This window comes from Macrotis lagotis, chromosome 6 (assembly GCF_037893015.1).
Source record: "Macrotis lagotis isolate mMagLag1 chromosome 6, bilby.v1.9.chrom.fasta, whole genome shotgun sequence".
NCBI classification, from domain to species: domain Eukaryota; kingdom Metazoa; phylum Chordata; class Mammalia; order Peramelemorphia; family Peramelidae; genus Macrotis; species Macrotis lagotis.
The window spans coordinates 139,211,253-139,355,431 of record NC_133663.1 but is presented as its reverse complement, the minus strand read 5'-3'; the positions used below and the strand labels follow the sequence as shown (position 1 = coordinate 139,355,431).

The window sequence follows — 144,179 nt, the reverse complement described above, 5'->3', positions numbered from 1 at the left end:
TAAGAGGAATGCAACACTATTCCCTTCTGAGATTTTCCCTAGAAAGGTATAGGTATCTTATGTAACTTGGGTTTAGGAATATTCCATTACAAAGATATTTTGCTTTATATTAAAAGAAAACAAAATATCAACACCGCAGGATTCTTCCTTGTCTCATGCATTTCTTTAAAGGGAAAACAATTTCTATTTTTCTGAATGTTATTTACCTCTAATGAAGATGCTTTCCTTACAATTCTTTTCAAATGCTTCCAGATAGATTTCTACAGAAGGGGCCCTTTTTTCAAGTTGTTTGCCCTTTAGATATGTAAGAAGAGACTTCAACCCTTGTGTTAGTGTCTTATTAACTCAGTAGGGAAAGTGAAAGCAAAAGGAGACTTTGGAATATACTTCAGCCTCTGGGACTCCTTTGTTTGTAAATATCAATGCTTACTTTTGCTTTTTTTCTCTTTTTCTTTTTTGCAAAATAGGGAAGGAACTTTTTTATAAACCAAACACATTTTCTATCTTTTTCCAAAGGTGGATTTTATCATAAATTCTTTTTTTTAGAGTGTGTGTGTGTGTGTGTGTGTGTGTGTGTGTGTGTGTGTGTGGAGGGGGAGGTGGGTGATAGGTGAACTGACCCTAGTTCATGTTTTTGAAAAAGATGAGTATTAAAAGCATGTTCTAGTTCTTAGCTGTTTTTCCACAGTAGCCATAAGTATTGGTCTACCAAGGTACTACAGAAGTTGATTACCTATAACAGCTGCTCTTATTGGTGTCTAGTTCACCAATGTTGATCCATGATTTAATGGTAATAACCTTTGTGCCCTATGTCTGGACAGCAGCTGTTAATGACTTCAAGTCCTGCCCCTGGAAAAATACACCTGCTACTGCCACAGGGACTCAGCAGGAAACCACAAAAGCAAAGGAATGAGAGGTAGTAAAGAGACTGGGGCACAGCTGTAGGTGCCTGCTGAAATAATGACAATGAGTACACAAGAATAGCAATCTACTTTTTGTTTTTCATTCTCCTGAGTGGGTATGAAATTGAGAATGAAAATATTCAATTCCTACAAATTCATAAAAAAAAAGAAAGAAAACAAAATATGTAATTTAAAGCACTGTTGCAATAAGCTGAAGCACACTGTGCTTTGTCAATGATTTCATTTCCTGGGCATTACTCTGACAGTGAAGTCACATATCTTTAGTAAATAAAAAAGGAAAGGCAGAATATATTTTATTCCATTAGACGGTTCTGAAGGGAAGACACAATGGGCAACTGGGGACATGGGATCCTGCTGTTGATTTCATCTTTATTTCATTGAACTGACAACAAAGTCAGCGATCCTTAACTCAGTGTGCATAAAAAGAATAACTAAACAAAATGTATTTAGAAAAGGAAAAATGTAAGGTATGGAAATTTCAGGACACTGTGTCCTATTCTCATTTTAGAAAATCACATGTGGTGAAAAAAAGGATGCTTTACTGATCATAAGCCAAATATTCCTCCACATTAAAAATCATGAAAATTTAGCTCCATGGAATTTCATGAGGTGGTAGTGATGTAAATACACAAAGATATCCCTTGGGTTCTATTTTGCAGCACCACTGCCCTGTACATCTGACCTCATATGATTTTTGTCATGGTAATACATTATTATAACCAACATATGACTATTATGTTTGCAAATTACTACTTTCTTTGTTAAGATTTATGATCAATGAGAGACAACTTTAAAAAAAGTGATAGCAATGCTATCTTTATTCATTAGAATTCTGCTTATGACCTTTTGAAAATATAACATTGGGGATAGAATTTACATTTTAGTACAGACATCATAATCATCATTTTATATTTGTCCAAAGACTGCATGATTCTGAAATTATTAAAAGGCAATCTTATTTCCATGTGGACTTACTTCAAGGGTAATTTCAAGAACAATATATATTATAAGTCATTTTTAAGTGAAATTACTAAATTTAAATCTCAGTTTTCCTCTGGTCACTAGGTTACAAAGTCAAGGTCAGCCCATCTTAAGGACTTTCTATGTACTGTGATTTTTATGTGGAGCAAAAAACAGAACCATGGAATTCTAGAGCTGAAAGACTCTAAAGCTTTCTAGTTCACATTTTTAATTTTTTTAATATATTGTGATGCTAAGTCCAGAGATGTTAAGAGTTATTATCCAGTGATATTAACTGAAAAAGTGGTTATACCCTGATCTTTAGATGTTTGGTTTAGTGTTGCATATGCTATGCTCTGTAATATTATAATTTTTATTCAATAAAGACAAGACTGATATATGCTCTGTAACTATTGTACTAAAAATAGGGCAAATAAGATCTTGGCCTCTTCCTTATTTTAGCAGTTTTCATGTTCCTTTTTTTTTTTTGCAAGTCAAATGGGATTAAGTGGCTTGCCCAAGGCTACACAGCTAGGCAATTGTTAAGTGTCTGAGGCCAGATTTGAACTCAGGTTCTCCTGACTCCAGGGCCGATGCTCTATCCACTGCACTGCCTAGCCGCCCTCCCCTTTCTTTTTTAAATACAAAATAGAATCCTCTATCCTAAAAATGTGAATTTGTAAAATATAAGTAGAGGAAAATTGGGTTTGACTATCTCAAATCCATGAGGATTATAACATCAGGGTGGTACTAGAAATATGGTGACATCGAGGTAGAGCACTGAATAGACTGACAGTCCTGGAGTCAGGAGGACCTGACTTCAAATCAGTCCTCACATGCTTGATACTTACTAACCAAATGATCTTGGGCAAGTCACTTAACATTCTCTCCAGGTCCATCTCCAGTCATCCTGATTCATATCTGACCACTAGATTCTGATGACTTCATTGGAGAAAGGGAGGCTGATAACTTAGCACAGCACCTTCTTTACTCAAATCCAATTCACTTGCTTGTCATGGCATCATCTCCATGACCTCATGACCTTCTTCCAGAACAAATAACAAACATCATAATCACTAGAAATATAGCCATATCAGGAAACAGAATAGAATATGCTAAGCTGCTTTTGCAACTATTTTCTTATTTGATTCTCACAAAAACTATTTGAGGTAGGCACTAAAATTATGTCCATTTTATAGCTGAAAATACTGAGACAACCAGTTGTTAAGTGACTAAGTTAGGATCACACAGCTAACAACTATTCAAAGAGGAATTTGAATCCTTGTTTTTCATCTTCCTGAATCCAAGACCAGTGCCCTATTTAATGCTGCCTTCTAAAGTATCCCCAACCACAAATTGATCATATTGTCTTTCTTTTCATGAGGCAGCATCTTCTCTATGCCAAGACAGATGATTCTAATATGGAAGTCATTTTAAAAAGCTCTTTCTTACATTAAACATAAATTTCTATATCTGAAATATACTTCATTGCTCCTAAATTCATCCTCTTAAAGCAAATTAGAATTCTAATACCTCTTCTATTATTTACAAATATTTGAAGTTATCCCTCCACCCTCACCGCAATTTCTACTCTTCTTCCAGTTACTGTTCCCAACCCTTTTAACTGATTCAGAAATGATATGAATTGAAAGTTCTCAACAACCTGGTCTGTCTTTTCTGGAAATGTTTAAGGATATCAATAATCTACCTAAATTGTGGTGCACCCAAACTAACACAATACTTCATACTACAGATCTTGTCCTACCACTATCAAATGCAACTCTTGTCCTGGACACTATGCTTTTTTTTTCCCACTTCAAATTTGCAAAATTAATTAGAAAACAAAATGAATACTAAGAAGACACCTATTCAAGTGACTGAATATAGAGAAGATAATATGGTGTTGAATATTTGGTTGAATATCAGAGAAAAAGAAACAAAGCCATTTATGTTGCCATAGCAAATTATAGATTACCTTTCTGTATAGAAGATACAAGGAGATAGTAGAGATTTTATATAAATATTGGGCGAATATGAACTTACTAACTGAATCTCTGATTTCGAAGAATATATCAATATTTAATGAATACTTGAAAGTATATCTCAAATGCAGTAAAACACAGATCTGTGTATGTATCTATATTGTTTGAGCTTTTTAGAGATGGCTCAGATAAAGCCATGAATGTCATGCTTATCATTTGCAAATGATGCAAAGTTATGAAGAATAGCTAACACAGGTTTCTAGTTAAGATGTCAACATGAGGGAACAAAGAAAAGTCAAACTCCCAAAAAAGAACAAACAAATATAATATGCTGAGTTTAATGACAGATAAAACAAAGAAAAACTGAAATTATTTCTTTCATCCAGTTCAATACTACTATGCCTACATACATATATGAAACAAGGAATCAGGAGAGGCTGAGAAAATGATTTCACAGGGAAATACAACATAAATTCAGGTAAAGAGATCAAAATCCAAAAGAAAGTCTATCCTAGAAATACCTTTGAGATTTCTATAAATGAGCTAGAATTCCATGGATGAAAAAAGCAGCTATGAGAGGCAGTTAGATGGCTCAAGGGATAGGTAGGTGATACAGTAAATAAAATACCTACTCTGGAGTCAGGAGGACCTGAGTTCAAATCCAGCCTCATACATTTAACCTATGTGTGACCTTAGGCAAATCACTTACCCCTGTTTCCTTCCTTTTGAAACCAAAATAATAATAATAATAATAATAATAATAATAATAATAATAATAATAATAATAATAACCTATGATTGGAAAACCAGGCCAAACTCTAGCAAGTGAATCTAAAGCAATCTAGTTCCTAGAACTTAAGAATGCAAGCCAAAACAATCTCTCTCCTAAGATCAAATCCTGAACTATCAAATTAGAAGACAAAGCCAGTCCATAAATGGACTGCATTTACCATAAGTAGAGATAGGATCTGGCCATGAATTTTTGGAGCAACAAGAAGCAAAACAGAAGGCAGACACCTTGATACCTGGTTGTCAGTGTTGAGACAGGGAAGTTATGTAGGAGGCTTAGGATCTGTACATTCTCCAATAATTTATGAGATATAGCAGGCAATAGCTAAAAATAGAATCAATATTGGATTAGGGATCAAGGATCTTCTTCAAGGAATGGGAGAGAGAGAAATCTACTGGAATCAGGAGGAACCTGAAGTGGACTATCAATATACTGAAATAGAAACCATGGATTAAGGAGCAACTATTAGTCTTCTCACTTAGCTCAACTATGATAGAAATATCCAGACTACAGAAAAAAAGAGAGGTGCCAATAAGTCTCCTCAGAGATATGTGGCTAGAGCATAATGTCCCAATTGAACTAAGGCTGGAAGTTGTTAATAGAAGAAACCATTGAATATTATTAAGTAACACTAATTATTAAGAAGAATTGAAAAATTTGGTTTTTTGCAAGAAATATATTTAAAATATAATATTAATTCAGAGTTAAAGCAAATAGGCTAGCATAGAATATATTATGTTCCAGTCATACTTTTAGAGTATCCCTCTTTTATGATCTGTGGAACTTTACCTGTTCTTTTGTCTTTAGTTCTAATATGAATAAAATCACAGAAGTTAATCACATTTCTTGATATTTTTGGTTCTGGTATAGGATTTTGCTGGAATTGTTTTTAGTGGGAGTAGAATTATCTGACACCTGTTCAGGAAGTTATCTTGGCAGAAAGTTATTATTTTCTTTATGAAATTATCAGTTGATTATATGAATTGTTCTTGAACCCATCAATTTCTCAGAATTAAATTGTTTAGTCTGTATTTCAGTTTGAATCCATTCTTCAAAGGCACTTATTGATTGTATTTTTGTGTTTTCGGTAAATTATGTTTACTTTTACTGCTTTCCTATTTATATTTGAGTTTTTTGAATCAATTTTTGATAAAGGTGCCACACACAGATAAGCAACATACTCATCCTTTTTTTATTTTCATACAATAACATCTCAGGATGTATAATATTCAATTTTTCAAGAATTTTATCTATGCTATGAATTTTTCTTAAACTTTCATAAGGTTATCTAGGCCTGAAAGAGACATATTGAAGTCAATAATTACTAAAGTTCTGGGTTTTCAATTTAAATTACCTGTTGTGCCTTTAAGAATAATATAGCTATTCTGTTTACTTTCTTTATCTATGTCTATCTTATTGTTGCTCTTTATGAAATCATGATTACAAGGGGAGGCTAGGTGGTGCAGTGGATAGAGCACCGACCCTGGAGTCAGGAGTACCTGAGTTCAAATCTGGCCTTATACACTTACTAATTACCTAGCTGTGTGGCCTTGGGCAAGCCACTTAACCCCATTGCCTTGAAAAAGAAAAACAGAAATTATGATTGCTGCCATTGTTATTTTGATTGAAACAAAGGAGTAGAATCATCAATATTTTTATCAATGATTAAAAAGTAAGAAAGTTGATCATGGGAATAAATCAGTTCAAAAGAACCAGAAGCAAGTGAATATAAGTAGTACAGTGTTTGGTAGAATCAAAGTCTCCAACTATTAAGGTAAGTATTTAGTATTTGATAAAAATGGGTGGGGAACATTGGAGAGTTTGTCAATGATGAATGCTTCAGTTTGACATAAATTATATTAAGAGCAATATTTCAAACTATTTACCACAATATGGTTCGAATAGATTTATGACCAAAACAAAAAAGTCCACATTCAGAACAAAAGAGAGACACAGACACAGAGACATGAGAAACAGAGACAGATACAGAGAAAGAGAAGGGGAGAGAGCAAGACAGAGTAAGAGTAAGAGAGAGATATGCAGGGAATGAGATAGCTTTTATATCTGTGGATAGAAGAGAATTTTTAGATTAAAAAGAGAGATTGAAAGGATCATAGAAAATGAAATTAACAATTTAATTCCATATAGTTGAAAAGTGTTCTCCCATGCAGAATTAACACATTTAAGTCAGAAGAGAAAATTTACTTGAAGAAAATGTCTATGACTAAGATCTAACATCACAGATTTATCGAAATTGATACAAAAAATTTAAGAATGACAACTATTTCCCAATAAATTATCAAAGATGAACATACATGTATTAGCAAATGCTCCAAATAACTAAAAGGTGAAATGCAATTTTATCTGATTATGAGATTCCACTTGATAACCATTAAATTGTCAAAATGACAAAAAATGAAAATGATAATTACTGAAGTTTTCAATAGGGGAAGGAAAACAATGACATACTATTAGTGGATGTGTCAAGCTGTCTAACCATTCTGGAAAACAATTTGGAATAATGCCAAAATCACCAAACTGCATAGCCTTTGACCACTACTATCAATTCATTCTAACTGTATCAAAGAAGTAGTGGCAAAGAATTGGAGATTGAGGGGATAAATTGGGAAATGGCTAAACAAGTTATGGTACATGAATACTATGGAATATTATTGATCTGTAAGAATTCATAAATGATCAGAATCTAGAGAAGCTAGGAATGACTTACAGGATCTGATACTGAGATAAGGGAGTAGAACCAAGAGAACAATGTAAACATGAACAACTTTGATGGATACAAACCCTTTCAGTAGTTCAGAGAGCTAGGACAACTTTATCAGACCAGCTATGGATAATGTTATTTCCATCCAGAGTAAGAGAAAACCAAAAAGGAAAAAAAAACGCAAAAAAAGCCCTTCAGAATCTGATGAACACTTTATAAAAATTTTCTCTTATGTATCTTTTTCCTTAATCTTAAATCCTCATATTGAAAATGACCAATCTCCAAACATGTTTATCAAAATATGTATGTTCAATGCTAACCTGATTATTCATCACTGGGGGGGAGGGAGGGTGCAAGAAAATTTTGTAACTTAAAAATATGCATGTGCGTATGGATGAAAATAAATAGAGACAATAAATAAATAAATAAAGGAAAATACACATATCAAAGAAATGTATGTATAAAACTATTTGTGGTGACATCTTTTTGTAACAAACAATAGAAACAGAGTGGGTGCCCACAATTTAGGAAATAACTAAACAAATCATGGTATATTAATATAATTGAGTATGACTATACAATAAGAAATAACCAAGGGATAGCTACATAGCACAGTGAACATAGCACTGAGCTTGAAATCAGGAAGATTCATCTTCCAGACTCAGATACTTAATTCCTTAGCTGAAAATGGGTTAGAGAAGAAAATAGAACACCACTCCAATAATCTTGACAAGAAAATCCCAAATGGGGTAACAAAGACATGATTGAATAATTCATCAACAACTACAACAAAAAAACAATCTAAACAATAAATTCAGAAATCCAGTAGAAATTATCAGATTGGATGCAACTTGAGGTGAACAGAACTAGGAGAAAACTTTGTAGAATGTTTACAGCATTATAAAGAAAAATGTCAATAACAGACTTAAGAGTTTTCATTATTTCAAAGTCCAATCATGACTCCAAGACAAAAATGATGAGTCATGCTTCCATTCTGGGCAGAGATGTGATGGAATAAAATACATTTTTGACATGACCACTGTGTGGATTTGTTTTGTTTAAATATGTTTATTTTTATATTCGAGTCTTTTAAAAATTTATTTTGGTGAGAAAAACATAAGGGGGAGTAGAGAATTTATGACTATGATATAAAAAAATAGAAAAAAGGAAAAAAGAAAATGCCAGTGAATAACTTAAGACACATGTAACAACTGAAAGAATTTTGAAAGTTGGGGCACAGAAAAATAGGGTTGTATTATTACTGATACATTAAATTCAAAATATACTTTAGGGCAGCTAGGTGGCACAGTGGATAGAGCACCGGGCCTGAAGTCAGGAGTACCTGTGTTCAAATCCAGCCTCAGACACTTAATAATTACCTAGCTGTGTGGCCTTGGGCAATAACTTAACCCCATTGCCTGGCAAATGAAAAAAAAAAAAAAAAGATATACTTTAGAAATATATCTGTATATTTGCCTAAGCATATATGTATGTATGCATTTGAAATACATGTTGTCATATGTATCCTTGCTTGTGCCTTGATTTTTGGAAACTCAATTTTATAGTTTTGTCAGTTCATAATTTAAAAAATTTAAATATAGCTAATTTACTGAGTAGCTAATATATTGAATCAGTACATGAAATTATCAAGAGATGAATACAGAAAGATGACATTTTCATAAGATGTCCTAGATACGAGATGAATCATGGTATGTTATCACCTTTATGTATAACATTCATTAATCTGGACAGTAAGGCCAAATATGATGGTAATAGCTGAATAAAGAAACTGAAAATGTTTAGTTAAGAAAAGATAAGACTGAGGGGAGACATGAAGGTTTCCTTCAAATATTTGAAAAGTCATGTAGAAGAGTGATTAGGTTTCCTGTGACTAACCCCAGATCAACACAATACTAGTGATGAATTTATTCACAAGCGAATTTAGGTTTCATGTTAAAGATAACCTCCTTAATACTTAGAGATGAAGAAGTAGAATTAGCCAAGTTTAGAATAACCCATTTCTTCTCATGTGAAGTTTTAAAGATGCTTGATGGCTGTCAAGTATTTTCTCTTGAAAATTCTGTACAAGGTACAGATTGGACTACATGGCACCTAAGCTCTAAAATTATATGATTCTATAAATTAATCTTTTTTTTGCCAGGCAATGGGGTTAAAGTGGCTTGCCCAAGGCCACACAGCTAGGTAATTATTAAGTGTCTGAGGCAGGATTTGAACTCAAGTACTCCTGACTCCAGGCCCGGTGCTCTCTCCACTGCTCCATCTAGCTGCCCCTTAAATTAATCTTCTTTACTAAAATATACATTTGGAAATTAAAAAAAAAATATTTCAAATTTTTTGAATGTTTTAATATTTAAAAAAATCCTTTACTCACAACTCTTTGAAATAAGTCAGACTTGATTTCTGATTCCAGGAGCATCTTTCTGACAATATACCTCATAGAAAATTGGGTTGGGGAAAAAATGATATGTACTATATTAGGTCATCTCAAAAACCACATTTATGTAGTATTTTAAGATTTATAAACAATTTTATGTAGGGTGATGCATTATTAACCTCCCTTTGAAGATGAAAAGACTGACACTCCAAAGGAAAAATTTGGACCAAAGTGATACAAGTAACTTTTTGAGTCAATCCCTAAATCTTCTGAATCCAAATCCATTGCTCTTTTTTAGAACTCCAGAACTACAACCTTCTGACTGTATTGAAATTTCTGGAAGTATTTTGAAGGAAGGGTCACTTCAAGGTTATTGATATCATAGGGATAGGGAATTATGGGGACCTTTTCTGCTTTTTCTTCAATGCCTTTTAGCTCCTCTCCTTTTCCCCTCAGTAATATGTTACTATCAAGTTGCTAAGATCATTCTCACACCTAAGAGAGTACAGGTTGGTTTCTAATACTTAGGCTCAGGACTAATAGGAATCTTAAAATTCTTCACTGGTTCAGGGACTCCTAAAAATGTTCTTAAGGGATGTTTAAGAGTTTAAATTTGAATATTAGCATGAAACTTTAAATGAGAGAAACATTACATTGGCTTAAATTCTCAGGAATGTATAATTGATTTGTGTTGTCTTTTCTTCTGAATGAATGTTGATAAAAGAGGACAATGGAAGCTACTTCCACAATGGTTATTCCAGAATACCCTCTAGAGTTGGCCTTAGTAAGGCAGCATGATCTCACTACTAACATACTTATTTTCTGTCACCCATTGTTGATGATAATCTTCATTTGGCTATATGATTTGTCAGAGCAATATTTGTTCTACACTGATCTAATTAAATGAATTCTTAAATAACCAAATGCAGTTTTGACTGGGTCTGGACCCTTCAGGGAGTGGTTAACAGCAATTTAACAGCTTCAGAATGATGGCTTCATAGACTTTATTCCAGTTACTGAGTCAGTTTACAAGGAAGCATTTATTCAGAGAAGTCACAGATCTTTACCTTTGATTCTGAATTCTTGGGATTTGTTTTTTACTATAATAAGTAGGTTATATGATAAAATAATAAACTATGTAAACCTGGCATTTTTAGAAATGATGAGCTCTGGGACTCAGAGAACTTGAATTAGAAATAATGGGATCATAAACATGGAAGTAGAAGGGAATTTAGAGTCCTTGAGCTATCCCTTCATTTTACAGATAAGAAAACTGGGTACCAGAGATGTCAAATGATTTAGTCAAAGTCACATAGAAGATAAATGTAACTGTAATATTTCAATCTAGATCTGTATCTTGTTTCCTTACAAAATGCTGAAATTTACCTAATACAACATTATGCTGTCTCCAGATGTTTGCGACTATTGGTTTTGGGTTTTTTTTTTCTCTTTAGGAAATCAAATTTATGGAAAATCTGTTTTTTATTAAAAGTTTATATTGTGCTTCTGTGTACACAGTGTCAAAACATGCTGTGATTTTGTGGGGAACAGGGGCAAAAGAACTGAGACTTTGAAGAAAGGGTTGGCACTGAGCAAAGTCAAAAATTGGGGTTCTTGCTTGTGTGTTTTTTCATAAAGGATACTTTTCTCTTTCCAATGTGAAGGAACAGACTAATAAAAGGAAACAAATGAAATGTAAAAATCTTAATATCTTTATGAATTTTATGCATATATACAATGTTATGCAGAGAATACTTTTTATAACCCATTAAAACAAAATTTTTTATATCCCAAAACAATAGTTATCTATACTGCAATGGAGAAAAGTTTAGCAGCAGAGTCAGAAAATGGACACCTCAAGCCTCATAGTTATGATTTGAGTGATCTCTCTCAAGAAGCTGAGTTCAAGAATAAAGAAAGAAGGGGAAGGTACGTGGTGCAGTGAATAGAGCACTGGCCCTGGAGTCAGGACTACCTGAGTTCAAATCAGACCTCAGACACATAATAATTACCTAGCTGTGTGGCCTTGGGCAAGCTACTTAACCCCATTGCCTTGTAAAAAAACTTTAAAAAAAGAATAAAGAAAGAAAGAAGGTGGATATGAAAGTGATATGACTAAAGGGTAAAGGGTCAGACACCTTTCTACTCCTACCCAGGGGCTCATTTCTCCTTCATTACCATGATTGTCAGTTCTTCCTTCTTTCATTTTACCCTTCCTTCTCTTTTTCCACCTTCTTACCTCTATACCTCTTCCCTCCTCTTCCCACTCCTTTCTTCCTATGTCCTTTCTTTACTTCTTTCTCCCTAAGGAAAGTAGTATGATGAAATTAATCCTAGACTGAGAGACAGAAAATCTACTTACTTAACAGTTAATCTTTAACAAGTTACTTCATCCCTAAGGACTTCACTTTACTCATTTATGTAATTAAATGATTGGTCTAATTACTTCTGGAGTAACCTTGTGTGGTCCAGTTTCTTTCTTCCTTTTTTACCTCCTATAATCATATAGAAGGGTAGAGAGTAATTTTGTGTCTAGTTGGAAGGGAATGGGGAAAAGATCATTGATATGAATCAGAGGATTCTGAATAGAATAGAGAAAACTACTTTGAACAGAGGACATGGCTGAATTGAGGTAGCCTGCAATTTTGATGTCTAATGAACTGTCTCTGACATTCTATAGGAAGCATCCCCAACCTATAACGTGAGAGAGAGGATGAAATACAATAGGGAAGCAGTAAGTCAGAGGGAGGTGTATGAATTTGATCAGCAAGAAAGGATGAAACAGATATGCTTTACATTACCTCCAAGAAAACTGTGGGTACCTTCTATTTGCCATAGGACTTGGTGGAAAATTGTTAGTTTCCAGTCAAAAGTAGTTGATCAATCTAGCAACTTCCATCTTCAGTTTTATTCTATTCCCAAATATAACCACATTAATGGGGGGGGGGGGGGGAAGAGAACCAAACCATTTTCAGCTTCAGCTTATTTTTTATTCTAGCACTCCTAACACTATTATTATAGAACCATGCAACACTTTTGCAATCATCTTCCATGATCCTACTATTATATATATAGACACACATATATGTATACATACATATATGTATGCATACATATAAGTTTGTTGAATTTCCTGTGAATTTATCTCAATCACTTTAGTTTCTTTCTCATTATAATATTTTTATTTATAACTTCCTATTATCATTCTTGATATCTGTCTTCACATCCCTACTGGACCAATTTTTGTCATAGACTTTTAGGCAAGATGAACCAACCAATACTCTTGATCTTTGAAATTTGAATGGCAAAAATCATGGTTGCATGTCAGACTATGCCTCATTTTATTCTCTTTCTATATTACAAATTCTAATAGAGAGAAGAGATATCTACTTCAAGATTTCCATCATTCCCTATCACCAATTATTTTTTTCCTTGGTGTGAATAAGAATACATAATAGCAATCTCCTTCAATTCTCCCTCCACCTTTTGATCACTGGAGTTTTTTCCCCCTTAATTAAAGCAAACCAAAAATTATTAGCTTCACTTTTCTGCACAAAGAAAACCCCATCAGTTGTAAAAGCAGTGGAAGCTCCCTGTAATCATTTAGTTCCTGAACTCATTATTTCTTGTAATTAAATCATTAATTTCTAATTTTCAGTTAAACAACACAACAATAGTAAAAAAGGTGCCCTTCTTCACCCTTCTATCCCCTGTGCAACATATTCAAAACTCATCAAGCGTTGAAGGGTCTTAAGGAGCTATTGCCACCGAGAACCCTATTCTCTCTACCTTTCTATCAATTCCCATATTCTATTCTCCACCTTCTGGATGAAAATTGACCACCTTTGCCCCTTAAACACTTTTAATATTGCTTTAGGAACAATTGAGGAGTCACCTTGTGTGAATTTTAATTCCTTTTAGATATCTGTTTTTTCCTCAACGGATACAGGCAAGACCACTTCTTGCCATTGCACTGAGGAATGGCTTGCTATAATTTTGAGACTTCAAGCTAGCAAATAATTAAATAAATAATGTATTATGCTATAAGTACATAATGTAAGTATATATACATAATTATCAATGCAGATGTACATATATGCATGATGCCCATACATACATGTACACATATGTGTTGGTTTTGTAATTAAATGTGTTACCTGTCTAGGTAGAAATATACATTTCCATACCATTAAATTTGCACATGTAAATGAATATGTACACATACAATATTATATGTATAAAGTTTTGCAGATGTTATAAATTAAAAAGTATGTATGTAAATAGATGGATATATCATCACAGATAAATAAATATCTATGTTTGTAACTGTAGGAATTATAGTCTACTTTTTATCAGAATGGTAAATACATGATCACAATGAATAAGTCAATTGATCATTTTTCTCTTTGCTAAAAATATTTCCCTCCCACAATATAGATTTCAATCCATGTACCTATTTTCATTTGATCATTCTAATAAGATACAGTGAACCAGGAAAAATGACCTTTCAAGTATCCTTTTCTTGAGAAGCAAGTTAGTGAAATTAAACCATTCAAATTAGTGTACAAATGCATGATTAAAGGATAGCAATTGTCTATTTTGTGACACATCTATGTGAACTAAAATGTGCCAGATGCACAGCTTGTCCACAGATGTTGTCATTTCAATCTTTTGTATAACATCCATTTTCTCTCCAACATTCACAGATTTTATAAGTGCAGAGAGAATTGATCAAAATTACTCTTGTGTAAAACACTAATAGTTTGTTTTAAGCCATGCATATGAGAATATCTCCCAGGAATAATTCCACAGAGAATGCTGAAGATGGCACAGATGTCTGTATTTGAACTTGATAGCATCTTTTTAAAAGCTGACTGATATTATGTATGGTCAGTATTAATTCAAGAAGAAGAAAAATGTACGGGTTCTGAAAAATGCTGTCTTGTGGGGGGGCTAAATACTATTTTTCATCTACTTTCAAGTTCTACGTAATGAAGACAAATGCAGATTATTCCCTTTCCCTTTCCTCCTCTCTATTCACATTCCTTTGTTTTGCAACATACTTTTTATGCAGTAGATATCCAATACAAAATATAAATGTCAGAGGAAAACTAGTAATACAAATAGAGAGTATAAAAACCTATTTCAAAACCAAGAAATGCCCATGTGCTTATCAATAGATGAGGGTAATTACTTCAATAGTGTAATGTCCTATCAGAGTGATATTAAGTAAGTAGAACCTAGATTGAGAAATTATTTTTCTACCTTTTTTAAAACTCTTCAGTCTGAAATTTCTTAATCTCTGTATTTTCCATTCACTTCTTTGTCTAAATGCCAGATTACTTCAATACTATTTACCTATGAACAACTGTTATTATTCGCAATTATGTTTATTTTTATGACTGAAATATTTGTGTAGAGCCGTATCCACATATAGATTTATCTATGTATGTATATTTGTCATATATAGATTATATCAGTTGCTTCATGATTAAAGAATTCAATTTCTGTCAAGAGGTCTAGTGTACTGCTCTCTTCACCAGTGCTGTTGATTGGCTAAATGGAACTAGGATATTTTGTGGTAAAGTGGACAACAGTATAGGATCTGTACAGCACAGATCCACTAAGTCTAATATTGTTTATAACTCTTGTGCAAACAATAAAGTGGAGGGATAGGAGGGAAAGAAAAAGGGAAAGAAAAAAGAGAGGGGAGAGGGAAGGGAAGGGAAAAGAAGGGAATAGAAGAGAATATATTTATTAAAAATTTACTAGGTGACAAATATGAGGGGAAAGGAGCTTACATTTTAATGGGAAAATGCATAAAAGTGAGTTTTAAAACAGAGACAAAGAGTGGAATGAAAGAACCTAGATCTACCTCTATACTTTCTTGGTATCAAAAAAAGTCAGAAATAGACATGAGACAGGGAATAAAGAGCTTAGAACTTCCAAAAATGGATATTCCAGGATGAACTCAGCATCAGAAGAGATGTTCATGCAGAATGATATTTCATTGTGAATGGGTATTTCAAGATGAGAAGACCCCACAGAGTTAGTTTGGAATTCTAGAGGAAGTCAGGAAGAAAAACAATAAACAAAAAACTAAAACAGAGCCAGAAGGAAGATGGATGGAACTAAGGTTCACTAATCGTGGAAGTTAACAAAGTAGTAATCACAGTTGTACATAGAAACTAAGTTGAGTGTCTCAACATATGTCTCCATATTCTTTGAACAACTTTGTCATGAATGGAAATCTATATATATATATATAGACAAATTTGGAAGAGAATCTAGAACTGTCCTCCTTACTAGCCCACTCATTTTACAGATTAGAATACCAAGTCCCAAAGAGCTTTAATGACATTATCCAATGTCACTCAAGTAGTACGTGTAAAACAGAATTTGAAGTTAGCTACTCTGACTCCCAGATACCATGCAGCCTTGGAATATTTACTGGTAATTCATGAGAACTGACTATAAAGTAATGAGATTCACTCCCTTTTCCTTTCATCCCCTTAAGCTGTTGCCACTTTCTTTAAAACAAAACAAAGCAGCAAACATGCTAGAACATTTTGATGATGGAAAAATGATACACTAATTTTTTTACATTTTCCAAATCATTTTCATTGACCAGATTTGATAACTTTCTTCAGATTTCATTAATGATTAACAGATGAAAATTCATTCCATTTTTAAAATTTGAACAATATTTTTAACAAAAATTGGCTTTGCCCAGCTTGTTTGTTCTACTTGATTTTGAATGGGTGTTCACTGTTTCTTAAAATGAAATTTAATTCTAAAGTACAAAGATTTGCCACCACTGAGTATTCACAAGAAACTGAAAGCAATACCTAATTTAAACATCAGCTCCAAATCCTCTGTTTTACAGGTATGGAAATTCAAGACTATACAAGTGAAAAAACTTGTCTAAAATCATGGAGATAATCTGTAAGGAAATAGTTTTGAACCAGGGTTTCTACCTCCATACTCAGTGTTCTTTGAGAACAAAATGCTTTCTCTCCTAAGGCAACCATTATGAAATGAAAGTACTCATTTATCATTGATTAAATTATTCTGCTCTATTTTTCAAAAAGTATTAATATTTATAAACCACACTCTTTATTTATGTACATCCAAGTTTTAAAAAAGTTCTTATGCTATATGTCTTACCAATACAATATTGCAGGCAAATTTAATACAAATTAATAATTTTAAAATTTCTTTAATATTCACAATGCAAAAGGCTGAGGGTGGAGCCAAGATGTCAGCATGAAGGCAGGAAAAACTGGAAACTTGTTCCCCACAAACTCCAAAAGCTATTAAATTATGCCTCTAGCCAAAATTTAGAGGGGTAGAACCCATAGAAAGACTCAATGATATAATTTCCCAATACAAGACAGCTTAGAAGTTCCAGAGGAAATGTCTGCTTCACCAGGACTGGGGGTTGGGAAAAGTCTCTGTGAGAGCAGCCTCAGCACAGCCTGGCTGGATGACTAGATCCCTGGGGTCACTGGGTCCATGGCAGAGGGGACAGTTTCCAGACCTCCTGGCCCAGGGATCACCTGGAATAGCTTCACGTGGTGAGGAGGGAACTCTGCTACACCAGAGTGAGTGTGGAGTGAGCACTGGCCTTAGAGTAGCTCTGTGGTGAGAACCCGCAACAGAAATCAGGGAAGCCAGCCTGTACTTCCAGAGTGCAACCCACTCTGTTAAGAGGATCGGGGGAAGACTGCAGAAATCTCTCTATTCTCTCTGGTCAGGATGCAGTTTTTTTGCCCACATTCAGATCCAGGTTGCAGTCTGAAACCCTACATCACCATAGCTGAGCAGGGATCCTCCTCACAGCTCCAGGGCAGAGCGGAGGCCCTGTGGTCATCCACATACCAGAGCACAAGCAAAAGAACAGTCAGAACCTCTCATAAGACCTTCGAGGAATTAAGGACCCTGGGGGTTTTCTCCACAACCCCTCAAAGACTTGGAAGTACAGTAAATCAGTCATAGGCTGAGGACATGAGCAAACAAAAGAAAAAGAAGAATCCTACTATAGAAAATTACATTGATCCCATGGGAGATTCAGAAGATGACAAAATCAAAGCTTCTGTATCCAAAACCTTCAAGAGAAATAGAAAATTGTCTCAGCTATAGATAAGCTCAAAACAGTTTTTGAAAAGCAATTAAGGGAGATAGAGGAAAATTGGTAGGAGAAATGAGAATAATGCAGATAAATCATGAAAAGCAAATCAGTAGCTTGATGAAAGAAATTCAAAGAAATACTGAAGAAAATTATAATGTTAAAAACCAGTTTGGGCCAAATGGGAAAAAAGCAACACAAAAGGCAAATGAGGAGGAGAATGCCTTAAAAAGCAGAACTGACCAGCTGGAAAAAGAGATAAAAAAGTTCTCTGAAGAAAATAACTCCTTCAAATGCAAAATGGAACTAAAGGAAACCATTGAGAGAAATCAGGAAGAAATACTCACAATGCAACTAATGATCATTTGCATTCATGATTTCTTATACTATAGAAATGATGAAATGTAATTATACATTGATACAGTAATTAAATATCTTGTCCAAATTCTGATAACAGAACCTATGGGTTTTAGAAATAAAATAAGCAAGTCATACATTTCCTGCAATACGATAGCTTTAAATCAATAAACATTTCTTTTAATTTGCTTGGGCCCAGCAATAATAGAGTAATTAATTAATAATTTAATAAATATTTGCTGAAATATAATATTTTAGTGTGACTAACAATATTATTATTAATAATTATGATACAGAGTGCCCTGTAAACTTATCTTTCTTTAGGTTATAGATATGTTTCTAAAATTCCAAATAGGAGACAACCAATAATACTAAGAAAATGTCCTATTTCAAAGAAACCAAAAGTGACATTTTTCAGGAATCATTTTGCAAAATGACTAATCAATTTTTTAAGTTTAAAATATGATTTATTTGAGTTTTCAAGGTGAGACACTCCATTATTATCTAGCAGTTAGTTAAGGCCTACTTAATAGCAAGATTTTAAATACAGCACAATAGGAAATTATTTCTCATTCTTGAAATTTTATTTATTTTGTTTTATTTCCAACTAATCTCTGGATTACTGATGACAAATTATGCTTTAGTTTTGGGCTCTCAGCCAAAATTTCACCTGAAACATCAGAATTTTACTTATTTTTGCTTGTTTTTTCTTTTTGGCTCTGAAGTTATGTCTTCTTGACAAAGCTATTCATTTATATCTTAACAAGGAGTTTTCCTCAGAATCTCCAGTGTAAAGGTAATGGGATTGGTTAAACCCTTTTCTAAAACAACTGCAGCAAGGCTCCATCCCTTTCACAGCAAAATTTGTTGGTAGATTAGTTCTGATTATGTGCTCTATAATCATCGATTCTTTATTTTTCTCTTGGGAGTGTAAATAAAATAGTAGTGATGGATTTAGATATATTGATTTTTTAAGGCTATATAAAAAGGAAGGTTTTGAGAAGTTATTGATAATTCATTACATTTAACTAGATAATTTAGTAGAGATTCTGAAAAAATTGGAGGTTGTAAAAATAAATATGAAATGGAGGTTGTCTTAAAATTATGAGTAATTATTTTTTGGGGGATAAGTATCTGTATCATTAAAATGTTTTCTTCATAACAAAATTTTTCTAAGGGTGACTTTGAATTATCAGCAAATCTTTGAAAATATAAAAGTAAAAAACTCTTTGCAATAGTAGTATAGAAATGATTTCTGAGAAAATCATTTAGAAGTTTAAAAAAGGAGTAAATATGTAGATTTCAAGCATCCTAATTATAATTCAGAACAAAGAGAATATTTTACAAGGATGTATCAGTTAGATCAGAGGAGATAAAATCATTTGTGATTTTTTGAACATGGATTTAATTATACACAAAAAATACTGACATTGAGTTAGGAAAACTTTTATCTGGAATACTTAATGTAATGAGGTAATTTGGTTGATTGTCAGCCAAGAGATGAATTGTTTGATTTACATAGAATAATTGGATCTTTGAAGGTTAAAGTTGGAGAGTGTCATAGAAAAATAGTCAAGCTGGTAGAAAGATAGACAGACAGATAGATAATCACATAGGCAGATACAAAGAAAGTGCACTGCTTTCTACTACTTAAAGTATAATATTACAATTTTAAATGATTATTGAAATTATTGAGGCAGGACATGTATTGAAGCATCCTGAGAATTTCTCTCAATTTCTTCTCACAGATAGTAGTAGTATAATCATTAGTTAATCATTTATTTCTTTTTTACTATGAATGAAGATTTGCTTTAATGTTCTGTAGACTAGGCTTTAAAAAGTAATGGATAAAAATGTTAATAATGATGATAATCATGTTTGTCCTTCATTCTTTTTTATAAAGAAAGATTTAATTTATTTTGAGTTTTATAATTTTTTGCCTTTTCTTGCTTCCCTCCCTCCACCTCCCCCCACAGAAGGCAGTCTGTTAGTCTTTACATTGTTTCCATGGTATACATTGATCTAAGTTGAATGTGATGAGAGAGGAATCAAAGCCTTGAGGAAGAAATATAAAGTATAAGAGATAGCAAAATTACATAACAAGATAACATGGGGTTTTTTTGGTTTGTTTTTTGTTTGATTTTTACTAAATTGAAGGTAATAGTCTTTGGTCTTTGTTCACACTTAACAATTTTTTCTCTGGATACAGATGGTTTTCTCCATCACAGATAGCCCAAAATTGTGCCTGATTGTTGCAATGATGAAATGAGCAAGTCCATCAAGTTTGATCATCACCTCCATGTTGCTGTTATGCTGTACAATGTTCATATAAATATATATAAATTTATATAAATATAAATTTATATAAAGTTATATAAATATAAATCAGTTCATATAAATCCTTCCATACTTCCATGAATTCCCATCCCTCCTGGCTTCTAATAGAATAGTGTTCCATGACATACATATACCATAGTGCGTTAAGTCATTCCCTAACTGAAGGAGACTCACTTAATTTCCAACTCTTTGGTACCATAAACAGGGATGCTATGAATATTTTTGTACAAGTGATGTTTTTACCCTTTTTGATAATCTCTTCAGGGTAGAGACTCAGTAGTGGTATTGTTGAATCAAAGGGTATGCACATTTTTATTGCTTTTTGGACAAAATTCTGAATTGCTCTCCAGAAAGTTTGGATGAGTTCACAGCTCCGCCAACAATGTATTAGTGTCCCAGATTTCCCAAATCCATTCCAATACTGATCATTGTCCTTTCTGGTCATATTGGCCAGTCTGAGAGGTGTGAGCTGTTACCTTGGAGATGCTTTAATTTACATTTCTCTAATAAGTAGTGATTTAGAGCACATTGATTTCCTCATCTGTAAATTGCCTTTGTATATCATTTGACCAGTTGTCAATTAGGGAATGCCTAGTTTTTTTTTTTTAATTTGACTTAGGTCTCTATATATTTTAGAAATGAGTCCTCTGTCAGAAATATTAGTTGTAAAAATTGTTTCCCAATTTATTCATTTCTTTTGATCTTGGTTACAGTGGTTTTGTCTGTGGAAAATAATTTTAATTTAATGTAATCAAAATTATCTACTTTGTTTTTAATGATGTTTGCCATCTTTTCCTTGGTAATAAATGGCTTCCATTTCCATAGATCTAAGAGGTTTACTACTCCTTGATCTTCTAGTTTGCCTAATATTGGTTTTTATGTCTACATCCTGTACCCATTTTGATCTTATCTTGGTGTACAGTGTGAGGTGTTGGCCTAATCCAAGTTTCTTCCATACTAACTTCCAATTTTCACAAAGATTTTTATCAAAAAGAGAGTTTATATCCCATATTTGGACTCTTTGGGTTTATGAAACAACAGATTACTATACTAATTTCCTGCTATATCTCCTAGTCTATTCCACTGATCCACTACTCTATTATCTTAGCCAGTATCAGATGACTGATGCTTTATAATATAATTTTAGATCTAGTAAGGTTAAATCACTTACTTTTGCACTTTTTTTTTTCATTGAATCTCTGGGTATTCTTGATTTTTTTATTTCTCCATATGAATTTACTTACAATGTTTTCTACCTCATTAAACTAATTTTTTTGTATTTTGATTACTAGGGCACTAAACAAATAGTTTAGTTTTGGTAGAATTGTCATTTACATTCTATTATCTTGACCTATCCATAGCAGTTGATGATTTCCTGCTTATTTAAATCTGAATTTATTTGTGAGAAGTGTTTTGTAATTATTTTCAAAAAGGTTTTGAGTCTCCCTGGCAAGTAGACTCCCAGACATTTTGTATTTTCTGAGGTCACTTTAAATGGATTTTCTCTTTCTAGCTCTTTCTACTGTATCTTCCTAGTCATATATAGAAATGTTGAGTGTTTATGAGGGTTTATTTTATATCCTACAACTTTGCTAAAGTTGCCAATTATTTTTAGATGATTTGGGGGGATTCTCTAGGTTATACCATCATGTCATCTGCAAAGAGTGAGTTTTGTCTCTTCCTTCCCAATTCTAATTCCTTCAATTTCTTTTTCTTCTTTTATTGCTGAAGGAAACATTTATAATATGATATTTAAGAGTAGTGGTGATAATGGGGATCCTTGTTTCATCCCTGATCTTACTGAGAATGCCTCTCATTTATCCCCATTGTATATAATGCTTTTTGATGGTTTCAGATAGATGCTGTTTACTATTCTAAGGAACAATTTATTTATTCTTATATGCTCTAATGTTTCTAGTAGGAATGGATGCTGTATTTTGTCAAAAGATTTTTTAGCATCTATTGATATAATCATGTGATTTCTAATAGGTTATTGATATAATTAATTATATTAACAGTTTTCCTAATATTGAACTAACCCTGCATTCCTGGGATAAATCCTAATGTATTATCCTATGGATAATTTGTAATCATTTTGCTAAGATGTTATTTAAGATTTTTGTGTTTATATTCATCAGAGAGATAGGTCTATCATTTACTTTCTCTGTTTTGACTCTTTTCCTAGTTTAGTTATCAGCACCATATTAGTGTCATAGAAAGAGTATGGCAGAATTCCATCTTCACCTGTTTTGTCAAAGACTTTATATAGAGTTAAAACCAATTGTTCCTTAAATATTTGATAGAATTCACTTGTGAATCCATCTGGCCCTGGAGATTTTTTCTTAGGGAGATCAATAATGGCTTGTTGAATTTCTTGTTCTGAGATAGGGTTGTTTAGGTTTTAATTTCCACTTCATTTAACCTAGGCAACTTATATTTTTGTAAATATTCTTCCATTTCACTTATGTTGTCAAATTTATTGGCATAGAGTTGGGCAAAATAATTCCATAATATTACTTTAATTCCCTCCTCAATGGTGGTGAATTCATCTTTTTTTCATTTATGTTACTAGCAATTTGGTTTTCTTTCTTTTTTAAATCAAATTTACCAGAGTTTGATAAATTTTATTGTTTTTTTCATAAAACTAGCTCTTAGTTTTATTTATTAGTTCAATAGTTTTCTTGCATTTGATTTTATTAATTTCTCCTTGAATTTTTTGAATTTCTAATTTGGCATTTAATTGGGATTTTGAATTTGTTCTTTCTCTAATTTTTTTTAGTTGCATAGTTAGTTCATTGATTTCCTCTTTCTCTAATTTATTCATGTAAGCATTGAAAGATATAACCCCTGGCAGCTTCCTTGCATATATTCCATAGGTTTTGATGTGTTGTTTCATTATTGTTATCATCTAGGATGTGATAATTCTTTCTAAAATCCGTTACTTGATCCACTCATTCTTTAAAAAGAGGTTATTTAGTTCTGGGTCTATTTCTCCCTGGCCCAATATTACATATGATTTTTATTGCATTATGATCTGAGAAAGTTGTATTCACTATTTCTGCCTTTCTGAAATTGATCATTAGGCTTTTATGCCCTAGCACATGGTAAATTGTTGTGTAAGTGCCATGTATTGCAGAAAAAAATATATATTCCTTCCTATCCCCACTCAGTTTCCTGCATAAGACTATCATATCTAGGTTTTCTAACAATTTATTTGCTTCTTTAACTTCCTGCTTGTTCATTTTAAGATTAGATTTGCCTAAATCAGGGGAACAGGAGGTTGAGCTCTCCCACTAGTATAGTTTTGCTGTCTATGTCTTCCCGTACTTTTTTGAACATCTCCTCTAAGAATCTGTATGCTATACCATTGTTTGCATACATATTTAGTATTGAAATTACTTTGTTGTCTATGGTGCCTTTTAGGAAGATACCTTATCTCTTTTAACAATATTTTTTTCAACTTCTTTGACTGAGATAAGTATTGTAATGCCTGTTTTTTTTTTTCACTTCAACTGAAGCAAATTATATTTTGCTCCTACCTTTTACTTTTTGCTCTATATGGATCTCTCTGCTTCAAATGAGTTTCTTGAAAGCAGCATATTGAAGGATTCTGGTCTTTAGGTTTTAAAAGAGAGTTCATAGTTCATCCCATTCACATTCAAAGTTACAATTACTAACTTTTCATTGTGCTCCATGATATCTTCCCTCTGTATTTTTACCCTTTTTTCACTTTATCCATATTTTGTTTCTATATACTGTCTCTTTCAGTGTGTTTGCCCTCCTATATCAACCCCCTCCCCTTTCTTTCCCCTTTCCCTTTTTCCCCTTCTTCCTTCCTTTCCTTCTGTTAGCTCCCCATTTTCTCCTCCTTCCCATCCCCCCTCCCCTTTTCACCTTTTAAAACTTGAAAGGTAAGATAAGTTTCTTAACTTAACTGGCTGTATGTAAATTAACTTTAAGCCAAGTCTGATGAAATGGAGATACAGGTAGTTCTCACCTCTTCCATTCTTCCCCTCTATTACAATAAGTCTTTTGTACCTCTTAAAGTAATGAGTTTTACCCCATTCATTCTCCTCCATTCTCCCATCTCCTTATTGCCCCCCTTTTTGAGGAGGTATTGTTTTTAAATCATTCTATCTAAGTCACAGAAAATTCGTGAGTGTCCATCACTTCTGGCTAACTATATACTCTCAAATAGAGTTACAATTCTTAAGAGTTATTGGAGTCCTTCTCCCAAGTAGGGATATAGCCACTTTCATTTTATTGGATTGCAGTTCTTTTCCCCTTTACCCTTTTTTTAACCTTTTTATGTGTCTCTTGTGCCTCCTATTTGATGTACAAATTTTCTATTTAGCTCTGGTCTTTTCATCAGGTAATGTTGGAAGTCTCCCCTTTTGTTAAATGTCCATCTTTTCCCCTGGAAGAGAAGGCTCATCTTTGTCAAATAGTGGATTCTTGGCTGCATTCCAAGCTCCCTTGCTCTTCCGAATATCTCATTCCAAGCCCTTTCATCTCTTAATATTGATGCAGCCAGATCCTGTTCAATCCTTAGTGTGGTTCTTTGGTATTTAAATTGTTTTTTTTTCTGGTGGCTTGCAGGATTTTCTCTTTTATCTGATAGTTTTGGAATTTGGCCACAACATTTCTTAGTGTTTTCATTTTAGGATCTTTTTCTGGAGGAGATCGATGCATTTTTTCAATATCTATTTTTCACTCTGGTTCCATGATATCAGGGCAATTTTCTATCACTAAATCCTATCATATGAATTCCAGGTTTTTTTTTCTCTTTAGTGTTTTCAGTAAGTCCTATAATTCTCAGATTGTCCCTCCTTGATCTATTCTTGAAGTCAGTAGTTTTGCTGATGAAGTATCTTGCATTTTCTTCATTTTTTATCTTTAGTTTTTTTAACAGAATATTGTTGTCTCATGAAGTCATTAGTTTACACAGATTTCATCCTTTTTTTTTAGAGAAGAATTTTCTTCATTTACTTTTTTAACTCCTTTTCTAATTGGTCAATTCTATTTTTGAAGGAGTTTTCCATTTGCCAAGAGTAGTTTGGATAAAATTATTTTCTTTTTGCATTTGCCGAATCGAGGATCTAAGAAAATTATTCTCATTTTGAATTTGTCCAATTGAATTTTCCAAGGATTTGCTTTCTTGTTTTGAGATGTTAATTTTCTCTTTCAATGTGTTAATTTTCTAGTGAGTTTCTTTTCCCAATTTTCCAATTGATTCTTAAACTCCTTCCTGATTTCTTCAAAGAAGTCTTTCTAGGCAGGAGACCAATTCATATTCTCCTCAGAAGTGCTAATTCTCTATGGGCTAGAATCTATTTCTTCTAAGTATTTCTCCATCATCCCCCTCTTTCAATTTACCTTCCTTCATTTTCCTAGCATCTTGTGTTGGGGGAGGGGGTGGCTTTCAGAGGTTTGCTTTGGAAAGCCCTAGTTTTGGCTTAGTAATTCCAAGGGTCAGCCAGTACAAGGTGCTGATTGCTTTCTCTGGAGTGTTTGAGGCCCTCAGCAACAGGGTTTGAGTGTACCTTGAACAATGGGCTGGACAGTGGAGGAGGGAGTTAATCTCCCTTTCAGCTGAGTGATCTTTGTTGCCCACACCTGAGCCTTAATGGGTGGGGGGGCAATAACCTTCCTCTGGGAAGAATGCTCCACAAAACATATTGAACTCAGGTCCCTTGTTCAGCTGTTTGTTTTCCAGGCGTGCTCTGAAACTGTCTGTGCTGGAACTCACCTTCCCATTGCTCCTCTCCCCCTGGCTAAAGATTCCACAGCTAAAGTTGGTCCTCAAACCTGTCACTAACCAAAGCCTCTGTGGCTAAGGCTGGTCCTCTAGTTCCTTCCCCATAGCTGTGTCTACGATGGCCCTCTGGTCTCTGCTCCTGTTTCACCCACAGTCCCCTGAGACAGACCTTGTTGGCAGGTGTTCTTCTCCTAGCTTCTCTTTCTGGGTTTTGTAGATCAAATTTCTTTTAAGAGGTTTCTTTCATGTTATTTTTGAGAGGGGACCAGGAACACTTAGAACAGTGCCTGTCTTCTCTCCATCATCTTGGCCAGAACAACTCATTTAGACCATCAGTGTACTGATAAGCATCTTGATAAGTTGCTGTTCTATAAGGGTAAGGGAAAGTTCTCTATAGATAAAATTACAGGTGACCCCTTTCCCCTTCATAAAATGAACCATAGTCCCTCTGACTTTCTTTTATTCCATAGTTATTTATATCTAAAAACTATTCAGTCCCAAGTCAGAAACAGAACATTCATTTATAGCATTGTTCAAATGAAAGAAGCAATTTGTCTTACACTCTAGTTTCCAGAAACACAGTGGTAGAAACATTGCTTGTCTCACTTGGAAAAGAATCCTTTAATCTAATTTTGAACATTAACATGTGAGCTGTGTAGGAAGAAATCTTTATAAATGAAACAAATATTAAAATTAGTGAACTTTAAAGATTAACACCTTGCTTTATTTAACATTTTGGTTCTTACATCATGACATACGCTAAATGAAATATTTGAAATACTTTGATAATGATGCTTTTGATGAAGGTTCTCTTTCCAATAGTTGCTACAATTCTGAAAATATGTACTAAACTCTTCATTGTTGATTAGGGAAAAACAGAGTTACCTAACTCTTATCTGATTTTTGAAATACTAAAAATGTCAGTACTCATTAAATAATTGATTACAGACCTGCAATCTTCTCAATACATATGATTGAGTGTGTATGTTTTACACAGTTTTACATGCAAATAATTGTTATTTAATAAAAGTTTAGAAAATGGAAAACAAGGGGCTGCTATGTGGTGCAATGGATAGAGCACCAGCCCTGGAGTCAGGAGTACCTGAGCTCAAATCTGGCCTCAGATACTTAATAATTACCTAGCTGTGTGGTCTTGTGCAAGCCATTTAACTCCATTGCCTTACAAAAACTAAAAAAATTTAAAAAAATGGAAAACAAGAAAATTTTCAAACTTAACTATAACAAACTTTAAATTTTAATCAAATTCAGCATATATTTAATAAATGCTTAATATTTTAAGGAACTAGAGATATAAATACAAAAGCCATTACTACCTACATGACTACCTACAAATTCTGTGAATAAATAACACATATATCAAAAGTAAAAACAAAATAATTTGAAGTATCCTTAAAACTGGAAGGTAGAGTAAGGGAAAATACCCCTGAACTGATCTTGGAAGAAATTAATGATACCAAGGGGTGAAAATGAAAAAGAAATGCATTCTATATATAAGGAAGATTGCCTGTGAGGAGAAATAAAACCATGGAAATGGGAAGTAGAATACCCAAAACACATAAAATATGAAAATGAGGAACTAAAAGAATATTTATTATGCTTCAGGCAATTCTCAAAAAGCAGGCATTGCAATTATGACTTCATATAAGATAGCAACAAAAATTTATAATGTCAACTGATATAAACAGGGAAACTATATTATCCTTGAAGGTAGATTAGATAATGAAAAAATATCACTATGATATATATATACATATATATATATATATATATATACATATATATGCACCAAATGGAATAGTATTAAATTCTTAAAGGAAAAAAAATAATAGAAAGTGAAAAAGACATTAATAGTAACACAGTTTTATAAGTGGCTGTACCATTCTTTAAGAACTGTACAATTCTATCTTAAAGGTAAACAAGGAAAAGTTTAAACAATATATAAGATGTAGAAGAAGAAATCTTTACATATGAAACAGTAATATTAAGATTAATGAAATTTAAAGATGAACATTTTGCATAAAATAATGTTTAGTTTCTTACATCATCACATGTGTTAAATGCTTTGATAATGATATGAAATACTTAAGTCACTGGAAAGACTAGACAAGAAAGACATGATGAATTCAGAATGGAAATATTAAAGAAAATGCATGTTACTGAGAATCTGTTTTACTTTTATTAAAATTAATCATTTCTTGAGGATAAATACATCAATGTTAAAAAGAGCAAGGCAAAAAGAGAAAATAAATCCTTTCTATAATACAATGGAAAACATAAGCTTGCATCGAGGCTTGATTATAAGGCCTCTATATAAATTTCGAAATATAAATCCTGATGAATGGAAATTGACTTTGAAAGTGCAAAATTCATCACAGAAAAGAAGCCAATAACAAAGTATAAAACAGTCTTTAAAATTATAGCCACACAGGTATAGTCATTCAGCCATCTGTTATTTTTATTTTCATTTATTTAATTTTTAATTTATAGAATTAAACAAGCATTTTCATAACACAGTATATAACTGATGAAACTACAAATCTATTATGTACAGTCTGCTTTTCTTATTAAATATGTAACAAAATCTCATGCAAATTTCTTTTTTTCTCTTCACCCTGTCTCCAAAATGCCTACTATTTGATATAATTCTTTGTGTGTTTGCTTGCATGTGTGTGTACACATGTGTGTGTGCATAAGATCATTATATATATATATATATATATTTATCAGTTCTTTCTCAGGTTATAGATAGGATCTTCCTTCATTTGACATTTGACATTAATTTGGATATTTATAGTAGACAAAACTGGTTATTCACTCAAAGTTATTCTTAAAACAATTTTGCTATTACTTTATTCTTTTTATGAATCAGAAAGGTAAACAAGAAAGAAAAGTTGTTCAAGTGAATTTAGGAAGATCCATAGTAGCAGGATATGCAACTCAGAAAAGAATTGAGTTCTTGAATAGAAGAGGAGAAAACATGTGAAGTTGGAAGTAGAAATAAAGCAGAAGTCTTAGAGGAGGGCTATCTGAATTGATCAGGCATAAGACAAGAAAAGGAGATTATGTGTCACTACAGACATCATCCTCTGTCCCCTTCCCCACCTAGATTGTTGACTTTAAAACAATCTTCAATCTTCTATTTCTATTTTTCCCAGGACTAGTCCTGGAAATCTAAAGTCTTTTAGGAACAGAGAATGTCTGTTTACCCTTTTTATTTTAAAATATTTATTTTGTTCTAATAAAGTGGTGAACCGCTTTTACTTGGTTAATAATGAATGAATAATTTTGCATTTTAAAATACAATAAAATTTTATTTTAAAAAAAATGTTTAGCTCACTGATGATTCAAAATTAGGAAATGGGCCAGATTTGGCCTGGGGCCTTAGTTTGCCTAGTGTTCTCTCTCTCTCTCTCTCTCTCTCTCTCTCTCTCTCTCTCTCTCTCTCTCTTTCTCTCTCTTTCTAGAGTACTAAAGAAGAAAATGTTAAACATCCCTGATCTGGAAAGAATTCTTGAAAGGTCAGCATTTATTATTTTGGTAGACCTAGATGTAAAAACAATAAAACATTCCTCCCTTGGGAGGAAAAAAAAACACATTCTACATCAGAATTTCCCAGTTTATTTAGGAGTTTCTTGATCAGGACAATTCAAAAAAGTCTTTCTAAAGTTAAAATAGATTATGTCTATTCCTTTCCTTTCATCTCTCTCAGGTCTGTCACTCTGTCACAGAGGAAAAGAAGATTTTTCTGACGGGATTAATTCTTTACAAAGACATATCAGCTGTGCACAGAACCTCGTGCTCCTCAAAAAATTTTAAAATTTGATTTTATGGTGTGTGTCACAGATGTTAAGTTTGCAGGTGCAAATTTCCAAGTCATTCTTTTTCAGCTTGTGTTTTCTAGATTATTCAACAATGTTGCCTATAAGAATCATGGCTGTTCATCTCAAGTATATCCTGTGTGTGTTTTTTTTTTGAGATTTGTTATTGCTCTATTTGCTTTTGTTGAAGACACCTTAGTCTTTTAGTTTATGATTCATTTTATTGTTAATTACATAGAAGGAATAAGGATATAGATCTGTTCTAATACAAAGTTTTATCACCTTCTTGATGAATGGAGTGAATTGAGTGTGGAAATTTCCCACTTAAAGGACATTTCAGAGTCATTAGAAAGACCAGAGGAGAAGGATGAGATGGCAATTATCCTTTATTATTTTAGTTAATGTTGTTAATCATTAAAAAATGAATACTTTTTTATCACATCATAATTGTAATCATAGGACTTCCTAAGTGGAGACAAGATGGTGGTGTAAAGCTAGGAAGGTCCCAAAACTCATTCCAAAACAATTTAAAATGAAATCTCTAAACAGACCCTAAAGTGACAGAACCCACAAAGAAACTGAGTGAAAAAATTTCTCAACTCAAGATATCATGGAGGAATTTCAGAAAAGGTCTGTCTCATATGGGTAAAAGGGGAGTGTAGCCCAGAGTAGGAAGGAGAGCTGGGAAGTTTGCAGAAGGTTCTTAGTTACAGCCAACTCAGGTCCCAGCTCAGCTAGCCAGCAGTGAGGGTGCCCACCCCAATCTGGAAGACAAAATTTGAGCCCAGAAATCCTGGTATTGGGTTAGGCTATCTTAACTCAAAGAAAAAATCACAAGCACCTGAGATGCCAAAGGAGAAAGCCAGGAACCAGACCTTTAGCTCCCACACCAAAAAAACTTGAAACAATATCCCTGCGAGCTAGGAGCAGAGCTTAACTATCAAAATGAACAAAAATCCCAATGTGCTAACCATAGAAAGCATCTGTTCTAATAGGGCCAATCAAAATGTCATCTCAGGGGAGAAAAACAGGGACAAAAAGGCCAATAGGTGAAGTTTCAGAAACATTTATGAATAAGTCTCAAGTCCAAAAGGAACTCAAATTGGATTTTAAACAGACCAAAGAAGAGAGGAAGAAGAACTGAAAAAGAAATTGGTCAATTAGATAAATAATTAAAATTCTCTAAAAATAAAAATGACCAAATAGAAAAGGGAAATTACTCCTTTATAGTTAAATTAAGTTGAACAACTGGAAAAGGAAAGCAATTTATCAAAAAAGAAAAATTGGCCAAGTGAGAAAGAAAATAACTCATCTAAAAGTAGAATTAACTTACTAGAAAAGGAAAATGAGTCTCCTAAAAGTAAAATTAACCAAATGGAAAAGTAAATAAAAAAAACTAACTGAAGAAAATAAAACCCTAAAATTTAGAATTGAACAAATGGAAACAATAACTCTAAGAGGCACCAAGATTCCATCAAATAAAACCAAAAGACTGAAAAAATAAAAGAATATGTAAAGTACCTCAGGAAAATAACTTAACTGGAAAATAGACCCAGCAGAGATAATTTTTGAATTTTTGTTCTGCCTAAAAGTCACAATCAGAAAAAGAGCCTGAAGGTTATCTTTAAGGAATTTTCATGGAAAATTGCTCTAATATTTTGGTAGAATAAGATGATTAAATAGTCCTTGAAAAAATCCCTCAATCATCCATAGAAATAATAGCTTCAAGACATATTTGTCAATTTCAGAATACTCAGCTAAAGGAGAAAATAGTATAAGCAACCAAGAAGAAGCAATTTAAATATGAAGGAGCCACAATCAGCATTACACAGGACTTATCAGCTTCAACATTAAAGGATCAGAGGGAATATGAAATTCTGAAGGGCAAAGGATCTTGGATTGCAACTAAGATTCAATAACACTGCAAAATTCAACATATTCTTCCAGTAGAAAAGAAGACTTTCAACTGAACACAAAATTTGGTTTTCAAATACAAGACTTGAGATGCATAGAAAAGGTAAATGAAAAGAAAAAATGTTAGTTAATAAAACTATATCTTTAAATGGAAGGCAATACTTAAATCTTTTGAGAACTGTATTTCTCTTATGATAGTTGATAATTGATTGGAACATAATTAGAAAGAGACTGTGTGTGTGTGTGTGTGTGTGTGTGTGTGTGTGTGTAAATTGATCATAATGGTATGATATTTGAGCTCTTAAGGATTATATTTCTATTGGGACAGTTGGAAGGACTATCTTAGACAGAAGGTATGAGTATAAAGTAATCGTGAGGGGATAGCATTTTAACTCATAATGGTTGTATTTCTATTTGTGTTATTTTAGCTTATAAAGGTTGTATTTCTATTGGAGGGAATGAACTTAGACAAAGGATGTGAGTATAAATTGATCATGCTATTATGGCACTTTACCTCAATGAGGGTTGTATTTCAATTGGGTGAACTGAAGGGAGTATGCTTGAACAGAAAGTGTGAGCATAAATGGATTATAATGTGACAATTGTTAGCATAGTTGGTTGTATTAATTATCATATTATAAAATATTTTCACTATCTGTAGATATGAAATGTATTTACATATCCATAACTAAACTTTCTATGTAAATACACAATTAAAACTTAGAAAAGTTTAAATAATGCCTAACTGACAATTGAAGCGAGCAAAGCTAGAGATTAACAAAACTGAAAGCAAGAAATCCATTGATCTCATAAATAAAACTAAGAATCGGTTTTATCTAAAAGCCAGTAAAACAGATAAACCTTTGGTTAATCTGATTTTTTTTTAACAAAAGAAGATAACAAAAAATACCAGTATCAAAAATGAAAAGGGTGAACTAACTAATAAGGAGGAAATTAAAGAGATAATTTGGAGCTACTGTGCCAAACTGTATTTCAATAAATTGGATAACTTGAGTAAAATGGATGCATATTTGCAAAAAATACAAACTGCCCAGATTAACAGAAGAGGAAATAAATTACTTAAACCCATTTCAGAAAAAGAAAAATGGAGAAACCATTATTAAACTCCCTAAGGAAAAGTCTCCAAGTCCAGATGGATTTACAAGTGAATTCTTCCAAAAATTTAAAGAACTATTAATTCCTATTCTACATAAACTAGTTAAAAAGATAGGAGAAGAAAGAGTTCTGCCAAACACTTCTTTTATGACATCAATATGGTGCTAATGCTCAACCAGGAAGAACCAAAACAGACAAAGAAAATTATAGACCCACCTTCCAAATGAATATTGATACAAAAATCTTAAATAAAAGTTTAGCAATGAGACTACAACAAGTTATTACTAGGATAATACACCTCAGGTTGGATTTATACTGGGCAGGCTTGGATGGTTCAACACTAGGAAAACAGTCAACATAATTAAACATATCAATAGCAAAATCAACAGAAATCATATGATCATCTCAATAGATGCTGAAAAAGATTTTGATAAAATACAACATCCATTTCTAGGTTTAGCAATAAATGTATTGTTCCTTAAAATAATAAATAGTATATATCTAAAACCATCAACAAATATACATAATGGGAATAAATGTGGGGCAATTCCCATAAAATCAGGGGTGAAACAAGGATGCCTATCACCATTCCTTTTCAATATAGTATGGAAATGTTAGCTCTAACAATAAGAGAAGTAAAAAGAAATTGAAGGAATCAGAATTGGCAATAAGGAAGCAAAGTTTTCAGTCTTTGCAGGTGATATAAAGGTATACTTAGAGAATCTGAGAAAATCATCTAAAAAACTCATTGAAGAGGTGGCTAGGTTGCACAGCAGATAGAGCACTGACCCTGGAGTCAGGAGTACCTGAGTTCAAATCCAGCCTCAGACACTTAATAATTACCTAGCTGTGTGGTCTTGGGCAAGCCACTTAACCCCATTGCCTTGCAAAAAAACTAAAAAACAAAAAAATCATTGAAACAATTAACAAATTCAGCAAAGTAGCAGGACAGAAAATAAACCCACATAAATCATCAGCATTTCTATGAATGAGCAACAAAGGCCAAGAGCAAGATATAGAAAGAGAAATTCCATTTAAAATAACTGTAGACAACATTAAGTACTTGGGAATCCACCTCCCAAGACACATCTAGAAACTGTATGAACACAATTATAAAACATTCCTCATTCAAATAAAGTCGGATCTAAATAATTGAAAAAAATGTCAGATGCTCACAGTTTGGTGGAGCTAATATAATAAAAAATGACTATTCTACTCAAACTAAATTATTTATTCAGTGCTATACTATTCAAACTACCAAATAACTATTTTACCGAACTAGAAAAAATAGTAACAAAATTCATCTGGAGCTGCAAAAGGGCAAGAATAGCAAAGGAAGTGATTTAAAAAAATGTAAAGGAAGATGGCCTAGTTCTGTTCTAAAACCATATTATAAGGCAGCAGTCATCAAAACTGCCTGGTACTGGTTAAGAAACAGAGTAATGGATCATTAGATTAGGATAGGTTCAAAAGAACTGCAGTAAATGACTGCAGCAATCTTATTTGACAAACTCCAAAATATCAGCCTCTGGGATAAGAATTCACTATTTGACAAAAATTATGGGGGAAACCAGAAAATACTATGTAAAAACTTGGCATAGATCCACATCTCACACCCTATACCAAAATAAGGTCAAAATGGGTACAAGATTTAGTGACACCATAGATAAATTAATGGACCAAGAAATATTCTATCTATCAGATCTATGTAAAGGGGACAAATTTATGATCAAACAAGAATTAGAGCATATAATAAATTACAACATGAATGATTCTGACTTTATTAAATTAAAAGGTTTTGCACTAATAAAATCAATGCTCCCAAAATTGGAAGCAAATCAGAAAGCTGGGAAACAATCTTCACAATTAGGAGTTCTGATAAAGGTTTCATTTCTAAAATATATTTAAAAATTGCATCAAATTTATAAAGTCACAAGTCATTCTCCAATTGATAACTGGTCAAAGGATATGAACAGACAGTTTTCAAATGACTAAATTAAACATATATAATCATATGAAAAAATGCTCCAAATCTTTATTGATTAGAGAAATGTAAATTAAAACAACGAGGTATCACTTCACACCTATCAGATTGACCAAGATGAGAAAAAGGGAAAATGATCATTGTTAGAAAGATTGTGGGAGGATTTAGACATTAATGTATTGCTGGTGGAGTTGTGAAGAGATACCACCTTTCTGTAGAGCAATATGGAACTATGATAAATGAGCAACAAAACTATTCATGCCCTTTGACAAGCAATTCAAATTCTAGGTCTATATCCAGAAGAAATTATAAAAAATGGGAAAAGTCCTACATGTTTCAAAATATTCATAGCAGCTCTTTATGTAGTGGCAAAGAATTGGAAAATAAGGGGATGCCCTTCAATTGGGGAATGGCTAAACAAGTTATATGATATATGAATGCTTTAGAATATTATTTTTCTAGAAGAAACCATAAATGGTCAGACTCTAGAGAAACATGGAATGAGTTACAGGTTCTGATACTGAAGGAAGGGAGCAGAACTAAGAGAACAATGTACACATTAACAACAGTATTGTGAGATGAACAACCTTCATGGAAGCATTTTCTCTCAGCAATTCAGAGAGCTAGGACAACTGTATGAAACCAGCTATGGATATTTTATTCCCATCAAGAATTCCCCAAAGAAAACAAAGCAAAACACAACAATAACTCCAATTCTTCAGAATCTGATGAACACTTTATAAAAATTATCTCTTGTGCTTCTCTTTCCTTAACCCTAACTCCTCATACCAAAAATTACTAATCTTTAAACATTTATCAAAATATTCATGTTCAACATTAACCTGACTGCTGCTGAGGGGAAGAGGGTAGGAAGGGAGTATGGAAGGAAATTTTTGCAACTTAAATATATATATGTGCATATAGTTGAAAATAAATAGGGGCAGTTAGGTGGGGTAGTGGATAGAGCTCTGGCCCTGGAGTCAGGAGGACCTGAGTTCAAATCCTGCCTCAGACACTTAATAATTCCCTACCTCTGTGGCCTTGGGCAAGGCACTTAACCCCATTTGCTTTGCAAAAACCTAAAAAAAAGAAAGGAAGGAAGGAAGGAAGGAAGAAAGAAAGAAAGAAAGAAAGAAAGAAAGAAAGAAAGAAAGAAAGAATTAAATAAATAATGAATATATGAATAAATATAAATAAATGGATAAATAAATAAGATTACTAAAAAATAATATCCTTACAATGAGAAAGGGACCATTCACTCAAATGACTATCAATGGGTGTGCCCAATGATAGTTTTTCAGGATGCACTCTAAGGTCAATCAGCCATAAAGTTACCAGAGAATTAAACTTCCCAACTCAAGAAAGATAAAGAGAAATAGGTCCCAAGCCTTCCCAAAATTGATTCTTTTTCATGTGTTCATGAAGATAGCCACAGCATGAAGAAAAGGGCAGGGGAGAGTAATTGGTCACCAAGAGACAGAATGATCAAGGAATACCAGTATCATGATCCTGACATAGAGGAAGCCTCCTGCTGACTTCCCATTAGTTAAGGTGCTAAAAACTTAGAACAGAGAAAAACTGCCAGTTCAAATAGGAATATTCAAAACTCTAGGAATAAAATTCAGTTTGGACTGGATTTAGTATGTGATAATTATGGGAGGAAAATTTGATCAGATAAATAATACTCCTTTAATAATTGTTGGCAGTGCATGCTAAAAACCAGACTTGGAGATCTAGAGTCTAGGCAGATGGATTATTGGTACTGTTGGATGGAACTTTCAAGTCATGACTGTCCTTCATTCCTAACATCTGGGCAAAGCTCACCCCTCAAAATGCAGAGAAGTTCAAGCTGAGTTGAAAGGAGCAAAATCTTACATTAGGAGAAACATCAAATACTAGTGCCAATGACAACTCAGTACAAATGAAAGCAAGCCCATAGCCCAGGAAAGGCAGGGGGATTTATATTTGAAAAACCACAAAGGGAAGGTTCAGGGAAGGGTTCAGGAAAAAGAATGGAAAATCATTTCCAGACACAGATGGGACACAGAAAAAGGATGTTTTACAGGAATAGTTGGCCTGATTTGGATCAGGTTTAGGAGTGTAGTGGGAGAACAATTCAGCAACATTAGCCAGCCAAAACCAGCAAAGGCATCTAGTAGTAAGCAAGACTTTGCCTCACTGCAGGCTACTGATTAGCTTCTTTTGGCAAATAGGTTTCCCCTCTGTTGAATGCACCTGCCTGGTAAGGTAATTCATAGAAAACAGACATATTAATCTCAGGAGTACTCTCACCTTACTATGCCTATTATAGGTGTTCATATTGAACTGCATCCATATAATCTGAATTCCTCATCATCAAAAACTATGGCACCCTTAAGAACCATTTTTGAAAGTAATAACCAAAAGAAAATACAAACCCCCTTTCAATCTAGAGACATTATATTATGGAAACATAACTCAACCTTTTGAGACTAATGAAGTTACCATCATTAAGATCATTTTAAAGACCCATTACCCTAACTGGGATGATAGTGATGAATTATTGGCTGCCTTTCTCACAAAGGATGAGAAAGCAAAGCTCCTGTGTTATAAAGATAGAGGTTGAACATAACAGGATTACATGGTTCAGAAGGGTCCCTGAATAGAATTAAGATAGTAAGAAGGACTGAGGAATGTTTAATGATACAAGAATATCCCTCTAATCATGTTCTAGAGCAAGTAACAAAATCAATAAATTGCGAAAAGTTACAGAAACAACTAAAAATTTAGAACACTCTACTACTTTCTTTGTTTACTGCCAGTCTAGAAATTTGTTCAGATATATGGAGAAAATGAGAATGATCTAAAAACAATTGCTTTAGCTTCTATTAATTGGCAGCAGACATTTGCAATTACTTTCATAAATTCTGCCCTCCCTGGAGTGGAGAGACTATTAGTGAACTCAGGTAAATTGCATCTTATGTGGTTGAAAGGCAGAAGAAGAATGAACTTAAGAAAGTAAAAGAAAATAAGGCAGCAGTTGTGAAGGGGGAGATGAGGAGAAGAGACAAAGGGCCAGAAAAGGTGATTTACAAAACAAAGGGGTAGAGGGTGGTGTGCTTTTATTATAAAAGGGAGGGTCACTTTAAGAAGAATTGAAGAAAATGAGACCTGGAGGTGACCTCCAACAAAAGGCAATAGGAGGGGCCAAGAGAAACCAAGTGTCCTGTGCACCCCCACCCCCATGGAAATCATTTACCTCCACAAAGACCATGGACACTGAGCAGCCTGTTGGAGATAATGCAAATAAATATTCTCTATGACTAGAGTGGGGAAGATAGTTGAGAAGTAAGGATTTTTCGGGACGGGAAATGACAAGGTGATTCAGGTAGGAGTAAGGAGCTTTAATAGGACATTAAAGTTAATTACCCAACTTTAGTTTACTTGGTTGATAGAAGGTGACTTTCTGAACTTAAGTGGACTGCAAAAAGCATCCTGGTGTTAATTAACTGAAAGATTCATTCCAGGTCTCCACAGAAAGTGAGATATGCCTTGACCATCCTGCTTCAAGTAAGTATTGGACTTTTAATGTGTTAATTAATGCCTAATTGCCCTGTCTTATTGTGTGACCTTGAAGAATTGATTGAACTCATAGCATAATTTTAAAGAAATCTAAAAGATTCATGGTACCCCTTAGTACCTGATTTTCCTCCCTACTTATCAAACTTACCTCCCATTAGTAGCTTCTATCGAAAATTTGAATGATGCAGGTAACTTATATGCCTTCTCTGTTAAGTGTGTTTTTTGTTTTTTTTTGCCTCTGGACTTGTCCTTCTAATACATGCTACCAGGTCAAACTTCTTAGAATGCTGCTTTCATTGAGGAATCAATATGGTTCCTTAAAGAATACTGAAGGACAAAAAGTGAACTTAGGATCATGAACCCAGAGCACCACACTAACCCCTGATATTGCCTTTGTTACTTGGAAGGGATGTTGGAAAACTGAGACACTAACACTGTTGGTGGAATTCTGAACTAATCCAATCTTTCTGGAGAGTAATTTGTAACTATGCTAAAAGGACAATAAAACTGTGTAGGAGTTTTGGCATTATCACTACTAAGTTTGTATTCCAAAGAGATAAGAAAAAAGTGAAAAGGAACCTCAAAAATATTTATAGCACCTACTTTTGTGGTGCCAAACAATTGAAAATTTAGATGACTGAAAATTAGGAAATGACTGAAAAAGTTGTGACTTATGAATGTAATTCAACACTATTGTTCTGTAAGAAATGATAAGCAGACAGATTTTAGAAAAACCTGGAGAGACTTACATGAACTGAACTAAGTGAAGGAAGCAGGAAGCACAAAAACAGTGAACACTGTATACACTGTAATAGCAACACTGTGTGATAATCAACTATAATAAAATTAGCATTTCTTAGCAAATCAAAGTGATCAAAGACAATTCTTTATTTTTTTATTTGTGAATTTTATTTTGTTTTATTTTTCCCTTAGTTACATGTAAAAAGAAGTTTCAACATTCACTTTTAAAATCGTGGGTTCCTAATTCTCTCCCTTCCTCCTACCCTACTCCCCCTCATTGAGAAAGCAAGTTATTTGATAAAGGTTAAAAGGGTGAAGTCATGAAAAATATTAGCACGATCATCATGCTGTAAAAATAAACATGACCCCCCCCCAAAAAAGGAGAAACTCACTTTAAAAAGTTTTTTTTATAAAGCATGCTTCAATCTGTATTCAGACACCATCAATCACATCTTTGATTTTCCCCCAATTGATATTTTACTTTATTTTTCCAACTACATATTATGAAACATTCATCCACATGCAAACAGTAAGGTGGACATTGTACATATACATTTGTGTTTAACACGTTTACAGATTAGTCATTTTCTATATGAGGAATTAGGTCAAGGTAAAATAAAAAAAACAAACCATGTGATAGGAAGGAAAAACATAAGAGAAATTTTTAAAAAGTGAACATAGTGCTCATTCAGATTGTGTAAAATTTTTGTGGCTGTTGTTTAGTTTTGTTTTGTTTTTCTTCCTCTGTATGTGGATAGCATTGTCCATAACAGGTCTCCCAGGGTTGTCCTAGCTCTCTGAACTGTTGAGAGAAAACTGCATCCATCAGGGTTAATCAATTCACAATGTTGTTATTAATGTATACAAGGTTCTCTTGGTTCTATTCCCTTCACTCAGCATCAGATTCTGTAATTCACTCTATGTTTCTTTAGTGTCCAACCATTTCTGGTTTCTTATAGAAAAATAGTATTTCATAACATTCATATCCCATAACTTGTTCACCCATTACCCAATTGATAGGCATTCCCTCAATCAGCCACTACAAAAACTGCTGCTATGAATATTTTGGAACATGTAGAACTTTTCCTTCTTTTATGATTTCTTGTGGATATAGTCCTAATACTAGTATTGTTGGGTCAAAGGGTATGAACAGTTTTATTGCTCTTTGGGCATAGTTCCATATTGCTCTCCAGCATGGTTGGATAACTTCAAAACTCCACCAGCAATGCATCAATGTCCCAATCCTCCCACAACCTCTCCAACATTGATATATTTTTCCTTTTGTGTCATGTTAGCCAATCTGATAGATGTGAGGTGATACTTCATAGTTGTTTTAATCTGCATCATATTGATTTGGAGCATTTTTTCCCCTGGGATTTCATATATATATATATAACTTTAATTTCTGCATTTGAATACTGTTTGTTCCTCTTCTTAGACCTTTTATAAATTGAGGATGGACTTGTAACCTTACAAATTTGATTCAATTCTCTATATATATTTTAGAAATGAGACTTTAATCAGAATTGTTTCACAGCATTGGTTTTATTAGTGCTTGGCAGCAATGGTTTTATTAGTGCAATTTTTTAAATTTAGTATAATCAAAATTATCCATTTGCAATTTGTAATGTATTCTATTTTTTGTTTGGTTATAAATTTCTCCCCAGGCAAAACTATTCCAGGGTGGCCCTGTCCTTCACAATGAAAAAATAACTTTCCTTGAGGCTTCCTATTGACTTCTCTAGGATTAATATTGTAACTATACTTGACATCTCTCAGCATCCATCCCTGCTGCTCCAGAATTGGGGATCTGAACCTGACTCCCTTTTGATTGGCTGAGGGAAATGGAAGTCATTGCCTGTCTCTCTGGGAATTCCCTCACCTATCTCTGATCACTGTTCATCACATGCTACCCTTCTCAACTTCAACCTTCATAGTGATCATTTGAATATTTTCTTGTACAATGAGACTAATATGGAAATGGTTGTAATATAATTATACATGTTGCTTATACATGTAATTATACATGTAATATAATTATATATATATATATTGCTATCCAAGATATGGATTCAGAAGGGTGGGAGGGAGAAAACTTTACAAAACTGAATGTTGAAATTATCTTCACATAATAATTGAAAAAATAAATTTATTTTAAAAATTTAAACTTTAGTATCTCTCAAAACCATAACCTCCTCTCTACTTAAGTAATTAGCACCTTTGTCCAGGTGTTTCACATCTTTATTCTATAGGATTGAAATAGTCTTCCTATTTCCTGGCTGCCTGAAGTCCTAACTAGCCTCTATACATCTAACAAATTGATGTTCCTAAAACATAGTTTTGGACCTGTGTTACTGTCCAATGAGAAGAGTCCAGGATTAAATTATCTTTCTCTATTTGTAATTTAAAGTTTTTAAATTTCATTCTGCAGACTAGCTTTTCAGGCTAATTAAAGAAATTCTTTATGAATGCTTTCTTTACTACCTACTTACTAAATTCCTGTCTCCATATCTAACGTCACATATGTTAACCATCCCTTATTTCTGGGATGTGTTGACATCAAATTTGCCTCTAAAATCTAGAGGTTACCCTAAAGCACCTCTGAGGTTTCACCTCCTGCATTGAGTTTTTCCTGATTTTCCTACCAACTAATATACCACTACATATGCAGTTATGAAATTTTCATTTATTTTATATGTACTTTTCATTACCTTTGTGGATATATTTTTTCTCCTTATGAAATTTAAATTATTAGAAGAAAAGAATTATTTCATTTTAATCTAAGTATTTCCAGTACCTATCAATGACTTGATAAATTCTTATTGATAAACTTGGGGTAGATCCTTTACATTATTTGACCCCTCCAAAAAAAATCATTATGCTATACTCTGAGAAAGAAATTCATTTTTTCAGGTAAGTTACAGTCTCTGCTAAGTTATTTGCCCAGTCGACTCACTAGAGAAGCTTGTAATACATCAGAAACGTTTTTAAAAGGGAATCTAAGTTGCTTAAAAATCAATGAGGTTGATTGGGAATAGGAAAGAAACAGGGATATTGACTAAAAACAAGAAAAATCAAAAGAACCTGGAGAATAAGTCTAATTAGATCACAAAAATCTCTACCTTCTGTATATTAAAATTAGAAAGATAGATAGATATTAGGTCCATTCACTATCTCCCAGTGTTTTTAGTTCTTTCATTTAAAAGCTAAAATTATATTGAACTTAAAAAAATTATCTTAGTATTCTGTGCTTCATACTTCAAACCGACTACTTTTGTTAGATTTCAACAAAATTAATAGGAGTGATACTCCTATGCAAGAAGGATATATAGAAACACAAAAAAGACAGGACATTTTGTATTATAGACTCAAAAGAGGCTGTACTTATTCTGAAAGATCTCACACACATAGAAGTATGGGTATAGAACTCAAAAAAATGAACACATAATTATGAGAAGACATCTGTGTCTTCCCTTTAATAGAAGATAGGATAGGAGATACATCAAAGTCAGTTAGGCTTATTAGCCTTTATTTTAAGTACTTGGGATATATGCTCAGTCAATGAAGACAAGTACCTCAGGTGCAAGGGCTGCCTTTCACCTTTTCAGGGCTACTTTTCACCTTTGATGTCCACCTGAGACACCTAACTCTTACCTGTGACTCCAAGAAGCCATAACATGCCAGTGGTCACACCACAGTAAACTGTTTTGACAAAGGGCTAAACCAGGTTGAGATTAACCAAGAGAGTCTCAAACTCGTGACTGAATTTGGGGTATCTATCCCAAGCAAGTGAAATCTTCCACTGGTGGAATGAGCAAATGAGAACACTTCATTCCAATAGCCATAAAGGCAGCTAAAGCAGGTGCTATGGAGTGCTTAGAGCTTGGGTAGATGTTGAAGACACCAAAGAACTCCACTGCTTTTAGAGTCATCACCAGTTGTCTTGCTTCTATCTTGCCACTGGAAGAGGAAGTAAGGTTGATGATTTCATGTAACTCTGCCTTGCTTAGATTCAATTTACTCATATCACTTTATCAACAGTATCACCAAGCCCTGTGATGACAGGTAAGTGATGAAGCAGCAGATGCAGATACACTAGGAGCTGTAATCACATTCCTGTACATAGGCAGCCCAGGCCATAAGGTCATTTCCCCACTGAAAGCAGTAATGGGATTTGGCAGCCCCCTCCCTGGGTCAGGCCTTTTTAAGGATTGCATGGCTTACCTTCTGGTGTCAGAAGGGCATAGAAAAGGTGCTGAAGGAATTATGGGCTTAAGGAACCCTGGCCTGATGAGATTGAATTATGCATTGTCAGAGCTAGCTCAGTATTTTGGGAAGCTCTGAAAGAGAGTGTGGGAGATAAGAGGTATTAGACTAATTACCAAAATGAAGGTCTACAGAGCCATTATGTTGACTTCATTGCTATATACCTGTGAAACCTGGACAGTCTACCAGCACCATGTCAGGAAACTGAATTGCTACCATTTAAATTATTTTAGGAAGAATATGAAGATCACCTAACAGGAGAAGATACCAGATACTTAGGTCCTTTCTTGAGATAAACTGACAATTCAAACCACAGAAAGTGCAATTATGATGGACTGGACATGTTGGAACACTAGATGTACTACTGAAAGGATAAAACAACATCCAAATAACTATGTACATAAATGGAAACTAATCTCAGAAGAAACAGACTGGATTCAGTAAGGAGATTAGGAAAGATGAGAAGGATAAAATGAGATTTGAACTTAATCTTAAAGGAAGTCAGAAGAGTCAGGAGGTAGTTATAAAAATGAAGAAGAGTAATTCAAGTATGAAAGACAATTCAAATGTGCAGTCAGGAGTTGCACAGTGCTCTGTATATCTAATAGCAATCATTCAAATAGTTGGATTGTATAATGAATGAAAAGGAATAAAATATAAAAAAACCATAAATATAAGAAGAATTCAAATTGTAAAAGGCATTAAAATGAAACATTTTGTATTTTTTCCAAAAGCCATAACCATTAGAATTTTTTGAGTAGGGAAATGTCATGCCCCTACTGGCATTTTAGGAAAATCCCTTTGTCAGCTTAACAAAAAATAGCATAGAGTATAATGAACTTCAGGGAAACCAGTCAGAAGCTTAGCTCAAAAATGAGGCGAAGAGGACCTCTACAAGAGTGGAAGCTCTGGAATTAGAAAGTGGGTGATGTGAAAAATATTTCAGAAAAAAAAGGGCAAGATAACAAATTAAGATTAGTGTTTATGGGGAGTCAAAGTTGTTCCTGAAGTTGTGAGCCTATCTGCTGATATTTTCAAAAGTAGTATCAAAGTTGGAAAGGGGAAGAGTTCAAAGTGAAAAGAAAATGCATTTTTGCTTAAGACATATTGAGTTTGAGATGTCTATATATTGAGTTTGTGATCTATTCAAGATGTACAAAATGTAGTTGATATCTTTTGGAGGAGTTGAGTGGGTACAGAAAAAATGAAGATGAAAAGGTAAAAAAATGAAAGAAGATAATGCTTGAGAAACAGCAGGGTAAACAGATTAAGATCATAATAGTTCAAATATTCAAGAAAAAGAAATAGTTCTTACTATTGTCACTTGATGTAGGCTAAGCAAAATCCTGTCACCCTTGTCACCCTATTCCTTCTATAGATGGAGAAAGATCATAGTTGCAATGGATGTTGGTAATTCACTGATTTTTCCTTTACATGAGTGATACATAGTATACACACATATCTGTTGATAGATACATACATACATAGACCTATGTAGAAACAGAAGGATGTGCTTTTGTCCCTGTGTGTATGCATTTGATTACTCTGGGAAGACTGAAAAGGGGCTAGAAATAGAGATAAAAGAAAGGTATATGCCTCTAATATTTATTAATAACTTTGTAACTATGAAGCATTATTCAAATGCTAGTTATTTTTACTAGTATTATTTTCTTCTCTCCATTTATCATTTCTTATGTACCTTTAATTTTTAATTTGATATCTTATTTTAAAAGCAATTTTGAACATCCCTTGAATTCCAAGTTCTCTCCCTTCATCCTTTTTAATCCCCTCCCCCATTGAGAAGGCAAGCAATTCAATGCTATACATGTGAAATTATGCAAAATAATTACATATTAGTCATATTATGAAAGAAAATATGAACTAAAAAACCCTTAAAAATAAAAAGTATGTTTCATTTTATATTCAGATAACATCAGTTCTTTCTCTGGGAATGGATAGTATTTTTCATCATAAGTCCAACCAAGTAGTCCTGGATCTTTATATTGCTGAAAATAACCAAGTCATTCACAGTTTACACTATTACTGTTACTTTCTAGTCAGTATAGTTCACTTGTCATAAGCTCATGTAAGTCTTACCAGACTTTTCTGAGTGCATCCTGCTCATCATTTCTTATACCAAAATAATATTCAATCATAATTATATTCCACAATTTGTTCAGCATTTCTCAATTGATGACTAGGCCCTCAATTGCAAATTCTTTGCCTCCAGAAAAGAGTTACTATAAATAATTTTTGTGCATATAGATGCTTTTTATTAGTGTTTTTTAATCTCTTTTGAGATATAGATTTAGTATGCATAGCTTTACATCTCTTTGGGCATAGTTTCAAATTGCTCTTCAAAATGACTGAATCAGGTTCAAACTCCACCCACCATCACTGTATTAATATCTCATTTTTCCCATATCCCCCTCTAACATTTGTCATTTTCCTTTTCTGTCCTATTTAGCTAATATAATAGGTATGATGTGGTATCTCAGAAACGTTTTAATTTGCATTTCTCCAGTTAATAGTGATTTTTTTCAAATAGCTATGATAGTTTTGATTACTTCATCTGAAAACTTGATATCTTTTGATCATTTATCAATTGAGAAATAGTTATTATATTTATAAATTTGTTTCAATTTTCTACATGGTTGAGAAATGAGGCTTTTATCAGGGAAACCTGCTTCAAAATTTTATTCACAGTTAGTGTTAACTTCATTTTCCTTCAACTTATTTCCTCCATAATTATTCTACTCTCTCTCTCCCTTTTAACACTGTCCTTCCATATATTCCCTCCCCCATCTGCCCTTCCTTTTATCACCATCAATCTATCCCTTTTTTCTACTCTGCTGTAGGATGATAGATTTCTGTACTAAATTGATTGTATATCCTATTCCTTATTTGAACCAATTTTGATAAGAGTAGTTCCCTCATTCTGTTTCTCTCTTTCCCTCTATTGCAAAATCTTTTTCTTGCCTCTTTTATATAAGATAATTTATTGCATTCTATCTCTCCTTTATATCTTCTTCTAGGACATTCCTCTCTGACTCCTTAATTTTGATTTTTTTAGATATCATCCTTTCTTTTACTACTCAAACCATTGCTTTTTTGGTTTCATATATATATATACACATATATATGTATAGTCCTAATTGTCATAAGAGCAAGAAGAAGAAGAAGAAGAAGGAAAAGAAGAAGAAAGTTTTTAGAAGTTAACAATATGGGACAGCTTGGTGGTACAGTGGATAGAGAACCAACCCTGGAGTCAGGAGTACCTGAGTTCAAATCTGACCTCAGACACTTAATAATTACCTAGCTGTGTGGCCTTGGGCAAGCCATTTACCCCCATTTGCCTTGCAAAAAAACTAAAAAAAGAAATTAACAATACCATCTTCCCATTCAGAAATATAAACAGTGTAACCTATTAAGTCCCTTCTGCTATTTATTTATTCTAGTTTTTCAACATTTACATGTAAAAAGAAGTTTTAACAATCATTTATAAAACTTTGAATTCTTTGTACTCTCCCTCCCTTCATTAAGAAAGAAATTTTATATAAATTGAAAATGTGTAGTCATTCAAAATGTATCCATAATATTCATTTTGTGAAATAAAATATAGACTACCCCCCAAGCAAAAAGAAACTTCAAGATAAATAAAATAAACAAAAAAGAGTATACTTCAATCTGTACTGAGACACTATTAGTTCTCTCTCTGAGGATGAGAAATTTTCCCCCTAGTTACTAATTGTTAAATTTTCTTCATTTATTCTTTTCTCTCTCTCTCTCTCTCTCTCTCTCTCTCTCTCTCTCTCTCTCTCTCTCTCTTTGCAAAGCAAATGGGGTTAAGTGGCTTGCCCAAGGCCACACAGCTAGGTAATTATTGTCTGAGACCGGATTTGAACCCAGGTACTCCTGACTCCAAGGCCAGTGCTTTATCCACTATGCCACCTAACTGCCCCTCTCTCTCTTCTTTCAACCTGTTCCTCCTCAAAAGTATTTTGCTTCTGATTACACCCTGCCACAATCTGTCCTCCTTTTTATCATCTCCCCCCATTCTCTAATCCCCTTGCTCTCCTACTTTGCTATAGGATAAGACAGATTTCTTCTTTTTATTGATATTTTATTTTTCCAAATTCATGTTAAGAAAATTTTTTCAACATTTGTCCCTATGCATATGCATATTTTTAAGTTAAATATTTTACTTTCACCTTCCCTTCCCACTCCTACTCACCTCAGAGGCAAACAGTTAAATTATCATTGCAAATGTATTTCCAGATTAGTCATTTTCCTTATGAGAAATTAGCATTAAGGAAAAGAGATACATAAGAGATAAATTTTATAGTGTTCATCTGATTATGAAGGATTTTATTTTTATTAGTTTTGTTTTGCTTTTCTTCCTCTGGAGGGTTTAGAATTGCCCATTGCCGGGCTAATATAGTTGTACTAGCTCTCTGAACTGCTGAGAGGTTCTATTTTCATCAAGGTTGATCTCACAATGTTGTTAGTGTGTACATTTTTTGCTTGGTTCTGCTCCCCTCACTCAGCATCAGATCCTGTAACTCATTCCATGCTTCTCTATAGTCCAAACATTTATGATTTCTTATAGAAAAATAATATTTCATAGAATAATTCATTCTGCTTTTTTTCCTCTAGGAATTTGGATGCAATATGACTAGGTGCATACATGTTTAGTAATGATATAGCTTCATTACCAATGGGATCTTTTAAGAAACTGTACTGTGCTTCCTTATCCATTCACATTTACAGTTTGTTTTACTAATTCTGTATTATCCTCCATGTTATCTTTCTCTATTTCTATTTTTCTATTTCCTTTCCTCTTATTCCTTCTCACTAAAATTTTACTACCTTTCCCTTTAACTTTTCTTTGAAAATGAAACTTTCAGTTTATTTTCACTTATGCATTTCAATTCCTTTTTATCAGTCCCTTCTTCCCTTATCTTTCCCTTCCCCCATCCACCCCTTCTTTATAGATTAGGATAGATTTTTAAACCCAAGTGGGATTGTATCTTATTCCCTCTCTGGACCAAATATATTGAATAGCATTTACTCAGTGTTCACATTCTCCCTTCTTTCTCTATAAAACTGTAAATCTCTGTGCCTCTTCAATTGTTGTTATTTATCACTGAGGTACAATTAATCAGGTTTCATCAATCACAGTTTGATTATTTGATTGTTGGATAAGTTCATATTATTATTAAAGTATAAACACAGATTGATTACTGGATTTCTTGATAAGGCAGCATTTTCTCAAATTACATCAAATTATAACAAAAATAATTTTTTACTTTACCCCCTTTTCAAGTACTCTACAAGGCAACACAATCCTCATGAGCCAAAGTATCATCCAAAGCCAAATCATTTCTTTAACTATTTGTATCCCACCCCCATGTCTATTTTCTCCCACACTTTACCCCCACCCCCACCCCACACATAGGGGACTTAACCCCCTTATTAAGTGAATCAAGTATTAAGTCGAACCTTGATTTAATTATCTACAAAAAACCTTAAAGGGTTCTAAGTCCTGAGAGTCTCTTAAGATTTCACTTGAGAAGTTTACAAATGATTATAAGTTATGAGAGACACTGATTATGGGAGATCACCCAGTTTATGATGACCTTAACAGAGAAAGAGCTAAGCTTTTTCAGCTCAGCAGAATTAAAGTGGGTCAAAGGATGAGATACTTTAAGTTTAGGCTTAATATCCCTGCTTTTCATCAGGGTGTTTTGTCTTAAACATAGTGATGTCAGCTTGGATCTCTTCAATTGAGAGACAATACCCAACTACACCCATATTATCTAAGTCCAATCTTCCTCAATTATAGTCAACACTTTATTCTAAGAGAAGTAAAATTCTCAAGAGTTAGAAGTGTTATATCTTCCCTTTTAGAGATCTATACAATTTGATGTTTTTTCATTCCCCTCCTCCCTTTTTATGCAATTCTTGAGTCATGTATTTGGCAATTGAATTCTCTGTTCACTTCTCATCTTTGTGTCAGGAAATTCTAGAAGACCTCTATTTCACTGAACATCCATCTTTTCCCCCTGTCAGTATATGCTAAATTTTTCAGGGTAGTAGATTCTTGGTTGTAATCTCAGGCTTTCCCTCTGATATATTTGATATTCCAAGTCTTCTGGTCCTTCATTGTTGAGGCTGATAGGTCTTGTGTGAATGTGATTGTGCTTCCTTTGTATTTAAATTGTTTCCTTTTTGCTGCTTGCATTATTCTCTCCTTTATTTGAGAGTTCTGGAATTTGACTGTAACAGCCTTTGGAGTATATATCCTGTGATCTCTTACTGAGTTTTCTTTCACTGAGTAAATTATTTTCTAGTTCTAGCAAATTTGGATAGTTTTCCCTAAAAATTTCTAAAATGATGTTGTCCAGCTTTCTGATAGTCTGACAATTCATAGATTATCTTTTATGGATCTATTTTCTAGGTCATTTATTTTTCTTAAAATGTAATTTATTTTTCTTCAGTTTTTTCAGACTTTTTATTTTGTTTGATGGAATTTTGCTGGCTCTTAGATTCATTGGTTTCTATTCAGTTCTATGTCTTAGTGTTTTATTTTCTTCATTACTTTTGTTTTTTTTCTTTTTCCTTTGGGAGAGGGTTAGAGTTGATCTTTCTTATTTTTTTAGAAAGGTTTGTTTACTTTGAGCTTTACAATTTTCCCCAATCTTACTTCCCTCCCTCACCCCCCACAGAAGACAGTTTGCTAGTTTTACATCATTCCCATAGTATGCATTGATCTAAGTTGAATGTGATGAGAGAGAAATCATATATATCCATAAACAAGAAACGTATAGTATGAGATATAGCAGAATTACACAATAAGTCAAAAATTTTTTTAAAAAAATTAAAGGTAATAATCCTTGGTCTCTGTTCAAACTCCACAATTCTTTCTCATAATACCGATGGCATTCTCCATCACAGATACCTCAGAATTGTACCAGATTATTTCCCTACTGGTATGAGCAAGTCCATTAAGGTTGATCCTCACTACCATGTTGCTGTTAGGGTGTACAATGTTCTTCTGGTTCTGCTCATCTTGCTCAGCATCAGTTCATGCAAATCCTTCCAAGCTTCCCTGAATTCACATGCCTCCTTTGTTCTTACAGAACAATGGTGTTCCATTACAAAAATATACCTCATTTTTTTAAGCCATACCCCAACTGACAGAAATTCCCTCAGTTTCCATTTCTTTGCCACCACAAACAGAGCTGCTATGAACATTTCTGTATAGGTGTACATGTGTCTCTTGTACATGTGTCTCTTCCTGTTTGAAGTCAAAAGTTTCTATTAAGCTCTGGTCTTTTCATAAAGAAAAGTTGGAAGTCTACTACTTCATTAATGTCCATCTTTTGCCCTGGAAGAGAAGACTCAGCTTTGCCAGATAGTAGATTCTTGACTGCATTCCAAGTTCCCTTGCTTTTCAAAATATTGTATTCCAGGCCCTTTGATCCCTTAATGTTGATGCTGCCAGGCCCTGTGTAATCCTTACTGTGGCTCCTTGGTATTTAAAATTTTTCTTTTTGGCTGCTTGCAGGATTTTCTCTTTTATCTGATAGTTCTGGAATTTGGCTAAAATATTCCTTAGTGTTTTCATTTTGGGATCCCTTTCCAGAGGGGATCGATGTATTTTTTCCAATAACCATTTTGCTCTCTGGTTCCATGATATCAGGGCAGTTTTCCATCACTAAATGCTGTAATATTGAATCCAGGATTTTTTTTTCTCTTCAATATTTTCAGGAAAACCAATAATTTTTAGGTTATCTTTTTTCAATGTTTTCTCAAGGTCAATGGTTTTGCTGATGAAGTATTTAGCATTTTCTTCTATTTTTCAATTTTTTGATTTTTTTTAGCATTTTCTTGTTGTCTCAATGAAGTCATTGGTTTCCATAGACTCCATTCTTTTTTAGGGAAGATTTTCTTCATTCACATTTTGCAATTCCTTTGCCAATTGGCCAATTCTATTTTTATAAGAGTTTTCCACTTGATTTTTTGAGATTTTTGAGAGAGAATTATTTTCTTTTTGCATTTGTCCAATTGTATTCTCCTAGGATTATTTTCTTGTTGCAAGGTGTTAATTTTGTCTTGGGTTTCTTTTCCCAAATTTTGCAATTGATTTTTAAATTCCTTGCTAATTCCTTCAAGGAATTCTTTCTGTGCTGGAGACCAAATCATATTCTCCTCAGGGGTTCTAGGTCTCTCTGAATTAGAGTCTTTTCCTTCTAGCAATTTTTCTATGGTTCTCCCCCCCCTTCTGATGGCCTGTCTTCATTTTCCTAAGATCTTGTGTTGGGGGAGGGACTGATTCGCAGTAGTTTGGTTTTGTGATCCCTAGAGGCTTTACTCACTGAGTGTAGTATCTCCACCAGGCCAGTACGGGGTGATGGAGTCTTGGCTCAGTGAATGTAATATCTCCTCCCAGCCAGTAGAGGGTGATAAAGGCTGGAACCTACTCTCCAGTCCTTCCTGTAAGTCCCAGACTTGTTTCCCCATGGCCATGCCTCCACTCTCTGGTTGTTTCTCAGAGCGGAGTGGCTCCCACAGTGAAGTGGCCACAGTGAAGGCCCCGGGGCTGATCTTAGATTAGTCTGACTCTCGCCTGCCCCCTACTGGCTGTCAGAACTCTGCACTCACCATACCCCCGCTCCCCAAAGACAGACTTTGAAGTATGTGTTATTTTTCTAGCTTCTCTTTCTGGGTTTTATTGATAGAACTTCTTTGCCATTTGTTTCATATTGTTTATGAGGGAACATCAGGAGACCTTATCACAGGACCTGGCTTCTCTCCATCATGTTGACTGGAAGCCTGTGTTTCTTTTTTAAAGGTGTTAAATTCTCTGCTCAATTTTTCATTATTTTCCTGCATGACTCTCATTTTTTTCCCTTTTTTCTTCCTCTCTTCTTTGTTTTTTTAACTTATTTTTAAAGCTCTTCAGTGAGTGTTTGGATTTGAGTTCAATTCATAGACTCTTTTCATCCTTTCCCTGTGTGGGATTTGTCACTGATTTCTTCTTCTGACATGGCATTGTTGTCATCTTCTCTGTAAAGTTTTCTATACTGAGCACTCTTTTAACTTTTTGCTCATCTTTGTTGTTTTAGCTTTGTTCCTGGAATATAGATCCAAGTTTTTGGGGGTTTTTTTTATGCTGGGCTAGGATCTGATCCCTGACTAGAGATGTTGTCTGTGTAAACCAGGCCTTACCTTTGCAGAACTTTGTTTCCTCTTTTATGTCCAAATTCTGCCTTAGAAGTGATTTGTTCTTGATCTAGTTAGTTCTGTCTTTTGCCCCAGTGTTACCAGGGTCCAGACTTTGGGTTTGGGACTGTCTTTCCAGGCTTGCTATGTAGCTGCTGGGATCTCTACTGCTGTCATGCTGTCAGGACCTGGACTGCATTGTGGCTAAAAGCCTCCAGCTGGCTTTCCTGCTCTCCAGTCTCCTGGGCTATACAGTCCTTTTCCCCCAAAGAGAAAGACCTTCACTGAAGATCTCTATGATACTGAAAATTTCTTTGAATATTCTCTTTTTCTTGGTAGAATCTATAACTTGAATGTAAGTGTAAAGACTTCCATTTATCTTTAGTAGGGAAAAGCTCTGGGAACATGTTAGCTTCATGTTATCACCTTGGCTCTGCCCCAGAAATCTGTAAGAAAGATTTCCATACCAAATTGCATGTGTATGTTATTCTGTCTTTGAATCAATTTTAATGAGAGTAAGGCTGAGTCATACCCTCCTATATGAGGAGACTTCTCTTCAGTCTTGTATTTGAAAGTTAAATTTTCTATTCAGTTCTGGTTTTTCTAATCAAGAATGCTTGAAAGTCAGCTATCTATTTCATTTATGATCCAAAGGACTATTTTCCCAAAGAATTATGCTAGGTTTTGCTGGGTAGGTCATTCTTGGATATAATTTAAACTTCTTTACCCTTTGGAATATCTTGTTCTAAGCCTTCAGATCCTTTAATGTAGATGATACTAAATCTTAGATTATCCTTACTGTGGTTTCATAATATTTAACTTGTTTCTTTTGGCTGCTTGGAATATTTTCTCCTATACTTGGGAGCTCTGGAATTTGACAATCATAGTCCTAGAAGTTGTCATTTTGGGATCTATTTCAGGAGGTGGTAAGTAGAGCTTTTACTTTCTGATTCTAAAATTTCAGATCAGTTTTATTTGATAATTTCTCAAAATATGATGTCTAGGCTCTTACTTTGATCATGGCTTTCAGGAAGTCCAATAATTTTCAAATTATCTCTCCCATATCTATTTCCCAGGTCAGTTGTTTTTCCAATGAGATATTTCACATTGTCTTCTATTTTTCATTCTTTTGGTTCTGTTTTATTTTTACTATTCTCATTGAGTCAATTCTAATTTTTAAGGCATTATCTTGTTCAATGAGCTTGTGTACTTCCTTTTTAATTTGGCCAACTCTACTTTTAAGGAGTTTTTTTTCCTTTTTGATTTAAGGGAGATTTTCTGCTTCTTTTTCCATTTGGTCAACTTTATCTTGCAAGGCATTGTTCTCTTCATTGGCTTTTTGTGTTTCTTTTACCATTTGGCCTAGTCTGTTTTTAAGGTACAAATTTTTTCAGTTCTTTTTTTTTTTGCATGTCTCTGTTATTAAACTGTTGAGTTAGTTCTTGTTTTTCACAGTTTTCTTGCACCACTTTCATTTATCTTCCAAATTTATCCTCTGAGAACCAGGCACAATAAGAAGGCAGATGAAATTCAATTTTATGCAGCAATAACAAATCAAAATGCTTTTATGATGCCCTGAAGGATATTTGGGGGCAAAAAACATAGGTGTAACTCAATATTGATTGATTAAGGATAGGGACATGATCCCAGAGAGATGAACTGAATACTCCCATAGTGTTCTTAACAGTCCATTATCAATCAATGAAGAAACCATTGACCATTTAACACAAGTTGAAGTCAATCAGTACCTAGCTGATGTTAGAATTGAAAAAGAGGTTTGAATACCGTAAGGCTCCTTTTAGGCGGCAAAGCACCTGGTGTTAATTCTATTTCAGCTAAGATCTACAAGATTGAGGGTCCAATGTTCATCCAAATAACTAAGTGAAATTTTCCAAATTATATGGCATGAAGAGGTTATCCCTGAAGAATTCAAAGATGCCTCCATTGTCCATATCTTTAAAGATAAAGGGAATAGATTATTCTGTGACAATCACAGTATTATTTCTCTTTTAGTCATTACTGGGAAGATTCTTGCCAGAGTCCTTCTCAATAGGTTGATCCTTCACTTGGAAAATGGTCAACTCCCTGTGTGTGGCTCCAGAAAGGGTTGAGATTGATCAATATAGTGTTGCTGCCCAACAACTCCAGGAAAAATGCCAGGAACAGAACAGAGATGTGTATACATTTATAGATCTGACCAAAGCCTTTGATACCAACAGTCATGAGGGTTTATGGAAAATTATGTCAAAATTTGATTGCTAAGAGAAGTTCATCAGTATTGTATATCAGTTTCATGATGCATGCATGACCATGTTCTGGATAGTGGACAAGGCTCTTGAGATCTCCCAGTGACCAATGGAGAGAAACATGGATGTGTCCTTGTTCCCATGCTTTATAGCATGATATTTTTGGCCATGTTATCAAATGTCTTCACTGAGGATGAATATGACCTCAAGATTAGCTACTACACTGATAGCAAATTCTTCAACTTGAAAAGGCTACAAGCCAAGACTAAAGCAGAGGGAGTATTTGTGCATGATTTTCTGTTTGCAGATGATTGTGCACTCAATGCAGTCTCTGAGGCTGAGATGCAAAAATGTATAGATTGATTCTCTGCTATTTGTGCTAATTTTGGTCTAACAATTAACACCAAGAAAACTTGAAGTGCTTCATCAGCCAGTTCCATTCAATCTATATGTAGAACCATTGATTTCAGCAAACGGAGAAATTTTGAGTAATATAGACAAGTTCATTTACTTTGGCAATGTTCTTTCCAGGCAGGTACACATTGACAATGAGGTTGAAACACCCATTGCCAGAGCTAACTCACTTATTTGGGGGGGCTCTGAAAGAAAATGTGGGAAAGAAGAGGTACTAGACTGACTACCAAATTGAAGGTCCACAGATTCATTGTACTGACCTCACTGCAATATGCCTGTGAAACTTGGACAGTCTACCAGTACCATGGTCAGGAAATTGAATAGCTTCCATTTAAATTGTCTTATGAAGATTCTGAAAATCACCTGGTGGGAGAAAATACCAGACACTTTCTTGAGCTAAACTGCCTAGCATTCCAATATTAACCTCAGAGAGAACAACTAAAATGGGCTGGTCATGTCATTAGAATGCTAGAGGTATACTTGCCAAAAAAGACAGTTCTCTGGAGAACTCACACAGAGTAATTGTTCACAAGGGGATCAGAAGAACCAATACCTGAACACCTTAGAAGTCTATTTTAAGAACTTTGGAATTGATTGTGCAGCATGGGAGACACTGGCACAGGACCATACAGTGAGGGTGCTGCATAATTGAAGCAGCTCAAAGGAAATGTGACATATGTACATTTAGAGTACTCACCCTCACCTCAGAACTTTTTGTGCCTAACCTATGGTAGCATTCCAAGCTCATATTCCAAGTTGTTTTGCTTGGGAAATTGTTTCACTTCATTTTTGTAGATTCTGTCCCTCTAAAATTTATTTAGGTTTATTATTTAAAGGTATGTGAATAAGTTTGGGGGACACCCTACCTTTACTTTGCTATCTTGGATTTCCCTCCTCCCCTTCTCTTAACTTTATGTACTTTGTATCTGACAATCTTCTTTAGTCAATTCACTGAAGGAAAAAAGAGTGAAGATGGTATTTCAGTTATAATTTAGATTGTAGTTCTAAAAAGATTTGAGATTCTATCCAATCCCTCATATGGTATTCATATGGTATTATCTGGTAGGTACTAGGGAAGATAAATAATTAAGAAATAGCCCCTATTTACATGAAGTTTAAAATCTGGACTAAGAGACAACTAAAACATTTTTAAACTGAACCTTTGCTTTCTTCCATGTAGGACGGAACCACCAAACTCAAATAGAAATAGGGGACACTGATCTATATATATATAAAGATCCCTGTGGATTGCATACTGATTTGTTTTTTAATTATATTATATATATATATATATATATTTTATTATACTTTCATTGATTTTATTAAATATTTTCCACGTACATTTTAGTCTAGTCCTTTGTCTACATGTGACATCTCTAGCATTTTGTTGTTGTTCTATCATTTTTTAGTATGTTCAACTCTTTGTGATCCAATTTAGGGTTTTTCTTGGCAAAGATATTGGAATGGTTTGCCATTTCTTTCTCTAAATTGTTTTAAAGATGAGGAAACTGAAGCAAACAGGGTAAAGTGACTTACTTGCTCAGAGTCACACTACTAATGACAGTCTAGATTGGTACTCTAGTTCCAGTAGTTAAGTTCCAAAAGATACATCTTCCTGATTCCTAATCTAGCACTCTATCTCCTATTCCTATCTTATGTAGGCTCAAACTTCCTCTACGAATGTAGAGCACAATTGCTTCATAATTTATAATCACATCAAGATGACTGGATTGTTGACAAGTTAACTGATTTTCCCAGTGTGATATGAAAGGCTAAGCCTCAATCTGTCTAGTTTACTTTCAGGCAACTGTCCATCCACTTTACCACATCATCTACCACATATTAATATATAACACATGAATTATTACTATAAAGTAGACATATAATTATAGAACATAAAGGAAAGCATGCATAAAACAGTAATGACATATATGACATGCTGGAAGAAGGGAAAAAATTACAAATGTGAGAAAAATCATACAAGACTGGATAAGTGGCATAGCCTCCACATGAAAGAAGACTTCAGATCAAGAAAGTACTAGCACCCTTAGCTTTGTATCTTTTCCTGAGCAAGTCTGTCCTCTGAGAAAAGGCTGCTAAAGCCTAGACCAGACACCTCCCATCTGGCTAAAGCAACCATTTCCACATGGTACCAGCCCAAGACATCTTCTACTTCCTTCTGCCAATCTAATAACTCAAATGGAATATGGAGAACCTCCAGTAAAAGAACAACTATTCTTTAGAGTTCAAGCCTCCCATAATTTGCAGCATCTACTCTTTGAGTGTAAAGTTTTGCCCTTCACTCTATAAAGTATACCCTCATACTTTTTTTAAATTTTTTTTATACCCTCATACTTAATCATACCTATCTCCCAGTACCTCTGAATTCCGTAGAACATTATCCAAACCCTATTCTTCACTCCTTGCTATCTGATTCCTAATTTCCATCCCCCTCAATGCTCCTCACATTTACCATCCAATCAAAATTCTACAATCTATTATCCGTAGACTCCCAGGTCTTTCCCCTTTCTTCCTTAATGAGTCTGATACCTGGCTTGCAATTATTCTCTTGTCTCCAACTCCTGCCTTCATACTAATGACCTCATGTTGCTGGGCAATCTTTCTAAAACTTCATCAATTTACTATCCCACTCTCCAAAGCAGCTCCTTCAAAACTTCCTATGATCCTTTATCTTCTCTCTGCTGAGGCCTTCTGACACTATTTTTTTCCTTTACCTGTTTCACCTGTTAAAATGACCTTACTCATTACCAAGATTAATCCCTCAACTTGTTCAAGTGGTCCCATTCAATTATTTTATCTCCTCCAACAGATTGCCTCCTGTGTTTCTCCACTTGTTCACTTTTTATCAGTCTTTCTTTGACTGTTTCATTTCCTAATCCCTACAAACAAGAACATGTCTCCCCTAATATGATTCAATCCTCATTTGATATTCCATTCTTACCATTATCCTTTATCTCTTCTGTGTTTTAGAGCTTAATTTCTTGAAAAGGTGGCTTATATTAGATGTCTCTACTTTCTCTCCTCTCACTTTCCTTCAATAAAGCTTCCAGTCTTATTCCACCAAAACATCTCTCTCCAATGTTACTAATGATGTCTTTTTTGTCAGCTATCATGACCTTTTTTCAGTTTTCATTCTTTTTCACCTCTCTATAGCCTTTGACACCATTGATCGCTCTCTCCTTTTTGATACCCTCTTCTCTCTAGGTTTTTTTTTTCTTGGCTTTCACTTCAATTGATTTTCCATATATATATACATATATATATATATGTATCGGATTGCTCTTTTGTCTCCTTTACAAGATACTTGTCTGGATCACACCTTCTTGTTATAAGTGTCCCCATATATTCTGTACCCTCTTCTCTTCTCCCTCTATACTATTGCACTTGATAATCTCAAATCTCAAGGCTTTAATTACTATATCTCTAGATATGATTCTCAAATTTCTTTTTCTTGACCTAGTCTCTCTTCTGACCCCTAATGTTTCATTTTCAAATGCCTTTCAAACATCTCAAAGTGGATGTCCAGCAAACATCTTAAATTCAAATATGTTCAAAAGAGAACTTTCCCCCTAAACATTCCCTATGTTATCTTCAATATTTTTTAGAGGACAAAAGCTTCCTCCCAGTCCCTTGGATTCACAATTTAAGGATCATTATGCTTTCCTCACTATCTCTTACCTCTCATATCTAAGCTCTTGCCACAGGCTATCAATTTTAACTTTTAAAAATCTCAGAAATATGCCCCCCACTTTCCTCTGACACTGTCACTTCTCTAGTGCAGGCCCTCATCACTACACTCCTTCCTTATTGATGGCAATTATCTAGTGGGTTAGGGTACATAATCTCTGCATACACCAATCCATTCTCTATTGAGAAACTAAAATGATATTCCTAAAACACTGATCTGATCTTGTCTACTCCCTACTCAATAAATTCCAGTAGTTTCCTATTACCTACAAGACGAAATAGAAAAATGTTCTCTTTGACATTCATAGCCCTTAGAACCTATTGCCTTTTGCAGTCTTCCTTTACACCTTAATCCCCAATAAAAACTTTTTCACCCATTATCAATAGCCTCCTGGCTGTTCTACCAACAAGACACTCCTACCCTTAGTAATGGGTATTTTCTCTGTCTCCCATACCTAAAATTTTTACCTTCTCTACTCTGACTGCTTACATCCATGGCTTCTTTTTAGTCCTAACTAAAATTCTACCTTCCACAGGAACCTTTCCCTAACATTTCTCAATTCCATTGCATTCCCTCTTTTAATTGCTTCTAGTTTATCCTATATAGAACTTGTAAATAGGACATTATAAAAAGAATTCTGAAAGTAAGCCAAATTCCCCAAAATACTTATGTTAACTTTACTATATAGTATCCTGTATTCTCTCCACTTCTGTTCTTCAACTCATTATTCCCCCTTCTACTCTTCCAAATAGAAAACAACAGATCCCATAAGTCATTTCATGTTTCTCTAGAGTCTAATCATTTATGGTTTCTTATAGAACAATAGTATTCTATAGCATTCATGTACATACTTATTAAACATTTCCCAATTGATGGGCATCCCCTCAAATTCCATTTCTTTGCTGTTACAAAAAGAGCAGCTTTGAATATTTTGGAACATGTAGGACTTTTCCTTTTTTATAATTTCTTCTGGATATAGATTTAGAATTGGAATTGCTGGACCAAAAGCTATGAATAGTTTTATTGCCTTTTGGACAAATTTCCATATTGCTCTCCAGAAATGTCGGATCTGTTCACAATTCCACTAAAAATGCATCAATATCCAAGTCCTGCCACAATCTCTCCAGCATTGCTCATGTTCCCTTTTTCTCACCTTGCCCAGTCTGATAGGTGTGAGATAATACCTCATTGTTGTTTTAATTTGCATTTCTCTAATCAATAGTGATTTGGAGCATTTTTTCATATGATTATATATAGCTTAAATTACTTCATTTGAAAATTGTTCATATCCTTTGAACAATTATCAGTTGGGGAATGACTTGTGACCTTGGAAATCTGATACAATTTCAATATATTTTAGAAATGAGATCTTTATCAGAATTCCTAGTGGTAGAGATTGTTTCTCAGTTTTCTGCTTTCATTCTCATTTTGGCAGCATTGATTTATTAGTGCAAAAACTTTTTAACTTAATATGGTCAAAATCATTCACTTTACAGCTTATAATATAATCTAATTATTGTTTGGTCATAAATTTATCCTGTCCATCTATCTAATAGGGTATTTCTTAGTCTATTAATTTATATTTGGTGTCACTCTTTAAGTCTAAATATTGCACCCATTTATTTATTTATTTATTTTTATAGATATGCACATGTATATTTTTAAGTTATAAAATTTCCTTCCACCCTCCCTTCCCAGCTCCCTCCCCTCAGTGGAGAACAGTCAGGTTAGTATTGGTACATACATATTTTGATACACTTTTACAGATTAGTAATTTTTTGGTATAAAGAATTAGGATTAAGGGAACAAGATACATAAAAGATAGTTTTTATAAAGTATTCAGCAGATTCTGAAGGGTTGTTTTACTGCTGAGAGGAGTTATTTCCATCAAGGTTGTTCATCTCACAATGTTGTTGTTGATGTGTGCATTGTTGTCTTGGTTCTACTCCCTTTGCTCAGCATCAGATCGTGTAAGTCATTCCATGCTTCTGTAGAATACAATCATTTATGGTTTCTTATAGATCCTATACCCATTTTGACCTTATTTTGATATAGAGTGTAAGATGTGGATGAATGCCTAGTTTTTGCCATACTATTTTCCGGTTTTTCCCCAACTATTTTTGTCAAATAGTGAGTTCTTATTCCCGAAGCTGTTATCTTTGGGTTTGTCAAATAGTACATTATTGTAGTCATTTACTTTTGAACCTATCCTAATCCATTGATCCATTACTCTGTTTCTTAACCAGTATCAGGCAGTTTTGATGACTTACTGTTTTATAGTATAGTTTTAGATCTGAAAGAGCTAGGCCACCTTCCTTTACATTTTTTCCATCATTTCCTTTGCTATTCTTGACGTTTTGTTGATCCAGATGAATTTTATTACTATTTTTTTCTAGCTCAGTAAAGTAGTTAATAGGTGGTTTGATTGGTATGGCACTGAATAAGTAATTGAATATGAGTAGAATTTTTATTATATTAACTTGACATAACCATGAGCAATTGACATTTTTCTAATTATTTAGATCTGACTTTATTTGGGTAAGAAGTGCTTTATAATTGCAGTCATATAGTTTCTGGGTTTGTCTTGGGAGGTAGATTCCCAAGTATTTAATGTTTTCTATATTTATTTTAAAATGGATTTCTCTTTCTATCTCTTGCTCTTGTGTTTTGTTGTTCATATATAGAAATGCTGATGATTTATGTGGATTTATTTTGTAGCTTGAACCTTTGTATAAAATAGAAAGTAGATGCACAGAGAGACCCATTTGGAACCCAGCACAGCAAGAGGAGATCTTTTCCCCACTCTGACTCTGCTCATCCATCTATGCATCTGAGACCCTTGTCTTTCTTCCATGGCTCCACCCATGATCCACTACTATGTGTCTGTCCCTGACCCCTGCATAGCTGTCCTCTCTTCTTTGTGTCCATGCTTAGTCACCGCATCTGTGAATCACCCACTCCTTCCTGTCAGTTCTGGCCAGTCCCCTTGTAGTTGGCCCCTCACCCAGGTGCTTCTCCTCCTTTCACTTGTCTGCCTCTGGGCCCAAAGAGTCCTTGAATGTGTGCCAGCCACCCCCTCCATGATGTGAAGAACTCTTCTTGTCTTCCACTCTCCATTTATTCCCCCACATTAGCAGGCAAATTTATATTTCACAAAAAATATTTTGATTGGTCCATTTTCTTGAAGTAAGAAAGGCATCATTCCTACCACATGTACTTGTTTTCTCTTTTAACATTTTAATTTTTTCCAATTATATACAATAGGAATATGTGTCTATCATTTTTCGTAAAGTTTTGAATTTTACATTTTTCCTCCACCCTCCCTTCCCCTCCCCCTCCAAAGAAGGTTGTCTGATAGTCTCTACATTGTTTCCATGCTATATATTGATGTAAATTGAATGTATTATAAGAGTAAACATAAACCCCCTCCCCACCCCCAACAAGATGAGAATCCTAGAGAGAAAAAAAAATTATACTTCAGTCTGTGTTCAGATTTCAATAACTGTCTCTGGGTTGAGTTGCTTTCTTTATCACAAGTCCACCAGAGGAATTGCTTCAATATTTTTCCCACACTTACTATTACTGCTGTACCTCCACTCTATTTCTCCCCACTCTCATTTATTCTATTTTCTCTCTTTTCATCCTGGCCCTGTCCAAAAGTATGTTGAATTGGAGTACCCTCTCCCTCAATCTTCCCTCTCTTCTATCACCTATTCCCCCCCTTCCCTCCTCCCATTGCCCCTTCTCCCATTCCTTTCTTCTTATTTTTCTCTCTAGGGTAAGATAGATTTCCTCACACTATTAAGTATGTATTAAGTGCCCCTGAGGCTGAGTCATTTCTGATGAGAATGAATTCCCCCTTCCTTCCCCCATTCCACTTCATTGAAATAACTTTTTTCTTGACTCTTGTGTGAAATGTCTTGACTTCTTCTTCTTCATCTCCTTTTTCTTCCTCCCAGTACTTTCCTTTATCATCCATTGACTCCATCTTTTTACTATATTATACAATTATATTCTGCTCCTTCCTATGGACTGTCTATATATGCTCCTTCTAACAGCTCTTATAAATGAGAAAGTTCATATGAGTTATCACTATCTTCTTCCAATGCAGAAATACAAACAGTTCAATATCATTAAGTTCCTCATAGTAAGTCCTTCTAGTCCAACCCCTCTATGGTTCAGCAGAGTCCTGTACTTGAAGATCAAACTTTCTATTCAGCTCTGGTTATTTCAATAGGAAAGTTTGAAAGTCCCCTGTTTCATTGAAAGTCCATCTTTTCCCTGGAAAGAGGATGTTCAGTTTTGCTGGGTAGTTGATTCTTGGTTGTAAATAAAGATCTTTTGCCTTCGGGAATATCATATTCCAATCCCTATGAGTCCTTAATGTAAATACTGCCAGATCCTGTGCAATCCTGACTATGGAGCCTCAGCAGTTGAATTATTAAATTCTGACAGGTTTTAGAATTTTCTCTTTGATTTTTGGAGTTTGGGAATTTTGCTATAATATTCCTGGAAGTTTTTCTTTTGGGATATTTTTCAGGAGGTTACCGGTGAATTCTCTCAATTTCTATTTACCCTCTGCTTTTTGGATCTCAGGGCAATTTTGCTGTGTTATTTTTTGAAAAATGAAGTCTAGGCTCTTCTCCTGATTGTGGCTTTCAGATAATTTTTAAATTATTTCTTTTGGATCTGTTTTTGAGGTCAGTTGTTTTTCCAATGAGACATTTCACATTTTTTTCTAATTTTTGGCTTTTTTTGGAAAAGTTTTATTTCTTCCTAATTTCTTGTAAAGTCATCACTTCCTTTAGTTCCATTCTGAATTTCTTCAGAGATTTTATTTCCTTTTTCCAGTTGGCCAATTATGCTTTTTAAGGCATTCTTCTCCTCATTTACCTTTTGTTTTGCTTTTTCCATTAGTCCTAAACTGGTTTTTAACATATTATTTTCTTCATTATTTTTTGGTATATCTGTCACCAAGCTATTGATTTGTTTCTCATGATTTTTCTTCATCACTCTCATTTCTCCTCCCATTTTTTCCTCCATCTCCCTTAATTGCTTTTCAAAGTCTTTTTTGACTCATCCATAGGCTGAGCCCATTATCTATTTCTCATGGAGGTTTTCGATTTTGTCATCATCTGAGTATGTGTTTTGATCTTCCATGGGACTAAAGTAATTCTCTATGGTCAGATTCTTCTTTTTCTGTTGTTTACTCATTTCCTCAGCCCAAGACAGCATTTCCAAGGCTTTGGGTTGGTTTTTTTTTTGGTGGGGGGGGTGATACCCCACTGGGACCTTTATTCTTCCAAAGTCTTATGCTCTCTTGCCTGTGCTTTGATATGTAGATGTCCCTCCCCATACTTCCCTCTACCCTGGGGCTATAAAGAGGATCCTGCTATCTTAGTATGGAAGCTCAAACTGCAACCTTGTTCTGAGTGTAGGCTAGCCACAGATCCTCCCTCAAGGGAGAGCAGAGAAATCTCTGCAGACTTCCCTTACTGTCTCTGGGGGTGCAGATTGCTTTCTCCAGATTCTTGCTGCAGATTCTGCTGGTGTTCCTCACTCCACACTCTTTCTGGAGTAGCAGAGTTCTCTCCCAACCCCTTCAAGCTATTACCAGTAATCTCTAGGCTATACTGTGCTGTGGCTGTGGCTGTGGCTTTTTTTCCAACCCCTGGTCCTGGTGAACCACACCTTTCCTGTGGAACTTCTAAGTTATCTTGGACTGGGAAAATGTATTACTCAGTCTTTCTGTGGGTTCTGCCCCTCTAAATTTTGGCTAGAGTCATCATTTGTTGTTTTTTTTGGAGTTGGGGGGGGGAGTTCCTGAGAAATGCTGTCTCCACACTGCCATCTTCGCACATGTACTTTTGGGGGGATAAGGGAAGGAAGCAAAATACCATCTTGAATTCATGTAACTTTTGATGGTATTTGTAAAACAAGTATTGATATGTATCATGTGGTTTTGTATTCAATACAACAAATTAGGACATCTTAGGCGATGCAGAGGAGGCAGATAGGTGGCACAGTGGATAGACCATCATCTCTGGAATCAGAAGAATCTGAATTCAAATCTGACCTCCGACACTTAGCTATGTGACCTTGGGCAAGTCATTTAATCCCATTGCCTAACAAAAAAAAAATTAAAAAATACAACAAAATGAATTTAACAGTTAAATAATCATTTCATAAATTCTGAAAATGTTAAGAGAGTGAAAAGAATTAAAATTTCAACTACTTCATATTTTCATAACTGGTTGCTTCAAGTAACTCTGAACAAGCAGCTTCACTTTCTGGGCTTCATTTTCTTTATCTGAAAAACAAAGGACTCTAAACCTTTTGCTTTAAATTTTATAATCCTAATGGTTTTCAATGCAGTAAATATGTGAATTGGGACTGCAGATTCTCTCAAGTTCACTTAGTTAAAGAGTTTTCAAACATATAGGTAAAATAAAAAAAATCAAATTTATTAACCATGGCTCTTATACAGTTACGGTGAGAGAAATTCAGATTTCAAAATTTGATTCAGGAACCTATTTACATTATATTTCAGTCCAAACAAAAGTTTACCTAACTTTTAGTTATTATTATTTTAAATAGATATCTATATATATGCACATAGATATGTATATGTATGTATATACATATATGTATGCATATATGTGTATATTTTTCATAATTTAAAAAATAATTTTCTAATTATATGTAAATAAATGTAACATTTATATTTTAAAAATTTTGAATTCCAAATTCTTTCCTTCTAATTTTCCTCTACTCCTTGAGAAAACTATATTGATTATGCATGTGAAGTCACACATATTAGCCATGCTGTAAATGGAAAAAAAACATACTCAGATAAGAAAAAAAATAAAATTTATAAGCATTCTTCAATCTGTTCTTGTAATTCATCAGTTCTCTCTCTAAGAATATAGCATTTTACTTCACAGGTCTTTTGGAATTGTTTTGGATCATCGTCTTGATCAGAGTAGCTAGATCACTCAGTTTATCATCCTTATAATATTACTGTTTTTGTGTCTAATGTTCTCCTAGTTCTGCTCATTTCACTTCACATCAGTTCATATTAATGTTCCTAGGTTTTTTCCTGAAGCCATCCTGCTCTCATTTATTATAATATACAATAATATATTATTCCATCATAATAATGTACCACAAAATGTTCACCCATTCTTCATTTGAAAGTCACTCTCTCAATTTCTAATTCTTTGCCATTAGAAAAAAGTGCTATAAATAATTTTGTACAAATAAGTCCTTTTCCCTTTTTTCTGATCTCATTGAGATAGAGAGGTTGTAGTGATACTGCTGGGCTAAAGGTTATGCATAATTTTATAGGCCTCTGGATATAGTTGCAAATTGTTTTCCTGAATGTTGGGCCTAGTTCATGACACACCACAGAGCACTGGAACTCCTGCTTTTCCATATTCTATATAGCATTTGTCATTGACTTTCTTCTGAAGATTCTCAATGTGATGAGGGTGAGATGGCATCTCAGAATTGTTTTAATTTGCATTTCTCTAATCAGTTATGATTTAGAGTCTTTCTTCATATGACTATTGATTGCTTTGATTTCCTTGTCTGAAAACTGCCTATTTTTATGCTTCTACCTTTTTTCAATTGGAGAATGGCTCATATTTTTATAAATTAGACTCAGTTCTCTATTTACCTGAGAGATATTAATCAGAAAGCTTGCTATAACCCCCCCCCCAGTTTTCTGCTTCTCTTCTAATTTTGTCTTCATTTTTTTGTGCAAAATCTTTTTGATTCCATGTTATCAAAATTATCCATTTTGCTTCCCATAATGCTCTCTCATTATTTGGTCATAAATTTTTCACCTATCCATAGATCTAACATATGCATTTTCGACCTTATTTTGGTATTTAGTATGAGATGTTGGTCTTTACCTAGTTTATTCTAGTTTTCCCAAAAGTTTTTGTCAAAGAGTGGGTTCATATCCCAAAAATTAACTTTTGGGATAGTTGTGTTTGAAACAAATTTTTCTTTCCTTCATTGTCTGTGTTTAAGCATGTAACAAACAATTCACTGTTTACCTCACTCAGTGTCAAACAATTGTTGACCTGCAATACTGAATAATCAACAATTTCAAGTTGTTACAGAAAACAATAATGTTTGGAGAACTATAAACAATACAGATCTGTACACTCTCTTCCCTCTCCCAGGGTTTCTCTCAAGGTTTTCTTTTTATGGCTTTTTTTCTCCCTACCACCTGTTATAGAAATTATATACTTGATGATATCTCAGAATGATCATTTTATTCATCTGTATTACTGTGTGCCAGAAATGCCAGTGTGGGAATGCAGGAGGTAGGGTGAAAGGTAAGAGAATGCAAGGTATCAGCAGGTGGACACAGAATGTGATAATAATAAGGGACAAAAGAAAGCTTTTCTCCTAGGGCTTCTGAGCAGTGCGGGAAAATGGCATCAGAAGATGTTGATATTGAAAGGCATGGCACATCTCTCATAAACCTTTTACTTTGGATAACTGTTACTCTCATGTTGCCTTTGGATAAATGTTTCTCAGCAATGTTAGATAATGTGGCACCCCACTTACTTCTACCCTTTCTTCTGTCATCCTAGCTTTTCTTACATTTCATATAAAAGACAAAAAAAAACCAAGGGAATGACTATAGTGGCTAATTTGTTTTTCATCATGTTCCCTACATCTTCCCTCCTGCCTCATATAAAGATGAATGGCATGAAAGAAACTGGGAAGAATAGTCAGAATATGTAGAATAAGACTTCCCTGCAGAAAACTTGCCTGTGTTTAATTACTAGAAATTCATTTGCAGAGAGCTTTTTTATGGTAGTTCACTTTTAATTTGTTTTTTAAAATAAAGATGTTGATTGAAGGGAGAAGGGACCCCTGCCAGCAGAAAAAGCAGGTATTTAAAATGAAAATTTTTGCAAGCAGCTGGCAATCTTTAGGCTTAGAGGGCAATTATTCCATTTTGGGGATAAGAAAATTATGAACATAGAGAATTGATTCAATAGTTAAAGGTCTGATTCAGGGCCTTTTGGGATCAGAAAATAAATTTCTAATGTGACAGAAAACTTATTAGCACTTTAAACCTAAACACAGTTGGAAAATAAACTAAGTGCTTCTTCATCAAAAAATTTTATTTCATTCCATTGTTTGATTGTAACATAAAAAGCAATGAAGCAGAAGTATCTACTTTTCAAATGGTCAAATTTTTGGCTTAGGGTGATATGAGAGCATTCAAGAGTGATTTTTTTTGGGGCAGCTAGGTGGTGTAGTGGATAAAGCACCTGCCCTGGAGTCAGGAGTACCTGGGTTCAAATCCAGTCTCAGACATTTAATAATTACCTAACTCTGTGGCCTTGGGCAAGCCACTTAACCCCATTTGCCTTGAAAAAAACCTAAAAAAAAGTTTTTTTCTTTATTTAGTTTTCTCTATAGAAGCAGCAAATGAAGTTGAAATCCAAAATAATATAGGCTTCTACTTTTTAAAAAGTGAAAAAAAAATTAATTCTTTGCACGTAGTAATTTCACTTGCAATATTACTCTTCTTTAAAAGAAAAGAAAAGAAAAGAAAAGCTGGGGCAGCTAGGTGGGTCAGTGAATAGAACACCGGCCCTGGAGTCAAGAGTACAGGAATCCAAATCCAGCCTCAGACATTTAATAATTACCTAGCTGTGTGGCCTTGAGCCATTTAACCCCATTTGCCTTGCAAAAAAACTTAAAAAAAAATAAAAGCTAAATTCTTCATTTTCAATCCAAAAATCACATAGTATAGGAGGTAAGAGATTGTTCAAAAGTGCCTATATAGTAACTTACAATCTCTTCTTTATTGTGGCTTCACACATAGTTCATAGATTCCCCCCCCCCAAAAAAAAAGAATCTAACATCCCTCTAAATCAAGTTGTTGTTGTTGTTGGGGGGTTTTCTGTTGTTGTTTTGGGGGCTTTTTTATATTTTGCAAGGCAAATGGAGTTTTGCAAGGCAAATGTGCCCAAGGCCACACAGCTAGGTAATTATTAAGTGTCTGAGGTCTGATTTGAACTCAGGTACTCCTGACTCCAGGGTGCCACCTAGCTGCTCCCAAATTAAGTTTTAAAGGACTTGTAATTTTGTTAAGATTTTTTGGAACATTCTATATAACCAAGAAAAGTAAGAAGAGAGGAGGGAAGGAAGGAGTAGATGGATCAAAGGATCCAGGAAGGAAGCAGGCCAAATTCAATACATTCTACAGTAATAAAACAAATCAGCAAAAAATATACTCAGAACAATGAAATTAATACTCATTCTAATATTATAGTAATAGTTCATATTAACAAAGCAGATTAACTTGAGTTTATGGTGGAGGCAACCATGGTAAAATAGATGAAGAAATGGTCTTAAATCTAGGTAGATCTGGTTTCAAATGAATTGGGCTGACACATACTGGCTGTGTGATCTAGACAAGTCATTTAATCTTTCAATGGCCCCAATGCCTTGCTAAATCTTTAGTGTAAAACAGGTGCTGATCTACATTGATAGAAAACATTTTCTTACAAGAAGTGCCACATATCAATGAAATGAATGAAATCATAAGTTCAGTTTATGAAAAAATGATAACAGATGAAGAAAGTGAATCTCAAAATAGTCAAAAGTCTAATTATCATTCAACTAGTAATAGTAAAGTGAAGTCAAAACTCCTGGCTTCAATCCAACATTCTTTTCTATACACCATGTTTCCTCATTTTGTCTGAGGTATATATAACTCTCAGGCATTATGCTGCCTTTTTTTTAGTTTTTTTTTTCTTTGCAAGGCAAACGGGGTTAAGTGGCTTGCCCAAGACCACACAGCTAGGTAATTGTTATGTGTCTGAGACTAGATTTGAACCCAGGTACTCCTGACTCCAGGGCCAGTGCTTTATCCACTACACCACCTAGCCACCCCAACTCTCAGGCATTATGAAATGAGGCAGCTTGAATCTTTCAAAGTAGATAGGCAATCTGGCATCTTTTGTTTAATGTCAAAATAATTTTTCACTATTAAATCAAGTAGCCTTTAAGGTCCCTCAACAAAGCATCCCTAACCCATCCGTGTCACAAAATTGAATAGTTCTACATTTATATTGTAGTTTTTTGTTTAGCCAGATTCTTTCATCCATTCAAACATGCATAAGGTTCAGATGACAAGCTTATTTGCAGTGTTTCCTTCCTAGTCAAGCCATCTTTGACTATTATGTGAAGTCTGACTATTGCCACAGAATTTCCAACCATTTTGAGTGAAAAGAGCATAAACAGATTATTAAAACCTCACTCATCACTCTGGAGTTTATGATTTCCCCAACCAGAAGAGTAAGCTATGTAGATACTTTCTTGCAGCAGATTTTGAGGGGACATCAATATCTGATTTTTTTTAAATGCTGAGGAGGATTAGGCTTAATAATGTGAATTTTTAATTATTTCTAAACTCACCACTGTAGCAAATAAGACCTCAGGAGACAAGATTTCCAGATATTAAAAATCAATTTCTTAATTAGGCAAACCAATAATCAATAAATTAATGGTTAGTGGTTTTTCTGGATAACCAGATACCAAGGGAGCCTAAAAAGGTATGTTCTTTGATAAAGAACTCTCCAGACTAGTGAAACTTCATCCTTATTGGTGGTCATTTAATGAGTAAATAGGCTAGAAAACCTTCAGCTCCTCCTGCTGAGACTATAGTTTCTAGCAATCTGTGCAGGGAAAGTCATTTCCATTCAGACTCCTCTGGCTAGTTTTCTCCTCTGGCTTTAACTCTAATGAAGATGTCAAGGACAAAAGTTCTTTACTCCTGGGAGAAAACTCACCCAGATTGGATTCTATTTATACCTTTAATAGAAATCAGGTTTCCTAATTGCTGTGAGGTCCTAGCCAGAACAGATCTGGAATGCTTCTGATAATCTTTAGGAGGAGAGAGGCTTCTCTCTAAACCAGTTTTTTTTTTTTAATAGAGAAGGGAATAATTCAGAGTACTATCAATAATCAAATAGTACAACATTAAAATTAATTTCCTCTCACTTCATGCTGCTATCTCATCCTCCTCTCTCTAATATTGTAGGGATGACCAAGGGAGTACCAAATACCTTTCAATATTTTATTTTATAGAAGGCAGAACCTGGATTCTCAGTTCAAACTACTTTTCATCTGCTCTCCTGCACTTTCCCTTGCTTGACCAAATGCTTTCCTCCTTTTTATATCACTTTAATTTGATTTCTAAAGTACTTCCTCATCTATCCATACATAACAAGAAGTTTTGATGATTGCTGCTTTATAATATAGTTTTGGATCCAGTACTATTTATTTTGCCACCTTCCTTCAATTTTTTTCATTCATTCTCTTGATACTCAATCATGTTTATTCTTCCAGATGAATTTTGTATTTTTTTTCTAGCTTTGAAAAACAATTATGACCATTGGATATGAAACTGAATAAATAAATAATTTAGATAGAATTGTCACTTTTATTATATTAACTCAGTCTACCCGTGATCAAATGATATTTTTTCAATTGTTTAGAACTGGCTTTATAGTAATTTTGCTTATAAACTTTCTGGATTTGTTTTGGCAGATTGACTCCCAAATATTTTATGTTCAATATAGTTATTTCAAATAGAATTTCTCTTTCTATTTCTAGCTGCTAGGTTTTGTGGGTTTTACATATATATATATATATATATATATATATATATATGCTGATAATTTATACAGTTTTATTTTATATCCTGCAATTTTGCTAAAGTTGCTAATTATTTTAGGCTATTCTCTAAGTTTCTCATATTATCTACAAAGAGTGGGTTTTGTTTCCTTGTTGTCTATTCTAATTCCTTCAATTTCTTTTTCTTCTCTTATTGCTACAGCTAATATTTCTAATACAATATTGAATAATAGTGGTGATAATGGGCATACATGTTGTACCTTTGTTCTTATTTGAAGGCTAGCTTATCCCCAGGACAGATAATGCTTACTGATGGTTTTAAATAGATACCACTTATTTTTTTAAAAAAATCTCCACTTATTCCTGTGCTCTTTAATGTTTTAAATTAGGAACACATGCTGTATTTTGTCAAAGCTTTTTCAGCATCTATAGAGGTAATTGTATGATTTCTGTTGGTAATATTATTGATATGGTCAATTATGCTGATAGTTTTCCTAATATTGAAATAGCCCTATATTCTTGTTATAAATCCCAACTGGTCAGAGTGTATTATCCTCATGACAAATTGCTATAATATCTTTACTAATATTTTATTTAAAATTTTTGCATCAAAATTAGTCTCTAATTTTCTGTTTAAGCTCTTTCTATTTTACCTATCAGCACAATATTTGTGACATGAAAGGAACTTGAAAGGACTCACCCACCTATTTTTCCAAATAGTATATATATTAGAATTAATTTTTTAAAGTGAATCTGAAATCTGAAATTCCCATCACCTACTCCTAGCTCCATTTTCAAGTGCCAACTAGAATAAATTTAAAGGTTCTTCCAAATGACAGTATTTCAAATATTTGAATCCAATTAGTATGCTCTCTCTAAATTTCCTCTTTTCCAAGTATGTTTTAGATTTTTTGAATGCTCTCCAGTTTATCCCTAAAGCTAGAGAATGGAAGATTCAGTTGCTGGCCAGTCAACAAGTGTTTTTAAACACAAACTAAAAGAGTTAAATATGAAATTATTCACTTACAAAAAGCCCAATAATTGACCTTAAGGAGGTTTAAGCCTTGCCTAATTACTTGAAGTTAGTATTTAAAAAGAAATAAAATCTAAAATAGTGTCTTGAAAATTTCTGAAACATGTTCACCATAAAGACCCTGTAGCTTCTCACAAAATACATAACCTCATACAAGTTACAGTTAGAGAGAAAGTGAACAAAACTATTGAATTTATCTATTAAAATAATGAAAGGAATTAAAATGCAATAAATGAAAAAATATATACTAGAAATTATGCTGAATTTTGGATTTACAAAACCAAGGTTCAATCCTAATTAGTACTAAGTCAACTTGGACAAGTCATTTAACTTCTCAGAACCTGAATTTCCTAATTTGAAAAATAAGTGGTTTAGATTAAATTATCTCAGAGTTTTCATTTAGCTCTAAATCAATGATATTTACATTAAAATATGGTTACATTGATTTTTATCACATTTAAAAATGGTGTTATCATCCTCTATATGAGATTTGGAGTTAAATCTGATTAGGTAGGGACCAATAGATAAAGGGAAGGAATTAAGTGAATGAACCTTTCTGAAACTTTGAATAGAAATGTTCAAAGTAAAAACTCAAGAACATAACTATAGTGTATATAGAGCACTTTATGGTTGCACATTGTTATCTCATTTGATCCTGATAATAATTGTATAGGATAGGACCTATTATTATCTCCCATTTTATAGATGAAGAAACTGAAGTTGAAAGAATTTAAATGACTTGCCCAGGTCAGTAGTGCCAGTAAGGCAGCTAAGTGATACAGTGAATAAAACACTAGCCATGGAGTCAGGAGGATCTGAGTTCAAATCCAACCTCAGAAACTTAACAATTACCTAGCTGTATGACCTTGTGCAATTCACTTAACCCCATTGCCTTGCAAAAAAAAATACTAAAAAGATATTGCTAGTAAATGTGTACGGCAGAATTTGAACTCAGGTCTTCCTGACTCCAAGACTTGTACTCTCTCCTCATTACCATCTAGTTGTCTGAGTAGAGAAATATCCTGGATGCAGACATAGATATAGATGAGATATGTTATTATATGTATGAATATAGGTATATATAGACATTGAATTTGTGATTTTATTAATATAAATAACTCCCCCAATGAGGAAATGCCATCTACCAGAGTAGGTTGGTATCTCTGTTGCTGTTGTTCAATATTTTTAGACTCTATGTGACAAAGGGATTTCTCATCAAAGATACTGGAATGCTTTGTCATTTCCTTCTCCAATGCATTAGTCAAACAGGTAAAATGATTTGCCCAGAAACACACAGTCAAGGAGTATCTAAGGTTGGATTTGAACTGAGGTCTTCCTAATTCCAAACATATTACTCCATTCATTAATACAGGTTGGCATCCATTCTGTGATTTCAATCTTGGAGAGTTTCCTAGAGAACTACAAGTTTAAGCAATTTACCACCATTCAACCAGTAAAAATTAGGGGTTGCCATTGAATCTTGATCTTCCTGATAACTAGGTCAACTCTCCACCCAAAATGGCACATTTGTTGGAAATAGGGAGAGAAAATAAAGATAGAAACTGAGATGATCATCCAGTCATAGACACACCCACACTGGGGAATATCTTACAGAACTTAAAATGGCTGGAGTCACATGATGATATTTTTGTTATTAAAGAGAGCTTCAGTTTCTACATACAAACACACATACATACATGTACAGACATACACATATTTATATACATGAGAATGGGTATCTCTTTCTACATCTAATGATGTCTAAAAAGTGAGGATTTACATTAGATCTAAAAAGATGTTTTGATCTTTGAATTGAATTTGGGGTGGGAGGAATAAAACAATAAGTAGTTGCATGAGCAAGTAGTGAATGGAGGAAGGGGAAGAATGAAAGATGAGGTTGTGACATTTTAAAAAATTCTCAGTCAAGTTTCATAAGATTAATTTGGGTAGCCCTGTTGGGAATTGGAGAGTGGGACTGCATTTGATGGAGAGACATTTCAACATTTCCCTTCATTGTGAATTGAGTGCTTTAATATACATGGTTAAAAATCCCTAGAAATGTTAACACCTATTTATTAAAAAAAAAAAAATGGTGGGTTTTGGGAGGTCTAGTGAGGGAGGATTCATTGACCCTAAAAATGTTTACGAATATTTTTGCTTCATTGCCTATTGGACCAATCTGTCAGTCTCACCTCATTTGTTTTCAATGCTCTCAGCCTCTGGCACATTATTTAGTGTGGGCACAGTGGATTTCTATCAGACTCTTGTCTATAGCCTTAACTACTTAACAGGTCATCCTCCTGGAAAAAGGATGATAATAGACCTACTTCAGTTGTACTAGAATCCAAGTAAACAATGATTTCTCAAAGTGCTTTTCTTTCTAATGAGATAATACCAGATAGAAGAAATGTCAGCAAGAAAAAAAGTCAACATTGATAAATACTAATAGGTTGGAATCCTATTCAAGGTCTGTGGGGAAATTATCACATGACAAAAATACATCCCTCTTGGAAATGATACTAAATATTTCAAGGCTGTCTGCACATTATTGGTGTCTGTGGACCAATTATTCAGTTTCTTGGCTGAAGTTTCAACTGCATAGCTGTTTTAGTTGGTTATAATAAAATAAATGTTTCATATATCAGATGGCCCTCAAGACTAGAGATACAAAATTTGTTTAAAGTTGTGTTCAGCTCACTGAGGAGAGTGCACTTATAGTTACTGAGTTATATTACTATAATTAACCAAAGTTAGTCTTCAAAATAAACCAATAAGCATATTAAGTGCCTACTAGGAGCCTGATACTGTGTTCAGCATTTGGATCCCAAAACAGTCCCTTCTCTCAAGAAGCCCAAAATTTAATGGGGGTGGGGGGGGAGGGCAATATGTGAAGAAAATGGGTACAAATGATTTATATGAAGAATAATTTGGATATCATCAATTGCAGAATGGCACTAGCATTAAAGAGTTTTGTCATAGAAGTTTATATTTTAATAGGGACCTGAAATCAAAAGATAAAAACAAAGGAAAAATATTCGAGGCATATATAGCCCCTAAAAATGCCTGTACTATTTATTATCTATAGAAAATAGTAAGAAAACTAGTCATTCAATCACTGAATATATAAGTATCTATGAATATATGAGTATAGATCAGTAAGATGAATGTTTTTTGACTGGAAAGATAGAAAAGAGCCAGGTTATGAAAGCCTTTAAGACAAGGTCCCAAGCACTCTGAAACATCTGAAGTAAAAATTGGAGGGAAAAAAGTGTCATAGCTGAATTCCCCTAGATTTCTTATATTTCATTTACTTCGTGATTTTTTCTAGATTCCTTTCTCTATGGCATTTTCCAACTTGTACTATCTAGTTAAATTTATTTCTGACATATAGATATACTTAAGTCCTGAGCTAGATTTCTATCATACATGAAACACACTATATGTTCTAACAGTAATAGAGAATCACAGTGCTGACACTTATTAACATCGGCAACTGCTGAAAGACATTTAACTCTGATTCAAAGAGAAACATGCCTCATTTCCAAAGCACAGAGATGTTGACCTGGAGGAAATTGCCCTACTGTCAATCTGCACCAACTGCCAGTTTTCTTTCAAATTGATTAGTTGTATTGATCTAGTTGTCACATAATTCTTCAGTCAATGAAGTTTCTTGATTTTATTCCATCTTCCCTTTATGGTATCATTTGTTAAAATATAGCTATAATCAATGAAAATTGTCATCTTGTTTTGTATGAAGGATGATCAACATTTTTTTATTCTTGCATTAGAAGGAAATAGTCATCTTTACCACTTTTATTTGGCTGAAATGATACCATCTATTTTCCTTATCACAGCATCTTTGATCTAGTATATCATTTGCTGTTCATTCTTAATAATTGCCCAAATTACTACACTTTTCAAATGCATGTATTTTTATGAGATCCTTCTTGAAAGGTGACTGTTAAAATATTTCTAATTAATTTAACCCTGATGATTCCAGGCAAATTTATATTTTTTGCTTTTATCAACTAATAAGAATATATCTTATAATTGATGAAAAGATAATATTTTACTTACTTTTGAAATTTTCTTTCATTATTTTATTTTGTTTTCTTTAAAAATATCTATGGATTAAACTCAAAGGAAGTGTGGTATAGTTAATAAAGATGTGGCCTTAGAGAGTTTACTATCTCTGAAATATACTGGCAATGTGACACTGAGGAAGTCACTTAAACTCTTAGTGTGCCCATTCAACTCTAGAACTATAAGTTGTAAATGAATTGTCAATATATTTTATAGAAAGAGTTCACTATACCAATATGATTATTGGTCCAGACTCTTCTTTCTGAAACCACCTTCCAAAAAAAAAAGAAAAAAAGAAAAAATTAAGCACAGGTTATTCCTAAATGGTATTACATCAGTTGTTCAAACTCATGAATTATCCTAATTTAAAATAATCATATATTTGAGACATTCTTTAATTTTTAAACTTATAGACATTATTTACAAAATAATCATAATGCTCCTTGGCCCTCAGGGAAAACAAAATTAGAAACTTAGAGCCAGAAGGGACTTTAAAGATCTTCAAATTTAGTGCCCAATTCTCCTTTATATAGAGCAAATTAGTGGGTTAAATAATTTCTCCAAGACCATCAGAAGATAACCTAGCAAAAATCTGAACCCAGTCCTTTGACATCAAATCCAATACTCTCTATGTAAGTGGCAGTAATCTGAAGATGAGCAAAGAGGTGAAGTGACATAATAGAATGAACTTAGTTATTTCAAAGCACAACTTGGAGTGGAACCTTAATTACTAGCCCATTGTTCATTTCATAAAACTATTCTGTTTGCATGGTTCCATTTCTGTTTTAAATTGAAACTAGCATTAACATACTTTCCTTTAATGTTTTGATAGATCTCTGATTTCATTCATTTGGGTACTTCCTTCCATGATCAAGATCACAAAATCATCATGCCTTCTCATTCTGATAAGCTCTTGGGTTTTTCTTTTCTTCTCTTGTCTTGATATTGTAAAAATATCAATGGAGAAGCAGATTCTCCATCAGTTAAACTTCAATTTCACCAAAAAAAAAAATAAAACCAAAACAAAACTTGTCCATCTTTTTTTCTAGCCTTACATTAATCAAATGGCATATCTTTGGGCAATTCTATGTAATTTTTGGTTATTGATGTGCTGTGAACTTATCTTATTATGCAATATTCAACCTTATGCTGCCCTCTGGCTTATCTCCTGCAAACCATAATGTTCCAAGATTCACTTCAGAGCATCCTACAAAATACTGTTGAAAAAGATTGGTTTTAATTTCATGTAAAAAATTAGAATCCTCAAAAGTATTTTGCACTTGCCTAAAGGCAATCCAGCTGTCTCTTCTATTTAATTTTGAGTTGACTCATTGTCCACCAATATAAAAAAAAGAAAATAGATATTATGATGAACTAACTCAATGAATTCGCCAAAATACATACTATAATCTGGACAATAGATATTCTTTATCTGGATTTTGTCTGTTTAGTTGTTTTTACATAGAGTTAGCCCAGATTCTAATTGATTTGGATCTCACTGAGAATGCTCTGCAGAACTCCAGGACTTAATAAGTATCCATAAACACTGAGGATCTTATCATAAAAAAGAAATCTCTTTTCTACTTGGATTCCGTACTTAATATCATTCATAATATTGACAGATACATTTGTAAACATGCATCTTCCTTTTTATGTTTTATTTAATATTAGTAATCAGAGATTGTGAAGTAAAATTTTCTATATTATTAAAATTTTAATACTTTCATTTAAACCTCTTTGATGATGGAAAAAAACTTTAATATGGGGTTTTTAAGTGAATTGACATTTATGAAAGTTTACCTGTTTTTTTCCCTCTCATACCCTTATCAAGGATGTCCTTAGAATATTAGTGAAATATCTAATAACAATTTTTGAAGAAAAGAGAAAGCGTGTAATTGGTGGCTAGTTATTTATATTCTCTCAGTGACCTCTTTTTAGATTTTTATTTTTGTAATAACAATATAGCATAAAATTTTCCAGAAACTGTTCTAAAAATTTTCTTCAACTTCAGGTAGCCTGAAAAGAAATCCATCTTAAAATGCTCATAATGCTGAGTTTGATGTGTGACTTCATTAATATAGTAGTTTCCTTCAATTATTTCTGAGTCAATTTATACTCACCTATCATTTCAGATACTTGTCTGTGGCCTCCTAAAAGTTCCCCAACAGGAATAATACAGCACAGCAATGCTCTTCCTTAATTTTTTCCTATCTTTAACTACCAATAGAACACACTGGCTAGTCAAGGATTATTGCTTCATCTTATGGCCATCCCATTTTCTTTTTTATTCATGCATTTCTTTGATAGGATCTTTTCTCATTTATCTTTGTAGTTCTTTATTTGTTCCATGCAGCAGCTTCCTCTCAACAAATCTGCATGACTTTGTAAGTGATACATAATTTATTTCTTTGGTAACTGTAGTGTTCTGTGACTCATGATAATATGTCTAGGAGAATATTGTTGATAAATGAAGGATCTTTCTTTTATAGAAATGTTTGATATCATTAGAAGAATTCTGCAATATTACACAGATAATCAAGTCTGCTCTATTCCTTTTATTTAATTCAAAGGTCAGTTCATTTTCTGTTTGAAATGTTTGTGTAAGGTATATATTAACTAAGTAATTAAGTTATTAATTAATGGAAAACATTATATTAATCATTTATTATATGACATGCTGAGAAGAAAATTATAAAATTTTATAATATCCTTGCCTCCAAGGACTTTGAATTCTAATAGTGGGCGAGTGGTGGTTAGAAGGTTGTCACAATTTAGAAATGTACATGAAGGAGACATAAGCAAGTAATTGATATACTTTCTCCATGAAGAAAGTTAGAAGAGCTATGATTGAGATTCCAGGACTGAAGGTGCAGAGGAAAAGGAGTATACCTGTGACAGAGAGACAGATAGTGAAGAAAAGTCTAGAGAATGAAATGAAACACAAGCTTCTATGAATGTGTATATGCACACCTACACATGTAATGCTATGTACAACCATAACTGTATGTGTGTGCATGTTATGTATAGGAACATATGCATTGTGTGTTGGGCATGCTTGCACAAGGTGGCAAATATTGGTAAGCATGTTTCACTTTGTTATTTCTCATCATTAGAGATGTGTAAATACTTGCTTAAATGTATTTATATGCATATGAACATAAGATAGAAGAGTTTAATTGTCATCTCTCTTAACTGTATACCATTATCTGGGCAATGAACATTTTTCATCTAACTGACTGTCCATGTGTTTATAGTTAGGTACAATTCTATTAAATCATGGAATTTTCCCAGGAGACTCCACACTACTCTGGGGTTTGATGCATCCAACACAATCTAATCCTTATATGACTATCTGTAGGACATTTACCAACTATAAAGGGTCTATCTTTGACTTGTACATTCTCCTAGATTTCATCCATTAACCTCTCAATGCCTTATCTAAAAGGTTACTGTTTAACTTTCCCACAATCACTGCAGAAGTAGAAAAGAGCATATCCGAATCTTTTTTTGCTTCATGTGTTTGTATTGTCTCAGGTATTCATAAAGGGCATTTGTATTACTTTCATTAGTTAAATATTACCAATCACATTAAAGAAAGTAAGGCCATAGCAAAATAAAAATGGATACATATACACATACATACCTGTTTGTTTGTATTATGTGTATTTCTCTTTTTAGCCTTTAAATTCTCTCTCCAAATGTAATATTACTTGGATTATATGGCATATAATTTAGATTATATATTAGATGATTATAGTGACTTAATAATTTATATACCTGGGAGAGAAAGATTTTTAAAAGAAGTAAAATGATATATCAGTGGCAGCTAAATATAATCTACATTCCAATTTTATAGACTTTAATAGATTTCTTAGAATTCTAGGAAATGATACACACTGCCATTTTACCAAGGGGAGGAGTGAAGGAGTAAAGTAATTTTTCTTTTAGGAGACTTCCTTTCTCTCTGGGAGACTTAGGAGTCTTTGAAAAACTTTCCAGGATGGTGGCAAATAATTCTGGCAAGTATATATGTATATATACATATATGCATATATGCATATATATATATATATCAGCTGATAGTAATAATCAAAGTATCATTGAAAAAATCTGTTGATGCAGCTTTGAGGAAACCATTGACTTTTACATCTCAATCAAAGAAAGACTTTAAATTGATATTTTACTCCAATCATTCAAATGGTCTGTAAAAATAATAAAGAACAACACAGAAGGAACTTGTAGCCCCCCCCACACACACACTTTTGGGCAATTGTGTGAAAGGAAAGAAGTTGCATTTATCATTTGTAAAATATCATGTTTGTTTCCTTCTTATTAAATGTGCCCTTGATGCATGTGCAAATTATACTCATAAAAATATGTTCCTTTTTAAAGTCTCACTAGATATATTTAATTAAAGGGCAATTGAATAAAGATACTTTTTGCTGTTGCATCATTCAAGGAATTTTGTGTGATTAGCTTATTTCTTGGAAAGCACTTTAATGAAGGAGGCTACAGAACATAATCTTAAGTCGTTAATTTGGATTCAAGAAAACATGGGTGCAAAGACTGCTTGTATAATCATGGACAAGTCATTTCCTCTTTCTTACTTTCTTCTTCTTTAACCTCTTCTGTGATTTTGTCCTCTAAAATCTTTTATCCTTCATCTATAAGCAAAGCTTATAAAAACCTCCCAAAGCTGCAATGAGGCTCGAGACAAGGAAATTAAAGTGATTTTCAAGTCTTTAAACATTATGTGTGTGCGTGTGTGTGTGTGTGTGTGTGTGTGTGTTAATTATTATGCAAGGCACTATTTTACTCTACTGAATCAAATGAATTGTTGTCAAGTCATTTTTAAGTACCTACTATCTGCTAAGCACTTTACTAAGGATGAGTAACATAAAGAAAGAAGTAAAAACAATCAGAACCCTCAAAGAGCCTAACTGGCGGAGCAAATATTCACAGATACAAATGCACATAATGTATCATGGCCTCATGGTGATTTTGACAGGAAGATATTAGTAATTGAGAGATCAGGAATGATTTCAGTACAAGTACCAAATCTGAGGCTTGAAAGAAATTAGGAGAGAGGGAGCCAAGATGGAGGCTTGAAGCTAACATGCTCCAAAAAGAAGTCATACTTCTTATAGACCCATCTGATACATGAAACCTCTATTCAGATCCCATAAATGAAAAGAGAAGATTCAAAAAAGTTTTCAATGGTAGACATCATGGAGGATATTACATAAAGGTCTGTAGCTTGGGGGGAGAGGGGAAGTAAAGCCCAAGAGGTGGGAGAGCAGCAAAGTCAGAAGGGGGCTCTTAGTCACAGAATAATCCGGGTTACAGCTGCTTGAAAACAGCAGAGGTCCAGGCAGCTAGATAGCAAACCAGCAGGGTGGTTCCCAATCTCAAAGACTAAACCCTAGGCACATCTGGGCAAAAGACAGGAATGGGTAAGGAACAAACCACTGTACAGGCAAAGCCTGGACCACATAGGCAACATCTTGGCCAATGACATGCCAGGGATCAGAGCCAAGAACCAGCAAAAAAAATAGCTTGAATCTATACTACTTATACCCCAGAAGCAGAGCTAAAACAACAAGGATGAGCAAAAAAAAAGCTACAAAAAGCTCTCATTATATAAAGTTACTTCACAGACAAATATGATAACAATACCATGTCTACAAAAGAAATTAATGAAAAATCACTCATAGGGTAAGCATCAAAACAGTCTATAAATTGGATGCAAATGTGTCATTGAGCTTAAAAAGAATTTAAAATCCAAAGAAGAGAAGAAAAATGGAGGAAAAAAATGATTCATGCAGTAAAATTATGAAAAACTGAGCAGAGAATTCAACACCTTTAAAAAAGGAAACACAAAAAATAATTGAAGAAAATAAACCCCTAAAAATTATAATTGAACAAATAGGAACAAACCAAAGAATCTATGAGACTATCAGATTCCATCAAAAAAAAAAAACAAAAATGCTGAAAAATGGAATAAAATGTAAAATAGCATTTAGGGAAAACACATGATCCAGAAAATAGATTCAGAAGAAACAATCTATGAATCATCAGACTACCAGAAAGCTTAGATTAAAAAAAAGAAATTAGAAAACATCATGTGGTAAATTATAAGGGAAAACTATTCAAATCTCCTAGAACAAGAAAGCAATATAATCATTGAAAGAATACCCAGAACCCCTCCAGAAAGAGATCACAGGATAAATATTCCAATGGCTGTTATAGCCATATCATAGAACTATCAAATAAAGGAGAGAATATTGCAATCAGCAAAAAGAAAACAATTCCAACAAAAAGGAAACACGATCAGACTTACCCAGGATCTATCAGCCTCAACATTGAAGGACCAGAATACCTGGAATACCAAATATCAGAGAGCAAAGGACCTGGGATTACAACCCAGACTGTTTTACCCTGAAAAATTCAGCATATGCTGTCAGGGAAAAATATGAAAAATGAAATGAAATAGAGGCCTTCTAGAATTTCCCGACATGAAGACCAGAACTGAACAGTGAATTCAATTGCCAAATACATAACTCAAGAGTTGCAAAAAAAGGTAAATGAAAAGGAGAAGAATAAACAAAACAAAATACACTTTGTTCAATACCATCAAATTGGATACAACTCTAAAAGGGAATATATAACACAACTAATTCTTTAAAACTTTACTTCTCTTAGGATAATTAAAAGGTCAAATATAATTAAAGAGAATGGACTTAAAGAATAGGGGTATAGTTAAATCGTGTCTCTCCATTGAAGATTTCCAAGATGACATCACTATGTTTGAAACAAAAAGCTCTGATGAAAAGCAGGGGTATTAACTTTAAATTTAAATGTCTCATTATCCTTTTTTTGGTTTTGTTTTTTGCAAGGCAATGGGGTTATTTGGCTTTCCCAAGGACACACAGTTAGGTAATTATTAAGTGTCTGAGGCTGAATTTGAACTCAGGTACTCCTGACTCCAGGGCAGTTCTCTATCCACTGCACCACCTGGCCACCCCCTCTCATTATCCTTTGACCCACTTTAATTTTGCTGTGCTGAAAAAAGCTTAGCACCTTGTCTAATGAGACATCAAAAGCTGGACAGTACTGAGTCAGTGTCTCCCACAATCCCATTATCATTTGTAAAGTTCTCAAGTGAGTCCTTCAGAACCACCCAGTACTTAGAGTCCTTTAAGATACTTATAGTTAATTATATCAGGGTTTGACTTAATCCATAAATCACTTTACAAGGGATTAAGTATCCTGGGCAGTGAAGGGTGGTTAAAATAAGAGAGAAAATAGGCTGTGGGATGGGACACAAATAGTTTAAGAAATGATATGGCTTTTGATGATACTTTGGCTCATGAGAATTGGGTGTACTAGGAGGGTACTTGAAAACGGGGGTAAGGTAAAAAAATGTTTTAATTGTAATTTGATGTAATTTGATACAATTCTTCTTTTCAAGAAATAAAGCAAGTAATTTCTGATGATGCCTTGATCATGAGTCTATCAAGCAAAATCAAATAATCAAACTGTGATTGAATACCTGATTAATTGCACTACAATGATGAATAACACCAGAGGAAAAGACAAAAAGATTTATAATTTTAAAGAGAAAGAAGGGAGAATATGAATGTTGATCAAATTCTATTCAATAAGTTTAGCTCAGAGACAGAATAAAATACATTCCTAGTTGGGTTTAAAAATTTACCCCCAATCTACAGGGAGAGGTGGAGGGAGACTGGGAAAAGGCAAAGATAAGGGGATAAGGGCTGATAAAAAGGAAGTTGAAGGTATAAGTGGAAAATAAAATGACAGTTAAGTTTTAAAAGAAAAAGTTAAAAGGGAAAAATCGTAAAATTTTGGTGAAGAGGAGTAAGAGGAAAAGAAAGAGAAAATGTTAAATGCAGAAAGCTAGCATGGAGGGAAACACAATTAATAATCTGAACTGTAAGTGTAGACAGGATGAAATGTTCTACTAAAACAGAAACAGATGGCAGAATACACTACAAGATGTTGATAAGAAACATATTTGAAGAAGAGAGATACAGACAGAGTAAAGGTAAAAGGTTGAAGCAAAATCTATTGTGCTTCAGCTGAGGTAAAAAAATCTGATCTCAGATAAAGTAAATGAAAAATTGATCTCAGTAAAAGGGATAAGGAAGGAAACTACATCTTCTTAAAATGCACCATTGGTAATGAAGCTATGTCATAGCTAAGTATGTATGCACCTAGTGGTATAATATCCAAATTCCTAGAGGAAAAGCTGAGTGAATTACAAGTAGACCTAGACAGCAAAACTTTAAAAATGGGGGACCTCAACCTTCCTCTATGAGAACTAGATAAATTTAACCACAAAAGAAACAAGAAGGGAGCTACAGAGGTGAATGAAATCTTAGGAAACCTTTTGGAGAAAACACAATGGAAATACAAAAGAATATACCTTTTTATCGGCATTACATGGCACCTATACCAAAACTGACCATGTACTAAGTTATAAAAGTCTTATAATCAAATGCAGAAAGGCAGAAATAATAAATACACACTTCTCAGACCATGTTGCAATAAAAATTACATGTAATAAAGGGTCATGGAAAGAATCTAAAACTAACTGGAAAAATAAATAACAATCTTAAATAATGCATGGATCAAATAGCAAATAATAGAAATAATCAAAATTATATCCAAGAAAATGATACTAATAAGACATTATACCAAAATTTAAGGAATGCAGCCAAGGGAATTTTAAGCAGAACATTTATATATCTAAATGCCTATGTGAATAAAATAGAAAAAGAGGAGATCAATGAATTGGGTATGCAAATAAAAAAGAACAAATTAAAGATTTCCAATTAAAATCAAAATTAGAAATTCTGAAAGTCAAGGGAGAATTTAATAAAAATTGAAAAAAAAGAAAATCATTGATCTCATAATTAAAACTAAGAGTTGGTTTTAGGAAAAAGCCAATAAAATAGACAAACCTTTGAAATTTGATTTAAAAAAAGGAAAGAAGATAACCAAATTACCAGTACCAAAAATAGAAAGAGTGAACTAACCACCAATGAAGAGGAAATTATAGAGATAATTCAGAGCTACTTCATGGAACAGTATGCCAATAAATTGGATAACCTGAGTGAAATGGATGAACATTTACAAAAAATACAATCTGCTCAGATTAAAAGAAATAAAATATTTAACTAACTCTATTTCAGTAAAAGAAATTGAAGAAACCATCAATAAACTCCCTAAGAAAGAGTCTTCAGGTCCAGATGGAATTATAAGTGAATTCTACCAAACATTTAAGGAACAATTCCTATTCTACATAAACTATTTTTAAAAATAAGAGAAGGAATCCTACCAAATTCCTTTTATGACACCAACATGGTGCTCATACTTAAACCAGGAAGAAACAAAACAAAGAAAATTAAAGACCAATCTCCCTAATGAATATTGATGTAAAAAACTTAAATAAAACTTTAGCAATGAGAGTACTACTAGGATAATACATTATGAGCAGGTAGGATTTATACCAGGTTGGCAGGAATGATTCAATATTAGTAAAACACAACTTAATTGAACATATCAATACCAAAACCAACAGGAAATCATATGATTATCTCAATAGATTCTGAAAAAGCCTTTGATAAAATACAACAGCCATTCCTGTTAAAAACACTAGAAAGTCTAGGAATAAATGGAGCTTTCTTAAAATAATAGTACCTGTCTACAACCATTGACAAGTATTATATGTAATGGGAATAAACTCAGAGCATTTCCAATAAAATCAGGAATGAGACAAGGATGCCCATCATCACCATTACTATTCTATATAGTATTGGAAATGCTAGCTTTAGCAATAAGAGAAGGAAAAGAAATTGAAGGAATAAGAATTGGCAAGGAGGAAGGAAAATTTTCACTCTTTGCAGATGATATGATGTTATACTTAGAGAACCCAGAAAAATATTTAAAAAAAAAATTCCTTGAAACAATTAACAAATTCAGCAAAGTAGCAAGATATAAAATAAACTCACATAAAACATCAGAATTTCTATATATGAATAACAAAGCCCAAGGTCAAGAGATAGAAAGAGAAATTCCATTTAAAGTCACTAAAGACAACATTAAATACTTGGGAATCTATCTCCCAATATAAAACTATATGAATACAATTATAAAGACTTTCTCAACCAAATAAAGTCAGATTCAAATACTTGAAAAAATGTCAGTTGCTCAAGATTAGCTGAGCTAATATAATATAAATGATAATTCTCAAAATTAATTACTTATTCAGTGACATATGCATCAAATTACCAAATAACTACTTTACCAAGCTAGAAAGAAATAATATCAAAATTCATCCGGAGCAACAAAAGGACAAGAATATCATGGGAACCTATGAAAAAAAATGTAAAGGAAAGTAGCCTAATTATACCAGATCTAATAGTATATTATAAAGCAGCAGTCATCAAAACTGCCTGGTACTCTTTAAGAAATAGAGTAATGGATCAGTGGATTAGAATAGGTTCAAAAGAAACCACAATAAATGACATCAGTAATCTGCTATTTGAGAAACCCAAAGACATCAGCTTCAGGTACAAAAAATCACTATTAGATAAAAATTTGGGGGAAAAACTGGAAAATAATATGGCAAAAACTAAACCCACATCTCATACCCAAAATAGATACAGGATTTAGACATAAAGGATGAAACCAAAGATAAATAAATGGACAAAGAAATACTCTATCAGATCAATGGAAAGGGGATAAACTTATGACCCTACAAGAATTAGAGCACATTATGAACTGCAAATGACTGATTCTGACTCTATTAAATTAAAAAAAAAGTTTTGGGGGGGAAGAGCCAAGATGGTGGCATGAAGGCAACATTTCCCAGAAATTCCTTCCACCAAAAACTTCAAAAGCCATCAAATTAAAAATCTAGCCAAAATTTAGAGGGGCAGAATCCACAGAAAGACTGAGTGATACATTTTCCCAGTCCAAGATAACTTAGTTCTATGGAAAAGGTGTGTTTCACCAGGACCAGAAGTTGGAAAAAAATGCCCCTGCCACAGTGCAGTGTAGCCCAGCCCAGCCCAGGGATCACCAGGAAGAGCTTGAAGGGGTAGTGAGAGAGCTCTCCTACACCAGAATGAGTGTGGAATGAGGAGCACCAGCTGCAGAACCTGCAGCGAGAATTGAGAAACCAGCACGCACCTCCAGAATACAGTCCACAGACTGTAAGGGGGTCAGGGGAAACTGCATAAATCTCTCTGCTCTCCCTGGGGCAGGACTCTGCTGTTGCCCACACTCAGATCCAAGTTACAGTTTGGGCTTCCATGCTAAGATAGCCAATCAGAGATCCTCTTCACAGTTCCAGGGCAGAGGAGAATGCCTGTGATTATCTACATATCAAAGCACAGGCAAAAGAGCATAAGACCTTGGAGGAATAAAGGTCCCAGTAAGGTATCCCCAAAAAACTCCAAAGCCTTGGAAGTGCTGTAAATTAGACTTGGGATGAGAAAATGAGTAAACAATAGAAAAAAAATCTGACCATACAAAATTACTATGGAATGGAAGATCAAAACACATACTCAGATGATGACAAAATCGAAACTTCTGTATCCAAAACATCCAAGAGAAATAGAAAATGGGCTCAGACTGTGAATGAGCTCAAAAAAAAAGACTTTGAAAAGTAATTAAGGGAAGTGGAGGACTAATTAGGAGGAGAAATGAGAGTGATGCAGAAAAATCATGAAAACCAAATCAGCAACTTGGTGAAAGAAATACAAGAAAATCCTGAAGAAAATAATATGTTAAACCCTAGTTTAGGCCAAATGGAAAAAGCAAAACAAAAAGTAAATGAGGAGAAGAATGCCTTAAAAAGCAGAATTGGCCAGCTAGAAAAAGAGATAGAAAAGCTCTCTGAAAAAAAAACTCCTTCAAATGCAGAATGGAACTAAAAGAAGCTGATGACTTTACAAGAAAATAGGAAGAAATAAAACTCTTCCAAAAGCCAAAAATTAGAGAAAAAGTGAAATATCTCATTGGAAAAAACAACTGACCTCAAAAACAGATCCAGAAGAAATAATTTAAAAATTATTGGGCTATCTGAAAGAAATCAGGAAAAGAACCTAGACTTCATTTTTTCAAGAAATAATACAGCAAAATTGCCCTGAGATTCTATAAGCAGAGGGCGAATAGAAATTGAGGGAATTTACCAGTCATGTCCTGAAAGAGATCCCAAAAGAAAAAACTTCTAGGAATATTATAGCCAAATTCCCAAACTCCCAAATCAAAGAGAAAATTCTAAAACCTGTCAGAATCAAACAATTCAACTGCTGAGACTCCATAGTCAGGATTGCACAGGATCTGGCAGTATCTACATTAAGGACTCATAGAGATTGGAATATGATATTCCCTAAGGCAAAAGATCTTCATTTACAACCGAGAATCAACTACCCAGCAAAACTGAACATCCTCTTTCCAAGGAAAAGATGGACTTTCAATGAAACAGGGGACTTTCAAACTTTCCTATTGAAATAACCAGAGCTGAATAGAAAGTTTGATCTTCAAGTACAGGACTCTGATGAACCATAGAGGGGTTGGATGAGAAGGACTTACTATGAGGAACTTAATGATATTGAACTGTTTGTATTTCTGCATTGGAAGAAGATAGTGATAACTCATATGAACTTTCTCATTTATAAGAGCTATTACAAGGAGCATATATAGAAAGGGAACAGGAAGAAACTGAATATAATGGCACAATGTAATAAGAAGATGGAGTCAATGGGTGATAAACAGAAGTACTGGGAGGAAAAGAAAGGAGAGGAAGGAGCAAAGATATTTCACATAAGAGTCAAGAAAGAGCTTTGTCAATGGAGTGGAATGGGGGAAGGCAAAGCAGAATGCGTGAGTCTTCATTCTCATCAGAAATGGCTCAAGGAGGAAATAACATACACACTTAATAGGGTTTAGAAATCTATCTAACCTTAGAAAAAAAATGAGAAGAAAGGGATAAGGGGGAATGGGAGGGAAGGGGGTGTGAATAGGTGATAGAAGACAGGGAACATTATGGGAGAGGGTACTCAGATACAAAACACTTTTGGACAGGGCCAGGATAAAAGGAAAGAGAGAATAGAATAAATGAGAGTGGGGGGAAATACAGCTTGTAATAACAGCTGTGGAAAAAATAATGAAGCAACTTCTCTAGTACATTAAATATAAAGTAGGAAACTCACCCCAGAGACAAAGCCATTGGAATCTGAACATAGACTGAAATACATTTTTTGCCTCTCTCTCACTATTCTTGAAGTTTCTCATCTTCTTGGGGGAGGGGGGTTTCTTATTACTCATAACAAAATTATTGTAATAATATAAAATAAAAAAACAAAAAAACTTTTCAAAAAGTTTTTGCATTAAAAAATCAATACTGCCAAAATTAGAAGGAAACCAGAAAGCTGAGAAAATATCTTCATAACTAGGAGTTCTGATAAAGGTCCCATATCTAAAATATGTCAACAACTGTATCAAATTTACAAGGTTACAAGTCATTCTCCAAATGATAAATGGTCAAAGGATATGAATAGATGATTTTCAAATTAAGAAATTAAAGTTATATATAATCATATGAAAAAATGCTTCAAATTATCATTGATTAGTGAAATGCAAATTAAAAGAACAATAAGGTATCACCTCACACCTATCAGATTAGCCAAAATGAGAAAAAGAAAATGATAATAGCTTGTGGAAGGTTTGGGACATAGATGCATTGCTGGTGAAATTGTAAACAGATTCAACCATTCTGAAGAGCAATATGGACCTATGCTCAAAGAGCAATTAAATTGTTCTTTGACCAGCAATTCCAGTTCTAGGTCTATATTCAGAAGAAATTATGTTTTAAAAAAAAGGAAAAAGTCCTACATTTTCCAAAATATTCATAGCAGTTTTTCTTTTAGTGGCAAACAACTGGAAATTGAGGGGATGCCCATCATTTGGGGAATAGCTAAGCAAGTTATGGTACATGAATACTATGGAATACTATTTTTCTATAAGAAATAATAAATGGTGGCAGCTAGGTGGTGCAGTGGATAAAGCACTGGGCCTGGAGTCAGGAGTACCTGGGTTCAAATCCAGTTTCAGACACTTAGTAATTGCCTAGCTGTGTGGCCTTGGGCAAGCCACTTGACCCCATTTGCCTTGTAAAAGAAAAAAAACTAAAAAAAAGAGAAATGATAAATGATCCATCTCTAGAGAGCCATGGAATGACTTAGAGGATCTGATGCTGAATGAAGGAAGTAGAAACAAGAGAACAATGTTCACATCAATAAAAACATTGTGAAATGATCAACCTTGATGGAAGCAGCTCCTCTCAGCAGTTCAGAGATCAAGGACAACTGTATTACACTTGGCTATGGACAATTTTATCCTCATCCAGACACAGAAAAACAAAACACACACACACACACACACACACACACACACACACACACACACACACACGCACACACGCACACACACACAATTTTTCAGAATCTGATGAATGCTTTATAAAAATTATCTCTTTTCCTTAATCCTAATTCCTCATATGTAAAATAACTAATCTGTAAACATGTTTATCAAAATATATAAGTACCATGCTAATCTAACTATTAGTCGTGAGGGGAGGAGGTTGAGAAGGGAGGGTAGGAGGTAATTTCTTACTTAAAAATATTCAAGTGTATATGGATTAAAAGAAATTTAAAAAAATGTAGAGAGGGATGGATATAGATTTAGATATATATGTACAATTCTAATCTATTCACTGCTGAGAGGAAGGGATGGGAAGGGAGGTGGGAAGAAAATGGAACTTGAAAATATACATGTGCGTATGGATGGAAAAAATCAATCAATTAATTAATTTTAAAAAATGAAATTAGGAATTCTTAATGAAGGTTAAGCAAGAAATATACTTCAGGCAAGAGGGTATGAATAATGAATTTTTTCATACACAGACAAATACATGCACATGCACATACACACACATACATACATTTTTTTGAGTCTTTAAGAACAGAGTTGGTGGGTGGTGTCAACTTTCTCATAGATACTAAAGAAGCTACTTTGAGAAAACCCCTCATCTGTAAATAGAATATAGGCTTATCTTCTTTATCCCATCAATTTAACCCCTACTGCTATCCCCATACTTTGAAGGTCTTTAGGATAATTTATAAAGCACTCCTTTTACTGAAATGTCTGAACTTCAGCTCCTTCCCAACCCCCTCTTCCTGGGTTGCCCCTGCCTCATCCTGAGTTGAGGGGTCATATCATTTTTGATTAGATAAGGAGGGGGAATGATGTTTCAGATTCCACCTTCTGATAATCAAAACTATAAAATCTACACTTTTAGAGTTCCATTTTGTGGATTTGGCTTTATTGCTAGACACCTTCCCAAGTGCACTCCTATGTAAAGCACAAATTAGAGAAATATTAATAAATGTGTATGTTAAGCTAGTTCTGTTTTGCTCTTTCATAAGGCCAAACCTTTGGTAATGTTTGTCCCTGATTAGGACAAGTACTGAGATAGTTAACACATTTATTTTCATGGCCCAAAAGTCAATGAGGATCCCTCCTCATTTTTTGGAGGACCCTTTCACAAGGGAAAGCCAGTATTAGGAAGTCTAATTGGTTGGATTATAGTAGAAATGGAGCAGAATAACATGCAATAAATTCAGAAGGGGGGGCTAGGTAGAACAGTGGGTAGAGCACTGGTTTTGGAACAAAGAAGGCCTGAGTTCAAATTCAGCTTTAGACACTTATTAGCTGTGTGTCCCTGGGCAAATCACTTAACCCTGATTTCTTCAACAAAAAAAAAAAGTAGGTCTAGTCCAATTAATTTATTAAGAAGTTCAAATGTAAAACAGAAGAACTTCAATTTGATCCTGAGAGAGTAAAAAGTAATAAATGTGAGTTGACTGACTGATTAGAGTTTATTCTATAAAGTGATGCCATTGTCTGATTTGTACTTTAAAAAAAAAACAATTTGGCAGCTGGTGTGAAGAGTAGAATTGAATGAAAAGAATCTTGAGGAAGTTAGACTCCTGCCATGAATCTGAGCTAAGACAGAAGATGTAGAGCTGGAGAGAAGGAGATGGATGAAAGAGATAGAAATGACAAACAGTAAGTACAATGCCTATTATTTTTGCTATTCAGACCATAAAATTTGCTATTAAGGCTGTTATTTCCCTTGACTATTTGGTATAGTTCCATGCTCTTTTGTGAATTGATAATATCCTCTGTTTCCTGAGGTAATGATTAATTTTTAATTTTCCTTTGTCTTGCAATGTCAATTTGTAGATATATGGAGGGTTTTTTAGATATTTGAGAGAGGTCGTTTTTCCCATTGTCATTTAATATTTTCCTTATCAATTCATCTGCTTGTATTTAAAGTCCTTTGAGTTTTATTCCCCCTAAGACTTCTGGGTGATTAAAGTCTTTTTTCTTCATCATTTGCCATCTCTGACTTTGTGGTGATGCTTTAGTCAAGGGATGAACCTAAAAGCTGTCTCAGCCTTCTTCCTTCCTGGGGAATTCACTTTTCACCAGTCTCAGTCCTGAGTGACATGAGGAGACAAAATTGACTTTACCTGGACATTAGTTTCCTTTCACTTCAGGTCTAGTGGAATCCTAAACACACACTAGTATCTTGTCTCCATTCCTTCCATTCTTTTAGTTTTCTGACTGATGTTTAGTTCTTCATTTTGTAGATCACATTAGTATTCCTTCAGAAATATGTTAGGATTGTATGATGTGGACAAAGCTGAAGATTAACCAAACAAGAATGATATGTCTATAGTGCGTGAATAGCACATCTACTATACTTGCAAACATGAAGATCTAAGGACAATTCCATCTCCCCAGCTTGTTTGTTCCACTTTCCCATGGCAAAACAGCAAGATTAGACAGCTGGTGACACAGAGGATAGAGCACTGGGACTATAGTAAGGAAGATCTGAATTCAAATTTTGCCTTAAACTAACTGTGTGACCCTGGGCAAGTCTTACTTCCTCATATATAGAATAAGCTGGAGAGAGAAATGGTAAATCAATCCAGTATCTTTTCCAAGAAAACCCCAAATGGGATCATAAAAAGTTAAACATGATTAGAAAAACTCCTGAAAAATAATATAGACCAAGATTCATATAATGTCTCCTTACTGGATGCTTTGAATGGAATTAAAAAGACAGGAGAGCAAAACAATATCAACAAAATTTTTCAACATTTCTCAACCATTAATTTTTTCAACCTTCCATTTCCTGGTTTACGGAACATAACCTCCAATAATGCTGTCCAATTTCAACAGGCACAAATTGCTTCCTTAATAATAATGATTAATAACTCTTCTATATGGGCTAACTTTCTAAAGTGACTTTTGATTTGTTTTGTTTTTACTTTTATTGGTTAAGCAATATGTATTAAGACTGTATTTTTATTCAGAAGGCATTGGGTTTAAAATAAAGTTCAAGGAATGTATAGAGTATTCTAGAAGGTCAAGTGTGTTATTTCCACTGAATTTAAATCAAGTACTTCTTAGTAATTTAACTGAAATATGTTTATTCTATTTTGAAAGCATAATGGGCTCTCTTCAGTGTTAGTAATTAAGAAAATGTAAGCCTTGCATTTATAGCTTAGTTGCATAATGAATTATGAAATGCCTTTGATTTAAAAAAAATCATTATCATATACCATTCAAGGATCCTAACTTTTTGAGCACAATTTTGTTCATAATGACAGCCACCAGTGCTGTAGTTTCATTATTGGGAAGCTCTAGATGAATTGCCCTTTTACCATCAATGCAGGTCAGCACCTTTTCTATAACTTATGGTTTTAGAGAATTGCCTTGAGTACTTAAAGTTTAAGAGAATTGCCCTGGGTTAGTAATCTAGTAGGTGTTAGAGACAAGACTTTAGCCCAGGTTTTGCTGACTTTGAAGTCAGCTCTCTATCTACTATGCCACACTATTTTTCTGTGGTCCTATAGTAATTTTAATTAGCATGAGCAATGGATTTACATAATTTTAAAATGTATTCTACTTCAGAAATTGCAGAGAGTCATGTTATGGAACTTAGAATATGAAAACTTAACATTGCCTTGAAAGGATTCATTCAAATCCTTCCCTCCTCCACCTGAAGAGTTCTCTATTTTACACCCTAACAAAAAATGGTCTATGGGTGTCAGAACAATTCAGAGCTATACTGGTAGACTATGTTTTTATTTTCTTCCCTGTAATCAGGAATACTACTAAATATTGAGAAAGAATTTCCTCTCTTGGCAATCCACTGTACTAATATTTATTTATGGAATCATTTATGGTATCAAATCGAAGGAATGTCATCATTTCATTGTTTACGAAACAGTAGTATCTGTGTCATATTTTCTCACTTTGTCAATGAGTATATCAACAAGGGCGGAATTGTAAGCCCATTTAATCAGCAAATTGAATCTATTGCTTCTGTTTGAACATCTAAGATTGCCATGCAGGGAGCTAAAATTAATTGGCAAAAAGAATTATTTTTTCCCACTGAGCAATGCCTATTATCCAGTACTCTGTTCTATGTGTTTCTGCCAATTGATTTTGTAATAATTTTCTTCTAGTTGTTCCCAAGTGTATTAATTAAGTGTGTAGACCTGTAGTTTCAAGTACATTTGACATCATCAATAGATCCCAAAAGCCTACCAATACTCTGACATGTGCTATTCCTTCTGCTATATATTTCTTGAGATTCAGAGGGAATTTGAATAGAATAAATGAGAACTGGGCAGAAGAAATACCATGCATGCGTACATATAAGTGCATGATGTATATACATAAATTCAGTGTCATGCACAATGCTTTGAATGTAGTAACTACAAGATAAAAACATACTTATTGTGTTGAATATGGGTGTGTTTGGTTATAACATGAGTGTGTGTGCGTGTTTAGTATATATATATATATATCATTGTATCTATGAACATTTAAATTTATAGAAATGCATGTGTGACATATATATGCATATATATGTGTATAATCTAATAAACATTTTTAAACACCAACTAAGCATCAAAGACTGTGCTAAAACTAAAAATACCCAAGTTTAGAGGGAGAAGAAATCTCAGAGCTTGAAAATAAACAGATAAATCAGCAAAATAAACAGGAACAATGGAAGGAAATATGAGCTCTAATTCTAGTAAATTTCTTCAGGTATCTTTGAATAAATACTTCATATTAATATAAAATGATATAATATTTGATATGACAGACAATCCTATGGATGCTGAGGACATAGGAACTCTAACCATTTAGGAATGGTTAAAAGAAAAATGAGAGGGGCAGCTAGGTGGTGCAGTGGATAAAGCACCGGCCCTGGAGTCAGGAGTACCTGAGTTCAAATCTGGTCTCAGAAACTTAATAATTAACTAGCTGTGTGACTTTGGGCAAGCCACTTAACCCCATTTGCCTTGCAAAAACCTAAAAAAAAATGAGAACAGAATTTATGTGCACATTTTTGCACAATAAAATTAATGAGCACATTAGCAAGATATGAATCTGCAGTAGTAACTCTCACCAAAGAAACAGAAAAGAAAATGTAAACAGTGAATTTTGACCTTCTAATATATATGTGTGTGTATATATATATATATATATATATATATATATATATATATATATATATATATATATATATATATACTATAGAACAGAAGTGGTTAAAAGGCCATCAAGAAAAGATAGACCATCATGCTTTGAGTCTTTTAGTTTAATTGATAACTACCCCCTCCCAAGTCCAGAGTAGAATAGAATCATTGATAATGATCCCAAACTTGATGGATATGATTTAAAGTACATTAGTAAAGGAATTTGATGGACAAGTACCAAAAATCTCCCCTACTGAAGATCTCACCTTCTGACTGTGCCAATATATAAATATGCTGCCCCCAAAAGCCTCTCTGTGACCAATTCTAGTGAGTTCCCTTCTATGCATGATTAACTTGTAAGACTAAGTGAACAAGGGGTGGCTAGGTGGCATAGTGGATAAAGCACTGGCCCTGGACTCAGGAGTACCTGGGTTCAAATCCAGTCTCAGACACTTAATAATTACCTAGCTGTGTGGCTTTGGGCAAGCCACTTAACCCAGTTTGCCTTGCAAAAAAAAAAAACCCTAAAACAAAAAAGACTAAGTGAACAATAAACATTTGAATGTTACTTTAACTGTATATCTAGTTAAATCTATACAACCCTAGGTATACCTTTTTCAAGAACAATAGATTAGGAATTCAAGTAACCAGAAGTGAAAGACAATCTAGAAGAAAAGACAAAATTAAAAACAAATTAAAGGGGGGCGGAGCCAAGATGGTCACTAGAAGGGATGGAGTCTTAGGAGCTCTCTGATAAAACTCATCAGCTAAGGACTCTAACTAAAAGTTCGAGAGTCAGAACCCACAAAGGGACCCAGTGAGGCAGTTCTCCTACTCAAGGTAACCTGGAAAGGAGCAGAAAGGCTCTGCTCCCCAGGGTCGGAGGGGCGGCCTGCCAGAGGGGTGGCCTGCCAGAGCGAAAGAACTTCAGCCTCCCGGAGGCAGCCCCAGGGCACTGGGAGTCTCAGCTCACAGCAGCGGGGGAGTCTCCTGAGCTGCACCCCGGGGAGCACCGGCACAAAGTGGGGGAACAGTGGGGGGACCCCTGCCAGAGTGAGCACATGGAACCCAGCCCTCGAGGCACACAGCCAGCAGCTTGGTCTTTCTGCAGCTCAGAGCCAGAAACAGAAGCAGGCAGAGCCTGTAACCAGGAGCCCCCAGGGCATGAACCCATTGAGCTGAGGGAGGGGAGTGAAGAGAAACTGGGAACTTGGTCCTCTGCCCCTGTGACAGGACTCTGGGGCTCTGACCACATTCAGATCCTGATTGCAGCCTAGGCCCCCCCCCCCATAGAACAGCAGGCCCCTCCCCACCTCAGCCCTGTGGCAGAGGGGGGCGCTTATGGTCATTCACAGACCAGGAGGGAGGACAGAGCCTCACACACTGAGACCCTTGTGGGAGTGTTCCAAAAGCTCAGGAAGCACCCCATACCAGGCCCAGGCTGGGAAAATGAGCAAGCAGAGAAACAAAAGGAAGACTATTGAGAAATATTTTGCAAATGAGCCCAAGAAGGATCAAAATACTCAGTCTGAAGATGAGGAAGCACAAGTTCCTGCATCTAAAGACTCCAAGAAAAACAGAAATTGGGCTCAGGCTATGACAGAGCTCAAAAAAGACTTTGAAAATCAAATGAGGGAGTTGGAAGAAAAACTGGGAAAAGAAAGGAGAGAGATGCAGGAAAAACATGAAAATGAAGTCAGCAGCTTAGTCAAGGAAATCCAAAAAAATACTGAAGAAAATAGCATGCTAAAAACCAGCTTAGGTCAAATGGATAAAACAGTTCAAAAAGTTATTGAGGAGAAGAATGCTTTAAAAAGTAAAATTGGCCAGATGGAAAAAGAGATAAGAAAACTCTCTGGGGAGAACCAAATCCTTCAGACAAAGAATAGAATTCAGGGAGATTGATGAATTTACCAGAAATCAGGAATCAATAGTTCAAAACAAAAATGAAAAATTAGAAGAAAATGTGAAATATCTCATTGAAAAAACAACTGATTTCGAAAACAGACTTAGAAAAGATAATTTAAAAATTATTGGAATACCTGAAAGTCATGATCAGGAAAAGAGCCTTGACATCATTTTCAAAGAACTACTACAGGAAAATTGCCCTGATATTCTAGAAGCAGAGGGCAAAATAGATATGGAGAGAATCCACCAATCCCCCCAAGAAAGAGATCCCAAAAAACCAACCCCTAGGAATATCATAGCCAAGTTCCAGAACTCCCAAGTCAAGGAGAAAATATTACAAGCAGTCAGAAGGACACAGTTCAAATATCGTGGAGCTGCAGTCAGGATCACACAGGACTTAGCAGCAACTACATTGGAAGTTCGTAGGGCTTGGAATACAATGTACTGGAAGGCAAAAGAGCTTAGAATGCAGCCAAGAAAGAACTACCCCGCAAGGCTGAATGTCCTCTTCCAGGGAAAAAGATGGACTTTCAATGAACCAGAGGAATTTCAAATGTTCCTTTTGGAATGGCCAGAGCTGAACAGAAGGTTTGATCTTCAGATACAGGACTCAGGTGAAGCATGGAGATTGGAGGAGAGGGGGGAAATATGAGGGACTTAATGAGGATGAACTGCATGTATTCCTGCATAGAAAAATGACACTGATAATACTCATATGAACCTTCTCAGTTAATAGAGCAGGTAGAGAGAGCTTTTATAGTTGAAGCACAGGAGAAAGCTGAATTCAAAGATAAAATATGGTGTAAAAATGGAGTCAATAGAAAAAAAGGGAAATGGAATGGGAGAAAGAAAAAGGAGAGGGGGAATAGTCCAAGATATTTCACATAAGATTTTTTTAATTACAATGAGCTATTGCAATGATATGGAAGGGGGCAGGCAAGGGGGAATGAGGGAACCTTTGCTCTCATCAGAGATGTCTAGGAGAGGAAACAGTAAATATACTCAATGGGGTACAGGCATCTGGAGTAAGAAGGAGGGGGCCGCAGGGGGAAGGGGTGGGGATGTGAATAAAGGAGGAGAGGATGGACCATGGGGGGAGAGTGGCCAGATATAACACATTTTCTTTCTTACTTCCTGCAAGGGGCTGGGATTGGAAGGCCTGCCCAGGACCATAGGGCCAGGTGGATTCTGGGCCTAAGGGGTGGTATGGGGGCTCAGGGCTTTTTGGCCCCAGGACTAGGGAATCTGTCTGCTGAGCCACTCAGCTACCCTACAGCAGAGTCACAGTGAAAGGAGAGAGAAATTAGAGTACATGGTAGTGGAGAAATAAGAAAGGAGGGAGTTGTGATCAGCAATGGCAATGGTGGAAAAATATGGAAGTAACCTCTGTGATGGACTTATCATAAAGAATGAGATCCACCCATGAAAGAGTTGTTGGTGGTGGAACAAAGACTCAAGCACATATTATTTGGGGGAGGGTGCAGGGCAAGTAGGGCTGGATGGCCTGCCTGGGGCCACATAGCAGGGTGATCTTTGGGTGTCTGGGGCCGGATTTGGACCCAGGTGCTCCTGGCTCAAGGGCCAATGCTCTGTCTGCCACTCAGCCACCCCTACTATCATTACTATTTTATTTTATTTTGGGTCTTTTTTTTTTCTTCTTTTTGGTTTTTGCAAGGCAGTGGGCATTGGGTGGCTTGCATGTCACACGGCTGGGTGATTATTGGGTTTACAATGCTGGATATGGGCTTGGGTACTCATGGCTCCAGGGCCGGTGCTTTGTCCATTGCACCACCTGGCCATACCTACAATTATTAGTATTATTTTTTTATTTTAATTTTTTTTTCTCCCCTTTCCTTTTTTTCGCCAAAGAAGTCTATATTCATGGGGGAGGAGGGGTATTTTGTTTACTTGTAAACAAGAATATTTTATTAATGTAAAAAAAACATTTGTACAAAATGAGAATAAAAAATAAATTAAAAAAACTAAGAACACAAATAAAAACTAATTAAAAACAAACTTTTAAAAAATTTCCTTTATTTTCATCTATATGAACATGTATATTTTTAAGTTATAAAATTTTCTTCCACTTTCTCTTCCTAACCCCCTCCCCTCAACAGCAAATAGTGAGTTTAGCAATTTACATACATAATTTGATAAACATCTTTAGAGATAGCCATTTTCAGTATGAGAAATTAGGATTAAGGGAAATAGATATATAAGATAATTTTTGTAAAGTGTTCATCAGATTCTGAAGGGTTGGTTTTCTTTTTGTTGTTTTTGTTTGTTTTGTATTTCTTCCTCTGGATGGGGATGACATTTTCCTTAGCCAGTCTAATACAGTTGTTTTAGCTCTCTGAACTGCTGAGAGATGCTGCTACCATTAAGGTTGTTCATCTACAATGTTGCTGTTGATTTGCACATTATTCTCTTGGTTCTACTCCTTTCACTCAACATCAGATCCCATAAGTCATTCCATGTTTCTCTAGAGTCTGACCATTTATGGTTTCTTATAGAACAACAATATATCATAACATTCATGTACCATAACTTGCTTATCCATTTCCCTAATTGATGGGCATCCCCTCAGTTTCCAATTCTTTGTCACTACAAAAAGAGCAGTTACTAATATTTTGAAACATGCAGGCCTTTTCCCTTTTTATATAATTTCTTCTGGGTATAGAAGAACTGACTTTAAAATGAAATATGCTCTTTAAGCAAGCAAAATATGGATTCTTGAAGACTGAGTACATCGAGACAACCTAAGGATCCTAAATCTTCAAGAAAAAACATAATACTATATGTGTTTTCAAAACAAGCAGACTTTCCACAAACTAATATCTCCAGGTCTCCTCCAGTGTAAAATTCTCTTCCCCCTTCATCTTTCAGGTACTCCCTTCAAAAGCATTCAAAAGAGATCTACTTGGAATTTCTGAACATAGAAAATGAAATGGCAACTGAAAGAATTCACAAATCACCTCCAAACAAGCAAACAAAACAAAACAAAGAAGAAGGCTATAAACTCTAAGGCACACTGGTTAAATTTAACTATTCTAAACAAATTCTGCAAGCCATCAGGAGAAAGATCTTCAAATGCAAAGGAAAGAACATTTGAAAGACTATTCTCATCCACTAGAAAAAGAAGGGAATGTAATAATGTTTTCTAAATAGAACACTGGAATTCAGGATGCAGCAGGGTGATTTATCCTGCAAAATTTGAGCCTAACCTAAAGGCAAAGGATAGATGTTCAATAATAAATAAGATGTCTAACAATAAAAAAATCTGAAATATTTTCAGGGGAAAAAAAGAAATGAAGAAATTATTTGTACCTCAAGCATCCTAAATAACAGAAATGCAAAGAGAATGACTACAGCAACTGAGTGACAATAGAAAGATTTCTAAGAAATACCTTTCTAATCATATAAGGAGATTGGAATGACAGTAGATTTCTGATAAAAAGCAACTAAGAAGAGAGATACAAAAAGCATTATGGACAAATCCTGCAACATCCTATCTAAAAGTGAATTCCTCATTTGTGGAACAAATCTGCGAGGGTGGGATAGAAAAGGGGGCAGGGAAATAAAGAGTATTTAAGTACATGTACTTGGGTTTAGCAATAAGGGGAAGTTGTGGTTTCATCATCTAATAGCCTACAGAGGAGCAGGTGTAGAGAAGAGGTAAGATTGAAAGGGGGAAGAAAAAAACCTTACTTGAGAAGTAGAAAGGGATTCTGAATACTTCTGAAGGAAGAACATGAAAGATAAAGGAAGAAAACTTTACGTTGGATGAGACCTGAGGGTATTGATCTGTGGAAAGTCTTCTTGTTCTTACAGTTTCCTCATCTGTAAGATGAGCTGGAGAAGGAAATGAGAAACCACTCCAGTATTTTTGCCAAGAAAACCACAAATGGTATCACAGAGAGTTGAAAGTAAGTGAATAATATCTTTTTGAAATGCAGAAAAATTAATTTTTATTTCCTTTATTGCTTTTTTAATTATTCTATTTTTAGTCTACGAAACATAGAATTAGCCAACACTAAAAACAAACATCCAAAACTCCAATGTGATAAAAGTTACTGACTTACATATTGATGCAATTAAGAGTACACATTTTGAAGTTAGCCTACCAATTTTATTACAATGATATCTCTTATTCTCAGGAGTTGGAACCCCTTGGAGCAATTGGCACTGTGATAAGTGAGAAAGCCTGGACCCAGGGAGGAGATTTCCAAGAAAATCCAGAAAAAATGTCAACAAAATAGGGGGGCAGTTTGAGGAGAGGGTACCTTACCATGGAAGAGTCCTCTCTGAACTGACACATCACTGAGAGTGATGAGGCAAAAAAAATATACTGAGGCTAAGCCTTAAAAGAAAGAACGTGACAGCATAAAGAAAGACAGAGTCTAGAAGGTAGAGCCTAGAATGGATGCCTTGTAAACACTGGTTGTATGAAAAATACAGAGGAAAGAGAGAGAACAGATAATTATAGAAGTTATGAATCAGAGTATGAGGTTCTTTTAAATTAAAGAGAAAATGAACAATTAAGAGAATAAAAAGTTTTCAAAAGGACAGCAAAAAGTGAAATTTAAAAAAATTAATAAATAGTACTTGGGTGGTTAGGTGGCTTAGTGGATAGAGAGTACTAGACCTGGAGTCAGGAAGATTCCATTTAGTGAGTTCAAATTTAGCCTTTGTTGAAGGAGGATTCCCATTTGCCCTTGAAAAACTCACTACTCTGACCCTGGAGGGCAGTTGGAAAAGAAAACAATTTATTTAAAAGTCATTACAACAGAAAGCTAAGAGTTCCTTAAAGGTCAGCGTGATTTTGGTCACAGCAATTTAACCAGACTGGCCAGCTGATTTAACTCAAGAATTAGGAGGTTAGAGACCATAAGATTAAGATTTAAAGTTCTTCAAGAACAAACGTGCTTATTCTTTAATAAGAAACAACATAATTTTCAAAAATGTTAGTATGTTATATTAAATGTTATAGCCACAAACTGGCAAAGAGATCATTGATATAAAACAGTTTAATTCAAACTTGAAAATAAAATTTGATTCTTTCAAGCTTCAATTGAAACTGAAGTTAATCCCAATGAAGTAATTTTCCAGGTTTTCTCTATATATTGTCCTACATACAATTGATGTGGTAAATTAGCAATAAAACAATCAAGCAGTCTGCACTGGTTAGCTGGGACAAAATAAAAATGGCTAACTGATTCATATCATATAATACCAGTCAAGCAATACTGATGTTTCTGAAAGGTTTACATTTGTTAGATGTACTCTGGAATGTTATTGAAGGCCCTGTAGAATGTCAGTTAAAGCTGCTACTCAGTACTGAAAAATAAATTACACATGAAGATGAGAAAATGAAAAAGGAAAAATGCATAGATTTGTTATTTAGGAAGGTCAATTTGTTCACAAGATGCAGTCTCTTTATAATTGCATCAACCACTTTTCCTTTTCATTCTAATAAAATAGTAGAGATTGTAAATGTACAGCAACAAAATAGATATTTTTAAATGTGAATTGTGTTATATTCAGGTGAAATAAATTAAATGGCATTTTGTTATTTTTTAAAACAAAAAAAAACAAAATAAGCCAAAGTTCTTTAAGTTAGAGACCATAAGATTAAGAGAGTTAAAGTTCTTTAAGTTTGAGGCCATAATTAAGAAATGATTAAAATTCTTTAAATTAAGGCCATGATTTTGGACTCAGCAGTTTACCCACTAGACCAGTGACTGATTAAATCATTGCATTAGAAATCAGAGAGATAAGGGCAGTAAAAGAGAGTGAGAAATGTTCCAGTTCCTCCATAAATATGTCCCCCTCAGGTTTCATGGGAGGGTTAGCATTTTGGAATGGTCCAGGTCTTCATCTGGAGAGATTGTTGTAGAAGACATGAATGTAGGTTGAGTCTCTACTTGTTTTATAATGTGACAGATTATCACATATCTAGTGTAATCTAGCATATAATTTGACCCACTGGTAAGGGCAAGGCTAGTGTCAAAGTACAGAAAAAGATTAAAAAAATTATTTATGATTAAAATATTCCTCTATGCCTATAATACCCTGCATCAACTTAACACTATTTGCTTCAGTTTCTCATCTGTAAGATGAGTTAGAGAAGAAAAATGGGAAGCCATTATATATGTGTGTGTGTGTGTGTGTGTGTGTGTGTATACATACACATACATACATACACATGTATGCTTTTGTATATTTATATACATGCAAGTATATAAATATGCATGTGTATACCTGTGTATATAACCAGATAAAAGTGGGAGATAACTAATAAAATTCTAAAGGGAAAGAGGAACTGATAAGAAGAAGGGATCAGTGATGGAGGAAAAAGAGCTAGTTAATGTTTCTTTTGGTTTGTTTAAAAAAAAGAAAATCTTCATGTTTTCATGGCCTATATTTCTCATAAGGTAATATGATTAAGTTGATTTTTTCCTCTTCATACGAGGCATAAATAAATTTACATTTTCATCTCTAAAAATCCTTTCAAAAAGTTCTCATTTGATATAGCATCTTGAACTCCTAGAAGCAAGATCTAGATTTTGGAAGACCAGGATCAACTTACTATTTTCATGACCACAGACAAATGACAACTTTTCTAAACCTCAATTTTCTCCTCAGTAAAATGAGGGAGACTGTGCAAAGCTTCCCTTATGGGATTGTTTTAAGTCTTAAATAAAATAATCTAAATAAATTGCTATGTAATTTTAAAATGCTAAATATGCTAGCATTAACTTGAGCAACCTCATACAGCTATCTGGAGATAGGTAGACCAATCAAGAGATATGTAATGAATACAAATAGGTACCAAAACTGGCACTGATATACATATTCAAGTTAAACAATTTCAGTATGGATGTCTGGAAACAATCTAGACCTATCAATTTAGCATCCTTTGATCTAATTTAAAGTTATTCACCTTCCAAAGGTGTGGCACAGTCACAAAGCAAAAAGGTAAAATTACAAGTAGTAGCAATGATGATGTAAAGTTCATCAGCAGTCTGCAAAGCACAAGCAGTTCACAGATTAAGCTTCATCTGGAAAGACAGTAAGTTACCTGAGAACAGACTGAATAGTTTCATTGTAAGAGAGAAACTTAGATTAACATGGGTCTAGGAAAGAATTTAAAGGAAAGAAGGGAGAAGGAAATGGCAGGGAACCCAGGAGAGGAAAGAAGAAAAAAAGCTTAGAACAGCATAATTCTGACCAAATGGAGCTGGGGCCAAATTGCTCCATTGGCATAGGCACTTGGTTCTAGCTTAGAGAGAGAGAGAGAAATGTGGCAGCCCCACTGGGAATTCAAAGAAAGAAAGCAACCTCCAGAGGACCTTGCTTAAATGCCTTTCTGTGGTGGGTGGGACAAGGGTGGTGCTTGAGGAGTGGTTTATTACCATCATCCAGGTACTCTCCAATGCATATGACACAGGGGTAGCCCCTAAGGAGTCACCAAGACAGCACTTATTGCACATGGATGGCATTCTATACACTAGTCTTTCCTGTCCCAAAAGATGCGACCTTCAAGTCCAACATGACATTTCCCTGTGCCTGCTTCAGCTGCCAGATTTCATTTCAGAAGCAAGACAAGCTTTAATTTGTTATAGATAGGAAAAGAAACATTTTTCAATCAATCAATAATAACTATTAAGTGTCTATATTTATTTGTCACTGTGCTAAGGAGTAAGGATACAAAACTAAAAAGTATTCAAAATTTTAAAGTCCCTTTCCCCAAGATACAAAACTTCCATTTTCTTTCAGATGTCCTCCACATCAGCATAGCTAATACTATTAGAAGTCTACTATCTTTGAATAAAAATACAGAACGGATGCTTTCCCCATTTCTCTGATGTCAAGTGTGTATATGAGCATCACATTGCAGAAAGTTGCACAGTATTATTTCCATTCCTCATTGTTTTTTATGTTTTTACCTCTGTATTCTACAGTGTCCTTCTACCAGACTTCTGCCTAGTCACTTATGTGTTATACTTCTGTCAAGAATACAATGAAAGTCTGTCAACTGAAGGCTAGCATGTTTGATTCCTCCCTTTGGGCCACAGCTATGTTTTTGTCCTGTGTTTTCTTGAATGCTTCAAGTGAGCTCCTACAGTGAGAGCTGAACTTTGATATATTCAAGTGTAGCATAGCATATTGATTAGAGTAGGGGCATTCATGTCGAGATCTCAGAATTCTTTTTCTAACTCTCCTACTCTTTTGAAATACTTCCTTTATTCACATTTTCCCACTCTCCATTAAACTTTATTTCATTCACCAACAATATTGTATTAGGCACTGGAGAATGAGTCAGGACTGAAGTGGAATTACAAAGAAGTAAAAGGCATGACCCTCACCTTCCAATAATTTCTGGTCTAGCTAGGGAGACAAAATTGATATACATGAACTGGAGAGCATGAACTTTTTAAAGAAACATAAAGCAAAGATATATTAATATGCTATTACTGCTACAAATATGTTTCTATATATTTGGTAGACATAAAAAGCATTTGATTTGATAGAGCAAAACAATAGTCTTTTTTTCTATAATTCTCTGAATTATCTGTATCAAACAAGTCAAAAAGCATGGAGATCATATATATATATATATATATATATATGCATATATATATACATATATATGCTTGTCCACTGTCATAGAAGGTGACTGGCAGATTATATAAAATGGGAACCTTTGTTGAATAGAATTTTATTCAGAGATTTGTTTTGTTTTAAAATATTTTGATAATAACATTTTAATAAAATTGGTTTCTTTGTAATCCTCTTGAATTCTGCATATTTTAAAATATTATTCTGAGATTTCATAGGCTTATCAAACCTCCAAATGGGTCCTTCATATACACACAGACACATATACACATACAGTATTAAAAAGATGTTTTAGAAGGTAAAGTGCTCTAGAAGTTCCCATTTGTAGGTGGTTTATGTTAATTAGTCCCAAGAACATAGCAGTACCTTAAAAGAGATTTAGAATTGCTCAAACAATTCAAACAAGTTTGGCTTAACCTTCACCATTAGAAAAAAATCCAGTTTATGAATTATTACATTATTAGATATATAGCCAAGGTAACTTAGTGTATGTATATATATATACATATATATATATATATATATATATATATGTATATATATATATAGAGAGAGAGAGAGAGAGAGAGAGAGGGAGAGGAGAGAGATAAACGTGTGTAAATATACATGTATGTATATATGTATCTATATATATCATATATGTATATATACACAAATACACAATCTGGATAGACATTGTAAATAGACAATGAACTGAGAAGCCTATAATTAACTAGCAAAAGAGAAGTGTGGATTGCTTTTTGGGGATGCTGATACTTTCTATGACCATACAGCTCCTTAAAATAAAATGCCATATTATTAATGCTGATATTTTCATGGTCATGTCATATTTATGATTATCATAGAATACTAATTTATGTGAAATAAAAATTGCATGTGACTCAAAAGGCTACAAAGAGAACCATGAAAGGACAAAATGGGATTTCTCTTAGTTTGCAGAACAACACTAAAGATGTCAAATCAAGTCAGTCAAAAAATATTTATTAAGTACTTATTGTATTTCAGGCAGGGTTCTTAGTTCTAGGGATACAAAGAAAGATAAAAACAGCACCTGCCCACAAGAAATTGATATTCTTTTTGGGGAAGCAATAAATAAACAACTTGTATAAACAAGATATAGTCATGATAAACGTGGACTAATCTCAAAGAGTTGGCATTAAGATCGAAAGGGTGAGGAGAGAAGAGACATAGAAATGTCTTTTGTAAAAGGTGTGAGAATTCAGCTGTATTTTGAATGAAACCTGGAAAGCTAGCAGGTAGAAGAGGAAGACTAGAAACTTCCTAGCATATGTAAAGAACAAAAACTAAATTACAAAGTAAAGGGAAAGGGAGTAGAGTGTAAGAAGTCAGAAAAGATAAGAAGTAGGCAGGTTATAAAGGATAGTAAAAGTAAAACAGAGGATTTTATGTTTCATCCTGAAGGTGATAGGGATCTTATTACACAAATGAGTTGACCACTAAGTGGAAGATGATCTGGATGGGGAGAAAGTAGAAAGGGTGTGTTGGTTAAGTAGTGAAAGAACAATAACAAATGTCTTTAATATTGACTTAAATTCTGCTTACTTCTATGTTCTTCTAATCATTTAGTCAGTCTCTAGTTTTGCTGACCGGAAATGAATGCTTTTCAATAACAGTGCTCGTGACACTTCTATTTTTGTATTCTTGAAGAATAATGGAAAATTTAGGTCAGTATGAAATATGCAAAGTTTGGGTCCAAAGTTCCAAGCTTCTCATTTAGAGTCTATTTCTTGTATTTCAGTGAGCTCCCAATAGTCAAAATTTTCATGCTAGCCCTTGACAGCTCAAGTCTTCTCTTTCTATTTTCCTGGGCTTATCTTTCCTGCTTAGTTTCCCCATTTCTCTTATTCTCAGCTTTGGACTACTTAGACCTAAATTTAAGGATTGCAGATAGAATGAGACATCAAACTGCCCTTTATCATTCCTCTTTACTCCTACTCTAATCTACTACCTTTACCCATTTAAGTCAAGTTAGTTTATTGAAAAGATGAACATACTTCTTAAACCAATGGAATAAGATCAAACTACAGTCCTTCTGGTAAATGAAAGACTACAGTACTTTACTATGTTTTTGCCATGATGTCCTAAGATTCTTTAAACTTTCTTATCTGATCTACTGATATGTTTTCTAGACCAACATATACTGCTATTTTACGTATCAATAAAAATATCTGCCTTAGGTTTACTTTAGTTGTAAATCTATAATTCTGTTCATGAATATTGAGAGGGAAGAATTTATAAATGGGTAATAGCAATGGATTCAAAAATAAAAGGTAACAATAAAATAAGCAGGAAAATGTCAGGGTTCTAGGGTTACCTCTAACCCCCAACAAATATTAGGATAGGGTTTTAGTAGGGGTAGTATCATTCTACTCTTGAAAAACACCTACCAAAAGTAGCAATAAAAAGTTTAACTTATATACAAATTTTGTATCAATTATAGATATTAATTAACATAGATAATTTAGGAAATGAATAAAAATGAAAAGAAGAAAATAACATCCATGGCACATGCCTCTTTTTCAATATTACAAAAATAAATTTATTCAATGAAGACATTTATCAGCTTTATACTTTTATAGTTTAAAGGGCAGAATGGATTTGGAATCAGAAACTGAGATTCAAATTTTACTAGTCATACAACTTGAATAATATAAGGCAAGTCCATTAACCTCTCTGGCCTATAGTTTCCTTGTCTACAAATCTTATGATTTCATAAATATAGAACTTTCTGACCTTCATTTTGAAGGTCTGATTTCTATGCTATGGAACATGTGAAGTTACCTATAGGACAATTGACTGCTAAATTTAATTTTTTCTTATATGGCAGATGCTCTGCCAATATGTGTTAACTTTCTAAACAGCTTCTTTGATTGCTCCTTTCATTGGCAAGTCCACAAGCCATAAAATGCCTTTCAGTTCAGGAGTCATTAAATTTCTAATTACAGCCAACTATTGATTATTCAGACTAATGGAGGAAAGTGCAAGCCTAGATTATTCTAAACCACAGAAAATCTTGAAAATACACAAATTATACAACCTAGTATGTAAATGAGGCAATTCTTTTATTGTAATAGTTTCTTCTAGTAAATAACTCCCTCATTCTGTTAGATTCACTTGTAAATTACATTCACTCTTCCACCAAGTTATCTAAGAAATCTCTATAAAACTTTTTTCCAGAAAAATAGCATAAGTCATAACTTATAAATAATAGGCAACTGATTTGACCACTTTGTGAATGTAGATGTCTCAAAACTAAAAATGTAGCTTTAATTCATTGTAAATTGCCTTCTGTATTAGTTTAGGTCCTATAGTTATGCAAAGAATTATTCTGGTCAATTGAACTTTGATAGTCTCAATTTTACAAAAGAGATCTCTACCAGGAAAAAAAAAATACTGCTCTTTTTGAATCCCAGATAGTGGCATTATTTGGATTTGTACTTCATATTTTCTTTGGTTTGGAACTAATTACCATATTTTACAAGGACTTTTGAATAATTTGAATAGCATAAATATAAATAAAGTATACTTTGAATAGGATAAATCTGAATAAAGTAACAGAATTAATATTCATACTAATCTGTACCTTGATAAAATCAGATACTTCAGCCCTGTAGTCTAGCAATTGCTATCCTCAATACCTTACTATCTGACCATTTGTCCACTTAACCAGCTATTACACTTCTTGAATTCAGGGATCAGTCACTCTGCAATTCCTAATTAACTTTCTTTCCCCTGAAGACATAAGGAAGGTAAAGTAACTGGAGTGGAGCAAGTGGGATTTGTCCCACAGAATAAAAATTTAATGTACAAGAGCCAATTACATTCCCTCAAAAGCAGAAAAAAAATGAGTTTAATATTCTACTAATAAGAATAATTATCTTAAAACAGTAAACTACCAGATGACATTTTTTCTTTGCTGCTCTACATCTTTGCTGATCTACATTCGCTCCTTTGGTAGAATAGGAGGATCTTTGCTTCATCTTCAACCCAACTGGAGACTAAAAATCATTTGAGAATGTGTTTACCTGAGCATGGAATTTAGGAATATTGCCTCAAGCACAAAAAATGTTAACTACATTTTACTTTCTTTTATACCATATTTGGCACCACATGGAAAGGCTTGTCTTGGTAAGGATCCACTGACAGTCTGAGATTTAAGTTTCAAGTCTAAGGATTTTCCCCTAGTAATTACTTAGATCAGGTCAAAGAATAACAGTTATTTTAAGTTTTTACTATTTTCCTGGTCAAAGATTGATCTTCTTAGCTATTATGAGGAATGGAATGTGTTTTCCATTAGACTTTGAAAGGAAGACTTGTCCAGTCCTACTTAATCCAGGAAAAAAAATGTGTCCTCTAGTAGACTTGGAAAAGAGTACCTGCCTAACCACAGGCAAGATAGCTTTGTAGAAGGATGCTTTTCTTTGATGTTAAATAATAGAATGGTCTCCAGAGAAGTTCAAGGTTTAGTCTACTCCTGTTATTCTGTTCTCCTCCCCTTGCTGCTGTATAAGTTTTCTGATCTCCCTCAGCTTGGGAAGGTCACTACTAGAATGATCTCCACCTATAGGTTAATGGTAAATCCTAGAGAATAAAACTTAATGTCTAACCCATATTTTCTGTCTTTTATTTCAACCCTATTTTTTTAAGATTTTGTTTGTAAAGATAACAATATGACAGAAGAATTGGTTTGGGAAGTAACCAAATAGCATTGGATAAATTCTTTTAGAATTAGATGTACTTCTGGTGCCCTTCACAATTATCTATATTCAGTCTTTTCTCTGCTTAAGAAACCATGTTAAAAAACATAATTTTGGTAAAGAACAAAAAGTCTGGAAGAAAAGAAGGATAATAACAGTGCCTAATGAAGGTGACCTACAAATAAAATAAGGGCTGCTTTCCTCTTAAGAATGATCCTTTAATGGTTATATATAAGATGAAATTGATATAGGGAATCATGGCCATAGGAAATATTATAATTTGAAAAAAAATGTTGTAATCCTTTTTCCACTGTTAAATCCTGTAATCTTACTGATCTTTGTAACCTCTGAAATGTTAAAAAAAAAAAACAACTTTCTTTGGACTTTAACTTTGACATCTCACTGGTGAGAATCTCTCTTTTTACTTCTTTCCTCAGAAGGATGGCCATTCTCTCTAAACTAGAACCACAAGCTCCCAGTCTACACCTCTGAAGAGCTATGGCCTCTCTATTCCTTCTTCTCTTATGCTCAGGAAATCTTACCTAAAATTTTGTTCTCAAGCTTAAAGCCTCCTCTCCATGGCAGGATCCTCACTCAAGTCTCAGCCCATTCATGCCTTGCCTTTCCCTCTTTCCATCAGGTACCTTGCCTAGTCCTTTGTTTTAATCTGTGAATTTTGCAGGCTTATAAAATAAATTCTGAGCTATTTCAATTCCAGGGCTAGTAATGAATTCTTTCATTTTCACAAGAGTTCTCAATCTTTATTGGGGACACTAATTTCTCCTGCAACAAAATGAATAGTGTGCCAGAGTTAGAGGTAAGCTTAACAGTTCTCCCTACATATTACATAAAAACTCTTCTGCAACATCTCTAAGAAATGGTCCATCAGAAAAGGACTTGGATTTTTCTTTGATGTGGAAGTCACCAAAACTTGTAGTAACTCAACTGTTAACTATTATAGAACTTTAGGTTTACTGACAGGGAGATAGGGAGACTTGTATTTTAAAGAGAAAGAAGAGAGAGAAAATAACCCTCATTTTATTTAGCTACTTTCTCTTACATCCAAAGTCAATTCCAGTTCCATTTTCCTTTCCTTTAGGAATTTCTCATCTCATATAGTAACAATAGAAAAGATAAACATATAATACTGTACCTTAGATGGACAAACAATATAACAATTTGTGGATCTATTGAGAGCCTTTGGCTATTTTAAAGTAAAAGAAAAAAAGACCTTTTTTACATGAGATGGGAATAAATATAAAGGACAGCTTGAAACAGAACTTCCATCTAACATCACATCAGTATCACCTTTCACATAGTCATTACAAGTTGCAAGAAACACCATTCCCTAGGCACGCATTCTAAGCACAAGTCGCCAAATTTAAAATAAAAATGAGCTCAGTGAGCTTTCTGAGCCTTGAGCATGATGTATGTCATTAACAGGTGAAGTTCAAACATCAAATTATGTGCGCTACAGCAAATCTCTGCTGGCAAGAACAAAATTTAGAAGCTTAAACATGTGTGGAATGGAAAAGATAAGAGTTCTTCCCTGCAGAGACATCTTTCTGAATGTAGAAATATGTGAATAATCGGCTGGAAGTATAGTACTGTTGCTTTAAGCTAGTAGTCCCATGCCGTCTGCATTTAGATGTGCCAAAGCAGCTGTCAGGGTAAACAAATGAATATTTTAAAAAGCAATAATAAAGAGGGGGAGTACCCATTTCTTACAGATATTAAGCAGGAATTTGAATGTAGGGTAGAATATTGTGAAATTATATCTAACAACCATCTTCTTAACACAGGTCTAATCCAAATATCTTTCGCTATCACTCCCAATAAAGAAAACACATAAAATTAAGATGGCAAAATAAAACATCAAGATCTAAATAAGGAATGCAAGTGCATTTGTTTCCACCTGCCTTGCTCAAGACTGAAGGTAGTCATAGTGTCTTGATAACTCCCAGACTAAATTTTTCCTATGCATCCTTCTCAATTTGGGTGGCAGTGATGTCATCAATAGAAAAATGAAGAGGGTAGAATAAATCTAGAGTAGCCTGAGGGTAGAAAAATGTAACTGGCGGTTTGATTGGCAGATCAAAGATACCTAAAGAAAAAGACAAGAGCCTTAGGCAGCTCTTTGATAAGCTAATAGACCCTCAAAGAACATTTTGTTTCCCCAACAGGCCAAATTTCTGTGGGACCACTGCTTTTTACAAGACTGACATTTCAGAGGATTGCTACATAGGCAGAATTTTTAGCAAGTATTTGAATGGGCTAACAATTTTACTGAGTGAGCAAGTTTTATGGAAAGTTTTCCTCAAAGAGTTTATAATCTAAAGTTAAATACACACACACACACACACACACACACACACACACTTGAGCAGGAAACTGTTAAAAATGGAGTTTTACTTTTTCTATTTGACTCCCTGCTCAAACCTGCTCCTCCCCCCCCCCACAACTATATGAAATTTTAGTATATTCAATGAAAATGATTAGGTACAATGGAAGAAAGAGAAATCTTACATTAAAATAAAAAAAAATTTAAGTTTCCTAAAACAATTTTGTATGTGTGAAAGTCAATCCATTCATACATATATTAAAAAACAGGAAAATAACAAGTAATAACTTCTATTTTGTACACAAAAACACTAGGGTTCTTTATACATTTATTTAAAGAAGAAAAACTGAAATGCCAAATAAAGATTACTTTTCTAAAAGTAAATCTCATTGAAAAGGAAAATAAATTAGTATGGGCATAAGCATGTGGGCTCTGACCAAAAATGACCACTTGCAATAGATATAGATTTTATATGTCAAATTTGGGAATATATGGGGCCGCTAAGTTATGCAGTGGATAGAACACAAGCCCTGGAGTCCAGAGGACCTGAGCTCAAAAAGGACCTCAGATACTTAACCATTACCTAGCTGTGTGACCTTAGACAAGTCACTTAACCCCATTGACTTGCCAAAAAAAAATTGGGGAACTTACATTTGGAACTATTTAATAAATCATTTTCTATAAATTTGATACCATTTGAATTTTTTTAAAAGGATAATCAGGAAATGGAAGGAGACAGAAAATACCAAGAGTTAATTAATGGCTTTTTAATTACTTTTTTGCTAGCCAATGGGGTTAAGTGACTTGCCCAAGGTCACACTACCAGATAATTATTATTAAGTATCTGAGATCACATCTGAACTCAAGTCCTCCTGACTACAGAGCTGGTGCTCTATCCACTACACTACCTAGCTGCCCCTTTTTAATTTTAATAAAGTGAATAGCCATTAATATTGAATAATTGAATTATTGGAACTTTAATAATGGATTCATTATATATTAAATCTGGAAACCACCCAATCACATCTTTTTTTTTATACCTTCCTTTTCTTTAAGTATTAGAATGATATTTACTACCGTTATCAGGAAAGGAGTAGAGAAAAGTTAAACTTGCAAAGGCAGGATATTCTGTACTACTTCAGTACAAAATCACCAGTGATACACTACAAATGTGTGTAGTGACAACTCCTATTTGTTCTTTAAAGGAGAAGGAGGAAAAAAAATGAGAAGACCTGCATTTAAAAAGTCTTCCACTTCACCTTTTTAAGTAAGCAGAAGAAACAAATAGACCTCCAAATCTTGTTTTTAAATAAAGTTAATGCCCTAGGTTCTTTCTGATGCAATCACTGATGGCATGTATTTCTGACACAATACAGAAGTAATCAAATTTAATAGAAGCTATTAGACTTATATGGGATGGTTTTTCAAATTTCTTTCAAAATGAAATCAAATCATAACTCCAGTAACTGAAATCTTATCTTGTGTCTTTCCCATTTGTATTTACACAGTGCATTTTTATGGTGTGTTACCTAAGACACTGAATGGTTATGACTTGAGTTTATTAAATTGTGCTATTTCACCAACATAAGGCTCAAACATTTTATTGACAATTTAACCTTTACTATTTTCATACAGGTAAGATTATTCTATATTTTCAGTCAACCATGAATCATTATAGCTAAATTGGATTTTATTCTAAATTTGTCTGATAAGGATTCCTCAGAACTGTATAGAATGTTGAGTCCCATATGATTTGTGAAGTTTTGATATTATCCTTGATATACAGAAATGCACTGAAACCAACATTCTAAGGAAAAGAGCCTTGTTTAAAAAAAAGTATATGTAGCTGAATGAAAGATTACTAAAAGTCAACAGAAGAATCTAAATATAAATAAATAAAATATAAATAATAAATCTAAATATAAGGAATATACTCTGTGTGTACATGTGTATATGTTTGTGTGTATGTGTTAGCATGTGTATCATCCGTCTTTTTGTCCTACCTCCAAGGTTCTTCAACCTCCTTGCTTCCAAAGAAATTTAAATCCCATTTACTTCAGTCATCCATCTACATGAAAACACTTTGGCTATTTCTGTCCCTCAAATCAATTCTAATCACTGTTTCAATTTCAGTAATTTCCTCTCTTACTTGCAGTTCTTTAACTTTGAGAATGACCCATTTTGAGGATAGGATTTTATTCTTTTTAAGTGTTGGGAAAACCCGTGTGTGTGTGTGTGTGTGTGTGTGTGTGTGTGTGTGTATGTATGTGCACGTGCATGCTTGAGAAGGAAAGAGGGGCAGCTAGGTAGCATAATGAATAGAGTACCAGCCCTGGAGTCAGGAGGACCTGAGTTCAAACCCAGCCTCAGACATTTAATAATTACCTATGTGACCTTAGACAAGTCACTTAACCCCATTACCTTAAATACATGAAATTTTAAAAAAGGAAGGAAAAAGGATATCAAATAGTTAAGTTCTATGACATGATGTAGGTGGAGAACCATATGCGAAAATTTTCTCCACAGGCTCCTTCCTAGTCTAAGAATTAACCTGAGATTTGAAAAAGAGACTTTTGATTTCAGTCAACAGAACTTGGAAGGTATAGTATAAATTTGCTTCTACATCTTAAAAGGAAGAGAATCATGGGGCAAGTGAAGTCTGGAAAAATTTAGCAAAGGATAAAGCTCTTTTAAACATAGGCTTGAATAAATTTATTACATATGGAATTGAAATTACTTTACTCAATAATAGTATTATCAAGTTTTATATAATTTATTTCTTTATTAAAATATCTTATGCTCTGAAGGGACTTCAGAGGTCATCTAATAACTAGCATTTATACAGTGCTTTAAAGTTTGTAAAGTGCTTTACTAATAGCATCTCATTTTATCCTCAGGACAACCCTGGGGGAATTAGATGCTATTAGAAATGAGTGAAATCATAACCTTTTTTTCCAAAAGTAGGTTCACATGATTCCAAATAATGAAACTTAGCCTAGAGTGACTGAAGCGTTCTTTTACTAAAACACTCCTGCAGAAAAAGGCCATTCCCTTAGTAGAGAGCACCCCGAATTGTGACAATGTCCTGTCTCATGTACAGTGTGAGAGGCTTACTCCTCTATTCTGAGCCAGCAATTGGTCAGAGTCAACTGGGGTACAATCTAATTGGCATGCCCACCCCATTCTTCCCCCACCCTGGTCGTGTGACACATGCTATGCTGATGAGCCTCAGTCATCACAGGGGGTGTATGGATTACTGTGCATGAACCTAGTTAAGTCTGCATACTTGTGAAAGGCCAGGCACCTTGGGTCAACCTGGACTGTTGGAGCTGGTTTAGGTCTAGTCTCAGTTCTAATATCTTTAGAACGGATTAAAAGAACTCTTCCAGTTTGGTGACTGGTCAGATCAATTGTTTTATCTTCCCTTTTGTCTCACTCCCACATTGCTGCATCTAGCTTTGTGCCTTTCAGCCTTACCAATAGCCCAGAGACCCCGGACTTTGTGATGTACTATACTAGTAGAGATCTGTGAAATCTTAACAGCCTCCTCTGTGGAGATCAAAAACTCAGTAATTTTCACAGGTACTATTATTATTCCCCCTTCACAGAAAAGGAAACTGAGTCAGGTAGAGATTCTGTGACTTCCTCAGAGTAAAAGAGTTAGAATGTGTCTGAGGTCATATTTGAACTTGTCTTCTTGATTCCAGTCCAGGAGTCTATCCATTATACATCTAGTTACCTATAGACAGAACTGTAAGGGAAAAAGAAGTCTTCATTTGGGAATTCATGAAATTTGTCAAAGGCCCAAATAATAAATATCCTTCTTGCATTTTCCCTCCCTTTAGTAATAAAAGGTTAAGAGTAAGAGTTTTGCAAGAAGCAGAACAAAACAGTCCAATTGCTGTTGATGGGATCAAGAGTAACAAGATAAGCACAGGAATTTGGGGGTCACTGAAAAGGCAAATGAATTCATACACTCTCTGAGATGTTAAAGCTATTATGGCAAATTATTACAAATAATAAAGCTTAAAACTCCTAGAAAAGCAGTAGCCACTTTATTGATAGACTAGTTGAAGTTTGAGTAAACGTGAGAGATAGAGAGAGACAGAGAGGCAGCCATGAGGCTTGGCTTAGTCTGGCCATCTGGCTTGGGGAGGCTCATGGTGCTCCACGTGGCCTAAGAAAGAGCATTAGTTAAAACAACAATGAGGTATTGTCTCACACCTATTAGATTAGCCCAAATGAGGAAAAAGGGTAGATGATCAATGTTGGAGAGGTTGTGGGAGGATTGGGATATTGATGCATTGCTGGTGAAATTGTGAATGGATCCATACTTTCTGGAGAATAATATGGAACTATGTCCAAAGAGCAATAAAACTATTCATACCTTTTGACCCAGCATTTTCAATTCTAGGACTATACCCAGAAGAAATTGTAAAAAATGGGAAAAGTCCTACATTTTCCAAAATATTCATAGCAACTCTTTTTTAGTGGCAAAGATGGGGATGCCCATCAATTGGGGAATGGCTAAATAAGTTATGGTAAATGAATACTATGGAATCTTATTGTTCTATAAGAAACCATAAAGGGTCAGACTCTAGAGAAGGAACTGATGCTGAATGAAGGGAGCAGAACCAAGAGAACAATGTACACATCAACATTATGAGATGAACAACCTTGATGGAAGCAGCTCCTCTGGACAGTCTAGAGAGCTAGCACAATTCTATTTGACTGGTTATGGACTATATTATCGCCAACCAAATGGGAAAAACAAAACAAAACACACCACACAGAAAACAAAAACAACAAACCTTCAGAATCTGATGAACACTTTATAAAACGTATCTCTTATATATCTCTTTCCCTTAATCCTAGTCCCTCATGCCAAAAATTACTATTTTGTAAATATGTTTAACAAAATATGTGTGTAAAACGTTAACCTTGCTATTCTCTGCTGAGGGGAGGGGGGTGGGAAGGAAGGGTGGAGGGAAATTTTGTAACTTTAAAATATGCATGTACAAATGGATGAAAATAAATAAATAAATTGGAAAAAAAGAAAGCATTAGAAAAACTCACCTTGCCAGAGTCGAAGAAGAAGAGGAAAAAGGGGTGGGAAGGAAGGGCAGAAACTGTGGTGCTTCCTGTTAAATACTCTTCTGTGGTAGGTTGGGCATGGGGCAGTGCTTTGGGAGTGGTTTTATACCTTGAACCAGGTATCTTCTAATGCTAAGCTATGGTAAGGTCCTTCCTGTCCCAAGGTGCTTAACCACCAAGTTCAACATGTCATTTCCTGTCACACTAGCATTATGGCCAAGACTAGATGAAGAGGAAAATGAGGGACAAGATACAAAACAAAAGAGTCAAGGAGCAACAGGATACAATCAGCAATCAAGGTCAGCTTACATCTCAGGGGAAAACAGCCCTCCACAATCAATAGATTCCACCATCATTACAGCTACATTCATAATTCTCTACATCATTTCCCTGCATCACAATCACATAGCTTTACCATCTGAAGTAAAAAAAGTCAGTCAAAAATAGGGGGTGAGGTAGACTAGCTTTTATTCTATTTTACAAAATATTTTCTTTATTTACACATTACTAAAATATCCTTTTTGTAAGAGTAAACATAATACCCCTCCCCCAACAAAAATATAAAACCTCATGAGAAATAAAAATGAAAGAAAGAAAAAAAAGTGTTTCATTTTGTGTTCTGATGCCATCAACTCTGTCTTGGGTTTATCACATTCTTTAAAATAAGTCCATCTTAGAAGTTACCTCCATATTTTTCCACAGTTGCTGTTGCTGATTGTATGTCCCTCCATTCATTCATCTCCACTACCATCTATTATATTTTCTTTCTCTTTTCACTCTGTCCCTCTTCTAAAATGTGCTGTGGGGGAGCCAAATGGCACATCAGTTAGAGCACCCGCCCTGGGCCAAGAGACCCCAGGCCCACATCCCACCCCAGAAACCCAGCAACCACCCAGCCACATGGTCCTGGACAAGCCAACCAATCCCACCACTTTGCAGAAAGTAAAAAAGAAAATGTGTTATATCTGATTACCTTCTCCTATGATCTACCCTCTCCTCTATTGCCCACATGCCCCCTCCCCTCCCCTTGTCCCCCTTCTCTCCATTTTCTTCGAGATTTCTATACCTTATTGAGTGTGTATGCTGTTTCTTCTCTGAACCATTTCCAATGAGAATAAAGGCTCCCTCAATCCCCCTTACCTTCGCCCACTTCCATACCATTGCAAAAACTATTTCTTGACTCTTTTACATAAAATATCTTACATATTCTACCTCTCCTTTCTCTTTCCCCTAGTACATTTCCCTTTCATCCACTGACTCCATTTTTAGAATGTATTATACCTTCAAATTCAGCTCTCTCTTGTGCCTCATCTATAAAAGCTCCTTCTACCTGCTCTATTAAATGAGAAAGTTCATATGAGTATTATCATTATCATATTTCCATGCAGGAATACATGCAATTTCATCATCATTAAGTCCCTCATAATTTTCCCTTCTCATCCACCCTCTCTCTACTTCTCCAGAGTCCTGTATTTGAAGATCAAACTTTCTGTTCAGCTCTGGTTGTTTAAACAGGAATATTTGGAATTCCCTTTTTCATTGAAAATCCATCTTTTCCCTTGGAGGAGGATGTTCAGTTTTGCTGGGTAGTTGATTCTTGGTTGCATTCCAAGCTCTTTTGCCTTCTGGAACATTATATTCCAAACCCTATGAGCCCTTAATGTGAATGCTGCTAAATCCTGTGTGATCCTGACCGCAGCTCCATGGTATTTGAATTGTTTCCTTCTGGCTGCTTGTAACATTTTCTTTTTGACTTGGGAGTTCTAGAACTTGGCTTTAATATTCCTAGGGATTGCTTTTTTTTTTTTGGATCTCTTTCCAGGGGAGATAGGTGGATTCCCTTGATTTCTGCTCTGTCCTCTGCCTCTAGTGTATCAGGGCAATTTTCCTATAAAAATTCTTTAAAAATGAAGTCAAGGCTCATTTCCTGATCATGACTTTTAGGTAGCCAAATAATTTTTAAATTATCTTTTCTGAATCTGTTTTCTAGATCAGTTGTTTTCAGTGAGATATTTCACATTTTCTTCTAGTTTTTCATTCTTTTGGGGTTGAATTATTGTGTCTTGATTTCTTGCAAAGCCATCAACTTCCTTTAGCTCCATTCTACTTCTGAAGGATTTGTTTTCCTCAGAGAGCTTTCTTATCTCTTTTTCCATCTGGCCAATTCTGCTTTTTAAAGCATTCTTCTCCTCAATGACTTTTTTAACTGTTTTATCCTAAACTGGTTTTTAATATGTTATTTTCTTCAGCATTTTTTTGGATCTCCTTGACTAAGCTGCTGACTTCATTTTCATGTTTTTCCTGCATCTCTCTCTCATTTCTCTTCTCAATTTTTCTTCTATCTCCCTTACTTGATTTTCAAAATCTTTTTTGAGCTTTGTCATAGCCTGAGCCCAACTTCTATATTTCTTGGAGTCTTTAGATGCAGAAGCTTGAACTTTCTCATCTTCAGATTGTGCGTTTTGATCCTCCATGGCACAAAAGTAATTGTCTATGGTCAGGTTTCCTTCTTTTTTTTTTCTGTTTACTCATTTCCCCACTCTGTGACTGGTTTGGGGTGCTTCCTGAACTTTTAAGTATTATTGGGACACCCCTGCAAGGACCTCAGTTCCTTCAAGGTTTTATAGGAGGCTCTGACTGCTCTCCAGGCCTGTGAGTGACCACAAGCTCACCCCTCTGCCCCAGGGCTATTAGGAAAGTCCTTGCTCTATAAGGGCCCAGGCTGTGACCAGGGTCTGAATGTTATCAAGGCCTCAGAGTCCTGTCCCAGGGACAGGGGACAGACCTCAGCTGTCTCCCTCTACTCCCTTAGCTTCTGTGGGCTGAGCACTCAGGGAATAGTTACCTGGTGGCTCCTGCTTGTTGGCTCTGTGGGCCTGCTTCCATTTCCTGGGATCTGCGTGGCACTGAGGGCTGTGGCTGCACTGAGGAGAGCCGTGCTGACCTGGGCTTTGTGCTTGCTCAGCAGACTTCTCCCTGCTGATCTTGTAAGTCAGGAAACTGCTTCGGCTGCCAGGAGTTGGGGCTTCCAGGAACCCAGGTGGCTTTGGTGCTGTTCCCAGAAGGCTGAAGATCCTGTACTCCAGGGAGCTGTCCCCCTCCAACCTTGTGGAACAGATCCTTCTCACTATTTTCCAGGTTATCTTGGACCGGAGAATTGCCTCACTGTATCTTTCTGTGGGTTCTGTCTCTCAAAAATTTAGTTAGAGTGAATTTTAAGGTTTTTGAAATATTTTGGAGAGAGCTCCTAGGAAAGGCTATTCTTCTGCCAACATCTTGGCTCTGCCCCTGACTTATTCTTATTGAAAGATATAAGGACACTCTAACCAATGAGTCCTCAGCAATTTCAATTAGATGTATGTTCTATCAAAATTTAGTGGGGTGAACAAGAGGCTGTCTCTAAAATCAGAGCAACTAGAAATCTCAATATTAAAACTGTCTCTTCTACTCTTAATGATTCAATCCCAAATTAGTGTCTTTACTATCACAGATAACTTTATCCTCAAGTTTCTTTTAGTGTCTGTATTTTAAGGAAAGAAAGAAATTTAAATTCAGAAAATGTTTAATAATTATTTGTTTATTTAAGAAAATTGATTAAAGTTGAAATATTATGCAGAAAGATTTTCTTTTAGTGTTTGTAAAGTACTTGAAATAATATATTGCATCCTACTATTTCCAGGAGAAAAATTAATATTGGCAGAGAAATGAATAGTTCTTCCTTTCCATTATGATAGAATACAGAATAGAACTGGTCATTCTTTACTGAATCTCTTGGAAAAAATATATTTTCAAAAACATTCTCATGGGGTAAATGGGGTGGGAAGTATTCTTCTGGTATAGAACTGATTATTGTCCCTTTCCAATTAACTCCACATTTCCTGCTTATTCATTATTTTAACATGTGTAGAATTATGTTCATCATAAAGTACTAGAACATAGGAACAGAAAATTACATCTATGTCAGTAGATTATAGGAAATGATAATGAGTTTAATAGAGAAAATAGTTACTATAATACTTTTAAGGACTGAGTCTGATGGCAACCTTTATCACTTACCAGATGAACTTTTAGTATTATTGTGGCCAAAAATGTCATTCATTTCTGAGCCATCCCATTCTGCTGTCTCATTTCATTATGAAGGTGACCTGGGTTTTCAAAAGTTTTGACAGCAGAATATATGTTCTAAAAAGATCTTACAATAACAAACTGAAAATCCTGGAAAGAGAACAAAACAAAATTATAGGACTGCAAAGATCTACAGAATTCTAGAATTCATTGTCTTTCCTGTGAGAAATAATTCATTTGAGCCCTTACACTAGGCCTATCAATATTAATCAATTTGACATTTTACATAAATCATATTGAAGTCAGGTGATTGGTTCTAAGTGAATACTTCATAACCTTCTGACATAGGAATGGGGGCAGGGTGTGTTAAACAAAAAATGGATTTATTAAAATGTTGCTTCAAAGACAAATGAGAGGAAAGTTAAGTGAGAGGAGTTAAGAATTCTTTAAAAGCCACATGGGGATTGAGAAAGTGAGATGTTAAGAATTCTTTAAAGGCCATGTGGGGGTTGGGGGAAATAGTCTAAATCAAATAGTGCAGCTGCTGATTAATCAAATAGCAAAGGCATATGTAAGAACGTATAATAAGCTGTTAGAGGTAAGAGAGTTAGCCATGGATCAGATTTCCTTCAAATGCCCCTTCAAGATTGGTGAAAAGGGTTTTATTTGGGGTCAGGTCGACTTCTGGTTTTAGAGGGGTGGCTGTATCACCTGGTTTAAGGTGATATTCTATGGCACCTGACCCAAAGGTAAACATGTGACCAGGGTTGAAATAAAGGTCGAAAAGGAAACATTTAAAAAAAAAGATCACAAAAATCACTTCCATATATATATATATATATATATATATATATATATATATATCATATATATTATATATATGTATATAATTATAAGATTTAAACACTTTTAATAATACAAAAAAAATCATAGAAACTTCTTTCCAACATTTATAAGATTACAATATTTCATTGTGCCCTAATTCCCCTGCATCAATATTGGTTAAGTAGATAAGAGGTTATAAGAACAGGCTTTTATAGTGGGCCTCAAACTTTAAGGTAATGTTCTTTTTTTTTTAGCAGTAATGAAGCTTATTTGTGTAATCACGAAAAATGCTGACAAAGAAATATCCATCTTTGATTCTTTAAAAGGTACCCTAATTTATTTTTGTACCTCTCTTGTCCAACATGAGCAGGTAGACATTTTATGACCATCTTATTCAGTGGAGTTTATCTTTGTTTCACCCAAACTAAGTCATTTTTGATGCTCAAGATCTATCAGTCAATGAGATTCTGTATTTTATCATGCCTTTTATAGTGGTGGAATTAAAATAAAGAGTGTGTCTCTTAGCTGCAGGAACTTTCACAAAAAGAGATTCTGCTGTCTCCTTCAGCTACTTAGGTCCCTGGCAATATATTCAACAACTCAAAGCAGTATTTAATAACATTGTAATAGCAATGAAAAGGGAAAGGCCCTAGTCATGATTATAATTCATGCATAGAAACAGCCAAAAAGACAGGGCAGCAAAAGTTAGCAAAAGGAATTAAAACTAGGGGTAGGAAGAAAAGATGAAAGTATTAGCCTAAGGTGAAGGAAAATTTTCAGTTTAAGGACAAAAATTGCTCAAAAATAGTAAATTTCAGTCAATTCTCTCAATTGAAGATATTTGTTATCACTATCCATGCCCCTTTTGGCCTTTCTCCTTAAAAATATACTCAAGACTTGGCTTAAAATGTTCTTCAACAGATTCACAATTTGAATTTCTTGCCTTCCACTTCATTATCCTCAGGATGCTGGTGGTTAGTCATCAATTTGTTCTTTCCTATGTAAGGTCCATACCAAATTCTAAAAATCTAACATAAAATTTTATATCTGCCCTGAAATCAAACCTCTCAGGTATCAACCAATCAAATCTCTCCATTCTGGACCCAATTTGCTTGAAAAACTCTACATTCATCTTTTGCATTGGTGTCTCATTGAAGCACTTTTACATATTACCAGTACTTTAATTAAGAATTGAAACAAAATAAAAAAAGGTATCAACATATTTTTTGAAAGATTCCTCATACTATGTCCATGCAAAGTCTTGACACTTCTTTTTAGTGACAGATAAGTGGAGTAATTTAGAGTGCTGGGCTTGGATTTAGGATGACCCACGTTCAATTCTGCATGCTAGTTGTTTTGACAGTAGGCAAGTCATTTAACCTAATGCAATTTTCTCAACTGTAAAATACTAATGCTTAATTCCAGTTCAAAATCAGATGGTTCACAGCAAGGGCTGAGGAAAATATTAAACATGCAATGAAGAAGGCAGCCAACCCTTAGGTATATACTACTGTTGTCCCTGACCTCAACTTTGCCAGCTCTGTGTTAGTTATCTCTCTCATTTGAAATCAGCATGTCTGTTTACAACAGAGACTGCTAAATTGAGATAGATAGTTTTGACCAGCTAATAAAATCCATCCAAAGCACAATTCTAAAGGAGAAATGAAAAGTCTACTTGCTCCAGTCAAAGAATATTTTTTACAATGATTTCTGGTCAAAGGTCCATTTTTCTTAGCTATTGAGAGGAATGGAATGTGTCCTCCTTAACTTAGAAAGGAATACTTGTCCCACTCCTTAATCCAGAAAAGAATTGCATCCTTTATAATTTGAGAAGAGTACTTACCCTACCCTCCTGGTATTTAAAAGACCATAATGATGTTCTCAAACACTATGACATCAGGGAGGTGATGTCATGATAAACACATGAATTAGATTTGAGTGAGGCGGTTGCTGTTCTAGGTCACCAGACTCACTTTCTCCTCCAGAGTCAACTGGATCCAGTGGTAAGATATAAATCAGGCAATTGGAAATGGCCCTGGATGCAAGCAATCTGGGTTAAATGACTTGCCTAAAGTCATCCAGCTAGTAAATATCAAGTATCTGAGGTCAGATTCCCATTCCCAACCTTCTCTAGCCACTGAACCACCTACTTCCCCCTGGTTCTCTTTGATATCAAATAATAGAATGGTATCCAGGCAAGTTTAAGATTTTGTCTACTTTGTTAACCTCAATTAGTAGCTGTATAAATTGCCTCCACCTATAGGTTAATGATAAATTTCAGAGAATACTTTCTGTCTAACCTATTTTTTTCTATTATATTATTTTAAACCTTTGCTTTAAAGTTCTTGTAATTTTAAAGGCTAACACTTAATTACTACTGACCATCCTTTTCTGTGTCTTCTCTCTTTTATATAATTCCACCCCACTACTTTGTGTCACAAGCCTGACTCTTTGAGCCAAAGTATGGTCAGCACCACCTCAAAGTGACACACCCATCACAATCTTATTAGATTTGGTTCTGACTCAACATATTAATTACCCAATCCAGCTCTGTGTCATCTGAAAATTTGATATTTATGCCATACTCTCTTAACTCATACTGCCACTAAAAATACTGACTAGAATAGGATTAAAGGACTGAATATTAGAATTAGAATATTGCCTAAAATATAGGAGGCATTTGATAAATACTTGTTAACTTGACTTGACAGTCTCTAAGGTAATCACCTAGAGAGCTTCTAGACTCATTAAACATTATCCTTTGATCATGGTCATTCAAACATTTATAATTCATTATCTAGCCCAAATTATCATCTAACCCAGGACTGTCCAAAATATAGCCCTCATGTGGTCCAAAGTGTGATTTTATGTGGCCCACCCAGTTTTTATTTTCAGAAGAAAAAAAATAAAATAATAATTTGCATGGAAGGTGTATTACATTTTTAAATTTATCATTAATAAATAATCTTTTTATGTTTATGTTAATTTTTTTGATGTTTTTAAGCAATATTACAGCCAGAACATATCTTATGGAATTTTAAATGGATGATTGGGATACATTCCCATCTGTACAATGCAGATTAGTCAGTATGCATCTACCTTAATACTGCTGTGTTATCACTTTGTTGTTTTGTGTTTGCTTTCCTGCTTTGCCTGCCTCATTGATGACATGCATTGACCCACTTTGTAAGAAGTTAAAAGAACTAAAGAAGCATGGAATGATTTACAGGATCTGATGCTGAGCTGAAGGAGCAGAACCAAGAGAACAATGTACACATGAACAACAACATTGTGTAATGAATAACCTTGATAGAAGCAGCTTTTCTCAGCAGTTCAGAGAACTGGGACAACTGTACTAGATCAGCTATGGGTGAATGTATCCCCATCCAGAGGAATAAAAATACAACAAAACAAAACAAAACAAAACAAAAAAAGAAAAGCCAACCCTTCAGAATCTGATGCACACTTTATAAAAAAGTATCTCATGTATCTCTTTCCCTTAATCCTAATTCCTCATACTGTAGCCACTGGCTACTTTGAGTTTAGTTCTGCCTATGAGGAATGATTATTCAGACTTGAGAAAGCAAGGGCGGAAATAAAACAAAAAATTATTAAAAAGACTACAAGATATAGGAATGGATGGATGGAGAGAGAGGGGGCGAGAGAGAGAAAGAGAGAGAGATAAAGGAACAGCCAAGCAGCATTGGCTGGACCACAGGTCAGAGAAGACTGTGGCCCTAAGCTGGAGTCCAACCCAGGTTTTTATGTCTTGCCTCTCATCCAGAGGGCAAAAGGTGAACTCCTTTTCTCTTACTGGACCAGGAATTAGGTAGAGACTGAAGCCAAATTGTACATTAAACAATCAATGGTATATCAAGAATGGGGGCTTCTCCACTCAAGGAGCCTTTAAGATTACAAATTGTTTCTGTTACAATAATAATTCTCTACTTCTAGTCAATTTACATCTCACGAGTAGGTGGGAGTCAATTTATATCTTCATCCAATTTCTACATTAACAATTCTCTTCATCTTTGGCCTATATCAATACCAAAAATGACTAATATGTAGAACATGTTTATCCAAAAATGTACAATGCTAACCTGACTGTTAGATGGGAGAGTGGAAGGAAATTTTGTAACTTAATATATATATATATATATATATATGCATATGGATGAAAATAAATGAATAGTTTTTTAAAAAGTTAAAAGTGCATGACTTTTCGCAGTGTTAGCTAAACCTAAGGTAAGTCTATAAAATACCTATTATATTAGTTTACTGTATTTTTTATTGTGGTGTGGGCCCCGAATAATTATTTTATTTTAATGTAGCCCTAAGATAAGCTAAGATTGGACAGCCCTGATCTAGCCCATATTCCTTCCATTTTGTCAACAAAGATATAAGGTACTAACAAATAAATGATCACTAAATGATCATGGATAGCAATCAGAAATGATAAGAGAGGCAAATGAACTTTGGGGAAGGGGATGCTTTAGAATGGATACATTCTTCTTTTGTGAAGAATTCAACTGTTTAACTCAGGAGAGTAAGAAAAGGCTAAAATTTTAATTCAGTAGTTACTCCATAAACTTCCCAACTTACTACATAATGTTTACAAGTTAAGTTCTTTAGAGAAGCAGCAAGATAAAGGAATGAAGATAAGAAAAGAAGAAATAGCCACCAAGGTGGGTTGATGAGAACATCAAGGACAAGTAAGAGGGAGGAAAGAGTGAGAGGCTGAGCTGACTAGCTTCACAGAAAAACTAGCAGTATAAATAGTAGAAAAAGATAAGTAGTACATAAAAGTCCCAGAATAGGTTGCCATCCAAAGACAGAGGAGCAGAAGCTTGAGCTGAGTTTTAAGAAGGAAATAGGGAAATGTAGGTAGGAGCCATACCTCTCTGATAGCAGAGAAGAGATAAGGATAGGTATGTAGATGAGGAGTGTAGCTCAAAGACTTAATCCTTGAAGGCTAAGGCCTGGACCCATTATTTTGTTGATAAGGGCTTTTGTGCTTGGAGGGCAGTGATTTACTGAGTCCCTGCTGGGGAGGGGCAAGGTACTTTACTAAAAGGTCATTGACCTGGTCTCATAACTTGACCAATGGGATTGGGGTGGGGGAAGATCCAGATTAATAACTATAAAGCATATTTCTCTATTCAGTATTTCCCCTATAAACTTTTCTTTTAGCTTACATTGGCAGGTAGAAAATGATCAAAGAAATTAATGAATTACATATATATAGGTCCAGATACAGATTTTTGACTTAAAGAACTATAGTACATGAGCTATTATGTTTATATATCCACTTCTATGACTATACAACACCTCAAAAATAATTTATTACCAAACTGAACTCATTCCTATACTGTCAGGTTATTTTTACTTCCTTATCTTTCCTTAATGGTATCATCATTTTGTTATGCAATCACGACTAAAACTACATAATTCCATTTGACTCTTCCATGTTACTGAACTCTCAATGATCTATTCCTGTTTATATTTCATTAACCCAACAACATAATCTAATTATTATCTCTAGTTCTAAATGATGTGAAAAACTACTAATTTCTCTTTCTTCCTACTTTCTCTCCCATTTCTAATCCATTTCATGAAATGTTTTCATTTTAATCTTCACAAATGTATAGATCTTATCATATAACATTCCTCTTTAAAAATGCAAAATATTGTTATGTTTCAGATTTAATCCATACTCCTTAGATTAGTATTTAAAACCTACAATTTTTCTCACTTTTTTCCTGTCTTTTTCCCTTATATCCCCTTGTTTATCACACCTGTATTTCCACAAAAAATATTTTTCCCTGGATGTATACTGTGTTTTTTCATCTGCTATTTCTATCCTATTTTTCCACATAATTTATCAGAAAAAATCTATCCAAAATGATGCTCCTAACTCATCTCCGTTTGTTCCCTTCTTATCTAATCTTCAAGAAGCAACTAAAATTTTGATTTCTTTCTGAAAGCTTACTTAACTCACAGTCCTCCTTCTCCATTAACATACAAATACTAGGGTGAATCTTTTCTTTCAATTCTTTGTTTTTTGGTTTCATTTTTGTGGGACAATGGTATTAAATGACTTGCCAAAGGTCACACAGATATTAAGTTTTCTAGTGTCTGATGTCAAATCTGAACTCAGGTCTTCTGAGTCCAGGGTTGGTGCTCTATCCACTGTGCCACATAGCTGTCCCTTTACATTTCAATACGTAGAATACATTTCACCTCTCTGTCATAGTTCTTCAATTCATATTTCCCTCTTATATTTGATATTACCCATTGCATTTGTTTGTCTTTGTATTTAGCATAGTGTCTTTTTTAGAGTACATTTTTAATGTTTTACTTTTTTTTGATGAATCTTAGTCAAATGTTACATTTAGAATACTGGAACCCAAAACCTTCATTTTTATTACAAAACCTGAAATGAATATGTGGTACAATCTGAATATCTTAATTGTTATGCTTTGAATAAATTTTTTTCTATTATTATTTAGGTAGTTAACTTATGAAGATGAAGTTCCAAATCAGGAAGAAGAAAAGAAACAAAGAAAACAAAACCTAGAACATTGCCTATTCATTAAATTTGGTTTTTCCAAATCTTTCCTGGTTTTTTGATGTTAACACTACTGCCTCAACAAAGCAGGATCTTAATTGCCAATTCTGTATGAGGGACATAAAACTAAGAACATCAGCTTTTTATACTGAATTCATAACAGATCTATATCTATATTTATGGTACATACATACTATACATACATCATTACTGAAAACTTTGTACTGAATAAAAGGGGAAGAAAGAGAAATCATAATTTCTTGATAACTTCCTGTTGATATATAAGAATGATAGCAAATAAAATTCTTATCTAGGCTATAATAATAAATAAGTCTTTAGGGATAGGTGGTTAATATATGAAAGGTATTAGCAGCACTTTTAACAAGGCATGTTCTAAAAGGCTGATGTAATCAAATAAATTCATTTTCTGAAATGTTCTAATTTTGACAAGATTCTAAAGCTTTCTAAACACAATAAAGTAATATTAAATAAATAAAATAATATTTATCTTTCCAATCAAGGTTTCAATTTGGATGCTGGTTAGTAATTACTGTAAAACAACTGCTTATACTGTATATAACTCGATCATAATAAGACAACTTTAAAAGATTTCATAAATAGTGAAGTACTCTATCATGTGAACTAATGTTATTGTTATTTCCTTGTTAAAAACTCATGGCGGGGACAACTAGGTGGCACAGTGGATAGAGCACTAGCCTTGGAGTCAGGAGTACCTGGGTTCAAATCTGACCTCAGACAATTAATAATTGCCTAGCTGTGTGACCTTGGACATGTCGCTTAACCCCATTGCTTTAAATAAATAAATTTTTAAAAAAAATAATAAACACAGAATGTTCCCACTGAATCACATCTCCACTCAGCTCAACAAATAGAAATGATAAAAATATAATCCATGATCATTTTTTTGAATGCTAACTTGAAATGAACTACCATAAATGGGGAGAAGAGGAGTCTTGAAGATTTTTGAAGTTTACTATATGAACAACGTGAACAATTGTGACACTGATAACTTTTTCTCATTGGTCTTTCAAATGTTCTTGGATCACCTCATTAAAGCTACTGACAAAGCTGAATCTTCTCTTAGGCAGAATCAGGTGGGTTTCCCTTTCTCACTGGTAACCAAGCTAGCTGGTCTGCTCTGGCAAAGACTCACTAACCATTGGGAAAAGGCAAAATTTTTTTTTTTAATACAATTTGGAAGAGTATAATTATCTGTAAGGGAAGAATTTAGAGGTTTATCTTGGCTACATACAAATGGTGAGTTCAGTCATTGCCCTGACCCCAACTGCCTAAGGATTTAACTATGCTTTTGAGGGCATGACTATGTCAATTTATTTGCTTCTTTATATTAAGAGCATGCTTATGGTTACATACACACATAATATGAGTTTTTAAATATAACTAAATTGTAGAAACAGCTTTAACTAAGTGGAAAGAAGGTGAATCCTTGGCTGTACCCATTGCTCTACTCTCCATAGACCTGTTTTCATACTTGTTTTCTTTGTCACAACTAGTGGTCAGTTCTTTTAGGGACAGAGGATCATAAGTTTCAGGTTCACACCTGTGATTCCATAGGTATAAGGAACTATTTAAAGGCAGATTTACAAGTTTCTGCAAGTTTATAGCCTTGGAGGTATCCTGTGTCTCCAAAAGATCAAGTTACTAAGCCAATGTCATTATTCAGGGTGCTACTAAAGCCTATGTGCCCTTCTAAGTTTTCATAAGTCAGAACTGCACAACCACCTTTGGATACACTTTATGTTCCAAACAAAATTTGAGCCCATTCCTTCTTTAATCTGATATTAATTGCCTTTCCATTGTCATGCTGCTTCTTTATGTCCATCATCATCATCAAATCAAGAACAATAAGGATATACTTTAACATAAAGTTTTAAATTTGCCAAAAAAAATTAACATAAATCATCACATGAGAGCCTCAAAACAAATTCACACTACAGATGTTGTTTTCAGTGGGTTTTTTGTTTTTTGGGTTTTTTTTTTAATGGAAGAGGAATCTGAGACTTATAGAAGCTTGCCCATGTTCACTGGACCTTAAAGTATTCAGAGATGAGAGTCATTTCTTTCTGTCTCCAAGATCAACACTCCTTATATGCTACACTGCATTTCAAAAGGAAAGGAAAAAAAAAAACAAACTCAATAAAATATTTGGGTCATAAAATATTGAAAACTTTTGCTAAACAAAGAGATGAATATTAAATCGAAAAATGATTCACTACATATCTAGAAAATAATGTCAGAGAGATCAGTCTGATATGTATTCATCAAGAAGAAACTAACTTTGGTTAGGTTTCAAGGTATTCATATCTAACAGAATCACAATTAGTGGGAAAGCTTAGTGAATTTAGACTAAGTAATCAGACTAAGTAATCCTATATGTTTCATATCTGCCATGGCCTTAGATTTAGGATAATTTACTGTAGAACCAAGGTCATGAAATTAACTCCTTAAGGATCTAGTTAACTTTTTTTTTAACCTTTTTTCTAAGGATAGAGACTATACTATTAACCCCAGGCAGCTTTCTTCTAAATATGTGCTATTGTTATAAAAATAAACAACAAGATGATTCAAATCTGGAGAGATTAGGTGAAATACATCAAAACTCCTATAGGGGAGAGATAGAGGAGGGACAACCCAAGGGATATGAATGGGCTGACAATATTTCAGTTCTGTAACAACAAAAAAAACCCAGTTCATTTTAATTTTTGTCAATCTACCAGGCACAGATAGAAATCTCTGTCAGTGGTACTATTTTAATTATTAAGTATGCATCTCAAGAAATTACCTTAGAACTCCAAAAGAAAGGAAAATTAGTTCTGTTGAGTTAATTTTCAATATCTTTATGGAAAGTTATTATACTTGTTTGCAAAAGTAAAAATGCAAGACAAAAGATCATTTTTATTTCCTCATTTTATATAATATAGAGTGTCATTGCTATTATGTAAGTAAAGTACCTACCCATATAGTACTCCAGAAAGATCAATCAGTGTAAGATGTTTTTATTTGGTTTTGTTTTAAGGAGAAATATTAGAGAAATATTTGTCTAGCCTTTCTTGTAATAGTGAGGAGCTTTTATCTGTATTTGTTTGGCATGTTGACTTCCTCCTCATAGTTCAGTCTAACCCTCTATTCAAATGTAAATTCTCTAAGATAATAAAAAGCAACCTCAGCCACTTTTCCCTACTCCTCCTACTAGTCTGGCTCTAAACTTTCCAAGGCTCTTAGCCTGATTCCAATCAAATCCAGATGAGTCATTCCTTGACCTTTCCCCCTCTAACTTCTTTCTGAACAGGACATGGGCTAGGATTCCTATAAAGGCTCTGCCCACCCTCTTCTCCATGCTGCTGGATCCATGTGAACCCATCCCAGCTACCTGCCTTGTGACTGTTTCCTTCCCTTTCCTTTTCTCTTTCTTAGCTGTCCTTGATGTTCTCACCAGTCCATCTTGTAGCTTTTTCTTCATTTAAACTTACCATCTTCTTAAAAACGTAGTTTTTTTTTTACCTTGCTCAGAAATTTAACCTGTCACACTGAGTGAGAAAGACCCTATCATAAAAAGAGCAAGGTATCCCACTGCATCCCAGGTCATCTTCAGTTGTCCTGATCTATATCTGGCCACTTAGACTGAAGTGACCCTGAAGAAGAGTGACTGTCTAAATTCAACTAAATTCAATTCCCTTGCAAACCTTTTTCTTATGGTCCTTTTTAAGAATGAAGAACAAACAACAGAAATAACAGCAACACCTTCCATCTACCCTTTATTTGTCTTACATTTTCTCATTCTTATATGATATTTCCCCTTTTAGTATCTAAGTCCTTTAAAGGAAGGGATTTTTTATTGTCTTTCCAGAACTTAGCAGAGTCTAAAACATAGTGAGTTCTTGCTTATCAATTTATTGACAACCACTCAGTAGTCCAGGAAACTCTAGTGCTTGCTTGATTGGTTCTTGTCCTTCATTATTGAAAAAGACCAAAATGATATCACTATGTTAAAGATGAATTACAGTGTGTGCAATTGTAGCTGATCAAAATGCGTTCAGAACACTATCTCAGGTCAGGTACAAAGAGCCCAAGTGAATATCTGAGGTGGTTACTCTAAACACATATCTCTTATTTCCTTTGAGCTGCTTCTATCCTGCCTTGCTCATAGAGCACAGCACCCTCTCTGATGAGGGCATGCCATCCTGGAGAGTCCTATGCCAATATCTCCCATGCTACACAATCAGTTCTAAAGTTCTTAAGAGAGATTTTCAGGGCATCCCTGTATTATTTCTTCTGACCCCCATGAGCTCTTCTCCTGTGTGAAATCTTTGAAAAATTTCTAAGAATAATTTGAAGATGAAGTGCTGGACACATTGATAAAGGGAGATTTCTTATCTGGAAGTCCCAGTGAAATCACAAATCTAGTCTGAATACAAGCCATTGAATATATTGTGGAAGAATATAAGACCAAGCAAAGATTAGGTGAGGGTGGTGTAGTTAAAAGTGTGCTAGATAACTCAGGAACAAGGAACTGAGTCCTCATTTTGACTATTATGCAAATATAACAATTTCTCTCTGGTTTTACATTTTTTTCCAATAAATGTTTTTTTTCATTTACCAATCAGGCAAAATAAGGAATTTGAATGGTTGCAATTATTTCTAAGGTAATTTCATCTTTTATATTGTTCTATTCTAATGATGAATTAAAAGTGCTGAATTTTGAAGAAGAATTTTTAATAAAATGATATAACTTAGAGATGGATGGGACCTAGGATGTTACTAATCAAAATCCCTTATTTAGCAAATAAGGAAACTAAAAATGAGAAAGAGATGGGGGGGAGGGAAGTGAGATTAAGGGAAAGATTGTAAAATTCAAAATAAAAGAATAAATAAATTTTTAAAAAATGAGAAATAAAGAGAAAATGTCTTGTCTAAGGTGATATAAGTAAGAAATAGCAGAACTTGGGAATTGAATGTTGTTGTTTCCTGATTGAAAATTCAATCCTCTTTTCCCTATAACATGTCCTTTGCTTGCTTCTCATAAAAACCTTTATTGTCTCATTGTAAAATAGAATTTACCCTTACATCTGAAAGATCCTAATGGAAAAACATAGTTTCTGGATTCTACTACCTATCTAGATAGACTTAATGAAGTAATTGATGTAAACAGATATCCCAGGGAAACATCTAGTTAATTTCAGAGAAGGTAAAAATAAAAAAAAAATTGACCAACCCATGAGGAATATGTTGGTTATAGAAACTCATAAAACTGTCATGGAGGGGTTATGGAATATACAGATACATAAGGTCCCTACATCAATGAAATCACATGCCATATGAAAAAATAAAGTATACTCCCTATTTTATAAAATAGCAAAATATATTATAACTTTCTATTAAGTTATTCTCATTAAAAACCCTTATTAAACACTCTAAGGTGGGGGTGGGGTAAATCTGTATTATTATTATTTAACTTCTGTGCTAGACAAGGAATTAACTGGGATTGTTTCTAAGGGTATCACTTTATACCTAAAGAAATCAGGAAATATTTTGTGCTTTTGTCTCAATTATTGGAATGGTCATCCATGTGAAATAAAAGTATTGCACATTGATTGAACCAGAGAAAAATTAGTATTATGCTATATCATTTAATAATCTATTCTAATTCCCATTTTGTCAACCCCACCCCCTCAGTCTAACTCAAAAGAGTCTTTCAAGATGATCACTTCTAGTCCCTAGCAAAGTTTAAAATAGGATTCTTTGTTTGTTTATAGGAAAACAAAGGACCAGTCTATGCTGGTCTCCTCCCCAAAGGATAGTTCTGGTTTTTGCCTCACCTAATCAAAATTAGAAGTGATTTGATCTCTAAGGAGAAGGCTAACCAGGAGGATGCTGGTTGGTCTGGCTCTGATTTTCTGGCCAATTTAATAAGAGGCAGCTAAAGTCTATAAGGCAATTTATATTCCTTAATTATTACAAAGGGGTTTGATCAGCCAAACATGAAGGCCATCATAGTCTCTCCAGTTGCAGGTAATCATAAGGCTTTTCAAATATATCAAACCCTGACCTCCTTCTTTTGAGTCACAAGAGGGTCTCAATAATTATGAACTTTTCAGTCTCATCATATTGGTAGCTGACCCAACTGAGGAATCTGACACTTTTCATCAATATCTATAAACATCACTGTTAATAAACTGTAATCTTATCCTAGAGAAATTCTTGTCTCAGTGTCATTTTATTCTCCATAGCTCAAACCCAACCAAGAAAGGGATTATTGGAAAGGGGACAATAGGATGGATGGGAAGCATAGCATCATAAAGATGAGTGAACAGCAGAAATATTTGGTTATAGAAAATATAGGGCTAGCAAGTAAGTAAGTTCTTTTACATTAAGATCAATTCCTTCAATTGATTAAACATTTCTGTCAAGAAGTCTCATTTCTGAGAGTTCAAATCAGGTCTCAGTCTTACTGGCTATGTGACCTTGGGACAACTCATTTTACCCCTGTTTACCTCAGTTTCTTATCTGTTAAAAGAGCTGGAAAAGGAATTGGCAAAACCTCTCCAGTCTCTTTGCCAAGAAAACCCCCAATAGGATCATGAAGAATCATACACAACTGAAAAATTACTGAAGAAGAAATCAACACATTTTCTGTGAAGACAGGGTAAAACAGCTAGGTGGTTCAGCTAGGATAGATTACTAGACTCATAATTCAGAAAAGCAGATTTCAAATACTACTTTAGATGTTTATTAGCTTTGTGGGCAAGTGACAATCTTTCTCGGCCTCAGTTTTCTCTATAATACGAGAATAACAATAGTACCTACTTCATAGGCTTATTTGGAGGAGCAAAGGGATAATTTATGCAAAACCCTTTGCAAACCTTAAAGTATTATACAAATTGTTATTACTAATAGTAGTATTCAGAAGTGGTGCTAAAACTTTATTTTATAGATATTTGGAAGAAAAATAAGTAAAAATATATTAAAAGGTTTAAAAATAAATGATAATTTTATGAATAAAATGAAGTAACATCAGGACTTTTAAGCATTATTTTATACAACTACCCCAGGGAAAATATAAAAATGAAGCTAATTTATTTTAAACTCATATGCCAAATAAAGTGAAGAGATAAATAATAAGTACGATTTGCTTACTTGGTCATAGCAAGAAAAGTCTACATCAACTTATTTTTAAATAAGAAATAGTAATCAGTAATAGAGGTAATTGAAAAAGGTTTAAATGTTAATGAATATGATAAAATATTTATGAATTTGATTCAGTAGGAATGAAAATTGAAGCTAGAGGTCATGCTTACCAATTACTTAATTAAGAAGTATCACTCCAGTATACATTATGAACTGTCAGAAAAATGCAAATATTAATTAGCTTCCTATGATTCATGGGCATAAAAAATAAACCTCCATATTTTTATCCCCATAACTTTTTGACAAATTCTGAAAAGTGGGTCAGTTAAGGGGGTAAAGAAAAAAAAGGATCAATATATAATAATATGCCTATTTGCATTGATAGCAACTATGAAGACATTTATTAGATAATGATAATCCAAGAATAATTGTTAATAGGCTAATGTTAACATAAACCTTCCTGGTCTGATTGTCCTTCTCAAGAATGAAAGACAAATAATAGTAGCGACCCAAATGGACAATTATAGTTGATAATACAATCCCTCCCTACCTTCCTCCCCTCTTTCTTCTTTTTCCTCTCCTCCTTCCTTCCTTTCTCCCTCCCTTCCTCTCTCCCTCCCTCCCTTCCTCTCTTCCTCCTCCCTCCCTCCCTCCCTCCCTTCCTTCCTTCCTTCCTTCCTTCCTTCCTTCCTTCCTTCCTGTCAACTGTCTCCTTTCCCTCTTTCCCTTCTCTCTCTCTCTCTCTCTATCTACATAGGGAATAATCCCTTACCTGCTGGTGCTTTGTCCAAAGGAATGTAAATTTTGATAGCTGAAGTCATGCAAGATATCTTGAGATTGATGGGTTAGATTTCTTTTTAAGGATCCTGCCTAAAACCCAGATCATGCTGACTCTCAAAGAATAGTTGGACAACAATAAGACCCTGTCCAAACCTCATTTGGTCATTGTCTGGGCCTTGATGATTCAGAGTGGAGGTAAATAGCAATTGATTCTATTTTGACCAGAAAACCAGAGATCTTCCTCTCCAAGATTGATTTTTTCTTTTGGAATAGACTAAAGAGACCTACCTCTGTCTCATTTCTTTCTTACCTAATATTAATCACTGAATGGTCAAACTGGGCTATTTCATCCTGATCCACAACTAACCACTGTACTCAGATGGCTCCAGGGAAGAAAGTGAAGCTGGTGACCACAAAGTCTTTCTTCATACAAATTCAATTTACTTGCATATCATGACATCATTTTTCTGATGGATTATCTAGAACTAAGGAGAAAAAAAATTTAGCCTCAATCACTTAATCACTTTAGTGAAATTGAGAGCTGGGAAAGACCTTTATATAAAAAGATCAAGACCTCCCCACTACATTCAGGGCCATCTCCAGTCATCCTGATCTATATCTTTCCATTGAACCTAGGTGGTGCTGGAGGAGAGAAAAAAAGGTCTGTTTCACTTAAATCCCCTTCACTTGCAAGTGATGACTTCACCTTCTTGATGTCATAATCCTTTGCAAGAGCAAAGGACAAACAACAAATAACTATATTAGAGTAAATATTTTTTTTCAACATTTTTTGTTTTTCTTTTTGGCAAGGCAATGGGGTTACCTGAAGGGCACACAGCTAGGTAAGTATTATGTGTAATGAGGTCGGATTTGGACTCAGATCCTCCTGACTCCAGGGTTGGTGCTCTGTCCAGCTGCCCCCTATTTTTGTAATTTCTTACCCAATTCTGAATTTCTATGGAATAGGAGGAGCAATAAGAAAGTACACTGGTGCCAAAACTGAAATGAAGGAAATTATCAAGAAAATATTTCTAAGTCAAGGGACATTTCCATGAAAGGAGAACAGAAAATAAATCTTTCAGATTAGCTAGCTGTATGTCCTTTCCTTCTATTAAACCAGACTCTTTCTTTCTGAAGAATTAAAATAATGAATGTTTCATTGGAACAATTTTCTCTCTTCTGTTCAATCATTCAAAAATTTAATACTGAAAGGTAATTTCTTTTTTTGCTTCTATAATTTGTTTTTAATATATAACCTTTAATAACTAGGGTATCAAAAAAAGAGAAAAGGGGTTCTTATATGGAAAAATATTCACAATAGCTCTTTTTGTAATAGCAAAGATCTGGAAATAAAGGGGTTCCTATCAATTAGAGAACAGGCAGAGGAAGTGATAGCATATGAATGTAAACAGAATGCTATTTTGTTTAAAAAAATGGAGTAACTAATGTATTCAAAGAAACTTGGGAAGATTTGTATGAACTGACATAGTGAAGTGAATAATTATATTACAATATAATTTACAATATAAAAATATAATTGTAAAACCAAAATAAGTTAGAAAGATTTAAGTATTCTGATTGGCATAATGTTTAACTATGATTCTAATGAACTGAAGGAGATTGACATTTCCTGACAAAGAGGGGATATATTAAATGTACAGAAAGATTATATATATTTGAACAGAACCAATGCAGTAACTTGTTTGCTTAACTACATATTTTCTATATGGGTTCACTCTTCTTTATTTTGAGAAAGGAGGAATAGTGATTGAAGGAAGAGGAAAAAAACATATTTGTTAATTTTTTAAAAATTAAATTTAATAAAAATAAAAGACATTGTCACTTTTTTAAAAGAGTTACTACCAACAACATTTTAAAACATTAATAGATCTATACCTCCAAAGTGATAGAATTTTTTTTTGGCCAAGATTTTAACACATTCATTTATGGTTAAAGGTTCTACCTACTTCATAAAAGTATGGCTTTGATTAACCGAGTTAGCATTTTTATCAGAAGAAATTTTATTCTTCTCAAAAGGAATTCCTCAAATGAAAGCTATATAATAATTTATATATTCACAAAGTCTTTTACAGTGCCATAAATTTTGTAAAGTGTATGAGGTAGAAGGGAGAAAAGTGATTTTATAGCTTTGAATTATCTGGTAATATTTTTAGCATATATATGTATATTATATAAAATAAACAATTAATAACCAACTGTATAAATATATTTATATATAACTAATAATGGTTATTATATATAAAAGCAAATATAATTACATACATATGTAAAGTTAGGAAAATATTTATCATTGATAGTCCATCCAAAAAAGGAACTTGAATAGCTTAAGAAAAATAAAAAAAGAAAATGCTGCATAAAGAAATGCAAATGAAGATAAAAATTTTTAAATCTTTTACCACATCCTCAGATACATAAGATATTGAATACTAGTAAAGTCTTTTATAATATTTACTTATTTCTTTTTAACTATTTAAAAAAAATTTCAGCTTTGAATTCTTGCCCTTTCCCCATCTTTTCTCCACCTATTTTGAAGGCAAGAAATGCAATGTAGAACATATTTCCACATTAACCATGAAGAAGAAAGAAAGAAGGAAAGAAAGAAGGAAAGAAAGAAAGAAGGAAAGAAAGAAGGAAAGAAAGAAAGAAGGAAAGAAAGAAGGAAAGAAAGAAGGAAAGAAAGAAAGAAGGAAAGAAAGAAAGAAAGAAAGAAAGAAAGAAAGAAAGAAAGAAAGAAAGAAAGAAGGTAAGGAGGGAGGTAAGGAGGGAGGGAAGGAGGGAGGGAAGGAAGGAAAGAAGGAAAGGAGAAAAGAAAAGAGAAAGGAAGGGAGGAAGGGGAAGGGAGGGAGGTAGGAAGGGGGGAGAGAGAGAGGGAGAGAGGGAGGGAGGGAAGGAAGGAAGGAAGAAAATAATGCTTCAATATGCCATCATACTCCATCAATTTTTTCCTTTGGTGCTAAATAGCATTTTTTTCACAATATATACTTTAGAATTATCTTAAATCAAAACAACTGTCATTCATAGCTGATCACCATACAATATTGTTATTACTAGGTATGATATTCTCCTCATTCTGTTCATTTCATTTTTGCATCAATTTATATGTCTTCCCAGACTATTTTGTGAAACTATTCTGCATGTCATTGTTGACAGCAGAATACTGTATTATTCTATTACAATCACGTATCACAACTTTTTTAGCCATTTCTCAGTTGATGGTCATCCCTGCAATTTCCATTTCTTTATCACCATAACAAAATTTAAAATTAGCTTATTTTTTTCCTTTTTCTTTGATTTCTTTGGAATATAGTCTTAGTAGTGGTATTACAAATGGCAGACCTTTATAAATTTTGAACCTGGTTCCAAATTGCTTCCCTGAATATTTGAATCAGTTTATAACTCCATCAATAGTATATTAGTGTCCCAATTTTCCCACATCATCTCCAACATTTGTCATTTCTCTTTTCTGTCATATTAGTCAAACTGCTAGATGATGTGGTATCTCAGAGTTGTTTAAATTTGTATTGAATAGCAATTTAGAGCACTTTTTTCATATAACTGTAGTTAAGCTTGATTTTTTTCTTCTGAAAACTACTTATTGGTATCCCTTGACTGTCTATCAGAGTGAGTTGTATTCTTATAAATAATGCTCATTCCCTATATATTTGAGAAAAAATCCTTAATCAAAGAAATTCACTTAAATTTTTCCCTTAGTTTCTTGCTTTCCTTCTTTCTTGTGTGCAAATTCTTTTTGATTTATTGTAATTCAAATAATCTATTACACATTATACATTGTCACTTGTTTGATCATAGACAGTTTCCTTTTCAGTGTCATTGATAAAAATTTTCCATATTTCCCTAATTTGTTAAATCACCCTTTATGTCTAAATCATGTACTCCTTTTGACCTTATCTTTGTGTATGATGTTAAGGTTTGACTACACCTAGTTTCTGTCTCACTGCTTTCAAGTTTTCTCAGTAATTTTGTCAAGTATAAACATGAGCTGACTATGATCATTTACTACTGAGTAGGATGTACCTAATCAATTTCACTGATCCAACATTCTGTTTCTTTGCCATTACCAGATTGTTTTGATGATTACAGCTTTGTAATAAATTAAGACCTGGTACTGCTGGGTCACTTCAATTTTTTTCATTGATTCTTTTGAGCCACTTGACCTTCCAGAAAAAGTTTTTGTAGTTCTGTAAATTAATTTTTGATAGATTAGTATGGTACTGAATGAGTAATCTAATTTAGGTATAATCATCATTTTCATTATCATAGTTTTGTCTGCAAATGATCTATATTTATTTGTGAGAAACATGTTTTTGTTTAATTGTCTTCTAGTTCCTGGGTTTATCTTAGGAGAAAGTATTACATATTGTCTGCAGTTATTTTAAATAGAATTTCTCTTTCTATCTCTTGCTATTGGACTTTGTTGGTAACATAATAATGATAATTTTTTGTGGGTTTTTTATATCCTATGATTTTGCTGAAGTTGTTAATTGCTCCAATTAGTTTTTAGTGGAGAGGATTCTCTAGCATTTTCTTCGATAAACAGTGATTATTTTGGTTTCCTCACTGACTATTCTAACTCCTTCAATTTCTTTGTCTTCTCTGGTTATAACTAAAATTTCTAGTAATAGTGGTGATAATGGACATCCTTTCTAAATGTCTGATCTTCCTGGATTTCTAGTTTATCCTCTTTACAGATAACACTTGCTAATTATTTTAGACAGATACTACTTATTATGTTAAGGAAGGCATCATTTATTCCTTTGCCTTCTGAAGCTTTTAATAGCAATTATTTCTGTCAAAAGTTTTTTTTTTTTCCTGCAGGTATTGAGATAGTCACTGATTTTTGTTGACTCTATTATTGGTAGAGTCAATTATGCTGATAGTTTCTTAATGTTGAATAAGCCCTACAATTCTAGCATAAATTCCATCTGGTGATAATGTGTGATCTTTGTGATGTATTGCTGCAATATGCCTGCTAGTGCTTTGCTTCAATTTTTATCATCTACATTCATTAGGGAAGTTGTTTTTTAATTTTTGTTCTGTTTTTATTCTTCCCAGGTGAGGTATTTGTAGTGAAAAAAGAATTTTATAGAATTTTTTCATTACCTATTTTTTCAAATAGTTTGTATAGTATTGGAAGGAACTGTTATTTAAATATTTGGTAGAATTCACTTTTTTTTTGTTTTTTGCAAGGCAATGGGATTAGGTGACTTTTCCAATGTTAGATCCC

The 144,179-nt window shown here is 34.2% G+C and overlaps 1 long non-coding RNA gene across 1 annotated transcript; it reads left to right on the top strand.

Annotated features, from left to right (window-relative positions):
- The first annotated feature begins 52,345 nt into the window (after positions 1-52,345).
- Positions 52,346-130,983, top strand: LOC141491851 (uncharacterized). Its single transcript, XR_012469793.1, has 3 exons — positions 52,346-52,472; positions 93,199-93,328; positions 130,908-130,983. It is a non-coding gene; the product is annotated as an uncharacterized LOC141491851 (long non-coding RNA).
- Positions 130,984-144,179: the final 13,196 nt, after the last annotated feature.